Source organism: Oncorhynchus tshawytscha, linkage group LG15, assembly GCF_018296145.1.
Source record: "Oncorhynchus tshawytscha isolate Ot180627B linkage group LG15, Otsh_v2.0, whole genome shotgun sequence".
Taxonomy (NCBI): domain Eukaryota; kingdom Metazoa; phylum Chordata; class Actinopteri; order Salmoniformes; family Salmonidae; genus Oncorhynchus; species Oncorhynchus tshawytscha.
Window position 1 is genome coordinate 18,395,138 of NC_056443.1, and position 114,174 is coordinate 18,509,311.

The 114,174-nt window shown below is 42.6% G+C and overlaps 5 protein-coding genes across 7 annotated transcripts; 2 read left to right on the forward strand and 3 right to left on the reverse strand.

The window, feature by feature from the left end:
- Positions 1-15,001: 15,001 nt before the first annotated feature.
- On the reverse strand, positions 15,002-26,342 carry LOC112214548 (serine protease HTRA3-like). Of its 3 annotated transcripts, none has more exons than XM_042298222.1 (9): positions 25,240-26,319; positions 19,690-19,789; positions 19,198-19,420; positions 17,763-17,957; positions 17,561-17,593; positions 17,114-17,309; positions 16,862-16,919; positions 16,672-16,767; positions 15,002-16,423 (listed from the first exon to the last, which is right to left on the reverse strand). In XM_042298222.1, the coding sequence occupies exons 1-9, from the start codon at positions 25,658-25,660 to the stop codon at positions 16,255-16,257; spliced, it is 1,491 nt and encodes a 496-aa protein (XP_042154156.1). In that variant the 5' UTR covers positions 25,661-26,319; the 3' UTR covers positions 15,002-16,254. The 3 variants fall into 3 exon arrangements, 2 of the variants coding, with proteins under 2 accessions (XP_042154156.1, XP_042154157.1); XM_042298223.1 differs by having other exon boundaries at positions 17,114-17,228; positions 25,240-26,310; XR_006078928.1 differs by lacking the exon at positions 15,002-16,423 and having other exon boundaries at positions 16,695-16,767; positions 17,044-17,309; positions 25,240-26,342.
- LOC112214547 (uncharacterized protein DDB_G0271670-like) lies at positions 23,377-58,528 on the forward strand. The gene is made up of 3 exons (XM_024373364.2): positions 23,377-23,630; positions 56,544-57,079; positions 57,217-58,528. The coding sequence occupies exons 2-3, from the start codon at positions 56,855-56,857 to the stop codon at positions 58,051-58,053; spliced, it is 1,062 nt and encodes a 353-aa protein (XP_024229132.1). The 5' UTR covers positions 23,377-23,630; positions 56,544-56,854; the 3' UTR covers positions 58,054-58,528.
- Positions 30,898-54,883, reverse strand: LOC112214545 (SH3 domain and tetratricopeptide repeat-containing protein 1). Its single transcript, XM_024373363.2, has 20 exons — positions 54,338-54,883; positions 51,120-51,191; positions 49,408-49,538; positions 48,732-48,837; positions 48,142-48,285; positions 46,919-47,117; positions 43,712-43,788; positions 43,242-43,440; positions 42,814-42,944; positions 42,647-42,688; positions 41,094-42,473; positions 40,872-40,980; positions 40,698-40,758; positions 40,132-40,324; positions 34,165-34,345; positions 33,898-34,048; positions 33,679-33,801; positions 32,983-33,133; positions 31,943-32,139; positions 30,898-31,534 (listed from the first exon to the last, which is right to left on the reverse strand). The coding sequence occupies exons 1-20, from the start codon at positions 54,495-54,497 to the stop codon at positions 31,256-31,258; spliced, it is 4,086 nt and encodes a 1,361-aa protein (XP_024229131.1). The 5' UTR covers positions 54,498-54,883; the 3' UTR covers positions 30,898-31,255.
- Positions 58,529-58,989: 461 nt separating the features above from the next.
- On the forward strand, positions 58,990-64,687 carry LOC112214952 (calcium-binding protein 2-like). The gene is made up of 8 exons (XM_024373982.1): positions 58,990-59,071; positions 59,548-59,637; positions 60,028-60,160; positions 62,899-62,929; positions 63,274-63,417; positions 63,508-63,617; positions 63,846-63,993; positions 64,203-64,687. The coding sequence occupies exons 2-8, from the start codon at positions 59,549-59,551 to the stop codon at positions 64,229-64,231; spliced, it is 684 nt and encodes a 227-aa protein (XP_024229750.1). The 5' UTR covers positions 58,990-59,071; position 59,548; the 3' UTR covers positions 64,232-64,687.
- A 2,084-nt stretch (positions 64,688-66,771) lies between these two features.
- tdrd7b (tudor domain containing 7 b) lies at positions 66,772-93,990 on the reverse strand. Its single transcript, XM_024373365.2, is given in 20 exon segments — positions 66,772-69,825; positions 71,155-71,315; positions 71,554-71,737; positions 71,945-72,162; positions 72,318-72,469; positions 74,654-74,767; positions 75,312-75,446; positions 75,816-75,899; positions 76,423-76,557; positions 76,818-77,020; positions 77,144-77,255; positions 77,436-77,631; positions 78,202-78,585; positions 78,587-78,825; positions 79,201-79,454; positions 80,256-80,335; positions 82,381-82,600; positions 91,564-91,708; positions 92,075-92,287; positions 93,812-93,990. Coding segments are annotated over 19 exon segments (3,450 nt in total). The 5' UTR covers positions 93,812-93,990; the 3' UTR covers positions 66,772-69,604.
- Positions 93,991-114,174: the final 20,184 nt, after the last annotated feature.

Sequence of the window (114,174 nt, forward strand, 5' to 3'; positions counted from 1 at the left end):
GATACATCTGCTTGGCACTCAGCATTGAGGAATATAGACTTGGGGTAAGGTACTGCTATAGACTAGCATCCTATCCCGGGGGTGTACTTGTACATCAAGCTGCCTCAAACTAAAGAAAGAGGAGATAGGCTTCTGCTCCATTCCATCTCAAGGCTACTTACTTACTTAGCGTGTGTTGTGTTCGTAAATTCATTCTGGAGTGTCAGAGTGCACCCTGGGCGTTCGGAAATTCAGATAGTTGTCAGTTGTGCTGATCAGATGTTCGCTCTCGGCGCGTTCAGAGCTCACACTGGAAGCTCTGGCCGAGGAGTACGGTTGATCCGAGCGTTCTGAACTCACAATGGGAGTCAAGCAACCAAGCTAACTGGCTAAAGTTGGCTAGCTTGCTTGATAATTCCCAAAGAAATGAGAGACCACCTTACTATGACCATTTTACTCAACCCAGCAGAGCTGATTAGGATGTTTTCATGTTACGGTGCCTTGCAAAATTATTCATCCCCCTTGGCGTTTTTCCTATTTTGTTGCATTACAACCTGTAATTTAAATGGATTTATATTTGGATTTCATGTAATGGACATACACAAAATAGTCACGCATTTTTTAAATCTTTATTTAACTAGGCAAGTCAGTTAAGAACAAATTCTTATTTTAAATGACGACCTAGGAACAGTGGGTTAACTGCCTTGTTCAGGGGCAGAACTACAGATTTCTACCTTGTCAGCTTGGGGATTCGAGCACCACCAAGCAAGTGGCACCATGAAGATCAAGGAGCTCTCCAAACAGGTCAGAGACAAAGTTGTGGAGAAGTACAGATCAGGGTTGGGTTATAAAAAAATATCAGAAACTTTGAACATCCCACGGAGCACCATTAAAATCCATTATTAGAACATTGAAAGTATATTGCAGCACAACAAACCTGCCAAGAGAAGGCCACCAACCAAAACTCAGGGACCAAGGCAAGGGGGGCATTAATCAGAGAGGCAACAAAGAGACCAAAGATAACCCTGAAGGAGCTGCAATGTTCCACAGCGGAGATTGGAGTATCTGTCCATAGGACCACTTTAAGCCGTACACTCCACAGAGCTGGGCTTTACGGAAGAGTGGCCAGAAAAACGGCATTGCTTAAAGAAAAAAATAAGCAAACATGTTTGGTGTTCGCCAAAAGGCCTATGCGAGACTCCCCAAAAATATGGAAGAAGGTACTCTGGTCAGATGAGACAAAAATGTAGCTTTTTAGGCATCAAGGAAAACGCTATGTCTGGCGCAAACCCAACACTTCATCACCCCGAGAGCACCATCCCCACAGTGAAGCATGGTTGTGGCAGCATCATGCTGTGGGGATGTTTTTAATTGGCTGGGACTGGGAAACTGGTCAGAATAGAAGGAACGATGGATGGCACTAAATACAGGGAAATTCTTGAGGGATACCTGTTTCAGTCTTCCAGAGATTTGAGACTGGGACTGATACCTTACAGCAGGACAATGACCCTAAGCATGCTGCTAAAGCAACACTCAAGTGGTTTAAGGGGAAACATTTAAATGTCTTGGAATAGCCTTGTCAAAGTCCAGAACTCAATCCATTTGAGAATCTGTGCTATGACTAAAATATTGCTGTACCCCAGCAGAACCCATCCAACTTGAAGGGGCTGGAGCAGTTTTGCCTTGATGAATGGGCAAAATTCCCAGTGGCTAGCTGTGCCAAGCTTATAGGGACATACCCCAAGAGACTTGCAGCTGTAATTGCTGCAAAAGGTGGCTTATTTCACAATAAAAAATATTTAGCATTTTCAAAGTGGTAGGCTGTGTAAATCAAATGATACAAACCTCCAAAAAAAAATATTTTCATTCCAGGTTGTAAGGCAACAAAATAGGAAAAATTCCAAGAGGGGTGAATACTTTCGCAATCCACTGTATATACAGGGGGGTACCAATACAGAGTCAATGTGCGAGGGCAGTATGTACATGTACGTAGAGTTATTAAAGTGACTATGCATAGATGACAACAGAGAGTAGCAGTGGTGTAAAGAGGGGATGAGGGGGGCAATACAAATACTCTGGGTAGCCATTTGACTAGATGTTCAGGAGTCTTATGGCTTGGGGGTAGAAGCTGTTTTAGAAGCCTCTTGGACCTAGACTTGGGGCTCCGGTACCGCTTGCAGTGTGGTAGCGGAGAGAACAGTCTATGACTAGGGTGGCTGGAGTCTTTGATCATTTTTATTGTCCCCAGTACAAGGTGCACCTGTGTAATGATCATGATGTTTAATCAGCTTCTTGATATGCCACATCTGTCAGATGGGTGGATTATCTTGTCAAAATAGAAATGGTCAACGGGATGTAAACAAATTTCTGCCCAAAATGTTAGAGAAATACGCTTTTTGTGCTTATGGAACATTTCTGGGATCTTTTATTTCAGCTCATGAAACATGGGACCAAAACTTAACATGTTGGGTTCATATTTTTGTTCAGTATCAATTCAGCAGTTGTTCTGCACTCTGGCACACTGAAATCGGAGTAAATCGCCAGAGTGAATTTACGATTGCACCCAATGTTAGCGAGCAGCTTGTTCATGTCGAAAGTAAAATGTCAACATCATGAATTGCACGTAGACTTATGTAATTCATTTCTTGGAGACCAATTGAACTACTTCTGACCTACAAACAACAACTGGTGAATCCAAGATAGATGACTTGTTGAAATTCATTATTTCCTGTTTAAGGATAGACAGGACCAATGAATTAAAGTTATTGGTTGTGCAAACAGTGTAGACACTTGTCTTCCCTGTAGATGACCATTGGCACCTAAATACACTATATGACCAAAAGTATGTACTCGTTGAGCATTTCATTCTAAAATCATGGGCATTAATATGGAGTTGCCCCCCCCTCCCTTTGCAGCTACAACAGCTTCCACTCTTCTGGGAAGACTTTCCACTAGACGTAGGAACATTGCTGTGGGGACTTGCTTCCATTCAGCCACAAGAGCATTAGTGAGGTTGGGCACTGATGTTGGACGATTAGGCTTGGCTCGCAGTCGGCGTTCCAATACATCCCAAAGGTGTTCAATAGGGTTAAGGTCAGGACTCTGTGCAGGCCAGTCAAGTCCTTCCACAAACCATTTCTGTATGGACCTCGCTTTGTGCACGGGGGCATTGTGATGCTGAAACAGGAAAGGGCTTTCCCCAAAATATTGGCACAAAGTTGGAAGCACAGAATTGCCTGGAGTGTCATTGTATGCTGTAGAGTTCAAATTTCCCTTCACTGGAAATAAGGGCCTAGCCCAGACCTGAAATGGTCGAATCCACTAATTTGAAGGGGTGTCCACATACTTTTGTATATATAGTGAATGTGTGTTTGGATGGGTTCTTGTTGCTACAATTCTCCAGGCTTGACCACAGCATTAGATCTTCAGCGATACATGTGTTTGGGTTGTCTAGGACAGCTATGTTTTTTCTCCTGTCTCCCTCCTTTTTATGTCTGTACATTCGCTCATTCTTTCCTTTCCTCCCTCCTTTCCTCCCTCCCACCCTCTCTCCCTTAAATGTCTGTCTGTTCTGCCATCACTCTTTCTTTTCCTCTCCTTTCTTCTTTGTCTCTTTTCCTCACTCATTTTCCATATCTGTACCATCTCTCCTACCCTCTCTTTCCCTTTCCTTCAATGTCTGCTCTTCCAACACTCCATCTTTCTCTCCTTCCCTCTCTGTCTCAAACTTTCTCTAGGTTCACTGACTGCGCCTCTATGCGTTACATTCCAGACATTCATTCTAGAACCCCAGGAGATTCTAGGAGGCCAAATTCTAGCTGTTTGTTTTCTGGAAGGACAAGTTCATTGCAATTAATTTAGAACAGAAGACTATAACTCAATCCAAATGGTCTATTACTGTATTGTCAGCAATATTTAAAGCTTCAACTCAACTTAGAGCATACTGAGCATACATTAGCCTAGATATGAATGTATTTTCTTATAGCTAACATTATGAACTGTTTCACAGGGTTTGAAGCTCATAGCTGCAAAAGATAAAGGTGAATTCTAGTCAGAATAAAGGGGGTGTGCTGAGCAGAGGTGAATTTTGAGGTAGAGCTATATATTGTGAGACTGCACCAGTGGTTTGGGTTTGAGACACTCCTTTTCAAACACGTGGTCTGAAACAGAGATGGAATGGAGGCACCAGCTGTGTCTAGAGAGAGGGAGAGACTGAAAAAGAAGAAGGATACTCACTGCATGGGATCCACACAAAACTGTCATCCAACTTCGGAGAACTAGACATTACCCATAAAAGGCCTTATTTCTGATGCATGTCCTACTGAACCATATTTGTATGCCAGAAAGTATCTTATCATTACTTGATGATACATCCACTTACATTACTTAGAGCATCGTGCATTGCCAAAATCCACAATCTCACATTCAATCTGAAGGGAAAGGCTTGATTGAGGCTACTTGAGCTACGTTCAGCTACGTCTTTTGACCAATCAGATCAGCTCTGAAAAAAGATGTGATGTGGACTAAATCTAATGTGATTGGTCAAACAAAAAAATCTTTGCGCTGCCTGTCTAAACACAGCCATAGAACTAAAGAAAGTCTTGGATATGAACTTGGGAATACATTTTATGGTGACGTCTGTGTGTGTACTACTCAAATTGAGTACTGAATTGGCATGCAAACAGGAAAGGCTTGACTCCTTCCCCATTCACTTTCGTCTAGCTAGAATACAAACACACATAAACAACCATCTAATACTCTCAGAAGATCTCCAATCATCTTCTGACCTTGTGGTCTTATACCTCCACGTTTGCCGTGTTCAAAATAACTGGGAACACGGAAAAAAAACAGGCTCTGACTGGGGAAAGAAGTTTGTAATTCCAAGTCGAAAACTCTGGCATCTTTCTAAAGTTCTGACTTTCCGACCTAAATGATGCCATGATTTGACCTACTTTTTTCCCCAAGTTCCCAGTTGTCTTGAAAGCACCAAGAATTGAACCTCTTCCAGCATCACAGAAGTTATACTTCCTCTCATTCTACCCACAATTTCCTGTTCCTGTTTAACTCTCTTGGATCAATAGTCTGTTTGTCTTGACCTGAGATTAAAACACGTCTATTTCTTATATTTTATTACATATTTACTCCCATTTTTCTTTTATTTTTCCCAATTTCAATTACAATCTTGTCTCATCACTGCAACTCCCCAACAGGCTCGGGAGAGGCGAATGTGGAGTCATTTCCTAAGGTAGATGTTGACATGACTTTTATATCTATTTTCCCTTTAACCACAATTGCAAAACACTCACACTTTCATAGGTCAGTTTAAGGAGAAATCTAAACATTAGTCAATCTGTATCTCTAGCGTTAGGACCATGTTTCTATGAGAGAGGCAGAATCTATCAACACTTATTTTTAAAGTGACACCAGCGAGTTAAGCCTGTGTTCACTATAGTAAAAGCACTTCACCATTTATAGTATCAGTCCTTTCCAGCATTTATTTCGTGAACACTAAATTGTACGTTGGCTTTAAAATTAGAGCTGACAGAGATGAGACACACGCACGCAAGCACACACACACACACTTAGGGTTACAAGAAAGAGAGCCAAACCAAGACCAATTGCACAGGAGATGCAAGCCTTCTTATGTGGGAAGGATCTTTGGCCTCAACTCTCCTCTCCCAAATGCATGCTCTATGATTCCCTTTGGACATTTTCCACTGACTTCACTGACTTTCCCACCCCATATTAGCTAGCTTGCATTTTAACTCAAATGTAAATGAAGTTTTCTGCCAATTTTCCTTCTGAGTCATAAAAGATGGCAGTTTAGAATGCAGAGGATTATCATTCATTGGGCGGACTGTGAAATGAGAAGTGAAGTGATACATTTATTAGATATATCTGTGGTTCGGTGAGCCAAAGTCAACAGTATGGTTGTTATCTGATTACATTTTGTTTCTGTCATCGTGGAGATTCTCAGGATGGAGAAAAACAGTGTTTTATAATCTGTCAAACTCCTATTATGGTAGTTACCCAGATTAGGTTCAAGTTGTAGTTTAAGTATATTGTATCTAAGTTCATAGATTCAGTATATGTCATCATTGATGCTATAAAGTTATGACACCATCCTCCTTATCTTGGCATTGCCCATAAGTTATACTAAGTTCAAGTTCATGAAAGGTACTCCCATGCGAGACTCAAACATACAAAGTCGATGTTGCAAAAACCATGATCGAACCATCTGAAAACTAGCTTTCCTTCGACACAGTCTGGAAATCTAATATCTGGGGTTTAGGAATGCTTCTGTAATACTTTATTATATATCCATGACGGAGCAATACACTAAATCACATGGCTCCAACGTCCATATTGGATTCATCAGTTACCCACACAGACTGGGGTTTGAGGTTGGGGCTGGGAAACTGGAATCCGGCGGCCTCGCTCTGTGCCAAGACTTATAGGAACTGTCTGAAAGGCTAGTATTACCATGGCCTATATGGGTAATTTTACAGAAGTGGGGCAAGTTGGGGGTATCCTATTTTTCCCAAAATTTCAGGATATGTCAGGTAGATATATATATATATTACTCACACACTTTGTTTGTATTTGCATACCAGATTACATACAACCCCATTGTAATTTATGTAATTTAATTTATGTAATTGATCAACAAGTTGCAGTAAAGAGAGAACCATTCACAGTAGTTATAATTTTGATTAACCTTCTACTACAGATTCATTAACAAATATATATTTGCATACCAAATGAACAAAATAGCAAAAACATGATTTTTAACCTGATTTTCAAAACCTTTACGTTGAATTTAGAGAAATATAATCTCTATTGTTCTCTGTAAAATGTTTAATGTTGGCTGTATGAATCTGATTGATTGAATTACTTATGCATTTAATTAATGATGTTGTTAGATGTTTAGATGATCACTTAACCCCAAATCAAATCAAATCAAATCAAATTGTATTTGTCACATACACATGGTTAGCAGATGTTAATGCGAGTGTAGCGAAATGCTTGTGCTTCTAGTTCCGACAGTGCAGTAATAACCAACAAGTAATCTAACTAACAATTCCAAAACTACTGTCTTATACACAGTGTAAGGGGATAAAGAATATGTACATAAGGATATATGAATGAGTGATGGTACAGAGCAGCATAGGCAAGATACAGTAGCTGATATCGAGTACAGTATATACATATGAGATGAGTATGTAAACAAAGTGGCATAGTTAAAGTGGCTAGTGATACATGTATTACATAAGGATGCAGTCGATGATATAGAGTACAGTATATGCGTATGCATATGAGATGAATAATGTAGGGTAAGTAACATTATATAAGGTAGCATTGTTTATATATTTACATCATTTCCCATCAATTCCCATTATTAAAGTGGCTGGAGTTGAGTCAGTGTCATTGTCAGTGTGTTGGCAGCAGCCACTCAATGTTAGTGGTGGCTGTTTAACAGTCTGATGGCCTTGAGATAGAAGCTGTTTTTCAGTCTCTCAGTCCCAGCTTTGATGCACCTGTACTGACCTCGCCTTCTGGATGATAGCGGGGTGAACAGGCAGTGGCTCGGGTGGTTGATGTCCTTGATGATCTTTATGGCCTTCCTGTAACATCAGGTGGTGTAGGTGTCCTGGAGGGCAGGTAGTTTGCCCCCGGTGATGCGTTGTGCAGACCTCACTACACTCTGGAGAGCCTTGCGGTTGAGGGCGGAGCAGTTGCCGAACCAGGCGGTGATACAGCCCGCCAGGATGCTCTCGATTGTGCATCTGTAGAAGTTTGTGAGTGCTTTTGGTGACAAGCCGAATTTCTTCAGCCTCCTGAGGTTGAAGAGGCGCTGCTGCGCCTTCTTCACGATGCTGTCTGTGTGAGTGGACCAATTCAGTTTGTCTGTGATGTGTATGCCGAGGAACTTAAAACTTGCTACCCTCTCCACTACTGTTCCATCGATGTGGATAGGGGGGTGTTCCCTCTGCTGTTTCCTGAAGTCCACAATCATCTCCTTAGTTTTGTTGACGTTGAGTGTGAGGTTATTTTCCTGACACCACACTCCGAGGGCCCTCACCTCCTCCCTGTAGGCCGTCTCGTCGTTGTTGGTAATCAAGCCTACCACTGTTGTGTCGTCCGCAAACTTTAGGCAAAATAAGAGATAAATGGAGGACTCATCATGGATATAACCAGTTTTAGCATGGACATTGCAATTGAGGGCTTCCACCATTTAAAAGTAGTGAACTGGATGGGGATTCCTATGGGTTGGGAGTGATCAGCCAATCATCAGAGAGCATTGTCTTCTTCAAATTGGGTTGTCTATGGTTTGTAAACCAAAGACTAAGGAAATATCCAGGAGCCAAGACCAAGATTTATACCAGGACATTGGTCCCAATATCCAGACCCAGTGAGTTGAGACCATGACAAGTTAAAGACGGAATTAATGTGGTTGAATGATCTCAAGACCAATGCAACTAGATTAAGAGTCCATGGGCCCTTTCTTTAATTGTAAGAAACTCAAGTAGAGTAAACTTGTGTACAGTACAGGAGAGTACAGTACATTACAGTACAGTGCCATACCGTACAGTATAGCACATTATAGATATCTACAATGTCTACCCTGTATTTCTGATCAATTGATGTTATTTTAATGGACAACAACAGTACAGTGCCATACCGTACAGTATAGCACATTATAGATATCTACAATGTCTACCCTGTATTTCTGATCAATTGATGTTATTTTAATGGACAACAAATGTTATTTTTTTCTTTATTTTTTCCCCCAAAACCATACTCTACAATATTTCTTGATATATGTTCAGTCAGAAGTGATACTTCTTAAAAAGATGAAGATTTATCAACTTGCTCCCTAATTCTCTCCAAAATGTTTTCAGACAGACTACTCATCATGTGGCCATGCTGGAGAGGGGTGCAATTCCATCACCTGGTGGTATTTGTAGGGTTGTAGCTTAACCTCACTGGTGTAGGGGGCAGTATTTTCACGTCCGGATGAAAAGCATGCCCAGAGTAAACTACCTGCTACTCAGGCCCAGAGGCTAGGATATGCATATTATTAGTAGATTAGGGTAGAAAACACTATGAAGTTTCTAAAACTGTTTGAATGATGTCTGTGAGTATAACAGAACTCTTATGGCAGGTGAAAATCTGAGAAAAATCCAACCAAGAAGTGGGAAATCTGAGATTTGTAGTTTTTAAGTCATTGCCTATCGAATATACAGTGTCTATGGGGTAAGATTGCACTTGCTAAGGCTTCCACTAGATGTCAACAGTCTTTAGAATGTTATTTCAGGCTTCTACTATGAAAGGGGAGCGAATAAGAGCTGTTTGAACCAGTGGTCTGGTTGAAAGCCTTTTGTTTGGTCACGTGCACGGCCGTGAGCATGAGCTCTGTTCCTTTTCATTTCTAAAGACAAAGGAATTGTCCGGTTGGAATATTATTGAAGATTTATTATAAAAACATCCTGAAGATTGATTCTATACATCGTTTGACATGTTTCTACAAACTGTAATAGAACTTTTTAAACTTTTCGTCTAGACTTTGTGCTTGCGCCGTGTGCATTTTGGATTACTGGGCTAAATGCACGAACAAAAAGGAGGGATTTGGACATAAATGATGGACTTTATCGAACAAAACAAACATTTGTTGTCTAACATGGAGACCTGAGAGTGCCATCAGATGAAGATCATCAAAGGTAAGTGATTAATTTGAACTCTATTTCTGACTTTTGTAACACCTCTCCTTGGTAGGAAAATGGCTGTATGGTTTTCTGTGGCTAGGTGCTGACCTAACATAATCGCAAAGTGTGCTTTCGCCGTAAAGCCTTTTTGAAATCTGACACAGCGGTTGCATTAAGGAGAAGTTTATCTTTAAATGTATGTTAAACACTTGTATCTTAGATCAATGTTTATGATGAGTATTTCTGTAATTTGATGTGGCTCTCTGCACTTTCACCGGATGTTTGTTTGAGACAATGCATTTCTGAACATAACGCGCCAATGTAAACTGAGATTTTTGGATATAAATATGATCTTTATCGAACAAAACAGACATGTATTGTGTAACATGAAGTCCTATGAGTGCCATCTGATGAAGATCATCAAAGGTTAGTGATTAATTTAATCGCTATTTCTGACTTTTGTGAGCCCTCTCCTTGGCTGGAAAAGGGCTGTATGGTTTTCTGTGACTAGGCGCTGACCTAACATAATCGTTTGGTGTGCTTTCGTAGTAAAGCCTTTTTAAAATCGGATACTGTGGTTGGACTTACAAGAAGTTTGTCTTTAAAATGGTGTATAATACTTCTATGTTTGAGGAATTTCATTTATTAACCCACTGTTCCCCGGTAGGCTGTTATTGTAAATTGACTTGCCTAGTTAAATGAAGGTTACATCTTTTAACATCATAATATTGTAATAATAGTCAGACTCAAGATGTTATAATTGTGTTAAAAAATGACAAATCATGAATTGCTTTATTTTCAAACATGAAGTTTAGGAGTCAGGGTTTGGGACAGCAACCTCTCAATAGAAATAACCTTGGTTAGCGCGCACTGCGCCCGGCCCACCACAGGAGTCGCTGGTGCGTGATGAGACAAGGATTTCTCTACACTCCCTAACCCGGATGATGCTAGGCCAATTGTGCATCGCCCCACGGACCTCCCGGTCACGGCCGGTTACGACAGAGCCTGGGCGCGAACCCAGAACCCACTGTGCCACCCGGGAGGCCCCGTACTGTATTAATTTAACAAGATGTTTGTTATTACTTTGGATTGAATTAGAACATGTCATGATGTAAGTAAATGTCTTAAGATTGGAGACATAACTGTTGTTTTTTTCTCCATAGTTTTTTGGGTGGGACTGTAATTTGTACCACTTCTGTAGAATCATCCATATCTCGTTGTCTTAACCACCAACAAATCTCCTGTATGTCTGAGTAAATCTTCCAATGTACACACTCAGCTAAACCGAAATGTGCATGTTCACAAGGCAGAAACGTTAGTGTTGCAGATAGAAATGTAATTTATAGAGCAGACATGATAGACTATGCTCTCTGACAAAGAATATTATCTGTTCAACATGATGTATTTCTATCTGGACTTTCTTCAATGTTTCAACCTCTGGAATAAGGACCTGTATTGAGAAAGCATAGGAATGCTAATGTTGAATCAGTTTGGCATTTTAGGTTATAATAATTTAGATTATTTGGACAGGAGGGACCTGATCCCATATCAGCTATTCTACTCTGAGACGCTTGATACATATGGCCCCTGGTTTCTTCTCTTTGTTCGAGAGACTCAAACTAAAGCAGGATGGAGAATAGATTGAGTTTCTTTTTAATACCTTTTACCAAGAAATCGTTTCTGGAATCACAAAGCTTTAAACCAAATGTGTTCCTTGGCTGTTCCTTACTCCTTGAGGGATCTGTTCCAAGTTCCAAATGGTGATTGGTTACTCATTGGGTTAAGAGTGAAGTTGAGGGGAAAGTCAACACCCTATTGTGATGATAATATTCATAAAGTGTTTCGGGAGGGTTATGCTTGAGCAAGATGGATAAACCATGACCTAAGTCATATAGTCAATATTGATGGGGGAAAACTGAACCCAGTCTAAAATAATTTGATTGTTTTATGTGATCCAAGAGAGATTTCACACTGGCAAGACTATTAGTCGAGGCACACACCCAATAAGGTTGTTATACTTCATAAACAATAGATCTGCAGTTACATGTATAGCCCTATTCACTGGGTACAGGGAGAGAATCAAATCAAATGTATTTATGAAGCCCTTCTTACATCAGCTGATATCTCAAAGTGCTGTACAGAAACCCAGCCTAAAACCCCAAACAGCAAGCAATGCAGGTGTAGAAGCACGGTGGCTAGGAAAAACTCCCTAGAAAGGCAAGAAGAGAGAGAGAGAGAGAGAGAGAGAGAGAGAGAATACTTAAATTCACACTGGACACTGGATAAGACAGGAGAAATACTCCAGATATAACATACTGACCCTAGCCCCCCGACACATAAACTACTGCAGCATAAATACTGGAGGCTGAGACGGGAGGGGTTGGGAGACACTGTGGCCCCATCTCGACGATACCCCCGGACAGGGCCAAACAGGCAGGATATAACCCCACCCACTTTGCCAAAGCACAGCCCCCACACCACTAGAGGGATATCTTCATCCACCAACTTACCATCCTGAGACAAGGCCGAGTATAGCCCACAAAGATCTCCGCCACGGCACAAACCAAAGGGGGCGGGCAAAACCCAGACAGGAAGATCACGTCAGTGACTCAACCCACTCAAGTGACACACCCCTCCTAGGGACGGCATGGAAGAGCACCAGTAAGCCAGTGACTCAGACCCTGTAATAGGGTTAGAGGCAGGGTTAGAGGCAGAGACAGCAAGGGCAGTTCGTTGCTCCAGTGCCTTTCCATTCACCTTCTCACTCCTGGGCCATACTACACTCAATCATAGGACCTACTGAAGAGATGAGTCTTCAATAAAGACTTAAAGGTTGAGACTGAGTCTGCGTCTCTCACATGGGTAGGCAGACCATTCCATAAAAATGGAGCTCTATAGGAGAAAGCCCTGCCTCCAGCTGTTTGCTTAGAAATTCTAGGGACAGTTAGGAGGCCTGCGTCTTGTGACCGTAGCGTACGTGTAGGTATGTGTGGCATGACCAAATCGGAAAGATAGGCATGAACAAGCCCATGTAATGCTTTGTATGTTAGCAGTAAAACCTTGAAATCAGCCCTTGCCTTAACAGGAAGCCAGTGTAGAGAGGCTAGCACTGGAGTAATATGATCCATTTTTTTGGTTCTAGTCGAGATTCTAGCAGCCATGTTTAACCCTAACTGAAGTTTATTTAGTGCTTTATCCGGTTAGCCGGAAAGTAGAGCATTGCAGTGGTCTAACCTAGAAGTGACAAAAGCATGGATGAATTTTTCTGCAAAATTTTTGGACAGAAAGTTTCAGATTTTTGCAATGTTACGTAGATGGAAAAAAGCTTTGTCTTTGAAACAGTCTTGATATGTTCGTCAAAAGAGAGATCAGGGTCCAGAGTAATGCCGAGGTCCTTCACCGTTTTATTTGAGACGACTGAACAACCATCAAGATTAATTGTCAGATTCAACAGAACATTTTTGTTTCTTGGGACCTAGAACATGCATCTCTGTTTTGTCTGAGTTTAAAAGTAGAACATTTGCAGCCATCCACTTCCTTATGTCTGAAACACAGGCTTCTAAGCTAGGGCAATTTTGGGCTTCACCATGTTTCATCGAAATGTACAGCTGTGTGTCATCCACATAGCAGTGAAAGTTAACATTGTGTTTCCGAATGACATCACCAAGAAGTCAAATATTTAGTGAAAACAATAGTGGTCCTAAAACTGAACCTTGAGGAACACCGACATTTACAGTTGACTTGTCAGAGGACAAACTGATATCTTTCTTTCAATTTGGGTTTCCAATCTCTCCAAAAGAATGATGTGATCGATGGTATCAAAAGCAGCACTAAGGTCTAGGAGCACGAGGACAGATGCAGAGCCTCGGTCTGACGCCATTAAAAGGTAATTTACCACCTTCACAAGTGCTGTCTCAGTGCTATGATGGGGTCTAAAACCAGACTGAAGCGTTTCGCATACATTGTTTGTCTTCAGGAAGGCAGTGAGTTGCTGTGCAACAGCTTTTACATTTTTTTTGAGAGGAATGGAAAATTCGATATAGGCCGATAGTTTTTTATATTTTCTGGGTCAAGGTTTGTCTTTTTCAAGAGAGGCTTTATTACTGCCACTTTTAGTGAGTTTGGTACACATCCGGTGGATAGAGAGCCGTTCATTATGTTCAACATAGGAGGGCCAAGCACAGGAAGCAGCTCTTTCAGTAGTTTAGTTGGTATAGGGTAGGTATGATAGGTATGAAGCTTGAAGGTTTAGAGGCCATGATTATTTTCATCATCGTGTCAAGAGATATAGTACTAAAACACTTGAGTGTCTCCCTTGATCCTAGGTCCTGGCAGAGTTGTGCAGACTGAGGACAACTGAGCTTTGGAGGAATACGCAGATTTAAATAGGAGTCTGTAATTTGCTTTCTAATGATCATGATCTTTTCCTCAAAGATATTCATGAATTTATCACTGCTGAAGTGAAAGCCATCCTCTCTTGGGGAGTGCTGCTTTTTAGTTAGCATTGCGACAGTATCAAAAATACATTTTGATTGTTCTTATTTCCCTCAATTAAGTTGGTCAAATAGGATGATCGAGCAGCAGTCGAGGACTCCTCGATACTGCACGGTACTGTCTTTCCGAGCTAGTCGCAAGATTTCCAACATGCTCAACTCATCCTCTTAGGTAAATAAATCAAAGGGTCCTTGGAGCGAACGATCCATCATATCAGAAATGGGGGAAAAAAAGGGGCCAGCACGAGCACCCACTTAGATATGAGTTGCAATTAAATCTTTGTTTGAATTTTCTTTCTGTCATAGCAACAATGTCACGTTTGTATACAGAGCTAAATTAGCAGTAGCTGCATTAAGGAGATTAGCCAACAATTACTCAGACTCTCTGGCCGACCAGAATATGGGTCAAGTCTACCATGGACGTGAATGGTGTATGAAACTCTCCCAGTTTCCTCCCAGACATCCTCCTAGGACATTAGACATACATTTATGACCTGTGTCAAGACAAGTAAAAGTGTACGACTATTTTTAGGACCCTTAACTTAACGTAAATACATCTTCATCTTACCCCATGACTGATTGTGCTGGTGGAGGATGGAAAAGTATGCCCCCTTGTCTGTCTGTGTATATATATATATGTATATAGCAGCCACAATAACCTGATTGTACTTAAACAAGAATAAGCTCCTTACAGCCTGCAGCAGTAAACATTCCTGACTTCCTCGTCAACCATGTCCAAGTACAGCAGAATGTCGTCAAAGGAATCCCACCCACACACGCATTTACGCACACACACGTCTCACTGGATCTAATGCAAGAACGTCCTACACAGCAATTTATTTGATTTTATACACATTACCAAAAAGTAGCAAAAACTAAAACAATCACTCCCATTGACATAGCCTGTTGGTAAGGAATCCAGATTTGTAAACATTCAATCTGTTCTTAAGTCATGATGATTAAGATATAAGTAACTGACTGTAAAGGGAATTTATTTATTCATGCTATAAGCACAGGTCAATGTTGTAAAGTGTTTATAAAACTGCTTATAGCACCTTTACAAACCCTTTATAAACCCTTAGGACATTAATGTAAAGTGTTCCCAATGGGTCGGTTATAGTAGAAGACATCAAGAATCCAGTAACAGTGAGATTCAAACAGACATTTGCTTACATTTTACCAGTTGAATAACAATGTGGTCTTTCTTTCAACTTCTAACTGAACATTTCAGACCAAATTCTGGTCTTTCTTTCAAAGTATAACTGACCCAAAAACAACAGTTGATTATGGAATGGTTTCAAACGGAAAGCATTGGACACATAGCTACTGTACTCGCATGTACAGAAATAAGTTCTGATCAACAGATTTTTAAAAAAGGCCCTAAAAGCAGTGTAACAATGGACAAATCTTTGAATTAAACTACATGCTAAACTTGTCTTACCAATGATCAGTTGCATTGGGAGTAAGTGAGTCTCAAAAAACAGCTGGTATGCTTTGACAAAGACAGATGATACAAAACACAAATACAACAATACTAAAAATCAAGTGTTTCATTTCACTGGGCGTTCCAACATTCAGTCCTAAATTCATCCAGAGCCCAGAGAGTTTTCTGGCTGGATTTACCAAGCAAGGGTCAGTCAGTCTCTGTTGTTTCCAGATCAAGGTTCCAACAAACACAGTTTTCTGTTTCTCGACTTGTTTGTTGAGCGTTCTCCCCTTGGCTCGGAGTAGTTAAAAGTCACCCTTTAGGCACCGAGTTAGGATCAGTTTTACCCTCCCAAAACAAATACAAACTGATCTTAGGTCAGTGACTATAGGGGCAGCTTTATAAGTGTATAGGGCTCTCAACCAGAGTTTCTGTTTTGTTTTGTTTTGTTTTGTTTGGTCAGTATACTTTTTCAGTCTCACGGGTTCCACACCACGGTTGCTGTGATTACTGCATGAAGACGTCGTCTGGCTCAATGTTGAACAGCTGGGAGCATGTTCATGAGTGACGTTCTAACGTTTACAGAATGGTCCGATAGAAATATATCTTGAGTACAGTATTCCTGGTCCATGTCTTCATGTTTACTGGGTTACTGCATAATGACATCAGGCTGGATGTTGAAGAGCAGGTCGTCGTTGCCCCTCCTGACCTCCAGCAGCAGGGCTGTCTCCTCCGTGAGTGCCCCTTGTAGATCAGCTGTGGTCAGCAGAGGACGGCCGTTCAGCTTCACGATGATGTCACCGTCTCGGATACCACCTCTGTGTGTAGAAAGGAGGATGAGGGTAAAAACACATTATTTTGAGATGAGGAAGGCTATAGTGCAAAGAGAGACACGTGGGTAAACATATTAAAAGTATGAAAGAGAGTGATAAATTACTCCTTTAAGAAAACCAAGAGATGTAATGAAATAGTCCATGCTAAATTTCCATACAAAGTCACCTTGACCCTTCTCAGGGAAACTATGCTATTTGCACAGTGTATGGTAGCTTTGACTGAGGCCACTTACTTCTGTGCAGGAGAGTGAGGCACCACTTCATGGACGTAGATCCCACTAGAGACATCAGGGAAGTCTGGGTTCTGCTGCTTCAGCTCCTCAACCAGCCTACACAAGACGAATTAGAAACGTCTGTCTTGGTTTAACACACTATTATTGGTAACTGTAGTATTGCACAGTGTCATTCTTGCATAAGACTTACGCTGGATTGATGGTGAGCATCTTTATTCCAATGAACCGTTTCTTCAATGATCTCACTTCTTTAAAAGAAAAAAACAATAATTTGCCTTTAACAAACATAATAATACATTATTTGCCTTTGTTGAATTATAATGTGATCATACCAGTAGCTAATAGCTGTCTGGCTATCTCAGACATAGTTACCTTTGCTCTGCTTGTCCATTGATTCGTTGAGGAAGAGTGTTGTCCTATCAGAGGGGAGGTGCGGGCCTACCTTTGCTCTGCTTGTCCATTGATTCCTTGAGGAAGCGTATGATCCTATCAGAAGGGATGGCGAAGGAGATCCCAGCAGCCACTTTCAGAGTGTTGATGCCAATCACCTCCCCGTCCTGGTGGCAGTCAGACAAACAACTTAACAGAGTGTTACGAATAGGAACTGGATCACAACTGATACCGATCACCTCCCCGTCCTGATGGCAGACAATACAGGGTGACAGGTTATTAGGGTTTTAGAACAGGGCTGGCTCCATTGAATTAAATAGAACACTACAATAGACATTAACATCCTGGTAACGTGACCAAAAAGATGGCCATCTTGGGATACTTTCATACTGGTGTATTTTTAAAAAAAAGCTCTATGGCTGTCTCACTACTGCCTCTACTCAATATCAATCACAGTGAAGATCGTGAAAAAGTGTTGGGGGCCCGACATAACACTTACCAAGTTAACTAGAGGTCCGCCTGAATTTCCATACTGAGAAAATATCAAAAACAATAAATCAATCAATTATTCAGTCAATCAATGGGATGTGCATGTAGTTGTCTGACAGCTAGACAGCCTTTTGAGTTGGTTATAAGTGAAGTCTGCTATAATTGCCCTTTAAATAAAGTTAAGCTAAATTGTATAGAATTGATTGTCTCACGTTGATGATGGCGTCCGTCTGTATATAGTCCATGTCAGAGTCTCTGATGCCCAGCTCCTTCCCGTCTCTCTGTGCAGTGCTCACGATCCCTGTGGTAACCGTGTTCTGGAGAGCGAAGGGGCTGCCAATGGCAACCACAAACTCACCAGGTCTAAGGTCGGCCGAGTGGCCTAGCAACAGCACCGGGAGCTTTTTCTGAGAGGGAGGAAGGGGATAGAAAGAGAGGGGTGACGGAGAGAAGCGTTAAAGGGGGGTAATTTGGGTGCCTCTTGTGTGTGTTTTTGCATATGGCAAGCGTTTGTACATTCAGTACACAGTTACAGTCACTAACCCTTCCAGATAATATGTGTCTTGAAGTCGCCTAGGCTATCTAACTTCTTTCGCCAATTAGCTTCAGCTGGTTGGTGTGCAACCTTGGCAAAGTTGGTTTGACATTGGATAGATAGCCTATCTCTGGGGCTAGTTAGGGACGATCAATAAACTTCACAATATTTTTATGTTGCACATCTTTTAGTTGTCTCATTAAATGCTTTCAATATTTGTATATTAATTATCCCTTTTAAAATTTGCAGTACATTTTGACACTAGAATACATGTTTCTGACTCATATCATGATGTGAGATTCAGAAATAGAGTTAAAGAGAGAGGGACCGGGCTGTGTAGGAATTCTTTGAGGTCTTTCTCACTGCTCATGCGTTTCCCTGTCTTTCTCTCTGTAGGCAGATCCATTGTTTTGGAGACTTTAGGGGCTTTCGTTGATTGAACACTTACGTAATATGGTTGACTGGCCCATCTTAAAATCCCCCTACTTATCCCTAAAGTGGTAGGGTCCGTGTCATAATCTATGCACCTGGGCCAAAAACATTCAGCTACACCCAGGGGTGAATTGAATTGAACTGTGTTTCACCACACCTGATTAATCCTATCACAAACAGGATATGACATCAGTCATAACTATTTGTGACCTCAGACATTCATGACATCCATCAAATAGCTATTCATCTCATTAACGTACAGGAATTCGCCCTGGGTTCTTTCTTTTCTTTGTTGTTTCTTTGTTCCTATTCCCCCTGTTTTTAACAGTCAGACCTTCTTATTGTAGAATACAATACAGCTATTATGTGAACCAGAACATAGTATTTGGACGGTTCCATTTGAAAAAATTCAGCGTCAGTCTTCCTCTAACCACAAACATTGTTGTCGCATATGTCTCATTACAATGAACAATAGGTCTAGAGATCTGACAATAGGCCTATGCATAAGAACATGCCTAAAACAAAAAAGCAGCATGTCTTTTGTCAGACTCTTACGCAATATCTAATTCAGAAAGTAAACAACCTTTCAATTCCAATTGGATTAGGAATTTCAGTGTACTTCCTGAATTGACTGGAATTGAAACGAAATTGACCCCAATCCTGAGACACACTCCTCTCACCAGTGGGTTGACTTTGATGGTGGCGATGTCTGACTTCTTATCGATGTCCTTGATGGTCGCTTCGTAGACGTCACCGTTGTGCATCTGGACCTTGAGATGCTGACGGCCCGACACAGGCCTGGTGCTGGAGACTACATGGGCGTTGGTCACTATCAAACCAGTGTCTGACATCACAAAGCCTGACCCACTGGACAGAGGGACATTCCGGCCGAACAGAGGGTGCCTGGGGGTCAAGAGGTCAATATAGAGCTCAAAAGAGGTCAAGATAGAACAACAACAAGACAAGAGTTTACTGTGATGGGTTTTGTGTTTATTGCTTCTGATGAGAGATTACATAACATCTACACTGTTGTGAAGTTACTACCTGTAAGTTATATGTGATAAAAATTATTATTTTTCTTCAACCATCATTACACATACTTTACAGACACAACACACACTGTAGTACGACATAAGATTGTGTGTGAGTCTGCCTACACAAACACACTGTACCTGAGGAAAAGTTCAATGTGGACAACAGCCGGCGCAATCTTCTCAACCACGTCAGCTATGAAGTTAAACTTGTACCTGGGACTGGTGGGGTGTGAAGTACCTATACTAGCGGGAAGAATTACTCATGTTAATAATATAAAAACTTGACTTTAAAAATAGCCACAAGAACAGCAACAACATTAAAATAGCAATAACACATTTTTTTTTAGTCCGACGAGTACAGGCTCTTAGGTGAACTTCCTTTGCAATACCCTTCAATATTTGTTTTCTATACTCCACCCCTTCCTACATGAAACCTCAGTAATTTGGTATAAAAACAGCTGGGTAGTTTCACCGGGCTGCGCTCCTTCAGGGCCATGAAAAAGCCTTAGTGGCCTGTGCATGAGTGTGTGTGTGTGTGTGCTTGTGTGTGTGGCGTGCTGCAGTAAACTAATGTTAATTACGGTCAGTTATTTCCAGCACATGGCGTTCGTTCTCCTCAGCTGACAGTGGTTTCCTGTGACTAGACTGCCTTGGCTATGTGTGTGTGCGTGTATGTGCATGCAAGTGTGCGTGCGTATGTGTGTGTGTGTGATCGCCTTGGCTCGTATAAACAATAAGGTTACACAGCTGATTTTAAAGAGCAGACAAACAACACACCCTGTCCTGGAACTAGCTGGCAGTGTACTAGTGACCTAAATATGAAAAGCATGATGTCCATTCAGTTACTCCTATTCATCTCATGCAGTGTTAGCAGGGCCAGGAGTTTTTCCTGCACAGATGACCTGCTCAGGAAAAACTTTCTATAACTACGGTCCAGAGTTTTTCTTAGTCAGGTCACATGGTCAGGGAAAAACTCCTGTCTCTAAATTTTAGACTCTACATGGCTCTACATTTTGGACCACAGGGCTCTACATCTGGCTCTACATTTTAGAACTATTCCCAACACATCCTATCCATTTGCTAATCAAATATTTGGCTATGGTCATCCTCCTAACCAATTGTAAATTGTTGGGTAAGGGAGTGTAGAATTAAACATGCAAGCAAAGGGGAATCTCAGAAGAGCATATTTCAGCACTAGGCTACAAATTGGCTCTCTTCAGTTGGCTAACCAAGCATTAGAAAACCAAACCAGTGGATGGCACAATCTTGACAGTAACCATGGAAAAACCCAACTCGACCATTATTCTAGCATGCTCCCAGATTTGTTTGTGCTGTTTTGTCAACAATAACCATATGAGAGTAGCAAAACATTACAAACAAATGTGGGACTACAGGCTACTATTATCCTGAGTGGTGGCCAAAAAGCTTTGAGATGACTCTGGAAAATGTGTTTTTTGATCGAAGAACAGTTTGAAGATACTAAACATGTCATTAGCCTGAAGGCCAGCCCATCCTAATGATAATGACAAGATAATGTTAGGTTTAGTCTAAAGTGGTAGTAGGCCTATCTGAAATAACTCAAGGATGACTTGTGTTGAAATACATGTTGTACGTTGAATGGGTTCATATGATGATATAGTATTTGACTGAAGTAAGAGTGAGTAATTATTTTGCCCAATTATTATGGCTGATCAAAAGATCCATTAGTGGAAAAAGATCAGAATTGGCCAGCCTGTTTAAACATAGCCATATAGACTGAGACATGAGAGGCAAGTGAAAGGTACGTGAGATCTGAGAAGTAAAAACAACATGTAAACAGTACTCCTCTCCTAGTACTACTTATAGATATCTCAACAATCCCACACTGTAATGCAGCACTGGCAATGATCCATTTAGTTAAAGGAAACTTAAGTAATTGGCCAATTATTGGAGAAATTCAGATAAAATGCCACCAATCACAAATCTTTATGTGTGAGTTCTCTACAAAGCCCTTCATTCTAATTGGCTCATGGATGATTTCGACCAATGAGCAGATCAGATTAGGTGCAGAAATCTCATCAGTCAGTCATCCTTATCCCTCTTCTTACGAACTCCATATACTCAGTCATATGAGCAGACATTGGTCTTTCAATCTTGGGTCATGGGTCTTTCAATTTTTCAAACACATCTATTGGTTCCATTGCACCAGGTAAGCCCAATCAAGCCCAATTGCACAGTCAAAATGATTTCAAATCGTAGTTGAACCCAAGTCTGCTACATGCTTTAAAAGTACCTCACACCATTAAGCCCTCTTGTGATCAAAGTCAAGACAAATCGGATATGCCATAATTTTTCATAGGCCTTCCTGCTTCCTGTAAAGTATCCTTAGGTAAACAGAGATGTCTATGCCACACATTACAATCCAATTCTGTTTCCCTCATTAGTGAGAAAGTATTATTTGGGTCAGGTCAAATAATTGCCCAATTTGAAAGGCCTATCTTTCAATGAATTCGGTGTACGAGAAACTATATCTTATTATTTTCATTCTACAAATACATTTATATTTTGAGGCTATTTACACAGAAAATTGGTATAAAACCTGTATAAACTCTATTTTTAATGATATGACAATATTTTAGGTTGATTATAATTCCATTACACAATTTCTAAGACATCACATGCCTAACTTTGATTTTCCTGCAAAAGTAAAAGCAAGGAATGCATTACGTATGCCTATAATGCCATTCATTTCAATTAAACTGGTTTTGGATTTCTCTCTGACCGAGATGGCTGCCATTTTTGCCCCATTATGGAACTTTGAGTTGATGACATATCCCCTCTAGTAATTTAATAGAATCTCTATGGTGGTACATTCTTTTAAACAAATGGTGGGTCTAATCCTGAATGCTGATGAGTTAAAATTGCATTCCAGCTGGAATAACTCAATGACTTGTGTGCAAATACACGTTGTAAGTTAAATGGGTTCATATGTTGGTATAGTATTAGACTGAATAATACCATATCATCATATGCTAATGTCATACACATATTCACTACCGTTCAAAAGTTTGGGGTCACTTAGAAATGTCCTTCTTGTTGAAAGAAAAGCACATTAAAATAACATCAAATTGATCAGAAATAGGGTGTAGATATTGTTAATGTTGTAAATGACTATTGTAGCTGGAAACGGCAGATTTTTAATGGAATATTTACATAGGCGTAAAAAGGCCCATTTTCGTCATCCATCACTTCTACGTTCCAATGGCACGTTGTGTTAGCTAATCCAACTTTATCCTTTTAAAAGGCTAATTGATCATTAGAAAACCCTTTTGCAATTATGTTAGCACAGCTGACAACTGTTGTTCTGATTAAAGAAGAAATAAAAATGGGCTTTCTTAGACTAGTTGAGTATCTGGAGCATCAGCATTAGTGAGTTCGATTACAGGCTCAAAATGGCTAGAAACAAAGACCTTTCTTCTGAAACTCGTCAGTCTATTCCTGTTCTGAGAAATTAAGGCCATTCCATGCGAGAAATGGCCAAGAAACTGAAGATCTCGTGCAATGCTGTGTACTACTCTCTTCACAGAACAGTGCAAACTGGCTCTAACCAGGATAGAAAGAGGAGTGGGAAGCCCCAGTGCACAACTGAGCAAGAGAACAAGTACATTAGAGGGTCCATAAAACACCGGTGTTAGTGCCCGTAAAACACCAGTCTCAACGTCAACAGTGAAGAGGCAACTCCGGAATGCTGGCCTTCTTGGCAGAGTTGCAAAGAAAAAGCCATAAAAATGGCCAATAAAAATAAAAGATTAAGATGGGCAAAAGAACACAGACACTGGACAAAGGAACTTTGCCTAGAAGGCCAGCATCCCGGAGTTTCTTTCAAAAACAAGGACATTTCTAAGTGAGCCCAAACTTTTGAACAGTAGTGTGTATAATATCATATACGGTTTGCAACATCCGTGCCAATATATCCTCCAAACACCGGCTTCTTGGGCATTATGAAGTGGCATTATGAAAACGTTCTGAATGGAAACCAAGGCAACTGTCACCTTTGGCCAGGAAATGCCTATAACCTCCTGAGACCCAGCAATTTTATGGTAAGTGTGTGTAATTGTGTAATTATCATATTTGTGAGTTTGACATTCAGATTTTTTCTATATGTAAATATCTCAGGAATAGTTTGGTGAGGTTACTGAGCAGTCCCAGCTAGCACATAACGTTCAGATAACCATGTGTTTCTTAGAGCTTGGTGAGAGCGTTGTTGTCCTATCGTTGTATTGCATTCAAACTTCCCCCAACATTCTCAGAATGGTCATTCTGGGAATGGTCTCTTAACTTGACAAAATAACGTTATTTTCTTGGTATTTTATTACTTTAACAGAACACTTCATAAAAGTTCAAAAATAGTTACATTATATAATTTTTTTGGTAATGTTCTAGGAACGTTTTCAAAACTGCTTTGACATTGTGTGAATTTCAATACTTCAGCATAACGTTTCCTACAGGTTTCCTTATGGTTCTATTTAAAGCAACGTTCTCAAATTTTTCCGAGAACATTAAGAAACAACGTTCTTCTGTGGGAATGTCAGTGCTTCAGCATAACCTTTCATACAGGTTTCCTGATGGTTCTATTTAAAGTCATGTTCTCAGAACATTCAGAGAACATTAAGAAACAACGTTCTTCTGTGGGAATATCAGTACTTCAGCATAGCGTTTTCTGCAGGTTCCCTTAATGTTATATTTAAAGTCGTGTTCTCAGAACATTTTAAGAAAACTTTCCATTAAAAAAAACACAAGAAAACATTAGTAACATTCAAAAAACTTTCTAAGAATGTTATTTAAAAACATATACATTCCGTTCTCAGCGTCAACAAAATTCTCTCTAACCTCTTATCTTGTTAAGTGTGTTCAGGTGTGTTGGCCGCACCCACTAACTAGCCGCACCTGATCTTAACGTTTCCTTTGAAATGGGTTCTGTTTGAAAAGACTAAAATGAACAGCTTTGTATAAGTTTAAAATAAACCATGGCATGCATTTTACCTAATGGCCACTACAATGCACACATACGATAACAATAATAATTTTGTTGTTTTTTCAGTTTTTTCACACTAAACGCTTTTGTTTTTGCTGGGTATTAGGAGGAAAAAAGAACACAGGAAAGGCTGATAAAAAAATAGACAGGAAAACAAACATTACATTCTGACAAGTGAACTCAGTCATTCAGTGGCTGGTCATTAGTTTCATCATGTGAGACTGTAATCTATAGGGAGTCTGGCTGAGAATAATGATGGTGATCAGTTTCGCTCCCCCAATCTTAAACTAAATGATTTGGAGAAACACAAACCTGGCCTCAGGTCAGTGTCTAGGGGCAAAGTTGTAGGGTTTAACTTTAATGACCCAGACAGTCTGCTGTCTTCCCCTATTGACAAAGGAGGTGTTTAGGGGTTGCTAATTATATTCCTCTAGCCTAGACTATATTTATGTCTCAAATGGCACCCTATTCCCTATATAGTGCATTGAGCCCCCCCCAAAAAGTAGTGCACTATATATAAACATGTATTAAATTATCCATCCATGTCTACTGCATGAAGTGCAACTGTGTTTGCAGCCTATACATTTCTGCTGTTACTGATTAATGTTGAGCTACAGTATGCCTGTATGTTGCAGCTGTTATTGTTGTTTTCTTTTTAGACACAAATGACTTACCTTTGTTATTGTTGATTTCGCATGGTCCCTTCTGGACCGAGGTGATGGCAGGCAGCCCCTGCTGCAGAGCCTTCCTACTCTGCGCCTTCAGCTGACACACGTTCCCATAGGTAACGCCGTCACTGCCGCAAACTTTGTGACCCAATTTGCACTGACAAAAGCCCTTGGCTAGCCGCTTTCCGGCCGGGTGCTTGCACTCGAGTCCATCACCGCAGGGTAGGTCATCTTTGCGCCCGCATGGGTCGCTTTCTCCCTGGGCGCAAACCAGGCAGCAGTTGCATCGGTCTGGAACGTACCCCATCGCGCAGCTAGGGCTGGGGCAAGTGCTCACGTCGCACCGCTCCGAGCATTTTGGGTTGGGCTCAGCCCCGACGAAGTTCACGATATAGTAAAGAACCGTAGCAAACAGTGGGACCTGCATCGTTTGCGATCAAGTGCAGTGGAGATATGAGAAAGTAAAAACTATAAAATAATAACAAATAATGTTAGGCTAAGTATTTACACAGTCATGTTCGTGGTAAAACGGTCGCCGGTCATTTGGGAAGATTGAACAACGAGCAACACTCCACACTTTTACGCATCTCTTTCACAAGACTGTCGACATACAATTACGCTTGCAGGGCAGACATCCGGGATTTTCTTAAAACGGAAAAGTTTTCAACTCATATGCAGCCGCCCGTGGTTGATCCAGATTAAATGGGAAACATTATCCCAAAGGAGTGGAAACTGATCCCAAATATGCCGTTATTGTGCGTCTAACCGATGCAATGGCTGGCGCTATATTTGCAATGTACACCAATGAGTCTCAGCACAGCAGTGCGGTGCCTTTTGTTTTTTCAGTTTTTTAAAGATCCAATATCATTCGTTGCGTCTGGTCTGGCTCTGCCCCTCCAAAGCGCAAGTGATCTTGACCAACCACCATGTCACAAGAGGACAACAATGGAAATAAATCCCAGCCTGTATTGTGTGTTATCTTCGATTATTTTATTTGTCTTTTTCAAGTTTTATGTGTGCTTGTTTTTAAAATCGTCGAATTAATAAACTAAGCCAAAGTAGCTCCGCAAAGTAGGAGGTCGTTGACAATAAAAACGCGACCCCAGGAGGCGGAGCGTTGGACCCTCTTGACCACGCATAACTCCTCGGTCTACTCTTTACCATATCTAGCATGAACGTTGTTGTCATCATACCTTGAGATGCATGACTTCGAAATTAACGTTGTTGTCAGCAGCAACACAACCTGGACAATATTATACATGGGGGCCCAAAAATGTGTCGAAATATTGATGTAAATGATTGGGTCTCTGTCAAACAACATGGGCATCCATGCAGCTAGTGACTAATCTGACACATTCTATTTTTTACTTTTCAAAACATTAAGTAATCCATTCCTCGGTCTGGATGTGAATGAGTGCATGGGTTGCGTCCCAAATGGCACCCTATTCCCTATATAGCAGACTACTTTTGAGCCTTATGGGCCCTATGTGCCATTTAGGACACATGCTGTTTTGTACCATGTTTTTATAAGTACCCCTTTTAAGGACAATTTAAGATGACCAGCCAGTACCGACATAATGGCAGATGTGGTTCTGTTTTTAGCACATACTTTTCTTTCTTTCTTTCTCCCTCTCTCTCTCTTGTTCTCTCTCTAAGGGGAATGGGCATAACATGGTTAGAGCTAATAAATGTTTGTCATGGTAGATAAGTGAGGGTGTCCACCAAGTCATATGGGACGCATCCCAAATAACACCCTATCCCCTGTATAGTGCATTACTTTATACCACGGCCCATAGTGGGTATGTTAATTTGAAAACTCAATGTCAATCACTCCTGGCACTTTTCGGAAACACTGGACCCCTTGTTCCAGTCACATGTATCCATTGTGCTGGCCGTTAATGGGCAGGGATGCAAACTGGTGAGGTCCCAAAAAAGGTGACACTTTTGTTTTGTACTGAAACATGCAAAAAATCCCTGCAGGGTAAAATACAGGTTTTAAATAATTAAACAACAAAGAATATGATCTACATGATCAGTCTCTGTGTGTAAAATAAAAAGTGGTTAATGTGAACCCAACTCACAGCTAAAAAATGTAAAGAAAGCAATCCAAATGTTATTTGTTACCTAGACTTTACTGCAAATGACACCCAAGTCTTGAGAAAAAAAACAATACACTAATATTGCAGTTAGCCATGACAGCCTTTATAATAGAACGCTTATGACCACACACATCTAAATATTACACTTGGGGGAAAAAAACATAATTTTTTATTTAACTAGGCAAGTGTGCTCAGAACAAATTTTTATTTACAATGGCGACCTACACCGGCCAAACCCTGGACGACACTGGGCCAATTGTGCGCCACCCGTTGGGACTCCCAAACTTGCCTGGTTGTGATAAAGCCTGGAGTTGAACCAGGGTGTCTGTAGTGACTCTAGCACTGAGATGCAGTGCCTTAGACCGCTGCGCCACTCGGGAGCTAGCTTAAGTAGAAATAGAATGAAACAAACAGGCATTCTATTTTTGCTCTATTATAGTGGCCACTATAGTAGGGAAAGGGGGATACAACCTAGTCAGTTGTACAACTCAATGCATTCAACTGAAATGTGTCTTCTGCATTTAACCCAACCCCTCTGAATCAGAGTAGACATAGATCAAGTGCACAAGGCTACAGGTGTGCAAAAAGAACATTCACCGAGTCAAACATTGAATAATCCCCCCTCACCCACACACAAGTGATACTGTCAAGTTCAACACAACAAAAGCAATATCTTTGGTCTACACTGCACTTACATTGTACACTTTCTGCCTGAGGACATCTGTTCTGCAATGTGCCAGCAGAGGGTCAGCAGAGAATGATACAATTTGTTGGCATAATTGATCTCTTTCAGGCAGAGAGTACACCTGGCATACACCCTTTTGATCTGTGTTGAACAAGTGAGAACGAGGTAGTGTGTGTGGTGTTCCCTTCACCTCTATATAGTGGCATCCAGCTTAAACCAGGCCCCAGCTGCAGACCCATTTAACTGTTTAACAAGCAACGCCTCATTTTCACCCAATTCTCTCATTCTGAAAATGAACCACATACTGGTAGAGGGAAAACATTAGTTCACATATAGTAGTTCGTTTGTAAATCTAGTTAACATTTCACACAGATTGCCAGGGTCCATTAAGCAACTAACTCGAAGATAACTTGGGGATCGGCAAGGAGTCGTATAACGTTACCAGTTCATACTATAGCGAATTGGTTAGGTTACTAACGTTAGCTCATCTGATGTAACGTTGTCTGACTTTATTAGCCAGCTAATTTTCACACCATAAAATCAATTATTTGATCAGTTAAATTGGCTAATGTTGCTCAACATTTCTCTGTCTTGCTAAAGGATCATTCGATCCAGGTAACGCTAGCATGATACTTAACAATTCTAACAATACTTGTTCCACCACACTTTCTCCCTCACCTCAAACTTTCCAAATGCCAGTTGTTTTTCGGTTACTGCTCATGAAGTATGCTTCATCACCTTCTCACCCCGGTCTCCATGGTCAGGTTTCTCACCTACCTCTTCGATACCCTTCAGGCCAGGGGACGCGCTGCTAAGTCACCTATTTTGGATTCAAAACGGCGAATTTCGCCGAAAGGTGATTAGTTTGAAGCCCCTGAATGGGGGAAGCAGTGCTTGGTGATATTTTGACGATTCCTAAGCATACTTTAGATGTGTTATTCTTAGGATTCAAATATGGGATTGTTGCTGAAGTTGTGATATTGCTGTACTGAATATGCCACTCATGACAGAAAAGCAAGACGCAGCATTGTTCTTTCTGTTTGTCTGTAACCACATTTTAGTAGTCATGCTTTCAAGGCATATTTTGTTTACATAATTCCAATTCAGCATGTTGTTAATTTGAGGTCTTTGAAGTGTGTCTTTGAAGTGTGTCCACTGACAGATTACGGTCTCTTTCTTCCCCCCCTCTCCATCTATCTCTCCCTCTCCATGTCTTTCTCTCTTATTTTCTACACCATCTGGAGAAGCCAGACAAGCGTTCCATCTGGCTTGTATTTACCGAAGCACCCTCACCACTGCTCAAAGATGTAGCACTATTTGTGGATAGGGTTCCAGGTGTGCAGTCCATATTGTTTTTACTCTCACAAAAGACAATCACGCCACTATAACCTTAAACAACTGGACCTCCATACTCCCGTTATCTTCTCTTATATTACTTTTATTACATATACAGTACCAGTCAAAGGTTTGGACACACCTACTCATTCAAGGGTTTTTCTTTATTTTCTTATTATTTTCTACATTACAGAATAATAGTGAAGACATCAAAACTATGAAGTAGCCCAATCATGTAGTAACCAAAAAAGTGTTAAACAAATCAAAATATATTTTATATTTGAGATTCTTCAAAGTAGCCACCCTTTGCCTTGATGACAGCTTTGCACACTCTTGGCATTCTCTCAAACAGCTTCACGAGGTAGTCACCTGGAATGCATTTCAATTAACAGGTGTGCTTTGTAAAAAGTTAATTTGTGGAATTTCTTTCCTTCTTAATGCGTTTGAGCCCATCAGTTGTGCTGTGACAAGGTAGAGGTGGTATACAGAAGATAGCCCTATTTGGTAAAATACCAAGTCCATGTTATGACACCATCATTACTTTAAGACATGAAGGTCAGTCAATATGGAACATTTCAAGTACTTTGAAAGTTTCTTCAAGTGTAGTCACAAAAACCATCAAGCGCTATAATGAAACTGGCTCCTAAGAGGACCACCACAGGAAAGGAAAACCTAGAGTTACATCTGCTGCAGAAGATAAGTTCATTAGAGTTATCAGCCTCAGAAATTGCAGCCCAAATAAATGCTTCACAGAGTTCCAACATCAACTGTACAGAGAAGACTGCGCGAATCAGGCCTTCATGGTCGAATTGCTGCAAAAGAAACCACTACTAAAGGACACACCAATAAGGAGAATACTGCTTGGGCCAAGAAACACGAGCAATGGACATTAGACCGGTAGAAATCTGTCCTTTGGTCTCATTTTTGGTTCGAACTGCCGTGTCTTTGTGAGACGCAGAGTGGGTGAACGGATGATCTACATATGTGTGGCTCCCACCGTGAAGCATGGAGGAGAAGGTGTGATGGTGTGGATATGTTTTTCTGGTGACACTGTCATGATGTATTTAGAATTCAAGGCACACTTAACCAGCATGGCTACCACAGCATTCTGCAGCAATACGCCAACCCATCTGGTTTGCGCTTAGTGGGACTATAATTTGTTTTTCAACAGGACAATGATACAACACACCTCCAGGCTGTGTAAGGGCTATTTGACCAAGGAGAGTGATGGAGTCCTGCATCAGATGACCTGGCGACCACAATCACCCGACATCAACCCAATTGAGATGGTTTGGGATGAGTTGGACTGCAGAGTGAAGGAAAAGCAGCCAACAAGTGCTCAGTATTTGTGGGAACTCCTTCAAGAAAAAGCATTCTAGGTGAAGCTGGTTGAGAGTGTGTAAAGCTGTCATCAAGGCAAATGGTGGCTACTTTGAAGAATCTAAAATATATTTTGATTTGTTTAACACTTTTTTGGTTACTACATGATTCCATATGTGTTATTTCATAGTTCTGATTATTATTATTATTATTATTCCACAATGTATAATATAGTAAAAAATAAAGAAAAACCCTTGAATGAGTAAGGGTGTCCAAACATTTGACTGGTACTGTATGTCTTTCATGATTCATTCCTTTAACCATGACTTCATCTAATTTCAGGTCTTCAACTGAAGACAATTCTATATATTGCTATATGATTCTATAAGTGAAATTGTTCAGTACGGCACAGAACCCTAATTGCCAAAATCACATCAACACATCTCAACGGTTAAAAAATCTCAAATTACATATGTACACTTCTTCAAACCCAACATACGACATCCACTTGGCACAATTTCCTCTGATACCTTAAACTCTCCATTCTTCTGCCAAACTCCAAACCAAGATGGTGGTTTGGTGGTTACTTAATTGTTGGTTCCTGAGTGCTAACCCTATTGGACTTGTACTGTGACATACTACTGAAGTTCTGGTCGGGCGAGAGGTTGATGCGGCGTACATTGAGGTCTGAGGCGAACGCTCGCGCTTTCTGGTAGAAGAAGAGTGAGAGCTCCCGGTCAACCAGAAAGTTGTGGTAGATCGTAGCCAATCGTGTGCAAAGCTGGAGCTGGGACTTCTTGTTGCCGAGGTCCATGGCTGCTGCCAGCGCCAGGTGGTAGTACCCCGCGGCATCGTAGGGGTCCTAAAGGTCAAAGGTGAAAGGTTATGGGTCAGGGTTTAGCGGTGAGATTGGATGGGGTCAGTGGAGGAATCGTTAATGCTGTTTCAGGTCCATGTGAGTCAAGCAGTTTTATGAGTGGGAGAATAGAAACACAATGAAATGCAAATTCATGCATCTTCTTTGATCCTCTATGTTTTTCAGAGTTGGGGTCAACTCCATCATGACATGGAATTACTCCAAAGGAGTGCAATTCAAATCCTGTATTGACTGTAACTTAAGGTGGAATTGACTTCAACAACTCTCATGTACTCTTGTCAACCATCAGTTTTAAAATCAAAACCATTTGTATTTCTTTTCAATAGTGTATTTCAAACCTAAAATGCAAAAAACTGTCCATGTATAACTTCCATTGTTTTCAGATTATTTTACCTTTAGGTCATAGAAGATGATGTCCCCTAGCGTCTGATAGACTCGTACGTAGTACAGGGTTTCCTCATCAAACTCCAAGGGCGTGGGGCAGAGGGAGAGGGTCTTCAGGTAGTAGTGTTCAGCCAGTTCAAACTGACCCAGACAGTGGTACAGGGTGGCCAACCGGTGGAAGGCCACGCGCTCATTTAGACGATTTCCTATTTCAAAATATACAACCATCATTTCATTATTATTTCTTTAATACATGAGCTATAACCAGGCTATGGCATTGCACTTGTTTTTTCTTCCCTGCTGATAATGGCTATTTTTCCGTTTTATTCTACCAAACTTAATTGAATGCATTCATGTAGGTTGCTGTGGATAAGAGGATCTGCTAATTGTAAATGTACATTTCTCTAGGGAAATACAAGTAAGAATCTCACACTACTCCCTCGACTCTACCAACTCGCTCAGAAGGTCATCAGTTGTCACGTGTTGTTGACAAAACTGAGGTTGACTTCCAGAAAGGGGCAAGGGGGAACAATAAACCCAACAACTTTGGGACACACTCATTACTTGAATGATGCAATTTATGTTCCAATTTTTGAATAATAAAACAAGCATGAAATTCAAATGAACAAATCCCTCTGTCATTTTACAAGATAAAAACCTCAGTAACAGTTAAACATTTCATTTGGGAGGTATTTCATCTTGTATGTGTCAAGTCTCGAAATCAGACATACAAAAATACACATGGTATATAATTAGACACGCCTCTCCATTCTTTTGTGTGAAATTGCGATAAACTCAAAAATAGTGGAATCCCATAAGGCATGGTGCTATTTCTGGACTAATTAGGCCCTACATCCTCCATAATTTTCACACCCTCAACTTTGGGACACTTGTGCATATGGCGGAGGCGTGCGTCAACTCGCAAATGGAGGGCAGAGGGGCTAGGGGAAGGAGAAAGGGGTGATTTGGGATTCAACCTAGGTCTGGGCTAAGTTAAGTCTGACATCTGGTGGCCATAGCTAGAATACACTGGCTCTGTTGTGTCCTACCCAATGTAACACTGATGTCCAGGGCGGCCTGGGCGTACTCCACGGCCTCCCCATACAGCTTCAGTTGCAGTAGCAGCTCCACCAGCTTGTTAGACAGCCTTAGTCTGGCCTCTGTACTGCTGGTCCTCACAGCGATGGGCAGGGCACGGTCCTGGAGGCACACATGGATACACACACAGGTGAGATCCCCTACAGTACCAGTCAAAAGTTTGGACACACCCACTCATTCAAGGGTTTTTCTTTATTTATACTATTTTCTACATTGTAGAATAATAGTGAAGACATCAGAACTATGTTGAGATGTGTATGTTGGAAAAACATTCCTCATGAAGCTGGTTGAGAGAATGCCAAGAGTGTGCAAAGCTGTCATTAATGCAAAGGGTGACTACTTTGAAGAATCTCAAATATAAAATCTATTTTGATTTGTTTAACACTTTCTTGGTTACTACATGATTCCATGTGTTATTTCATAGTTTCGATGTCTTCACTATTATTCTGCAATGTAGAAAATAGTAAAAATAAAGAAAAACCCTGGAATGAGTAGGTGTGTCCAAACTTTTGACTGGTACTGTACATGTACACACACAAAGACATTAGGTCCCACACACATGTAGACATACACATGCATGGATGCATGCATGCATGCACGCACACACACCCTCTGTCCTACCCCATATAAGCAGTAAGTGTGTGTACCCTATAGAAGCAGACAGCCTTCTCTCTCTCCTGGTTGAGGTTGAAGAAGACATCCCCTGCTGCCTCCAGCAGCTGTAGGATAAAGTGTGTGTCTCCTGTACTCAGGCCCACATCTTGGGCCACCTGCGAGGAATACAAGAATCAATAAGTCAATGTAACTCTGAGTCAATGCTGTCTGCTCTGTATAATAGAATAAAATACAGTAGAATAGGTTCTGACCTGTACATAGAGGTCCACCAGTTCGGTTTGGCCCAGCATTTGGTATATCTTCCCAGCCTGCAGCCAGGCATATGCCTCCTTTTCCTTCCGGCCCAGGTCGATAAAGATACCCAGGCTACGCTTGGTGTAGTCCAGAGCCGACCGCCTAGCCCTGGACACGGAGATAGAAAGGAAGGGGCAGAAATGTTATAATTTGCTGCCAACTAGAGACAGACAGACATACACACATCTCACACACACACACACCCCTGCCCACTCCACACACACCTCTCTGTCCCCAGACTGAGGTATAGCTGGCTGATGGTCTCCAGCACCTCCCCCTCCTGTCCCCTGTCTCCCCGGGTCGCCAGTATGGCAAGCTGATGTTCGTTGTAGATTATGCACTGAGCTTCGTCAGAACATACAGCTCCGTACAGGTGGCACAGACGCCGCGTCGCACTTAACTGACCTGAGACACACATAACATGGATGTATAGAGTCAGGACAACATAGCAACAGTATATACACGGAGTGTACAAAACATTAGGAATACCTTCCTACTATTGAGTTGCACCCCCTTTTGCCCTCAGAACAGCCTCAGTTTGTCTGTGCGTGAATTCTACAAGGTGTGGAAAGTGTCCACTGGCCCATGTTGACTCCAATGCTTGGATAATTAAGTTCTGGTCAAATCACAAAAAAAAGAACACAACTTTTTGGCTTATTCAACACCCTAAAATTGACACTTTCTATAATTTGCCGAAATTACACAAGAATGTTACAAAACCTCCAGGGCGCCCTATTGTAGAGGACATTGACTCAGTAACGGCCCCTTTATCAACTTTTATTTTTTATTTTATTTTATTAGACCACTCGCAGAACAGCTCCCCTCCTTTGTAAAGGACGCCAGCAGTTTGATCTCTATTATTGAACCTATTGATCCTCTCCCTGATAATACTTTGTTAGTTACTTTTGATGTTGAGTCGTTATACACGAATATTCCACACGAGGGCGGTATTGAAGCCATGGAACATTTTTTTTTGCAACGTGACCCGAATGAACTACATTCCAGTGCATGCATTACAACATTGGCTGAAATACACTGCTCAAAAAAATTAAAGGAACACTTAAACAACACAATGTAACTCCAAGTCAATCACTTCTGTGAAATCAAACTGTCCACTTAGGAAGCAACACTGATTGACAATAAATTTCACATGCTGTTGTGCAAATGGAATAGATAACAGGTGGAAATTATTGTCAATTAGCAAGACACCTCCAATAAAGGAGTGGTTCTGCAGGTGGGGACCATAGACCACTTCTCAGTTCCTATGCTTCCTGGCTGATGTTTTGGTCACTTTTGAATGCTGTCGGTGCTTTCACTCTAGTGGTAGCATGAGACGGAGTCTACAACCCCCACAAGTGGCTCAGGTAGTGCAGCTCATCCAGGATGGAACATCAATGAGAGCTGTGGCAAGAAGGTTTGCTGTTTCTGTCAGCGTAGTGTCCAGAGCATGGAGGACGTCAGGAGACGTGGAGGAGGCCGTAAGAGGGCAACAACCCAGCAGCAGGACCGCTACCTCCGCCTTTGTGCAAGGAGGAGCAGGAGGAGCACTGCCAGAGCCCTGCAAAATGACCTCCAGCAGCCCACAAATGTGCATGTGTCTGCTCAAATGGTCAGAAACAGACTCCATGAGGGTGGTATGAGGGCCCGATGTCCACAGGTGGGGGTTGTGCTTACAGCCCAACACCGTGCAGGACGTTTGGCATTTGCCAGAGAACACCAAGATTGGCAAATTCACCACTGGCGCCCTGTGCTCTTCACAGATGAAAGCAGGTTCACACTGAGCACATGTGACAGACGTGACAGTCTGGAGACGCCGTGGAGAACGTTCTGCTGCCTGCAACATCCTCCAGCATGACCGGTTTGGCGGTGGGTCAGTCATGGTGTGGGGTGGCATTTCTTTGGGGGGCCGCACAGCCCTCCATGTGCTCGCCAGAGGTAGCCTGACTGCCATTAGGTACCGAGATGAGATCCTCAGACCCATTGTGAGACCATATGCTGGTGCGGTTGGCCCTGGGTTCCTCCTAATGCAAGTCAATGCTAGACCTCATGTGGCTGGAGTGTGTCAGCAGTTCCTGCAAGAGGAAGGCATTGATGCTATGGACTGGCCCGCCCGTTCCCCAGACCTGAATCCAATTGAGCACATCTGGGACATCATGTCTCGCTCCATCCACCAACGCCACGTTGCACCACAGACTGTCCAGGAGTTGGCGGATGCTTTAGTCCAGGTCTGGGAGGAGATCCCTCAGGAGACCATCCGCCACCTCATCAGGAGCATGCCCTGGCGTTGTAGGGAGGTCATACAGGCACGTGGAGGCCACACACACTACTGAGCCTCATTTTGACTTGTTTTAAGGACATTACATCAAAGTTGGATCAGCCTGTAGTGTGGTTTTCCACTTTAATTTTGAGTGTGACTCCAAATCCAGACCTCCATGGGTTGATCAATTTAATTTCCATTGATCATTTTTGTGTGATTTTGTTGTCAGCACATTCAACTATGTAAAGAAAAAAGTATTTAATAAGAATATTTCATTCATTCAGATCTAGGATGTGTTATTTTAGTTTTCCCTTTATTTTTTTGAGCAGTGTAGTACTCACAACTACTTAATGTTTCTCAATGATTTCTTTATTCAGACGAAGGGTACTGCTATGGGATCCCCTATTGCTCCTAACTATGCTAATTTGTATGTGGGTTACATGGAGAAACAGTACATTTTCAATCCTCTCAAAAATGTTTTCTTGCCCAACATTATTATTTGGAAACGGTACATTGATGATTGTTTTGTTGTGTGGTGGAATGATGCACAACAGCCCTAGGCATTCCATGCTTTTCTTAACTCTTGTTCTGAGCACCTGAGATTTACTATGCAATCTGACACACAAATCAGTTTCCTTGATCTTCCGATTTTGTGTGGGGATAATGTTCTATATATTTACAGGAAACCTACTGATCGAAACAGTTTTTTTGAGGGCTGATAGTTGTCCCCTTCCCAAGAAAAACAGTCCCCCCTTCAGCCAATTCTGTCGAATCAAAAGAATTTGCAAAAAAACTATCAGATTTCAACAGCAATGGTCAGATTAATACTGCCACTGCGAAATTCAAAACAAATCGATACATTATCTTTTTCAAGGACAGTCTCGCAAAAAGCATTCTACCTACCTGCTATGCTCTGAACAAATTAAGGGAATCGTCCACAAACATTGGCACATTCGAAGATCCGATGATAGTATCAGTAATATGTTTTCGGACCCTCCCGTGGATGTATTCTTGCGGGGCAGAAATCTCAGAGATCAATTGGTAAACTCTGATTTCCCGGCCAGAAATATCCCTGTACGTCTATTTGCGCCTCTACCGGATGGAAACTAAACTCAGCATAAAAAGAAACGTCCCTTTTTCAGGACCCTGTCTTTCAAAGATTATTCGTAAAAATCCATATAACTTCACAATCTTCATTGTGAAGTGTTTAAACTCTGTTTCCCATGCTTGTTCAATGAACCATAAACAATTAATGAACGTGCACCTGTGGAACGTCGTTAAGACACTAACAGCTTACAGACGGTAGGCAATTAAGGTCACAGTTATGAAAACTTAGGACACTAAAAAGGCCTTTCTACGGACACTGAAAAACACAAAAAGAAAGATGCCCAGGGTCCCTGCTCATCTGCGTGAAGATGTCTTAGGCATGCTGCAAGGAGGCATGAGGACTGCAGATGTGGCCAGGGCAATAAATTGCAATGTCCGTACTGTGAGACACCTAAAACAGCACTACAGGAAGACAGGACGGACAACTGATTGTCCTTGCAGTGGCAGACCACATGTAACAACACCTGCGCAGGATAGGTACATCCAAACATCACACCTGCGGGACAGGTACAGGATGGCAACAACAACTGCCCGAGTTATACAAGGAACGCACAATCCCTTCATCAGTGCTCAGACTGTCTGCAATAGGCTGAGAGAGCCTGGACTGAGGGCTTGTAGGCCTGTTGTAAGGCAGGTCCTCACCAGACATCACTGGCAACAATGTTGCCTATGGGCACAAACCCACCGTCGCTGGACCAGCCAGGACTGGCAAAAAGTGCTCTTCACTGATGAGTCGCGGTTTTGTCTCACCAGGGGGGGATGGACGGATTTGTGTTTATCGTCAAAGGAATGAGCGTTATACAGAGGCCTGTACTCTGGAGCGGGATCGATTTGGAGGTGGACGGTCAGGAATGTCGGTGTTCTGCTATGGCCAGCGAAGAGCCCGGTTCTCAATTCCATTAAGCACGTCTGGGACCTGTTGGATCGGAGGGTGAGGGCTAGGACAATTCCCCCCATAAATGCCCGGGAACTTGCATGTGCCTTGGTGGAAGAGTGGGGTAACATCTCACAGCAATAACTGGCAAATCTTGTGCAGTCCATGAGTAGGGGATGCACTGCAATACTTAATGCAGCTGGTGGCCACACCAGATACGGACTGTTACTTTTGATTTTGAACCCCCTATGTTCAGGGACACATTATTGCATTTCTGTTAGTCACATGTCTGTGGAACTTGTTCAGTTTATGTCTCAGTTGTTGAATCTTGTTATGTTCATACAAGTATTTGCACATGTTAAGTTTGCTGAAAATAAACGCAGTTGACAGTGAGAGGACTTTTTTGTTGTTGCCAAGTTTACAAGTGTAATGGCTGCTCTCAATCCAATGGCACAGATCCTTCAAACACCCCCAAACAGGGAAACCGTTATTTATCTTATAACTTGTCCTTGTGGGCAAAGATTATGTGGGTAAAACAAAGCGCAAATTAAAAGTACGAATCTCTGAGCATCGTAGCACCATTAGGTGCAAAAACATTACTTACCCAGTTGGGGCCCACTAGTTGGATGCGAACCACTCGATTTCGTCCCGACATTATATCGGCATCGAATATGTCACCCTCCCTAGGAGAGGGGGTGACCTCAAAAATGTATTGTTAAAACGAGAGAGGCTGTGTGGATCTCTGCTGGGAAAGTTAAATGAAAGTTACATTTAAAAATGTTTTTACATTTGATTTAAATACCCTTGCTCCCTTCGGTCTCAACGTAGACTTTGATCTGCAGTGTTTGTCACTGTACCCTGATGAAGACAGCTTGTCTGTCGAAATGTTGGTTATTAGGTTATTCAATTCGGGGGGACCAATTGTTTGTTAAAATCAATTTGCAGGGGATTCTCGAGTGGCACAGCAGTCTAAGGCACTGAATCGCAGTGCTTGAGGTGTCACTACAGACCTGGGTTCAATCCCAGGCTGTGTCACAGCTGGCCGTGAATGGGAAACCCATGAGGCGGTGCGCAATTGACCCAGCATCGTTAGGGTTAGGGGAGGGTTTGGCCGGCCGGGATATCCTTGTCGCTTCGCACTCTAGCGACACCTGTGGCGGGCCGGGCACATGCACCCTGACACGTCACCAGGTGTGCAGCGTTTGGCACGCGGCTGTACTTTGCCCCTCCCCCCTTGTCCTAGAGTGTGCGACTCTGCTACCCAGCACCTCACCTAAACAGATGTGCGTTTCTTTCGCCTGCAGACTCCAATGATTCCCACAGTTGTGTCAAGTTGGCTGGATGTCATTTGGGCGGTGGACCATTCTTGATACACAAGGGGAACTGTTGACCTTGAAAAACCCAGTAGCGTTGCAGTTATTGACACAAAACGGAGCGCCTGGCACACATTACCATACCCCGTTCAAAGGCACTTAAATATGTTGTCTTGCCAATTCACCCTCTGAATGGCACACTTGTCTCAATTGCCTATTTTAACTTGTCTCCTCCCCTTCAGCTACACGGATTGAAGTGGATTTAACAAGTGACATCAATAAGGGATCATAGCTTTCACTTGGATTCACCTGGTCAGTCTATGTCATGGCAAGAGCAGGTGTTCATAATGTTTTGTACACTCAGTGTATATGTGACCAAAAGTGATTCAAACCTCTCTTGCAGGCCACAGGACTGTTAGCCTGCTAAGCTCGAGTGGTTAATGGATACGGACTCAAAACATATTTGGGGATGAAATTATGAATCAGGAATCTTGTATATGGAATTCATTTCACGTGTGTGTGTGTGTGTGTGTGTGTGTGTATGTGTGTGTGTGTGTGTGTGTGTGTGTGTGTAAGTTGACCATTTCTATGCGTAACACACTTACACTGAGAAAAGGAGGTAAGCAGCAAAAACACTTACTGTCTAAATGGTTTGACTTAATGGCCATCAGCAGAGCCCACTCAAAGTAGATCTTTCCTCTTTCCAGGAATCTCTGGTTCACACAGTGTTGTCCCAGCTCCAGCAGCACTGTTATAAAGTTCACCTCATGCTCCTCTCCACCCAGCTCTGAGAACAGCTCCACGGCTTCCGTGAGATGCCTCTCCGCCAGACCCTTGAATTTTATTTTGGGTGAAATAATATATACAGTGGGGAGAACAAGTATTTGATACACTGCCGATTTTGCAGGTTTTCCTACTCACAAAGCATGTAGAGGTCTGTAATTTTTATCATAGGTACACTTCAATTGTGAGAGACGGAATCTAAAACAAAAATCCAGAAAATCACATTGTATTATTTTTAAGTAATTCATCAGGGTAATTCATTAAGTAGTACATCTAGCAAGATGTGGATTTGATCCTAGAGGATATCACTAGAAAACATCAATGAAAAAATGTATTTCCAAAGTGTTCCTCGATGGTAAAACAAACCATGTCGAATGTAAAAGACAAGAAGAAGTTGCAAAACCAAAACATTTACAACCCTACCTTAGCCCCAGCCTTCAGACTCAGCAACCCCAGGTTAGCCTGCGCGACCGCCCAGTTGGCCCTGAGAGAAGGGTTTATTTCACAATAAGGAAACATTATATAGCATCAATAGCAGTGAAGGATGATCTATTTGATACAATGTACAAATTTAAAACACACAAGAATGATCATTACCTGTCCTCAAACTCCTCACACACATAAATGGCCGCCTGGTAGCTTTCTGCCGCCCTCCGCAGGTCTCCCGTGCATCGAAGGGCCACACCCCTCATGTTGTGGACCAATCCTTAATGATTCAATTCATCAATCTTAATTTTTTCAATTGGGAAATTTGACAAACAGCCAGGGTACAAACATACAGCAGATATAAACATAAGAAAAACAGCAACGAGATCAGACCTTCCTGTGGAGTAGTGCAGTGTTCTGGCATGGAGGCCAGCACTGAGTCTAGAACATCTAGTGATACCTCCGGTTGGCTGTCACAGATGTGCAGCCAGGCTAGCCACACGAGGGCGCTGATACGTTCAGGGCTGCTAGTGGCGCCCGATGATGATGACGGCCCGCAATGATCGTCTATGAGAGTGTGCATGGAGCGCACCGCGCGTCCTAGTTTCCCGTGTTTCTGAAACAGTTGGGATAGACAGAGTGTGAGTGCCTGGCTTAGAGTGTGGTCACCATTGCCACCGACTCCAGCTAATTCCCCAGTGAAAGAGAGCGACCGGCTCAGATACAGAGCCACTTGAGCGGGAATGGTGTCTTCCTGCTTCCGGATCCCATAGAGTCTGGTTGTGTTCTCCAGCACTAGCCCCATTCCATTCAGACAATCGGCTAGCCTAGCGGACGGATGCATTGTGGCTCTCCTGCTTGAGCTGACACAGAGATGGGGGAGGGAGAGCTGGCTGTACAGTCTCCCCAGGCTCAGGTAGCCGTGGCTGGGCCTGACGCTCCGGACACCTGCTGGCTCTGCCGAGAGAACCAGAAGTCTCTCCAAGAACGGGACAGCGTCCGCCCCCTCGCCTCGCCTCCAGTGGAGCTTTGCTAGAAGGAAACAAGCACGTGCTTCAGCCATCTTGTTATGAGCGAGAACCGCTTTCTTCAGGATGAACTTGAGAACTTCAGAGTCTTTTTCTACAGTAGAGACGCAGTCAGGGATACCCATAAGCAATGCAGCAATCCGCTCTGACAAAGCAAAGTACTTCTCTGTGTTTTTTTGCATGAGATAGATCACAGCTAGGTTTACGTAGATGTTAGCTAGCATTAGCATGTCCGTGAATCCATCTCGAGGGATGCTGAGGGCCTCCTCGAAGTAGACTCGAGCTTGGGAGAATTTTGAACTTCCCGCGCAGAGTTTCCCCAAAAGCAAACAGAGGCGGCTCTGCGACCAATGGAGACGCTTCTTCCTGGCCGTTTCCCTGGCTATGCCTAAGTATGCCACCAATTCGTCAATGTCGTCCGAGTGGCCGTTGAAAGTGGCAAGGAGCAGTTCTGGGGTTTGTCCGTAGAGGGTGCCAAAATCTGGCTTGTAGTCAGAGCCGCCCAGAAAGGATAGAAGAGGAAGGAGTTTCTCTTGGTTGGTGATGGTGCCTTCCTCTACTGGGTGGACGGTGAAGTGAGGCCCACTGGGTAATGTAGTCTTAGAGGACACACTGTGGTCCTCCAGAGATCCGTTTGTCATCACAGTCGCACAAGGCACTTTCTCCTTCTTTTCTTGTAGAATCTCTTCTATCTTCCTCTTCAGTTCTGCTTGTTGGTGAGCATCCATGTTTCCTTGGGAACCATCTGTAAGACATTAGATGAAGATGACTATTTATGATATGGTGGACATGTGGGTGGAGCCAGAATAAGTTCATTATTTGAATATTGTTTTATGTTGAGAAGAAAAACAATATAATACTCAAACCCAACCGTCCAGACTGTGCTAATTGTACAAAGCAAACAATAAATACACCTACTTTGAGTTGGTTCCTTTGGAGAATCTGGTTGATCAATCAGATCTGGAATAAAAGGGATAATTAATGAATCAATATCAAAACTGACCGTCTTTTCACAGTATGGCAGTCGTAGAGAGCTGTTCATCACGAACAAAATGCGCTTGCACATTTCTCAATTTCTGTCTCACCAAGTTTGTAGACGGATCCAACATCATTCTGGGAGATTTTCTTCAGCAAGGCAATAGTTTCTTCTTTGATCTGCTCTTCTTTCAGGTTAAAAAATAACCTTTCTTCTTGGTCTAGGAATATGTCCGCCGACCTAAAAGGGGATTGATGAAGCAAAAAAAGGTAGAATAATAACACTTTTTAAAAGGAACGCGAGGACCTTCTATGTGTGTTTGAACATCTAATTCACCGTGGCTCTGAAAGCATTGTCCAAAGTCTATGTATATTTACTGCATACACTAGAATGGCTGATATCATAGAGCTGCATAGTTGCAGGGAAACATCATGACGCAGTTCATCAAAATATAACTCATCAGAAGGATACACTTACAAAGGTTATCGGCTGATTGATTTAATGATCGATTGATAGAACTCAGGGAGATACACTTACTCACAAAGGGTATCATCAGCTGGCTTGACCAGTGTTGTCATCACCAGTCCCACCTCTCCTGTCCTCTCCAGCCTGCCAGTGAACCAATCAAAGCAAGACACCAACAGGCCCACAATGAGGATGTGATCACCCTGCTCCAGGCTCAGCTCATCTGGTCCTCCTGCGTCATACTCCATAGTGGCAATGCAGGAGCCTGTGGCTAGCGTGGGGAGAGGAGGATACAGAGAGGGAAGGATGGAATTAGAATTTTAGGGTTAGTTTAGAATCCCCCCCCAGAGGGTTTAGAATTCCCCCAATAATTCAAATTCTATGGGAAAGAGACCGGATGGAGGGCACCTTAGAACTAAGGTACGTCTAGGAAATTATCCTACAGGTGGGAGACTGGGAAGTCAATGAAGAATACTACAGAACTAGATTACATTGATTTACTGTGTAGAAATCTGTACAGTGATGGAATCTGAACTGCTTACCAAACTGGCAGAGGAAGTCACATGCTGGCTTGCCACTACCAACTAAGATGTTCTCCGCACAGGATTTCAAGAACCATCTTTAAGGAGGGAAACAATTTCAAGTTTATTTCCAAAATGCTATATATCAATTTTCAGAAATGTTGGTAAATGAGCTGTTATTGTTTAATAAATGTATGAATGATATTGATGTGTTTTTTCTAGCTAATCTATCTATCTAATCTAATCATGGCATTGGGTTGTTCAATGACAGACATGTATTAGATTTTAAACAATCACGATGGTTTCATTTCAGAAAGACATAAACAAATATATTTTAAAAATAGTACATATCCGCCTCCCTCCTAGAGAAATAAGCAGTGCTGCTAGGTTTAACACAGTCAAATGTAACAATTCACTTTTTCTTTTATAAAGAACTGTACAAATGTCACATCAATATTTTTTTTAAATATATTTTTTAAAGAATTAAATTACAGGAGGTTGGTGGCACCTGAATTGGGGAGGATGGGCTCATGGTAATCGCCAGAGCGGCATAGGTGGAATGGTATTAAATACATCAAACACGTGGTTTCCATGTATTTGATGCCATTCCATTGGCTACGTTTCAGCCATTAGTATGAGACATCCTCCCCTCAGCAGTCCCCACTGAATTAAATGAAGTAATATGAGATCTGTATTTAAAACATTTACATTTAACACTTTAGCAAGTGTTCTTATTTCTTCTTTTAAGTAGGCAAGTCAGTTAAGAACAAATTCTTATTTACAATGACCCTAACTGGTCCAATTGTGTGCAACCCTATGGGACTGATAATAACGGCCGGTTGTGATACAGCCTGGAATTGAACGAGGGTCTGTAGTGACATCTTTAACACTGAGATGCAGTGCCTTAGTCTGCTGCGCCACTCGAGTGACCAGAGTGACTTATTGTTAGTGCATTCATCTTAAGATATCTAGGTGAGACAACCACATATCACAGTCAAATGGAAAGGATACGAGCATTCTATTCCAGCTATACAATGGATATATACAGTTGAAGTCAGAAGTTTACATACACCTTAGCCAAATACATTTAAACTCAGTTTTCACAATTCCTGACATTTAATCCTAGTACAAATTCCCTGTCTTAGGTCAGTTAGGATCACCACTTTATTTTAGGAATGTGAAATGTCCGAATAATAGTAGAGAGAATTATTTATTTCAGCTTTTATTTCTATCATCACATTCCCAACAGAAGTTTGCATACACTCGATTAGTATTTGGTAGCATTGCCTTTAAATTGTTTAACTTGGGTCAAACGTTTCGAGTAGCCTTCCACAAGCTTCCCACAATAAGTTGGGTGAATTTTGGCCCAACCCTCCTGACAGAGCTGGAGTAACTGAGTCAGGTTTGTAGGCCTCCTTGCTCGAACACGTTTTTCAGTTCTGCCTAGAAATTTTCTATGGGATTGAGGTCAGGGCTTTGTGATGGCACTCCAATACCTTGACTTTGTTGTTCTTAAGCCATTTTGCCACAACTTTGGAAGTATGCTTGGGGTCATTGTCCATTTGGAAGACCCATTTGTGACCAAGCTTTAACTTCTTGGCTGATGTCTTGAGATGTTGCTTCAATATGTCCACATACATTTCCACCCTCATGATGCCATCTATTTTGTGAAGTGCACCAGTCCCTCCTGCAGCAAAGCACCCGCACAACATGATGCTGCCACCCCCGTGCTTCACGGTTGGGATGGTGTTCTTTGGCTTGCAAGCCTCCCCCTTTTTCCTCCAAACATAACAATGGTCATTATGGCCAAACAGTTATATTTTTGTTTCATCAGACCAGAGGACTTTTCTCCAAAAGTACAATCTTTGTCCCCATGTGCAGTTACAAACCGTAGTCTGGCTTTTTTATGGCGGTTTTGGAGCAGTGGCTTCTTCCTTGCTGAGCGGCCTTTCAGGTTATGTCGATATAGGACTCGTTTTACTGTGGATATAGATACTTTTGTACATGTTTCCTCCAGCATCTTTACAAGGTCCTTTGCTGTTGTTCTGGGATTGATTTGCACTTTTCGCACAAAGTACGTTCATCTCTTGGAAACAGAACGCGTTTTCTTCCTGAGCGTTATGACGGCTGGTGGGCCCATGGTGTTTATACTTGCGTACTATTGTTTGTACAGATGAACGTGGTACCTTCAGGAGTTTGGTAATTGCTCCCAAGGACGAACCAGACTTGTGAAGGTCTACCATTTCTTTCTGAGGTCTTGGCTGATTTCTTTTGATTTTCTGAGTTTGAAGGTAGGCCTTGAAATACAGGTACACCTCCAATTGACTAAAATTATGTCAATTAGCCTATCAGAAGCATATAAAGCTATGACATTATTTTCTGGAATTTTCCAAGCTGTTTAAAGGCACAGTCAACTTAGTGTATGTAAACTTCTGACCACTGGAATTGTGATACTGTGAATAATAAGTGAAATAATCTGTTCTTAAACAATTGTTGGAAAAAATACGTGTGTCATGCACAAAGTAGATGTCCTAACCGACTTACCAAAACTATAGTTTTTTAACAAGAAATTTGTGGAGTGGTTGAAAAGCAAGTTTTAATGACTCCAACCTAAGTGTATGTAAACTTCCAACTTCAACTGTAGTGTTTTGCAAAGAAACACATTTTAAGACATCTGAGAACAGTCATATTTTACACACATCTGAAGATACCCATAAGAAATAATTTCTGATGAAAAAACACAATGTGAAGAATTGGTGGATATAACATTTTGGAAATAAACTATTCATTAATACAGTACCAGTCAAAAGTTTGAACACACCTACTCATTCAAGGGTTTTTCTTTGTTTTTACTATGTTCTACATTGTAGAATAATAGTGAAGACATCAAAACAATGATGAAATAACACCTATGGAATCAAGTGTTAAACAATTGAAAATATATTTTATATTTTACACAGTCATCAAGGCAGAGGGTGGCTACTTTGAAGAATCTAAAATATATCTTGATTTATTTAGCGCTTTTTTGGTTACTACATGATTCCATGTGTTATTTCATAGTTTTGATGTCTTCACTATTAATTCTACAATGTATAAAATAGTAAAAATATAGAAAAATCTTTGAATGAGTAGATGTGTCTAAACTTTTGACTGGTACTGTATATATATTTATATTGCAGAATATTAACAGTGGTGAAATTATATGGTGAAATTATATATTTTACTGACTGGTGGAAGGGTATGACGGGCTCCAGGGCCGGTTTGGGCTTGGTCCCCCGGGCCCCATCCCCCAGGGACAGTACAGTCCACCCCGACCCCAAGAACGGGGGCTCGAACAGGGCTATGTCCCCCTGCTCCAGGTAGAGGTCACTACCAGAGGTGGAGCTGTCAAACATCTGGGTGGAACTGCAGCTGGCGAAGAAGGAACCTAAGAGAGGGGAAGAGATTTGGTAATATTTTATTTGAAGAGCTTCTAGGAATGTATAACATTGTACCTAATATCTGATAAAATCCCAGCTAGCAAATTTTGTTCCATGGAAGTTGTGGGAATGTACGTTTTCGGTGTCCCATTGGTTCTGGGAACAAAGTCATATGTTTCCTGACCGGTTGTCACGATCGTTATATAAATAATCGGACCAAGGCGCAGCGTGAGTAGAGTCGTCCCCCCCCCGAGTTTTGTTGATGCGGGGAATTAAATATATCTGTTTTCAAATAACATTCTTAGAACGTCCTTTGAACGTTACTAATATTTTCTTGTGTTTTTTTTATGGAAAGTTTTCTTAATGTTCTGAGAACATGAGTTTAAATAGAACCATGAGGAAAACTGCAAAAAAAACATTATGCTGAAGTACTGACATTCCAACAAAAGAACGTTGTTTCTTAACATTCTCTGAACATTCTGAGAACATGACTTTAAATAGAGACATGAGGAAAACCTGCAGAAAACATGATGCTGAAGTATTGAAATTCCAACAGAAGAATATTGTTTCTTAACTTCCTCTGAACGTTCTGAGAACATGACTTTGAATAGAACCATGAGGAAACCTGTAGAAAACGTTATGCTTAAGTACTGAAATTCCCACCTAAGAAACATATAGTCCTCAGCTGGGTATCCTGCACCATTCCCAGAACATTGTGGGGAGGTTGTATGCAAAATAACCATAGGACAACCACGCTCTCAGAAACATATGGTTTTCAGAACGTTATACGCTAGTTGGGATAACTGTACCATCTTATAACACTATAAGATGCTTTTTTTGAGGATTTGGCATGATTGGACTAGGGATCGAAGTCCCAACCTTCCAATCTTAGGTCGGACACTCTAACCATAAGGCCACTGAGTTGGTCAACAACAATGCACATTGCAAACATAGAAATAGCTGTCAGTCAGATATCTTCATGTTAAAATTAACAGCAACATTTTAGGAATGAGTTGAGAGTTAGAGAGTTACCCTCTTGCATGAGAATGCCTTTGTACATTAGGTTGAGAGTGTCCTCTTGGATAGAGATCTCTATGCCCACGTTCTTCTGGTCCATAGAGCTCAACCAGAAATCCTGGTCTAGGAGCAGGTTCTCCATGCACTGACCCAGAAAGCCTGGGGAACAGAGGTCAGAGGTTAGAGCGCAATAGGTCAAAGATCAGCCAGAAGTCCTGGTCCAGCAGCAGGTTCTCCATACACTGGCCTAGAAAGCCTGGACAACAGAGTTCAACAGGTCAAGTTAGTGAGGAAACTGTCAATTAAAGTCCCACTCCAGTTGGTATTTACCTAGTATTGGTTAAGAAATTATGTAGCTAGTACTTTCATGTTCAAAGAAAATCTAACACGTTTGATTCGAACATCTAATTAATCAAATTCTAATGCATTTATAAAGCCCTTTATCATCAGCAGAGGTCACAAAGTGCTATACGGAAACCCAGCCTAAAACCCCACACAGCAAGGAATGCAGATGTAGAAGCACTGTGGCCAAGTTTCCTCTTATCCCATACAAACAGAGTTTGTTGTTCTGTAGTTTCCCTTATCTGTGTGTTTATAAGACATACCCATTGTGTAATATGTGGTGAACTTCCATATCTCTTCGAATGTTTTGAATGCGACGAATATAATGTTTTCTTCACTGTTGATGGTGACCAGCCTGGCAGAGAGTTCCTTAAGAACAGGAGAGGAGAACAGAGGAGAGGTTGTACATGAGATGTTGACTCATTTAAACCTGTTTGGTCAATATGAAGCAATGTAATCTGTGAGTAAGATACGTATTGGTATTCAATGTGAACAATCACAAACTGATAACAAAACCATCTAAAGGGATACTTTGGGATTTGGGCAATATATCTACTTCCCCAGAATCAGATTAACTCGTGGATACTATTTTTATGTCTCTGTATCCAGTATGAAGGACGTTAGAGGTAGTTTTGCTAGCCAATGCTAACTAGTGTTAGCACAATGACTGGAAGTCTATGTAGCGGCAAAGCAGGTTAAAACAAATCTGCAAAAATGGCACCACCATACATAAGGCATTCCTTCCATTCAATCTATCTTTACACACGTGCGATAATTCCACAAAAGCTGTGACAAAGCATGTTGACGAAGTGGGGTGTGACTGAGAACAGTATCATAGCGAATGAGGCTTAGCTGTACATATAGATGACTCTTGAAAAAAACATATTGCCTCAACAAGACTTACCTGGATACATAAAGGTTGAACGAAGAGGATCATACCGTAAAGAGAGCGTTGACCTCCGCGCTGTCGGCCTCCAGGAGGCAGAGTTTCCCCCGCAGCACTTCCTGAGACCCCTCGTCTGCAGGGTGCCTGTCGGGCCCCTCCACGATGGCCAGCAACATGGGTAGAGCTGGAACACAACGTGACAGGAACACAATATGATACAACAACATGTAGGCAGGAAGCCTGTCCGGCCCCTCAACCATGGCCAGCAGCATGGGCGACACTACAACAATATGATACATCTAAAATGGCACCCTATTCTTTATACAGTATAGTGCACTATGTTGACCAAGACCCATAGTGTGTGTGACCATGTGTGTGTCAATTTGCTCCTTTGCGATGGACATCGAGTACTTTTAAAATACAATTCGTTATAATACACTCCAATCAATATCTGTCTCTAACGCCAATCTAAGGACACAAGAAATCTCCATTATAGTCTATGACAAGCTGAGTATGAGCAATTCTTCTCTAGTTAATGTTTTGTAGGAAAGAAGTGGTGACAGAGATACTCAGGTGACTCAATAATAAAACAAGAATATTGCGTTTTAAAACACCATGCTGAGGTAATTAACTTACTCATCACACAATTATAGCCAATTATATAACATCCAAAGGTAGGTCAAAAGTTTAGGTTAAGATTTGCCATAGTTAGAGACAAAAAGCAACTAGAAACTCTCAGAAATAATGTCAATATGCTGACCGGTATAGTACTTCATACTTTATCCTCAATTTTGCTTTACTTCCTATTTCTTTATTAACTGAGGGCTATTTTGGAGCCTACCATATCACTAGTCTGGTGACATTTTGACTGACTGACAGTGTGACTGACCTACAGAGATTAATCAATGACTTCAAAGAGTCTTTCTCAGGCTCTCTCAGGTCCAAGGTGTAAGATAGTTAAAGTTCACTGTCAACCACATGATTTACCATAAGGAGAAGTGAATTCCTAGCCTGTTTGTTCTGTCTTGCCAACTCCTATGGTCACTGTGATGCTAAATGTAACAATGACCATAAGAGTTGGCAAAACAGTTCAACAGATCTGGGACCAGAAAAACAAAATTCAATGTCACCTCGCCTGCCCTAAATTAATTTGAGGGTTTTTAACGATAATAAGTCTACAGTGGTAGTGTGGATCAAACTACTAGAGCAGAAGGCAGAAGGCAACCAACTGAACCCAAAACACTGTTTGTGGTTCTCAACCCCTGCTATTGATATCCTGATATTGGAAAAATCAGTCTGCATGAACTATGAAATATCATGATGGTTTGTAGCAGAATGTCAGTCAAAACCCACAGTTAAATAACAGAGCTCATTGGAGAGAGAGAGAGAAAGAGAGAGAGAGAGAGAGAGAGAACGCAGGAAGAGAGAGAGAGAGAAAGAGAGAGAGAGAGAGAGAGAGAGAACCCATGAACCATAACTACTCCAACTGCCGAAGCCAAACCCCAAACTCTCTCCACTCCTCATTAGAATACTGTGGTTGGAACTTTTGTAAAATTCCATTCAATTTCATGAAAGTTCCACATTGAGAATGAAGTATACATGCATGAGAAGATGGAATTGACCCCTTTAACTGGTGTCAAATGTCTGGGTCCATCCACTAAGCATCTCAGAGTAGAAGTGCAGATCTGAGATCCGTTTTGCTTTTTTAGATCGTAATTAATTACATGGACAGGTGGGACCTGATCCTAGATCAGTTAAATGTTACCTGTTGGGAAGCTGTCTTCAGACGTTGACATGGTTCCCCTTACACTGCTAGCTTCTCTGGAGAATGACCTCTCTGTAATAAACAGGTGCCTTGGTTATGGATAGAGAGACACACCATATTATAAGCCTTGTCATAAGACATTTTAATGGGTCATATACATGCTTAGAACAAGTCATAACTCTTTGTACTGGGATGCTTTTTAAGTTAAGTGGTAACAACGTATTACCAACAATTGAAGACAGAATTTATACTATTGTGATAAATATACAAAAAAAATTTAACTGGGTGATTCAAGCCATGAATGCTGATTGGCTGACAAATGTGTTATATTAGACCTTATATCATATCAACATTTATTTTTACTGCTCTAATTACGTTGGTAACCAGTTTATAATAGCAATAAGGCACGAGGGGATGTGGTATATGGCCAAAATACCACGGCTAAGGGATATTCTTATGCACGACAACGCAGAGGGCCAGGATACAGCCCTCAGCTGTGGTACAGTATATAGGCCATATGCCACAAACTCCCGACGTGCCTTATTGCTATTATAAACTGGTTACCAACGTAGAATGCCAGATTGTAAAAAAAAAAAATAGGTAACAAATCAAACTTTCTATAACTTTGTAGTACTTCATTGTTCATTTTGGTGAGTCAGAGGGTGACATGTCTTTCATGTTGTTTATTATGACAAGTGCAGGAAAGAGAGACAGAGAGAGAAAGAGAGAGAGAGAGAGAGAGCGAGAGAACAGGAGGCATCTGCCAAGCTCTGATTTCATAGTGTCCCCATCTAAACAGGAAGAATAGAAAGGGAGGGGAAGGGGAACAAAACAGACCACCATAGACCTTTAAATCATCAAGTTGTCAAATAATTCAATCAAACGGAGCTATTATGACTATTCATAGTACTAGACAATCAATCATCAAAATATTAGCACGGTCAAATTAGTTTTACATTAGATATTAGGTGGATATTTGTTTTTTCTCTCATCAATAGTCATGACATGCTTGGTCCAATAACTATGAAAATGATATATTCTGAATCAGGGGAAGATGGACAGAAATTCACGACTTTTTTCATTTGTTAAAATGTAGATATAATTTTTGTTGTTGCTTTCAATCTTCAATGGATCTTACAAAAAGCGTGCCATGACTATGAAAATTATATATTCTGAATCGGGGGAGGATGGAAGAAAATCCACATGTCATTTTCTTTTGGTCCATCCGCCCCTGATTCAGAATATATCATTTTCATAGTCATGGCACAATTTGTGTAAAAACTATTGAAGATTGAAAGCCAGAAGAATATTCTCGTAATAAATTTCAAAACCAAAAAAGCAGTGGATTTGTGTCCATCCTTACCCCACTCAGAATATCTAATTTTCATAGTCATGGCACACTTTGTGTAAGATGTATTGAAGATTGAAAGAAGAAAAATATATATACAGTACCAATCAAAAGTTTAGACACACCTACTCCTTCAAGGGTTTTTCTTTATTTTTACTATTTTCCACATTGTAGAATAATAGTGAAGACATGAAAACTATGAAATAGCACATATGTAGTAACTAACCTTGATGACAGCTTTGCACACTCAAACCATCAAGCGCTATGATGAAACTGGCTCTCACGAGGACCACCACAAGAAAGGCCCAGAGTTTCCTCTGCTGCAGAGGATAAGTTCATTAGAGTTACCAGCCTCAGAAATTGCAACCCAAATAAATGCTTCACGGAGTTCAAGTAACAGACACATCTCAACAGCAACTGTTCAGAGGAGACTGGGTGAATCAGGCCTTCATGGTTGATTACTGCAAAGAATCCACCACTAAAGGACATCAATAAGAAGAAGAGACTTGCCTGGGCCAAAAAACTTGAGCAATGGGCATTAGACAGGTAGAAATTTGTCCTTTGTTTTGGAGTCCAAATTTGAGATTGTTGGTTCCAACTGCCGTGTCTTTGTGAGATGCAGAGTAGGTGAACGGATGATCTCTACATGTGTGGTTCCCACCGTGAAGCATGGAGGAGGAGATGTGATGGTGTGGGGGTGCTTTGCTGGTGACACTGTCTGTGATGTATTTAGAATTCAGGGCACACTTAACCAGCATGGCTACCACAGCATTCTGAAGCAATATGCCATCCCATCTGGTTTGCTCTTAGTGGGACTATCATTTGTTTTTCAACAGGACAATGAACCAAAACACACCTCCAGGCTGTATAAGGGCTATTTGACCAAGAAAGAGAGTGATGGAGTCCAGCATCAGATGACCTGGCCTCCACAATCACCTAACCTCAACCCAACTGAGATGGTTTGGGATGAGTTGGACCACATAGTGAAGGAAATGCCGCCAACAAGGGCTCAGCATATGTTGGAACTCCTTCAAGACTGTTGGAAAAGCATTCCTCATGAAGCTGGTTGAGAGAACGCCAAGAGTGTGCAAAGCTGTCATCAAGGCAAAGGGTGGCTACTTTGAAGATTCTAAAATACAAGATATATTTTGATTTGTTTAACACTTTTTTGGTTACTACATGATTCCATATGTTATTTCATAGTTTTGATGTCTTCACTATTATTTATACAATGTAGAAAATAGTAAAAATAAAGAAAAACCCTAGAATGAGTAGGTGTGTCCAAACTTTGGCTGGTACTGTACATATTTCAAGAAACAAACAAAGTGGTTGATTCTGAGTATATAATTGTCTTAGTCATGGCAGGCTTTGGTAAGAGCCATTGAAGATTGAAAGTCTGAATATTTTTCTCTCCAAATTTCCCCACAAAAAAAACAGCTGTAGATTTTTGTCCATCCTCCGCTGATTCAGAATATATCATTATCATAGTCATGGCACGCTTTATGTAAGAGCTATTGAAGATTGAAATCAGAAATCTTTATTTTTATTTTTAAGTATGGATTATTCTCCATCCACCCCTGATTCAGAATATGCCATCTTCATATTTATGGCATGCTTGGTTCAATAGCTATTTAGAAGAGAAAACCGAATAACCACTTAATATCCGATATAAAACTAATTTCACCTTGGTCAAACTATTCCTAAAGATTATCATTACCTAAAGGTTTGTATTTGAGAAAATAAATACATCTAATGATTATATAGGCCTTGGCCTGTAATATATCCCAAAATAGTCCTAATTAATAACAATATTAAGGTAGACTACTACTGCAGAGGGTTCTGTACTTTTTTACTTGTATCACTTACTCACCCATTTTTTTACTTCGGGTGATAGTCTCAATTTTTACCGGATCATGGTGATGATGCTTGTGGTCATCTGCTGAGAGCTTTCTCCGGTAACGGCGACTCGTGTCAACTCCGTTACCCACCGCCACCGGGACCGGTTCTACCTCCTGTTCCGCATTTGACATCTTCGATCAAATAGTTTCCCACTTCTCCATGTAACCTTAGCGGCTCTACCGAAAACTCCGCGATCGACAGTGGATCACGCGCCACCGCGCCCTCCTTGCGCCTCACGCGCACTATCCACGGAGAACGCATAAGGGCTCATAAACTTTTACTATCCCGTCGAATATAACATGAAACGTTTGAGTAAACCCCACACTTAAAGATGTATTGTCATAGAATAATAGCAATATGGTGTTGTCAACTTGTTACTTACGGTATTCTAAAGTTATATATTTAGAGAAAATCGCTGTTTTGCTTATAGATTTCCCAACATCATCAGAATTGTCATGTCCTTTCCTGTGACGTTTGGCTCATGAGACACTCCAGTTCACTGTGTCACAGGTGCGGAGAAAGTGCACTGAACAGGTTAATAATTCCTGACTAAACAAATAACGTTTCTTTATTTTCCAAAATCCACAGCGCTGACTGTTCTGTCAACAGAAACTGGAATTCCCAGTTTTAAATATTGGCCTGTGGGAAAGATGTAACTTATTTTCTCAATCCTCAAATGCATTTTTCCAGAATTTTGAGTTCCTGCTGTTTTATATTTTAAAAAATCCAGCTCTCTGACTGTATAGTGTCATTTATGATTCATTGGTATCTCAGCTATTTCACATTCTGAAACTGATACTGCAGTAAACTAGTCAGAATCAACTAATATCAAATTGTATAGGTCACACACATATTTAGCAGATGTTATTGCGGATGCAGCGTAGCGAAACGCTTGTACGCACGCACGCACGCACGCACGCACACACGTACACACAAGAGAAAATGTGTAAATCCAAATGTATTACGCGTTATCCAAATCTAAGAATGTTTAACACTTGCATAGACCTATTGATACAATTTATAATTCCAATTCCTATATAGCCTATAGGCCTAGCCATTGCATCATTTGAACATTTCCACAGTGTCTCCTGCATGTCCTTTGCCAAAACTAAACTCTGGCACATCATAGGAAACATCAGCGTTTCCTTTTCCTCTTCTATATCAGCCTGGAGTTAACACTTAGTATAGTCTGCTGTAGGTTTACACTACAGCGCTATAGAGTCCAACTGACTGAAAAGAATGACCCAAACTTTCCATTAGTATCTGTAGTATTAAATGTGGTTTCAATCACTTTTCGCACTACTAAGAATTGTGTAACCTATGAAATGCGGACACAAAGCAAACATAAAAACACACAATAATAGCCCATAACACAATAACAAAATATGTAATCAATGCAACATAATACTTCAAAAACGTCTAAGCTACTTTAAAAAAAAAAGTTTTTTTATGAAAGAAATACTTTGTGATATGCATGTTTTCTTTCTGAAAAAGTCGCGTGTTTAGTTCTGCTGTTTACCAGGAAATATTAACCTACCTTAAAAAAATAGAACACATGGTAGATATCAATTATGACATCAGGGTTCCATCATAATTGAGTTCTATGATGTATCCGAATTTTCACATGATTCCCTGGGAAACAGAACCAAACATTAGACTGGAATGCATTTTTCACCAAATATATGCAAATCATTTCATAACTCAAACATGACTTTCAATGAGCAGAGGTGTGTGAGTTACAATGACATCCAAACTTTTTCAATCCCCCATCCTTCACCAAGAAATGGATCTACGAAGTGGTAAGACTACAAACTGTTAAATTATTAAAATATTGTGAATGTATTTCCATAAAAGGTTTACTATAAAGAAGGTTTATTTGCTTGAATGTGTCTTTTTCTCTGTAATTTACAAATAAGTCAGCATACATTTCCAAGTACTGGCTTGATGACCCAAATGGCACCCTATTCCCTATGCAGTGCACAACTTTTGACCAGGGATAGGGTTCTGTTCAAAAGTAGTGTACTATGTGGCGAACAGTGTTCAATTTCTCTAGTCACAAGTAGTGCACTTTGTAGGGAATAGGGTGCAACTTCTCTGGTCAAAAGTAGTGGACTATGTAGGGAATAGGCTGCTGCTTTGAACATTAACCTTTACTTCTGTCTGTCTTCCCTCCACAGTGTATTTTGATGAGGTATTTAGCATTGAGGAGCATGACCAGCCGTCTGGCAGGGCCAAATGGTGCTACTCCATACCCGATGACCCTGAGGCAAACCTGGGAGGCACCTCTAGAGTCCCCGACCACCTCCAGGCTGGTTTCCTCTACCATGTCTCCGTCCTCCAGGATCTGACTGAGGGAACAGACGACCAGGGCTTCCAGAACTACCAATGTGGCCTGTGTCGGCTGCCTCTTCCCAGCCTTGCTTCCCTCCAGGCCCACCTCTTGGTCAGCTGGACCCACAGCACAGGCTGTAACCGCCTCTACAGTGACATGATCAGGCTGTGTCCGTCTCCTCCTCCTCCATTGGTGCATGTGTCTGAGGAGCCATCACCGTCTTCCCCCAGCCATGTCCACAATAACCAGCAGGACCAGGAGGCTGATAGGGCCTGTCATCTCTACTCCATCCCCAATGACCTTGAGGCGAAACTGGGATCGCGGCGAGGCAGATGCACTGACCACCTCCAGGCCGACTTCGTCCGCTATGTCTCCAGCCAGGTCTGTGTGTGTTGTATGTGTGTGTTGTGTGTGTATAGTGTATGTGTGTGGAGGACGGGGGAGAATTGAGCAGAAGACACATTTTTGTTGTTTACTGAAATATATGGACAATAAAGTTGTATTGTATTTTATTGTAGGCCTCCAATAACAGTCCAGGCTACCACCGGGGCTACCAGGGCTCTGAGGGCTACCAGTGTGCCCTGTGTCAGCTGCCCTTCCCAAGCCTGGCCTGCCTCCAGGCCCACCTTCTAGACAGCTGGGAAGACAGGCAGGCCTGTAGCTTCCTCTACAGCCAGATGATCAGACGTTGTCCCTCTCCTCCTCCTCCTATGGTGGTGAAACCAGTTCTGCGCATCACTGACTCCTCCTGCTCATCCACTGTTTCAGTCACAAAGAAACTTCCAAGACACCATGCAGAGCACCTTGATCCATACTTGCCTTCCACTTCATCATCCTCAGTCTCAGCCACTGTGGCATCTTCATCATCCAGGCACCATGAGCATGTACTGTCTCCAGTCCTGCCTACCTCCTCCTCCTCCTCCTCCTCCTCCTCCACCTCAGCCATAATACCCTCGAGAAAGAGAAGGAGAGACAACGACGTGAGCTCGAGAGGGGCCCCCAGGAGCCCCAGCCTCCACCCCAGCTTTAGCACTTTGTCTCGGGGAGACGAGAGCCAGCAGGCTGGCTCCTCCTTGATGAGACCCATGGATAACCTCCAGAGCTACCTCCCTCAGCCCTACTGTTCCCAGCCCAGCCACAGTACTCTGTCTTGGGGGGAGGAGAGCCATCAGGCAGGCCCCAGCAAGAGACACAGAAAGCTGGAAGCCACCACACAGGGATACCCTGGAACCAACAGCACAGCAAGCAGGCGAACGAGGTGCAAGAAAAAGTACAAGATGCTACAGAGGAAAGCCCTTGTGTATCCTCATGAAGTTGGCCCCAGCGATATGCCCAGGGCTAGACCTACTTTGTGAAGATGAATAGGTCATTAAGTAATGTTTTTTTTTTGGTTCTGGTGTGTTTTCAGTCCACTGTTGACTTGTTTTTTACTTAAGTGTGCATGACTATTATCTATGTAAGGTTTGGGTCAATTCAATTCCAATTTTTTCTTATAGGAGGCAATGACGAAAATGTGATTTGATTCAGGAATTTCTGTTTAATTCCTCAATATCTATGCACCATTTTGGTACCATGTAGTTATGAATTGGGGTTAGAAATAAGGAATACCTGTTGATATCATGTTATTTCATGATAAATGCTACACTCTTAGGACAGCCAAATGACCCTTTTTGGACCCCTTTTTTTAAGAGTGTAGTTGTAAACACTATATGAAATAGTACCGTAAAATAAAGTTACCACATAGCCTATTTATTCGAATCCTATATAAAAACAAAAAATCTCCATGAATTTATTTGCTCTGCATTTGATGAATTGAAATAAAATTTAAAAGAAACATCAACATTTTTTTTTTGCTTTGTTTTGTTTAACCAAATAAATGAGTTGTATTTGCAGTTTTCAGAATCAGAAATGAAACAGAAATACCATACGTTCAAAATACTGCCCAATACTGTACCCCAAATAATAGCCTTGACAACGCTATTAACTATCACTAACGTCAAACTACAAATACACTTTAAAAAAATAATGCTAGCTACCCAATACAATAATACCCTTGACAATACACTTTGTTTATAATTTGTGTCACACACACACACACACACACACACACACACACACACACACACACACGGTGTGACTGACTGTGTGCGTGCTAGTGTGTGTGAGAGAGCCACGGTCAGTCACACTGTTAAGTGTGGTGTTTAGCTTTCTGACCTAGACACATTTAGCCAGGTAATCACCTGGTAATGCTCTTTGATGGATGGAGGGATAGACAGAGGGAGGGAGAGAGAGAAGGAGGGGAGGTATGAAGGTTGAGGAGAGCAAGTGGACCCAGTCCTGTCATTCACAGTACTGCAGGAGGACCAGCTAAAGGTAAGGACATTTTCTGTCTGTAATATTTGCATTAAATAGAGAGTGGAAGTGACTTTACCTTACAGATTGGTTGATTACCTACACCTTGACTGTGTATGTGTGCATGTCCCTAAAGTAGGTTACAGTAAAAATATGTATTTACATTGTAATATACACCGGATAGGTGCAGTGAATTGTGTTGTTTTACATGGTCAGCCATAACACCCCTGGAGCAAATTAGGGTTAAGTGCTTTGCTCAAGGGCACATCCAATTTTTCACTTTGCCCGCTCAGGTATTCAAACCAGCGACCTTTCAGTTACTGGCCAAACGCTCTAACCACTATGCTACCTATTTTCACAGTGTGTTGGGTATGCTTTGCAAACCGTGACACCTGGCAATATCAGTTTCTGAGAATGTAGCTATCAACACGCACACACACACACACACGCACACGCACACGCACACACCCACTCATCTATGTATTCATTTTATTCAGGATGTCTAAGACCCCGTCCACCACGTCTGCAGCCTCTGTAACGTCTGCAGCCTCTGTAACCTCTGTAACCTCTGCAACCTCTACAGACAGGTAAGGTCAACGTCTACTTTTGAGACTGGAGAACTCGATTGACCATGATGGGCACAATAGAGTTATTGAGAGACATTGGCGCCGTACACAGTCAGTTTGAACAAGTGATATTGTTGACTCAATGGTTGTGATTTACCTGACGTGTTTGTGATGCCCTAAAATATCGACAAAACCGTCAAGCGGCGTCTCCACAATACTTGTATTAATATTTTTGTGCAGAAAAACTCTATTGTATCACAACTATTAGTTGTAAAACTTGAACATGTACGAAGCCATTGAGAGATGATCCTATTTGTGTGGCGTCGCCACGTTTATTAAGGTGTCAAGATAGCTCTTGCCAATGTTTCCAATATTGTCAACACCTGGTGCCTCTTGGCTCATGTTCTGTAGCAAAGGTGGCAAATCCCGGAAGACTTCGTCCTCGAGTTCGGAGTCGGCTCCCAAGAAGGTGTCTAAGAAAGAGCAGAAGAGGAAAGACATGGAAAAGATACACACCACCCTGCTCAACAGCGTGTTTGGAGCGGTACGCGCCACCCCCCCCACACACACACACAGTTTTTATTGAAACTTCATTTAACTAGGCAAGTCAGTTAAGAACAAATTATTTTTTACAATGATGGCCTACACCGGCCGAACCCGGACAACACTGGGCCAATTGTGCACCACCCTATGGGACTCCCAATCACAGCCGGTTGTTATACAGCCTGGATTCGAACCAGAGTGTCTGTAGTGATGCCTCTAGCATTGAGATGCAGTGCTTTAGTGCCGCTCGGGAGCCCACACACACACACATTAAAGTTACTTTCACCTCTGACCTCTGAGCTATAACCCGTAATAGCGACATGCTAGGCTAACAACAGTCCGGTGTTTTTTTCCTTCACACGGAGACATTGATATGCATGCAAAGGAATGAGAAGTCATAGAAGCTACAACGTTAGCTAAGCTCCTGATCTTTGCATGCTGTGTGTGTGAGTGGGTGCCTGCGCATTCGTGCCTGCCTATCTGCTTGCCTATCTGCGTTTGCCTGCGTGTGTGTGCTTTCCTGCCTGCATTTGTGTGTGTGTAGGTAATAACTCTCTAAGCCACACACACACACACACACACACACACCTTAGTTATCCTCTCCAGCTAATCCTTATAGACACAGCAGTATTATTAGATCCTTAGTGTGGTTCAGCGTCACCATTCATTAGGATTAAGGAGTAGAAGCTGCCGGAAGAGCATCGAACACAAAGGGAAAGTTGTATGATTGTTTTCGGAACTTGTTTTGTTTGGGATATTTGTAAACGTTTAGACCCACCAGTGACCGGTGTGATATTGACGTCTGGTGTTTAATGAACAGTTTCTGCTTTTCTTACTTTGTTTCTTGACACTGTAAAACTTAGCTTGGAGACATTGATTTAGGATAGAATAATTCGGACTAGAACTTAAACTAGATCTTATTGAGCATGCAGTGTGTGTAGGCTATGCGTGTAAAAACAACACGCTGGGGCGGCAGGTAGCCTAGTGATTAGAGCGTTGGGCCAGTAACCGAAAGGTTGCTGAATTGAATCCCTGAGCTGACAAGGTAAAAATCTGCCATTCTGCTCCTGAACAAGGCAGTAAACCCGCGGTTCGTAGGCCGGCATAGTAAATAAGAATTTGTTCTTAACTGACCTGCCTAGTTAAACAAATAAAAACACACGTGTGAATGAGGTTGACCGGTGTCCCAAACAGAATAGAAACCATGACGATTTAATCCACCATGATCAGGAAACATCCCCACCTGTCCCCGATCCCTCACTAACTTCCTACCACACCAGATCGACCTGATCCAAAAACTTGCAACCTCCTCTTACACAACTGTTTAAATCTGAAATCGCCTGTGCTAAACTTCCATCCAAAAGTACCTGCATTTGACTCTTTAAGGTGAACCCCATCCAGTATATCTGGATCCAAACACTATAATATTACTCAAAAGGCAGACAGTGTTGTTTCTCTATGGCAGCTCCCTCACTAAAACACACCCTACATTGCCAAAAGTATGTGGACACCTGCTCATCGAACATCTCATTCCAAAATCATGGGCATTAATATGGAGTTGGTCCCCCCCCCCTTCGCTGTATAACAGCCTCCACTCTTCTGGGAAGGCTTTTCTCTAGATGTTGTAACATTTCTTACGGGGACTTGCTTCCATTCCGCCACAAGAGCATTAGTGAGGTTGGGCACTGATGTTGGGCGATTAGGCCTGGCTCATAGTCGGCATTCCAATTCATCCCAAAAGTATTCAATGGGGTTGAGGTCACGGCTCTGTGCAGGCCAGTCAAGTTCTTCAGCACCGATCTCGACAAACCATTTCTGTATGGACCTCGCTTTGTGAACGGGGGTATTGTTATGCTGAAACAGGTAAGGGCCTTCCCCAAACTGTTACCACAAAGTTGGAAGCACAGAATCGTCTAGAATGTCATTGTATGCTATAGCGTTAAGTTTTCCCATCACTGGAACTAAGGGGCCTAGCCTGAACTATGAAAAACAGCCCCAGACCATTATTTATCCTCCACCAAACTTTACAGTTGGCACTAGGCATTCTGACAGGTAGCATTCCTCTGGCATTCACCAAACCCAGATTAGTCCATCGGACTGCCAGATGGTGAAGTGTGACTCATCACTGAAGGGAAAGCGTTTCCACTGCTCCAGAGTCCAATGGCTGCGAGCTTTACACCACTCTAGCTGACGCTTGGCATTGCTCATGGTGATCTTAAGCTTGGGCATGCTCGGGCCATGGCAACCCATTTCATGAAGCTCCCGACGATGATGTTGGAAGATGTTGCTTCCAGAGGCAGTTTGGAACTATATAGTGAGTGTTGCAACCAAGGATATACAATTTTTACATACCACACGCTTTAGCACTCGGCGGTCCCATTCTGTGAGTTTGTGTGGATAATCACTTTGCGGCTGAGCCGTCGTTGCTCCTAGACTTTTCCACTTCACAATAACAGCACTTACAGTTTCCGGGGCAGCTCTAGCAGGGCAGAAATTTGATGAACTGACTTGTTGAAGAGGTGGCATCCTATGACGGTGCCACGTTGAAAGTCACTGAGCTCTTCAGTAAGGCCATTCTACTGCCAATGTTTCTCTATGGAGATTGCATGGCTGGGTGCTCGATTTTGTACACCTGTCAGCAACGGGTGTGGCTGAAATAGCCAAATCCACTAATTTGAGGGGGTGTCCACATACTTTTGTTTATATAGTGTCTCTCCTTTGCCCGTTGTCTTCCTTTAGGAGAGGGAGTTGGCCCAAGCAGAGTTGGATGGTGAGTCTTCTTATCACAGCGATATTGCACGTACAATAGAATGCTTACTTACAGTAGATTGAGTAGTTGCACAACTTATTACACTGAACCCGTGTTACTCAAGTTAGGATTCAGACAGGCATTATATTTGTGAAAAGTGGGTAGCTTTGAATCATCATAGAAATAGTTTGACTAGATTGGGGAAAAGCCCCTCAGACCACGGCATATTCATGGGTACACTCAATATGGCAGCCAGGCCCACCCATCACGGAAAGTTGACTTGAATGGCAATGTCCTTTCTGGTAATTCTATTTCTATGGTGTCATCATCACCTTCTGACCTCTAACCTTTAACCTTTGGCACAGAGCTGGACTTTGCCTTCAAGGAGTTTGACTACGACTGTGACGGCTACCTGAACTACAAGGACGTAGCTGAGTGCATGAGGACCATGGGCTACATGCCCACTGAGATGGAGCTGCTGGAGATAGTGCAACAGATCAAAATGAGGAGTATGTCCATTTTAAGCTATTTTCATTTAAATGTGCCTATTGTCCAGTTCCTACCTGTGCCCTGACTGTTGATTGGCTGTCTCCCTTCAGTGGGCGGTCTGATGGACTTTGACGATTTCTGTGAGCTGATGGGTCCCAGGATAATGGGAGAGACAGCAGACATGCTGGGGCTGAAAGAGCTCAGGTCCGCCTTCTCACAGGTAGGAGACTGACACAGAGCCAAAGAGACTGAAATTGAGTGAATGATCATAAAACACAGGCCTACAAACACAGACATTATGGCCCTACACAAACTCTCATTAAAATCTCCCAGCTTCTTCATTATTGTTAGGCCCTCAGCCAATATGAACTCCCATGTTCACTTAGTCACCCACATTCTCTCCTCCTCAACATCCCTCCATCATAACTTTCCCCTCTCCTCCTCTCAGTTTGACCAGGACTCTGATGGGAAGATCAGCCAGGATGAGATGAAGGAGGCGGTGAAGAGTCTACTGGGGGAGAAACTGAAGAAAGGAGAGCTGGAAGAGATACTCAAAGAGATAGACATCAACGGAGACGGAAGCATCGACTTTGATGGTAAGGAGATAACTGTGCATAGACATACACACACATAAGGTCACACACACATGGAGGAAACACTCACAAACATGCAGAAACAGGTCAACACACACAGAAGATCACACGCACACGCGCACGTGCACACACACACACAAACATACAATTATCTAATGCAGTGGTGCCCATACATTTTGTAGCCTCTCTCATTTCCCTCTCTTGCGTTCCAGAGTTCGTCATGATTTTGTCCATTCGGTAAGTGCTGGAAGACCTGAGAGGATGCTATCATTTGTGTGTATGATCAGCTTTACGGATGAAATGTACTCCTCCATTTCCTCACTGCTCCTTTTCTCCCCTCTCCGGTTCTCTCCTCTTCTGTTCTCTCCTCTATACTCTGTCACTGAGAAAATAAATATGGTGTACAATGGACAAGATTATATTCGAAAATGTATTTGGATTAATCCGTTTGTAGACACTGATTGGCTGTATGACATCTAAATAAGATACCATTTTGATATTTTTATAAAGAATTAGAATTTCAGAATTACAACCTAGGACTTTTGAAAAACACATTTTTTTGTATAATTTTTTTACAGTCTGCGTTTTCTAAGTACAAAATAAAGACATGGGACAGAAGAAATATCTACACATGTACAGTCGAAGTCGGAAGTTTACATACACCTTAGCCAAACACACTTAAACTCAGTTTTCACAATTCCTGACATTTAATCCAAGTAAAAATGTCCTGTTTTAGGTCAGTTAGGATGACCACTTAAGAATGTGAAATGTCAGAATAATAGTAGAGAATTATTTATTTAATCTTTTATATCTTTCACCACATTCCCAGTGGGTCAGAAGTTTAAATACACTTAATTAGTATTTTTTAAATTTTATTTTACCTTTATTTAACTAGGCAAGTCAGTTAAGAACAAATTCTTATTTTCAATGACGGCCTAGGAACAGTGGGTTAACTATCTGTTCAGGGGCAGAACGACAGATTTGGAAGCATTGCCTTTAAATTGTTTAACTTGAGTCAAACGTTTCGAGTAGCCTTCCACAAGCTTCCCACAATAAGTTGGGTGAATTTTGGCCCATTCCTCCTGACAGAGCTGGTGTAACTGAGTCAGGTTTGTAGGCCTCCTTGCTTGCACACGCTTTTTTAGTTCTGCCCACAATATTTCTATAGGATTGAGGTCAGGGCTTTGTGATGGCCAATCCAATACTTTGACTTTGTTGTCCTTAAGCCATTTTGCCACAACTTTGGAAGTATGCTTGGGGTCATTGTCCATTTGGAAGACCCATTTGTGACCAAGCTTTAACTTCCTGACTGATGTCTTGAGATGTTGGTTCAATATATCCACGTAATTTTCCACCCTCATGATGCCATCAGTCCCTCCTGCAGCAAAGCACCCCCACAACATGATGCTGCCACCAAGGTGCATCACGGTTGGGATGGTGTTCTTCGGCTTGCAAGCCTCCCCCTTTTTCCTGCAAACATAATGATGGTCATTATGGCCAAACAGTTCTATTTTTGTTTCATCAGACCAGAAGACATTTCTCCAAAAAGTACGATCTTTATCCCCATGTGCAGTTGCAAACCATAATCTGGCTTTTTTATGGCGGTTTTGGAGCAGTGGCTTCTTCCTTGCAGAGTGGCCTTTCAGGTTATGTTGATATTGGACTCGTTTTACTGTGGATATAGATACTTTTTTACCTGTTTCCTCCAGCATCTTCACAACGTCCTTGATTGATTGATTTGCACTATTGGCACCAAAGTACGTTCATCTCTAGGAGAAAGAACGCATCTCCTTCCTGAGCTGTATGACGGCTGCATGGTCCCATGATGTTAATACTTGCGTACTATTGTTTGTACAGATGAACGTGGTACCTTCAGGAGTTTGGAAATTGCAACCAAGGATGAACCAGACTTGAGGAGGTCTTGACTGATTTCTTTTGATTTTCCCATGATGTCAAGCAAAGGTAGACCTTGAAATACATCCACAGGTACGCCTCCAATTGACTCAAATTATGTAAATTAGCCTATGAGAAGCTTCTAAAGCCATGACATTATTTTCTGGAATTTTCCAAGCTTTTTAAAGGCACAGTCAACTTAGTGTATGTAAACTTCTGACCCACTGGAATTGTGATACTGTGAATTATAAGTAACATAATCAGTCTGTAAACAATTGTTGGAAAAATTACTTGTGTTATGCACAAAGTAGATGTCCTGACCGACTTGCCAAAGCTATAGTTTGTTAACAAGAAATTTGTGGAGTGGTTGAAAAACGAGTTTTAATGACTCCAACCTAAACCCGTAACCTTTACTATGCAAATAACTTGACAAATTTGAAACTCATTTTTTTAGAACTTTATTCCTAAAATGTTGTACATACTGTATGCAATTAACCAAGGCTAAATGTTAGGTTAACAAAATGAAAATAAAATAATAAGCCTTAAGCAAAGGAAATATAGCCTGGTCCCAGATCTGTTTGTATGTTTGTACTGTTTAGCCAACTCCATTATCAAATGTAGCAGTAGAATTGGCAAGACAGCACAAACATATCTGGGACCAGGCGAGAGTACTCCCAGCTAGAACATAACGTTCTGAGAACCATATGTTTCTTAGAGCTTGGTGAGAGCGTGGTTGTCCTATGATTATTTTGCATACAACCTTCCCACAACTTTCTGGGAATGGAGCAGGATAGTTGCTTGGATTTGGAACATTCTCAGCACATTTAAGGAACTTGACAAAAATGTTATTTTCTTGGTATTTCATTACCTTAACAAAACATTTCAGAACATGAACAGAACATGGCTACATTTAATTAAAATGTTGGTAATGTTCTAGGAACATTCTCCAACTGGTTTGACATTGGGAAAGTTCTCAAATAGTTCAGAGAATGTTAAGGAACAACATTCTCATGTGGGAATTTCAGTACTTCAGCATAACATTTCCTTCATGTTTACTTATGGTTCTATTTAAAGTCATGTCCTCAAATTGCTCAGAGAACGTGAAGAAACAACGTTCTCCTGTGGGAATTTCAGTACTTCAGCATAACATTTCCTTCATGTTTACTTATGGTTCTATTTAAAGTCATGTCCTCAAATTGCTCAGAGAACGTGAAGAAACAACGTTCTCCTGTGGGAATTTCAGTACTTCATTATAACATTTTCTACAGGTTTCCTCATGGTTCTATATAAAAGTAATGTCTCAGAACATTCAGAGAACATTAAGAAACAATGTTATGTGGAAATGTAATAAACCTTTAGTAACATTCAGAGAAAGTTGTAATAATGTTATTTAAAAACACATACATTTCATTCTTAGCATCAACAAAACCCTCTCTATTCTCTATCTTGTTAAGTGTGTTCAGGTGTGTTTGCCATGGCCACTAATTGGCCACACCTAAACTTAATGAGTGCTTGTTTCCTTTGAAATGGGGTCTTTTGAATTGACTAAAATGAACAGCTTGAAAAAAACAAACATGGCATGCTAGTTTCATCCTGGTGGCGCAGAAGACTAATTCCATGGATAGAGAACAGAAGATCATTGGTTAAAATCTCACTGACGCAGTGTCACAATATATATATTTTTCTGTTCCCATGTGTGCTTAGAGTTTAAAACAGTTAAACTAAGCTAGCAGTGTTATTAAACGTATTAAACGTGGAAAGTTATTCCTTATTTAATTACCTTCAAATAATCTAGAATTTACGTTTACAGAACGTTAATAAACCCTCAGAGAAAAACTTTCAGTGAACCATAGTAAAACGTTCGCAGAACCTTCCTGCAACCTAAAAATGGACTTTCACCCAACAGGCAAAATGTTCACCTCCGTTCTTTGAATGTTAAAAAACATTCAGTTTTACCGGTCAGAAAACGTATGGTTTCGTTCCCAGAACCAACGGGAAAACAAAAACGTACGTTCCCACAACTTCCAAGGAACGAAATGTGCTAGCTGGGCTGTAATTATTCTGTTTTCAGTAAAACTCCAACGATCCCGTCACTCCAACAGTAAAGCAGAGAGTATTGTCAGGTAAACACAAATACCGGTTAGCATATATTGTATTATCAAATTATGTGCACGCAATTCAGCACAATTTCCAACATATCATGCAGCGTATCTAGGGCCAGGAGCTTTTCCCGACCTAGATGACATAACCAGAAAAAAAAACTTTGGGGCCCTATAGTACAGTAATATCCTAATAGTGTAGCTAGGGCCCCCAAAAATGTTCTCCGTCAGGTCACGTGGTCACTCAAAACTCCTGGTCTAAGAATACTGTATCTGCAGAAAGTCTTGTTGTCCGACACAAAATCACAAAAATCAAAGAATTAAAAATAAATAAATTAAAACCAACGTTTTTAAAACCGAGCTAAGTCACATGAGTGGGAAATAGAAATAACAATGGCTTCTTTGCATCATCAATTCACTAGAGGGAATGTCTTAAAGTGATAGTTCAGTGATTTTAACGTATTTACTTATCCAGGTTTCCTTACCTTGAAAGCGGTCTATGGACAAAATAATTGCCGAACTATCCCTTTAAACTATGTTTTGTAAACCTTCATGACGTCAGATTCAAATAAACAGGCCTGGGTAAAGTAAAGGCCTTCATACTGGAACTCTGTGTCTCAATTAACAACCGTCTCTGAGTGGAGTTAAATACTTTTTGTGCGTTGCTGATCGATAATGTATCACATAATGTATCATATATATATATATATATATATATATACCTTTTATATTAGATTCCCATGAACAGACCTTGGTAAAGTTAGCCTGGTTATAACAGACCGAATGCGGCAGTAACTATTGTTGTTCACCTTTCAATCTAGTTTAACCAGGCTATTGGTAAAGGCCTTTAAACCAACCACAGTCTCTTACAAGTTGAGTTAAATACTTTTTGTGCATTGTTGATCGATAATGCAGCTAATGCACCACATATACATTTCCATAGCTTGTATAGCCAGAGTAGAAATTCTTTATATAGACACTGTAGCCTAATGAAAGCCACTAGCCATAGGTGAGTTTCCAAAATCCTTTGTAGTTAATATTGACTGCTATTTCTTTCCCACAACCTGGACAAGAGAGAGAAACAGATATATCAATGTTTTCCAGTTAAGGAACGGAATTTGTCAAATGAAGCAAGTGGTGTGAGTCTGGGTTGTCCAGAGAAACAAAGTACAGTACCATGTTATTAGCTACGGAGGCTTTGGGAAACCCATCCCGTAACGAGACTAGATATTCAACAGTTCACTATGACAACTCCTCTGTGTGGCAAAGCTGTAAGGTAATTCAGCACGAGGGTGATATTATTGAGCTTTTGATGAAAATATCATGCCATGCTGCTGCGAGTGTGTTTCATTGTCACTGTGTCACCCCACTCTCAAACACAAAATGACAAGTCTAAGTGACATATCTCTAAACCATCTCCCAATGGTCTCCCATAGCAACCCCAACTAGCGTTCTGGTTTCTCATAGCAACGCCCGCAGCAAAGTCCAGCATCCAACTACACTTAGGTATCCAAAACAAATGTGTATATATATATTTTTTTACATTTGTTTTGGATAGACCTACCTAGTTGTTCCTGCCATAACCAGCACTATAGATGCACTGTTGTGCCCAGTTTATCCAACTACACTTCTTTGGTGAGTTCGTCTGTGAACTCAGCCATGATGTCATGCACCCAGATGTCCCGCTCCTCCTGCGAGGTGTCGACCAGGAAGACGGTCAACTTCCTGTCCCAGGGGTGATGCGCTTCCTGTACGGCCTCCAGCTGGGCCACCAACGGTTTCTTCTCTACGTGGTTCCGGAACACGATGGAAGCCTCCTCCGACCACTGCCTCGGCTTCACTCCTATTGGTGGAGTGAGAATGTCACAGACTTACACCAAAATAATGAATACTGTACATCAACATTGAATGCTGAAAATGATTAATATTCTAGAAATAAACAAGCGTTATAACAAAAGGCACACGAAAGTACCTTATAATTTCATAAAATGGAAAGCATTTCTCCAGTCAATGGCCGTGTCCGAAATCTGTGTTGCCTACTACTTACTAAAACTATATAATGTGTACTGTTCTTACTACATACTATTTAGAATGTAATGTTTAGTAAAAACGTATGTAGTAAGCAACAAATATGAACATACTACTCATCCATAATGAGAAGGCATCATCTAATGCGCAATCGTGCTTGTTCCCCGCCATTCATACATTTCTGTAGAGCGTGTCCCCTATTCTGATTATCAGCTATTGTCAAACACACGTGGGTGTGAAAAGACGATTCTCTTCTTCAATAGTGTGCAGCGATTTTTACAAGATGAGAAGCCGACAGCTTGGCATTTAAAGCACACAAAATGTTCTACATTTCACATACTATAAAACATTCTTATATCCAAACAGCCTACTATTTAGTATGCAAGTATGGGTATTCAGACACGACCAATGTCTATCGTTGCCACCAGAGGCCTCCCTTCTCCAAGGTTTTAAATGAATGGAATTATCAGGACGTTAAGGAGATTAAAGATCCAATGCAAACATTTTTTTTTCTCAATATCAAATAATTTCTGGGTAACAATTAAGTACCTTACTGTGATTGTTTCAATTAAAATTGTAAAGAAGGAACACAAATAGCTTCTTAGCATTTCTCAAGCAAGAATCTGGCTAGGATTGTCAGGGAGTGGGGAGGGAAAAATTGAAAAACAGCTTTTATTGGCAGATAGGTTTGGAACTCTCTTTCTTATTGGTCGATTAACTCATTTACCGCCTGGTAATGTCACCAGGCAGACAAAGACTCCATCCCATCAAAACAGGCTGAAACATCAGTCTTTTAAAACAACTCTTACACTAAAAGAGCATTATCATGAGTTTCACAATTTCACAATATTATTCCAATCTCATAGTATGGAAATATATATAAAATATAGGGAAGTCATGTTTTTGACTGCACTGGGCCTTTTAAGGCCCATGTGACACACTACTAAGTGAGGGTAGGGATGCTTTATTTGTGTGTTCACAACAACAACAGCAAATGGAACCCATTTTGAGGGACTTAACTATTTTTCTAATGTGTGCCAATAACAAGAACCACTTGTTGTAGATTACTTTGCTATGTTGAGGTGAATAGCAAAATCTAAAGTACATAATATGGTTGCCGGGAGGGCAACACTTCCTTAGTTACCTGCGAGTTGTGCAGTGATGCCCTGGAATGGCAGCTGTCTGAACTCCTGGATTAGTGGGCGAAGCTGGGTGCAGCTGACCAGCTCGTGTTTACCGTAGTCCAGCTCATAGACAGACACCAGGCCATTGGTCAACACCCCCTTCACCAGCACACGGTGCCAACTGGGAGGGCACCGAGAGAGGTCAGAGGTTAGAGGTCAACTAATCAAGTTTATTCAAGTTAATCCTTAGCCTGGGGGGGGCAAATAATCTAGATGGCTAATCAAATTATTGAATGCAGTCAGACTATCCTACTAGAAGCCCTACCCAAATCCCTCATACACACTTGAAATATACAGTGCCCACACATACTCCCAAGACACATTCCCAGCCTTTCCCACCCACTCCTCCCTCTTCTCACTTGTTCTCCACCTTAGCAGCGTATATCTGATTCTTCTCCACTTTGAGAGGCTTCTCCTCTGTTTTATTATAGTACAGGATCATCTCTCCCATCAGAACTACCAGCTTGTACATGTCTCTCCAGGGTTGCAGTACGAAGTGACCCGGGTGGCAGGCCACGGACACATAGATATCCATGTTGTGACCTGCAGCAGAGGCATAGATATGGAGAGTTTGGACATTAAGGTTTCAGCACTATGACGCATAGATTGTTTTGTGGCATCAATCTTTTTAAATCAACGAACGGGAACAACAGACGATGAGGTTGGAAACAGCTTTGCACAAAACACAAGTACTTTCATTTTCAGATAAAAAAATAAACATTATGAAGCATGTAAAAAAAATTCTCTGACCTGCAGGAGGGAGGTCCAGCAGCGGGGGTAGCTTAATAGGGGCGGTGGTTGAGGGAGGTGGGGGAGTTCCAGGAGGGGTGCCTGTACCCCCCGTTGGCCTGGGTCCCGAGCCAGAGTGGGCGCGTCGTAGCTGGGGCTTGGTCCCATTGGAGCTGGGAGTGGTTGTGGTTGTGGAGGTGAGGGTGGCAGTGGAGGTACAGATGGAGGTCTTGGAAGGGCTGTGATAACACAACACATCTACTTTGTTGTCAATTGTCACTAAAATGTGTATTTTTCCATTATCCAAACCCCACGAGAGTCCAGCACAATGGCAGGAGACTCCACACTTTAGGAACTAGGAATAGACTGTTTTGGAATCAACTCCTAGCTCTACCTGTGGCTGCTTAGGAAGACGTCTCCTTGGTGTTTGAAGAGGTCAGAGGCGGCCATTTGGCGGTTGAGGCTTCTCGTGGGGTCGTGGAAGTTCTTGTCGGTGAACAGGTAGACATGGACTACGCTGCGCTTGGTCTTGTCCAGCTTGGCTATCTGTGGAGGGATAGAGGGAGGGGGTGAAGAGAGAGAGAGAGAGAGAGAGAGAGAGAGAAATAGAATTCAGAGGATATCATCTGTAACCCTTTCCTGCAGTCAATGACCAAAAGCACCCCTTTGGCCTCATGGGTGGAATGTTATTCATATTGTTCATAATTAATCAAGAATATTAATAAAGAATGACAAAAATCCTGTATTTCAATGTCAAACCATTTTGTTTTATTTCAGTCTTCTTTAATGTATATAAAGTGTAATATTGGGATGCAAAATCAAAATTGAATACATTTCAACTCTATATCTGACAGGTGTCTTCTTTATTTAAGCCCATAACCATGTGTGTGAGGTGTATGCTTTTGTCTCAAAATAGATTTGTTTAAGACTACCAAGAATCACTCTGTGTGACCCTGATTTAGCCTACTGCAGTAAAAGGTAACTTTAACAAGAAATTATGAAATGGTCACTGGTGGAGTTTTAAAAAACAATGACTACAGTTGAAGTGGGAAGTTTACATACACTTAGGTTGGAGTCATTAAAACTCGTTTTTCAACCACTCCACAAATTTCTTGTTAACAAACTATAGTTTTGGCAAGTCGGTTTGGGACATCTACTTTGTGCATAACATGTCATTTTTCCAACAATTGTTTACAGACAGATAATTTCACTTATAATTCACAGTATCACAATTCCAGTGGGTCAGAAGTTCACATACACTAAGTTGACTGTGCCTTTAAACAACTTGGAAAATTCCAGAAAATGATGTCATAGCTTTAGAAACTTCTGATTGACATAATTTGAGTTAATTGGAGGTGTACCTGTGGATGTATTTCAAGGCCTACCTTCAAACTCAGTCCCTCTTTGCTTGACATCATGGGAAAATCTAAAGAAATCAGCAAAAAAATTGTAGACCTCCACAAGTCTGGTTGATCCTTGGGAACAATTTCCAAACGCCTGAAGGTACCACGTTCATCTGTACAAACAATAGTACGGAAGTATAAACACCATGGGACCACGCAGCCGTCATACCGCTCAGGAAGGAGATGCGTTCTGTCTCCTAGAGATTAAGGCACTTTGGTGTGAAAAGTGCAAATCAATCCCAGAACAACAACAAAGGACCATGTGAAGATGCTGGAGGAAACAGGTACAAAAGTATCTATATTCACAGTAAAATGAGTCCTATATCGAGATAACCTGAAAGGCTGCGCAGCAAGGAAGAAGCCACTGCTCCAAAACCGCCATAAAAAAGCCAGACTATTGTTTGCAACTGCACATGGGGACAAAGATTGTACTTTTTGGAGAAATGTCTTCTGGTCTGATGAAACAAAAATAGAACTGTTTGGCCATAATGACCATTGTTATGTTTGGAGGAAAAAGGGGAGGCTTGCAAGTCGAAGAACACCATCCAACCGTGAAGCACAGGGGTGGCAGCATCATGTTGTGGGGGTGCTTTGCTGCAGGAGGGACTGATGCACTTCACAAAATAGATGGCATAATGAGGGTGGAAAATGATGTGGATATATTGAAGCAACATCTCAAGCCGTCAGTCAGGAAGTTAAAGCTTGGTCGCAAATGGGTCTTCCAAATGGACATTGACCCCAAGCATACTTCCAAAGTTGTGGCAAAATGGCTTAAGGACAGCAAAGTCAAGGTATTGGAGTGGCCATCACAAAGCCTTGACCTCTATCCTATAGAAAATGTGTGGGCAGAACTGAAAAAGCGTGTGCGAGCAATGAGGCCTACAAACCTGACTCAGTTACACCAGCTCTGTCAGGAGGAATGGGCCAAAATTCACCCAACTTATGGTGGGAAGCTTGTGGAAGTTTTCCCTGAAACGTTTGACCCAAGTTAAACAATTTAAAGGCAATGCTACCAAATACTAATTGAGTGTATGTGAACTTCTGACCCACTGGGGATGTGATGAAAGAAATAAAAGCTGAAATAAATCATTCTCTCTACTATTATTCTGACATTTCACATTATTAAAATAAAGTGGTGATCCTAACTGAACTAAGACAGGCAATTTTTACTAGGATTAAATGTCAGGAATTGTGAAAAACTGAGTTTAAATGTATTTGGTTAAGGTGTATGTAAACTTCCGACTTCAACTGTATATGATGTGTCTCAGTGCAGATTTACAGCGTTGTGTTTGTGTATGCATATGTGTATTTATGTGCGTTCATGTACCTTCATACTACAGTCAGTAGAGTTGAGCACGGCGTCTCGGAGCCACTGAACAGCGTCTGGGGTCCAAGAGCCCACACCACTAACAGCCAGGTCAGCCAGACAGCACTTTACTGCCTAGAGAGAGACTACTGCACATCAGACTACATTACCCAGACAACACTTCACAGCCTAGAGAGAGGGCGTGTTTGAGCGGATCACTTTAGTCAAGTCGATGACCATCGTTGGTCACCGCCTTTCAAAATATTTGCATTATGGTTTAAAAAAATAAAAAAAGATCAAAGTTCATGCAGTTTATGATGAAGTCGCCTTCAAGTTGCTGCAGTTGCTTTTCACCAACTGCACCATGCAGACATCACTTGCATTGTGGGAGGCTCTATTTCAGGGTTCCCCAACTGGAGGCCCGCGGGTGGTTTTATTTGTCTCCCCCCAAGTTTTCTGAGCAAAGAAAAGTAATTTATATACATATTGTTTGTATTTTCATTGTTGGACATTGCCATTCACATCATATCAGTTTACCAGGATGTCAGACTATCTGAACACCTACAGGCCTTTGTTTCAAAGCAAAAACCCTCAGGATGCAAGCTCATAACAAACCACACACACACACACCATCCCCCGTCCCACACATCATCTCTCCTCTGTCCTCTCATGTGCTGACCTGTGGTGGAATAGCAATCAGGTCGTGTAGGAAAGGGGACGGGACTTCCCTCAGTTCAAACACCTCCACCGAGGCCTGGACCCCCAAGTCTATGAAAAGGATGTCTAGGACTCTGCTGCCATGGAGATTGGTTATCTGTAGGAAAGCAGCGAGAGAGGTCATGAGTCTGGGGTATCTCTGTACACAATGAGTTCAGCTCAATTCATTTTTTTTTTAATAACCTGGATAGTCCATTCAGCAACAATTATCACCGTTTTCCAGGGTGTCCTGGGATGGATAAAATAATCCAAATGATATAATAAGATAAGTGAGGTTCACTCTCAAAGATAGGACACTCCTATGATCAGAGTGGATAAAGGACTGAAATTAACTGTCACTTTTTTTCAATTCTGGACCAAAGTGTAGACATCATTCCTATTTGGCAGCAGCTAGCAAAACGTATCTATCTGCCTCTGCCACATCAGCTATACAGTATTGACTCTGAGGTAATAGTATCCATCTCACCTCCACGCGAGACCATTTGCCCTTGTAGCGAGCCAGACAGCCTTTACCACAGAACGGTCTGGACACCAGGAACTCTGATGTCACCTGCCACACAGAAGAGCTTATGCCATCAATATGGAGCAGGATTATGTCATCAACGTGAGACAGACACAGGGAAAAAGAAACAAGAGGCCTATGGTGACTGTCACAGTCAATTTAAAAAAAAATCTAACAACAATACATCAAGATAATAACAAAATACCAGATACATGTAACATTATGTAGCCTGCCCTTGTGCTATGTATATATCTGTATTGTATGCATCTTAAATCATTTGAACAATTTGACCGGTTTTAATGAATTATAACGGGGGGGGGGCTACGCTAGGTAGTAGTAGTAGTATGTGGCCAGTAGGTCAGTCCCAGTAGGTCAGTTCCAGTGTCATGTGATCAGATTAAGTGGCCTGTGTCTTAACACCAGATTATGTTCCTTAATCTCAATCTGGAAACAACTATCTGCCACTATGCCTCCTCAGAGTATAAGGATGAGTGACAGAGGCTCTACCACACGCGCAGGCACATACATACACAAGGTTGCACACCACACCCGCACACACACAAACAGGTACCTGTGAGTGGAAGTAAGCCTCGGTCTTCTCCAGTATCTCAGTGAGTTTGGCCAGGCCTCGAGAAGGGAGCTGGCAGTAGATGGTCCCGTCTGAACACACACTTCTCACCGCCACGTTCATATAGGCACTGTTCACCTACAGGTTGGAGAGAGAACCATGTCTGGGTTAGACATGAACCCATTCCGCTTATTTAAAAATGTGAAGGTGCAATCTGGCATCTGGGAATTTTGTTCCATGGTTCATTAAGGTTTTGAAAATGGCAAGGCTAATATTTAGATAATACCCCAAGATTAAAATAATCATGACTGAAAAACATGGATTAGTACAGTATTGATGAAGGATGCTCAAGAATCTCTTCAACCCACTGACAGCAAATTACAATAACAGTAGCGCACCTGTAGTGGGCTGGCTAGGGTCTTGTCCTGCAGGGCTTTGATACAGGCTGCGTTGATGTTGACATCATCATCCTGCGACGTGTCATACAGGACCACCAATGGGGTCTGCTCTCTCTCCAGGATCTCAGCCAATAGGATCTTTCCGCTAGCCATGGACTCAAACTTCTTCAGAACAGCAGGCTCCTGGCAGAAAGTCTCCAGACCTGGATAAGAAAACAGAGGCAGACAGACACTTCATTGAGAAGAAAGAAATCAGAATCCAACCCTCAACCTGTAAACACTATTGTTAAAAAAATATATAACTGAAAATTCGAATCAAAACTCACCAGCCAATTTACACTTGGTGGCCTGGAAAGGCAGCTTGAAAAACGTATCATGCAGCTCAAACACTTTGGCCTTGCTGATGACTTCCGAAAACCCGTGATCCACATAGTAAACCTACAGATTAGCCAACAGACACAAAAATTATGTGTGGAAAAAAGCAGAGAGATCCTATCCTCAAATCATTAACATGGCACCATAGATGTTTAATATGACAAGTAACCTAAGCAATAGAAATCCATGTATCTTTATTCAATTCCATTGTCTAAGTTCCAACCAATTGACCTTTGACCTCACCTTGACCTTGTCGGTCATGACCTCTGTGACTTGTGCTCGTAGTATCTCCTCCTCTTCCTCAGCCCTGACGGCTGTCAGCTGACCCGAGGTTGGAGAGGCCAGAGGGGTACGACTGTTGTTGTCTTGGCAACAGTAGAACTCTCTCATCTTATCCTCCAGAGCCTCCTGGGCCTGGGAGTAGCCCTCTCCTATGTACCTGGATCGAGTTAATACACACAGGTATGAGCAGATACACACACACACACAGAGAGAAAGAGGGGAGTGGGTTAGGAGGGATAAAGAGGAAGAAGAGAGCGAGAGAGAGAGCGAGAGCACAACCACATCTTATGGGACAGCAAAGTAATTTTCATTTATTTTCAGTGCTGTAAGTCCAGTTCCAACAGCACCAATGGGCTGGTCAACAAACCATGCCCTGTTCATAATGAACTATAACCAAACAACTGGACCTCAGAGCCAGTACCAATCAACCATAACCAAACAACTGGACCTCAGAGCCAGTACCAATCACCCATAACCAAACAACTGGACCTCGGAGCCAGTACCAATCACCCATAACCAAACAACTGGACCTCGGAGCCAGTACCAATCACCCATAACCAAACAACTGGACCTCGGAGCCAGTACCAATCACCCATAACCAAACAACTGGACCTCAGAGCCAGTACCAATCAACCATAACCAAACAACTGGACCTCAGAACCAGTACCAATCACCCTTAACCAAACAACAGGCCATAACAGCCTGTGCCTATTACAGAGGTTCTTACCGAAGTATGACTCCGTTGGTATTGGTAGCTTCCACCACCAGCACAGAGGGGTACTCCTCCCTGGGGATGAGGAGAGGAGGTACAGCCTGGGAACTGAGCCTCCTCCCTACCTCCTCTCTGGCCCTGCGCTCCTCCACTGACTCCCTCCTGTTGCAGCTCTCCTCCTCCTTGGTCCTCTTGTACAGGATGGCCCTCTTGGGGTTGTCCGGCATGGGGTAGTCTACGGTGCAGAAGTCGGAGAGCAGCGAGAGATTTTCCAGGACGTGTTCGGGGAGTTTTGTCTTGTACGTGTCCAAGTAGAGTTTGGGTAAGGCGTGGGCCCATAGACCGTTGCTGTATTTCACTAGGAGCTCCCCGAGCTTCTGTTTCAAGTCGGGGGAGAGGTGGAGGGGAGGCTGTGTGACTGGGGGAGGTGGAAGGGGGTGAGGGGGAGAGGGCTCATGGTGGTGGTAGGGGGCTGGTAGGGGGCTTTGACTGGGGTTTGATGTCCGTGGATGGAGTGAAAGGGGCGGAGGTGGGGGATAGGACTCTGGCAGGGACAGGGGATGGGGTCTGTGTATGTGTTGGTTCTTTAGCTGGGTATAGGAGTAACTCTTTTGGGTTACTGCTGCAAGGTTTCTCTACCTGAAACAGAAGAGAAGGCCAGATCCTTCTTCAGATACACAGAACCAGCCGATCTAAAAAACACTCTAAAACAATAGTACAGGAGTAATGAATCGTATCATGGAACATATTTCACTGTATGCTATGCAGCTGTGGGGACCTACAGGCTATTTGACTAAGAGAGTATCAACTTTTACAAAAAGGTCTAAAGATGCAAATATTTTTGCTCATGCAAAACAGATGATTGAATTCAGCCTACTGCTGAGTATCTAACTAACTATAGGAACATTTATTTACTCAATGCGCCCCTGTACAATATCAGTATTACACTGTTGCAAACACATTTCATTTATTTATCGTTCCTATATTCAAATAAAGGTCTCCAATATAACTTACAGTGCATACGTGTGTCCAGTGCTCCAGATCTTTGAGTGCTTCGCTAGGCAGGTCCTGTTTGTACAGTTCTCTGTAGAGCTGGGGTAACTTAGACACCCAGAAGCCATTACTGTATTTGTTCAGCACCTCTCTGAGACGCCCCTGCACCTGCTGGGGGCTGTAGTTCCCGCCAGCAGAGGAGGGGTTGTAGTCCTTGGGGGAGTGCTGTGGCTTGGGCTTCCCAGAGCCAGCACTCTCGTTGAGGTTTGAGGGAGCTGAAGGAGAAAATAAGGGGCGGAAGACATTTTAGAGTCAAGCGGATGTTGGTTAGGCATGGATGTGTACGAACTTCTACAGGTATATCCTGGTTATTGGGGTGATATGTAATAAACAAGTCAAGTGACTCTCTGTCCTGACCAGGCAACTAGGGCCCAGAGAAAAACTCCTGGACCTAAGTAGGTGTAGCTTATCTAAGAACGACGTGTTACATTGCGAGAGACTCTTGGTGTATCAAGGTAACACAACAACAACAAAAAAAGAGTCTGTTTCCTGGAGCCTGTATTTTATTACTACATCATGAGTTTGTAGCCTGAAGCTAAACTCTAGCCTGTAAATGTTCTTGCTTTTGAGATGTGTTGCGTTTAAAAGGACAGTAATTTAAAGGCCAGGAACCAGAGGGGCCAGCCATTTGTTAATAACTGTTTGAATAAGGTTCTAGTACCTGGAAAGGCCTCAGATGTAAAGACTCATCTCTGATTTTTTTTTTTAAATGTACCTTTATTTAACTAGGCAAGTCAATTAAGAACAATTTCTTATTTTCAATGACGGCCTAGGAACAGTGGGTTAACTGCCTTGCTCAGGAGCAGAACGACAGATTTGTACCAGATTTGTCAGCTCGGGGATTCGAACTTGCAACCTATCGGTTACTAGTCCAACGCTCTAACCACTAGGCTACGCTGCTGCCCCTGAATGAGGAAATACATCCCTGATTAGAGTGCAAGGATGAAAACAGCCATGCTGTGTACCTTGAAGACCCTTGCTCTCGGACCGAGCCACTTTTACAGAGTCCTACTTACTGTTGCTTTGGGTATTCCTGGATAGGTGAGCGTGCACTTCCTTCTGGAACCGTGATGGAAGTGTCATCCTTTTGTCTGACCTACACAAAAAGGAAAAGAGAGATTGAAGTGTTGACTTTGAGCCATTTCTACTGTATCTAAACTACACACTTATGAACCAATGGAGGAATATCAAACGTATGTGTTGAATTTTTTTGCTTGTTTGTTTCCTGTTTGGAAACATCATTTCAGTCTGCGTCCCCATTTCTCAACCGAACAGACACTTTGGTGGAAGAAGCCAGCGAAATCACTCAGTAAACCTAGTCAGTGCTAGATTAGACTATACTCTACAGTATTCCGTACACACTCCATAAACAATACCCCTGTGCTCTAGAGTCTAGGGGCCTGAGATAGTCTAGAGGTCTCCTCATGGAAGTAGAATAATTCCTAGAATGGCCCCTATTCAAGTCCATGGGTTGGTGAGCCTTCCTACAAACACCATTTCTATTGATGGCCTCTCTTGATTACACCATGCTACCCATAATGCTCTCTGATGGGAGTCTCTCCATCCCAGAATGACCTTAGACAATAGGGACATAACATTATGAATACATACGCTCATACAACTGGGTCGCCGGGCAGAACACTACTGATGCACCATAAACAGGCCATTCTTTGGCTACACAACCCCAGACATACATAATTGGGGCCAATAGTTTGTCATAACCACATTATGTTGCCTGATTGACCAGGAAAAACTCCCCTAGTTGTAGCCTACGAGTTTCTTCCTAATCAGGAGAGGGCATATGCCCAACACTTCTGTCCCCGCTGTATATAAAACTGAGATGCAACTTGGACTGGAATCAACATTAAACTATTAGAAAATAAATATTGTAAACTATGATGGATTGCTATAACTGTTCAATTGTATTAGCCCCAACAGTTAACTCGGAAGCCAGACAAGCGTTTGAGAGCGGCCAAAATGTGATTGACCCCACAAACCCTCACATACCACCAGTGAGTACTTGACAATGGCCAAGCGATCAGTGGCTGCACCACCCAGATTTTTCCTCTAGTTGCAGATAAAAGTGTGTTTGTGTGTATGTGTATCTACATTCCTGTGTGTGTGCGCACGCCATGCTCTTGTGTGTGTGTGTGTGCGTGCTGCTTTGTTTGTGTGCTCCCACGCGCGTCCCTCTGCATTTGATCGGAGGCGTCAGATGAAAGTGCCCAGACTGTACGACTACAGATATGCTGATTCATTGGGCTGTTAATCTGTAGTAGAATAGGAGAGGGATTAGCCTGCCTTGTCCCTATGCTTTCAGCCATGTCACTCCGGTCTCCCCTGTGGTCCATTGTCTGAGCGCCAATGATACACACACACACAAAAAAGAGTGAATCGGGGTAAGGTCAGTTGTTTTCATTAGCTAGCTGTTAGCCACATTGTGCTTGAAAAGTGAGAAAGGAGGAGAGAGAGGTTGGAGAGGGAGGGGGTGGGAGAGAGAGGGGCGAGAGAGGCTGCTGCATCCCTGGTGCTACTGCTGAATAAGCACGGGGGGGACTGAGGGAAGAGAGGGAGGGAGGGAAGAGATGGCTGGCCCCACTAAACTAAACCAACCATTGGGTTCCAGCGCCCTTCATTCACGATTCTATTCTCATTCAGGTCATGCACCAAGGAAGAAAGAAAAAAAAAAGAGGAGAACAGAGGAGGAAAGAAAGAGAAAGAAAGAAACTGAGAGGAGAGTGACTGACAGATAAATAATCCTTGTCTTAGTTCTTTTTGTCCTTTCATTTCCCTGATTCTTGGAACAAAATTGGAACAAAATTCCCCCCTCACAGTGATGGCGATGCTTCCAACTCAAAGTAATATTTCCTAAACAGAGGAAGAAACTCAAACTATTTACATAGCAGCACGACAACCTAAAGGGACCAAATAAGAAGCCCTCATTTTTGGTTCCTAGAGAGTAATTGTACAGAGACAGCATTGTAAACAACCCCAGAGGAAAGTTATTCACACTACTAGGCTCCCAAGGAGAGAAAAGTTTTTTCCCTCCATTATTTGTTATTGAACTAATTTCAGTCATGATTAGAATTAACAGTGTAGTCTAACCAGTCTAGTCTATGGTTTCCACCAATAACCACTCACCTCTCTGAGGGCACAGAGGACTTCCTGGTGGTAGTGGTGTTCTGATGGGTTGGTTTGTTCTGGTTGGAACTCTGATTAGTCTTCCCTTCTGATTGGGTGTCCCTCATGTCCCTCCCCTGTCTAAAGTCATGTTGGCCCCCTGACCGGCCGCCCCCGCCTCCTCCACGCCCCACACCACGACCCCTATGGTCTGGCTGTCTTAGGGAGGTTCTGGGCTTGGCTAGGGAGGAGAGAAAGATAGTGATGTCAGGATGATAGGAAATACACACATACATATGTACAGTATACATCCCTCAAAACCACATCTGGACCTAGAAGCCAGCTCCACTGCTTTTTTCCCATTCTGCCCCACCAATCAGGGACTGCTTCAGACCTGGAACACCAGGTGGGTGCAATGAATTGTCAGGTAGAACAAACAAAAAAACGGTCGAAATCTGGACCTCAATTTGAATTCCTCTGGTATATACTTTACATACACGGATAAGCAATGCACACACACACACACACACACACACACGTCAGTTGGCAAGAGGAGAAATAATACATCTAAACAAGACATTGAAGAAGGGCTGTCTTCTTATCTTTAAGTCAATCATAAAAACAGCCCAGTCACTAATACTGTCACTGTAGATCCCACCATTGTCATCATTATGCCTTGCTGTGCAGCGAATAGACTACATCATAGAATACATCAAGCATTCTGCTAAACACGTGTATGTGACCAACACATTTGATGTGATACCTTCTAGTTCACTCTGCAATAACTTAGAGCAAGGTTGACAAGTCATAAAATCTTCAGTGCGATCGTCATCCAACTGATGACATTGTAGATTTCTAATCTGCTCAATCCCGGCATCGTCATATTCTTTTTTTTATCCAAGCTCTGATTGGATGCCAGATATTCTACAATGAATACCCCTGCAGCGCTAACATCACACCCATTAACCTAGTTCCGACACCCTATCCAATCCAGAGCCTTCTATTTACATTGTAAAGGCTCTGATCCGATCCAGCCCTAGTATGACATCATCAGCCTGAGCCCCACTCTGGTAATAAATCATCCATATCAGCCCAACCCAGCTGACATGACATCACACAACAAACAGCCCAGATCTTACACACCACACCACACCTCTCAGCCTGACTGTCTCCTCCTCCCTCCCTGCTCCTCTGTTCATCCTTTCCGCTCTTCTCTTCCTCCCTTCCACTCCTCTGCAGAACCTAGTACTCACCAAGCCTTGCTATTGCTGAGACACCACAGCAGCAACCATCGGCAGCCTCCGTATCCCACCTCCTTCACAGATATAGGCTGTGGCTATAGCTAATTACAGTACGCGCTGGCCTGTCTCAATGCATACCGGTGACCCTCTCCCTCTAGGGACCTGCCGTCTGAGGTTAGGTGAGGCAACACCGGTGGTGGCGAGACAAAGACGGCAGACACAGCAGCAGTAGCGGCATCACAGTCCCAGAGTCCCTTGGTTTTCTATTTCAGAAAGGATCAATATTCCTAGCTGTGATCAGCCCCTGTTCAGGAGATATGAAGGAAGAGAGAGAGAGAGAGAGAGAGAGAGAGAGAGAGAGAGAAAGAGAGAGAGAGAAAGAGAGAGAGAGAACGCAGGAAGAGAGAGAGAGAGAGAGAGGCGGGAGAGAGAACGCAGGAAGAGAGAGGCTGCTGCGTTGGCATGTGAATCAGCACCTCGTCGTTTGCTTCTAAATCCGCTGTTCGCTGCTGCGATGAGACTGCATGAGCTTCTCTCCTCCTCCTCCACTCTCTGTCTGCTTAGACTCCCTCTCTTTCTCCTTCCCTCTCTCCCCATCTCTCTTTGTCTCTTGCTCTCCCCCCCTCCTTTCTCTTCCTCGCTTGCTCAATCTCCCTTCTCCTCCCCTCTCTCTCCCTTCACATTTCCTGAACGGGGGCTGATCCCAGCTAAGACTATTGATCCAAGCGAGGGTGTCTATACAACGACTGTGTGTGTGTATCAGTACAGCAACTCGGTGTGTGTGTAAAGAGTTTCATTCCAAAACACTATATATATATCACTCCCAGTTAGGGGGAGTGATGAGCTCTACAGCAGAGTCTCACAACTCAATCGCTGGTTGAAAACTGTTTACTGCCCCTCCCAAAAGATAGAATTTGTAGATAATTGGCCCTCTTTCTGGGACTCACCCACAAACAGGACCAAGCCTGGCCTGCTGAGGAGTGACGGACTCCATTCTAGCTGGAGGGGTGCTCTCATCTTATCTACCAACATAGACAGGGCTCTAACTCCTCTAGCTCCACAATGAAATAGGGTGCAGGCCAGGCAGCAGGCTGTTAGCCAGCCTGCCAGCATAGTGGAGTCTGCCACTAGCACAGTCAGTGTAGTCAGCTCAGCTATCCCAATTGAGACCGTGTCTGTGCCTCGACCTAGGTTGGGCAAAACTAAACATGGCGGTGTTCGCCTTAGCAATCTCACTAGGATAAAGACCTCCTCCATTCCTGCCATTATTGAAAGAGATTGTGATACTTCACATCTCAAAATAGGGCTACTTAATGTTAGATCCCTTACTTCAAAGGCAGTTATAGTCAATGAACTAATCACTGATCATAATCTTGATGTGATTGGCCTGACTGAAACATGGCTTAAGCCTGATGAATTTACTGTGTTAAATGAGGCCTCACCTCCTGGTTACACTCGTGACCATATCCCCTGTGCATCCCGCAAAGGCGGAGGTGTTTCTAACATTTACGATAGCAAATTTCAATTTACAAAAAAAAAGACGATTTCGTCTTTTGAGCTTCTAGTCATGAAATCTATGCAGCCTACTCAATCACTTTTTATAGCTTCTATTTACAGGCCTCCTGGGCCATATACAGCGTTCCTCATTGAGTTCTCTGAATTCCTATCGGACCTTGTAGTCATAGCAGATAATATTCTAATTTTGGTGACTTTAATATTCACATGGAAAAGTCCACAGACCCACTCCAAAAGGCTTTCGGAGCGATCATCGACTCAGTGGGTCTTCTGCCTACCCAAGGACATCAGAGGACAAAAATCACTTAACCACCTAACTGAGGAACTCAATTTAACCTTGCACAATACCCTAGATGCAGTTGCACCCCTAAAAACTAAAAACATTTGTCATAAGAAACTAGCTCCCTGGTATACAGAAAATACCCGAGCTCTGAAGCAAGCTTCCAGAAAATTGGAACGGAAATGACGCCACACCAAACTGGAAGTCTTCCGACTAGCTTGGAAAGACAGTACCGTGCAGTACGAAGAGCCCTCACTGCTGCTCGATCATCCTATTTTTCCAACTTAAAAACGAACTAAAAAGCAGCATTCCCCAAGTGAAGATGGCTTTCACTTCAGCAGTAATAAATTCATGAACTTCTTTGAGGAAAAGATCGTGATCATTAGAAAGCAAATACGGACTCCTCTTTAAATCTGCGTATTCCTCCAAAGCTCAGGTTATCCTGAGTCTGCACAACTCTGCCAGGGCCTAGGATCAAGAGAGCCACTCAAGTGTTCTAGTACTATATCTCTTGACACAATGATGAAAATAATCATGGCCTCTAAATCTTCGAGCTGCATACTGGACCCTATTCCAACTAAACTACTGAAAGAGCTGCTTCCTGTGCTTGGCCCTCCTATGTTGAACATAATAAACGGCTCTCTATTCACCGGATGTGTACCAAACTCACTAAAAGTGGCAGTAATAAAGTCTCTCTTGAAAAAGCCAAACTTTGACCAAGAAAATGTAAAAAACTATCGGCATATATCGAATCTTCCAATCCTCTCAAAAATGTTAAAAAAGCTGTTGCGCACCAACTCACTGCCTTCCTGAAGACAAACAATGTATACGAAATGCTTCAGTCTGGTTTTAGACCCCATCATAGCACTGAGACTGCACTTGTGAAGGTGGTAAATGACCTATTAATGGCATCAGACCGAGGCTCTGCATCTGTCCTCGTGCTCCTAGACCTAAGTGCTGCTTTTGATACCATCGATCACCACATTCTTTTGGAGAGATTGGAAACCCAAATTGGTCTACATGGACAAGTTCTGGCATGGTTTAGATCTTATCTGTTAGATATCAAAGATATCAGTTTGTCTCTGTGAATGGTTTGTCCTCTGACAAATCAACTGTAAATGTCGGTGTTCCTCAAGGTTCCGTTTTAGGACCACTATTGGTTTCACTATATATTTTACCTCTTGGAGATGTCATTCGAAAACATAACATAACTTTCACTGCTATGCGGATGACACACAGCTGTACATTTCAATGAAACATGGTGAAGCCCCAGAATTGCCCTCGCTAGAAGCCTGTGTTTCAGACATAAGGAAGTGGATGGCTGCAAACTTTCTACTTTTAAACTCGGACAAAACAGAGATGCTTGTTCTAGGTCCCAAGAAACAAAGAGATCTTCTGTTGAATCTGACAATTAATCTTGATGGTTGTACAGTCGTCTCAAATAAAACTGTGAAGGACCTCGGCATTACTCTGGACCCTGATCTCTCTTTTGACGAACATATCAAGACTGTTTCAAGAAAGGCATTTTTCCATCTATGTAACATTGCAAAAATCTGAAACTTTCTGTCCAAAGATTATGCAGAAAAATTCATCCATGTTTTTGTTACTACTAGGTTAGACTACTGCAATGCTCTACTTTCTGGCTACCTGGATAAAGCACTAAATAAACTTCAGTTAGGGTTAAACATGGCTGCTAGAATCCTGACTAGAACCAAACAATTTGATCATATTACTCCAGTGCTAGCCTCCCTACACTGGCTTCCTGTTATGACAAGGGCTGATTTCAAGGTTTTACTGCTAACCTATAAAGAATTACATGGGCTTGCTCCTACCTATCTTTCTGATTTGGTCCTTCCGTACATACCTACACGTACACTACGGTCACAAGACGCAGGCCTCCTAATTGTCCCTAGAATTTCTAAGCAAACAGCTGGAGGAAGGGATTTCTCCTATAGAGCTCCATTTTTATGAAATGGTCTGCCTACCCATGTGAGAGACGCAGACTTGGTCTCAACCTTTAAGTCTTTACTGAAGACTCATCTCTTCAGTGGGTCATATGATTGAGTGTAGTCTGGCCCAGGAGTGTGAAGGTGAAGGGAAAGGCTCTGGAGCAACGAACCGCCCTTGCTGTCTTTGCCTGGCCTGTCTCTCCACTGGGATTCTCTGCCTCTAACCCTATTACAGGGGCTGAGTCACTGGCTTACTGGTGCTCTTTCATGCCGTCCCAAGGAGGGGTGCATCACTTGAGTGGGTTGAGTCACTGACGTGATCTTCCTGTCTGGGTTGGCGCCCCACCCTTGGGTTGTGCCGTGGCGGAGATCTTTGTGGGCTATACTCGGCCTTGTCTCAGGATGGTAAGTTGGTGGTTGAAGATATCCCTCTAGTGGTGTGGGGGCTGTGCTTTGGCAAAGTGGGTGGGGTTATATCCTTCCTGTTTGGCCCTGTCCGGGGGTATCATTGGATGGGGCCACAGTGTCTCCTGACCCCTCCCGTCTCAGCCTCCAGTATTTATGCTGTAGTAGTTTATGTCTCGGGGGGCTAGGGTCAGTTTGTTATATCTGGAGTACTTCTCCCGTCTTATCCGGTGTCCTGTGTGAATTTAAGCATGCTCTCTCTAATTCTCTCTCTCTTTCTTTCTCTCTCTCTCTCGGAGGACCTGAGCCCTAGGACCATGCCTCAGGACTACCTGGCATGATGACTCCTTGCTGTCCCCAGTCCACCTGGCCGTGCTGCTGCTCCAGTTTCAACTGTTCTGCCTGCGGCTATGGAATCCTGACCTGTTCACCGGACGTGCTACCTGTCCCAGACCTGCCGTTTTCAACTCTCTAGAGACAGCAGGAGTGGTAGAGATACTCTTAATGATCGGCTATGAAAAGACAACTGACATTTACTCCTGAGGTCCTGACTTGCTGCACCCTCGACAACTACTGTGATTATTATTTGACCATGCTAGTCATTTATGAACATTTGAACATCTTGGCCATGTTCTGTTATAATCTCCACCCGGCACAGCCAGAAGAGGACTGGCCACCCCTCATAGCCTAGTTCCTCTCTAGGTTTCTTCCTAGGTTTCAGCCTTTCTAGGGAGTTTTTCCTAGCCACTGTGCTTCTACACCTGCATTGCTTGCTGTTTGGGGTTTTAGGCTGGGTTTCTGTACAGCACTTTGAGTAATCAGCTGATGTACGAAGGTGTAACGGCTGTTGGTGGAAGAAGGTGAGGACCAAGGTGCAGCGTGTTACGTGTTCATCTTTTTTATTTGAACTGAACACTGAATAACAAAACAAAGAGAATGACCGAAACCGAAACAGTTCAGTCTGGTGCAGACACAAAAACAGAACACAACCACCCACAAGGCACAGGTGGGAAAAGGCTACCTAAGTATGGTTCTCAATCAGAGACAACGATAGACAGCTGCCTCTGATTGAGAACCACACCCGGCCAAACACACAGAAATAGAAAACAGAACACAAAAACATAGAATTCCCACCCCAACTCACGCCCTGACCAAACCAAAAGAGACATAAGAAGGATCTCTAAGGTCAGGGCGTGACATTACTACTACCCCCCCCAAAAAAAAAAAAAGGTGCGGACTAAACCTATAGGGGAGGGTCTGGGTGGGCATCTATCCGCGGTGGCGGCTCTGGTGAGGATGTGGACTCCGCTCCACCTTAGGCTCTGGAGGAGCAGGAGGTGGCGCCTCTGGCAGCGGGACCCTCGCTCTGGCAGCGCCGGACAGGAGGGCGACTCTGGCAGCGCCGGACAGGAGGGCGACTCTGGCAGCGCCGGACAGGAGGGCGACTCTGGCAGCGCCGGACAGGAGGGCGACTCTGGCAGCGCCGGACAGGAGGGCGACTCTGGCAGCGCCGGACAGGAGGGCGACTCTGGCAGCGCCGGACAGGAGGGCGACTCTGGCAGCGCCGGACAGGAGGGCGACTCTGGCAGCGCCGGACAGGAGGGCGACTCTGGCAGCGCCGGACAGGAGGGCGACTCTGGCAGCGCCGGACAGGAGGGCGACTCTGGCAGCGCCGGACAGGAGGGCGACTCTGGCAGCGCCGGACAGGAGACCTGGTTCTGGGAACAGGCACAAGACTCACCAGGCTGGGGAGACCTACTGGAGGCCTGGTCCGTGGAGGAGGCACAGGATAGACCGGGCTGTAGGGGAGCACTAGAGATCTGGTGCGTAGCCTTGGCACCACTCTTCCAGGCTGAATGCCCAGTCTAGCTCGGCACATGCTGGGAGCTGGAACAGGCCTCACTGGGTTCTCCTGGCAAACTGGGGAAACCGTGCTTAGAGCCGCCGCAGGTTATCCTGGCCAGAGGAGACGCACTGGAGGTCTGGAGAGCAGGGCTGGCACCATCCGTCCTGGCTGGATCCTCACCCTAGCCCGGTAGATGCGGGGACCTGGAATGTAGCGCACCGAGCTCAGAACGCGTACTGGAAATCTGTAGCGCCAAGCTGGCACAAGACGTGCAGGGCCGGGGAGGCGCACAGGAGGCCTGGTGCGTGAGGCTTGCACAGTCTTCACCAGACAGCTAGCACGCACCCCAGGACGAGTATGGAGAGCTGACTCAGGTGACATCAAATCCAGGACATGCTCCGTCGGGCGGATGTCGTGCCTCATGCACTGACACAGCAACTCCCTCATTACTCTCTCCTCCAATCTCCCCATCAAGTTCTTCACTGTCTCTGCCTTGCTTCCGTCGCTCACCTCCAATTTCGCCCTGACCGGCTCTGGTTCCATCCTTGGCTCCATACGGTAAGCACGGGGAGTTGACTGAAGTCTGACTCCTGACTCTGCCACACTCCCTGTGTGCCCCCCAATTTTTTTGTTAGGGGGGGGGGCTGCCTCTCGGGCTTCCTTGCCAGCCGTGTTCCCTCGTATCGCTGGTTCCCTTTTCCTGCTGCCTCCGAACAGAACACAAAATCATAGAATGCCCACCCCAACTCACGCCCTGACCAAACCAAAATAGAGACATAAAAAGGATCTCTAAGGTCAGGGCGTGACAGAAGGGCTATATAAGTAAATTTGATTTGAATTTGATTTGATATATCCATTTTCTGAAATGTTTGCAAATGAGCTTTTATTGTATAAAGAAATTTTGAAAGAGACTGGTGTGTTTTTTCACTGTCAAATCATGGAATGGGTTTGTTCAATGACAGACACGTATTTGTTTAAAATCTATCAATTAATGGTTTCAGAGCGACAAATAATCATGTTTTTTTTTGCAAAATGCTATATATCCGCCTCACTCTCACAGAACCAAGTAGTACTGCTAGGTTTTACAGTCAAATATAACAAATAACTACATTTTTAATAAAGAACTTCACAAATTATACATTACAATAAAAACTAAAATATGAGATCTGTATGTAAAACATCTTCATTTGACATTTTTTGTCATTTAGCAGATGCTCTAATCCAGAGAGATTTACAGTTTGTGCATTCATCTTAAAATAGCTAGGTGAGACAACAACATATCACAGTCAAACATACAGGATATGGACATTCCATTCCAGCTCAACAATGGATATATAGCATTTAGCAACAACAACAAAAACATTTTCATACACATCTAAAATCTATGAATTAAAAATCTGAGTATAGTATTTTACACATAGATGAATGTACCCATAAGTAATAATTTCTGATTAAAAAAAACACAAATGTGAAAAATTGGTGGATATAGCATTTTGGAAATAAACTCTTAGTGTGTATGTGTCGGTACAGCGTCTGGTCTTGTACGAGGCTTTTATTCTTAGTACCTTTGGACCGGCCCAAAATATCTATAAATTATCTTTCAACCTGTCAACTTAGAATTGTACATTGTCCTACATCATTGTCCCATTGCAAACTCATGTAGGGCATTGAGTTCAGGCGTATTCTAAAAACAAGCTCAAGTGTCTGTGTAATTTGATAAGTTAACTGAATGTTCCCCAGTTTTGATCCAAAAGGTGGCATTCCATGGAATCAGTATGAGGTGAAATCTTAGTTTCAAAACACTTGAATTTCCCCTCTCAGCTAATACAATAAAAGGCCTTCAGTGACAGTCACATAAGCCTCCTCTACTCAGATAAGACCCCATTTACCATTCTATAGGTCTACAAGTCTAATGGTTATGGAAAAAGCAGATGGATTTAGGCAGACCCCCCCACACACACGCCCTACCGTTGAGAACAAGAGGGGCGGCAGGCTTCACTCTCATCTGACAGTTGACCATTTGGGGTCGTCCAGTCTTCTTCGAGGTACGCTGGCGAGCCACCAGCTTGGCGACGTGGGCAGTCTCACCAGAGACTGAGGCGAAATACACCATCTGGAGAGGGAAGAGAGAACCCCCCCCACACACACACACACACACACACACACACACAACAGTTAGCGAATAGCTACATTATCAGTCTGCATTGACTTTTGAACTGGTAATTAGGAGATAATTAGAACGCTTGAACTGTTCATTTTATCCAGTGGCTGGCTGGCTGGAAAATGACATTTTCAAAAGTTAATGATTCTGAACGATTAGCATCCAGCTGGTTTGAGCTAAAGAGTGTATGTACCCGGTGGTACACCGCTCTTAGTGTCTCAGTTTGTGTGTGTGTGTGTGTCTGTCTGCTCATCCATACATCTCTCTGTTGGTGTGTGTATGTGTGTGTGTGTGTATATATACACACTCTCTCCTCACCTCCCCAGAGCGGTTGCGCTCCATGCGGACCACGCTGGGCATGCTGTGCAGCAGAGCGTCCAGGTTGCCATGACCCATCTGCTTATGAGGGATCTGTTCACCAGTCAGATCCTTGTATTCAGACTGGAGGCGGGACAAAGACACCCCGGGTCCGCTCTTATTGGCCGTCAGCACCTCCCGTAACATCTTCTTCACCAGCTCTACGTCTGCCATCTAGATAGAACACAAAACAAGGACATTTTATATATGACCATTTCTATTTTATTTTACCTGGTCGTCCCAATGAAGTCAAAATACCTCTTTTTCAAAGGAGGGATAGAGGCCAAGAGGGAAGAGGCCTGGCAAACTGGTTGGTAGCACTTTACATTATAACAAAGTGGAAATAACATGGTAATAGTTGCTATGGTAACAACGCTATAGTTGTAGGCCTATGTTTCTGAACCTGTCTTTGGGGACAATACAGATTTGTTGTATTAAAAAGGATTGGTCCATTGGGTCAGGGGTGCCTTGTCAAACAGGTTTCTCATCACTGATCTGAGAAAAGTGCAGGATCTAGAGTTTCTCTGGTGTTTTTGTTGAAACAGACTGGCAATAATCTAGATGCTAAATGTGCATTTGCCCTCCAGTTTGTGAAAGTTTAACCTCAGTATAAACATCAACTAAGTTCAATATCTGACACTGACAAATTTAAAACAAAAATATATAATAATAGATGTTTATGATACAATTAGTATCTGTCTAAATACAACATTTGTAGCCGATAACAGAATCATGTTCAAAACTAAATTCATAGCCCCACATTGTAAACTAATATCAGGTAAACATAGAAAGCAGTCTCTATATTGAAAGCAACTTAAAATAATAATAATAATAAGGTATTTGCTTAACTAGTTACTGCAGTCAACATGTTGACTTTATCTCATGATGGTCAAATTACGTTTCACTATTACATTTCACTGTAATCGAGGGCATTCAGTTTCGTGTATAACTTCAGCACACTGCACAACGCCCCAATCTGGAATTTGCAGTGCATGCAGTTTGATTTAGCTTCAAACAGATACTTGTAGAGTCGTTTTATCGCAAAACGATTTTGGTGTTTATTTTCAATTATTTGATTTGATAGAAGACACACCGACAGTTCTCGAATTTGGCACAGAAAGGCACGCCCTCAATTTTCTCCAGCAACTTTCTTTTACGCTCTCTCTCGACTTTTTGTAAATACCGATGACTTAAGTGGGTCTAAATACAAAATAAATTGTGGATGAAAAACAAAATATGTCAACGTGATAAATTGTTTATAATAGGTCAGTGAACGCGTCTCGTGCCACTCTCTTCACAGGATTTCCTCTCCACAGAGAATAGAGAACAAGTGGTGACGTAATATGTCACATCCATACCCTCCATGCCAACGGAGAATTGGATAAAGTTGGCGCTCTATGCGCGGACATTAAAAACCGAAAAAGGAAAGTATTTCTTGGGATAAATTAGGCTGTCAAATATAATCTAAATTCTAAATGTGCATTTGCAACTGTCACCAACAGCAACAAGCCCCAAGTGTCATGTCAAGCGACGTTGCGCTCTATCGAGTTCCGTACTCATGTCACTACTTGGGGGCACTCAAAGAGCGCTTATCCAAAGCGTTCACCGCCAACAAATAGGCTAATATCAAACTGAAATCGTTCATCTATCCAATGTTTGTGAAGTAATTCAATAATCACACATTCAATAAACTCTTACCTTGCTGGGAATGAATACGGGGGATGGTGACCCGGTTAATTTATTCACGACCTGCTCGTCACACTCCCTGAAAGTTTAGCCCTGACTGTTCCGAGCTATCCCCTCTCTCACTCAACGCTGCGCTCGAACCAAGCCAAGCGTCTCCCAGTCCTCCGGTTTGTGGTTGGTGTAACCACGTGTGTGTCGTGAACAACATTAGCGTGAGCAACAAGTGTGGGATCGGCAGTTTGCGTTCAAAATAAAAGTTCCCCATTGAAACTGATGCAAACGGATTTTAAAAAATGGCAAACATGCCACAATTGGACCAGATCATGCTAAACAAGGGTTTAATGTTGTTATTTAAATTAAACAGAAGTGAATTATGCCTCATCCGTGATGTGATTGGCTAATTTCATGTGTTTGGCTAACTTCGCAGCTTTGCACAGGGGGCGATGAAACATGGTCTCCACAAGCTTCCATAGCCACAAAGTCAGATTCCAAAGCCATAGTCAAAATTGGCTACAAAAATATAGCTTTTTAGTCTTAGGGTTAGGCATAAGGTTTGCAGTGTGGTTAAGGTTAGGGCTATGGTTATTGTTAGGTTAATAAATTGTAGTAATGGGCAGGGTTTATGACTTTGTGGCTATGGAAGATAGTGACGACCATGAAACATCGGAAGCCATTCATTTTCAATGGGGGAAAGTGAAGTGGGCGGGGGAAAGCGAAGTGGGCGGGGTCATTGGGCAGTGCAAGCATGGGCGCAAGACCATCATCACGGCGGGACCTAAATTGGGGAAAGCTGAAATGTATGCAAGTACTCAACAATATTGCGGCGCCATTGACCAATCGAAGCTCACTATACCTGCCAGCCCGTACTGGATTGGCTGTTGATACCTAGTAGCCATAGGCTACCTAGCATTCTTGTTAGTTTACTAGCACCCGCATGAGGGCGAAGCTAGCGTGGATCTCCCTAAAAATATACTACTTCGATACAGCTACAACTGGAAGTGACTTTTCGTAGCAGGTTAGGAGAATATTTTCACTAACCTTAAGTCCAACTCCTTTCCTGACCTTAACCTAATTCTCCTAACCTGCTACCTTAATTTACCTAACCTGCTCTGTAAATGACCCTAACCAGCTACGAAAAAGACACTTCTGGTCATAGATGTATTCAAGTGGCGGTTTTTTTGGGGAGGGGGGGGGGAAATCTCAAGCTAGTGTAGAAGCGAAGCGAGAGGGTCGGCTCTGCCCAAAATCTGTCAGTGAGAAAATAAGTGTTAACAAGTGAGGAGTTTTTGTACCGGGGGCAATGAGAGAGTGTAGAATTTCCTCAAGGTAAAAGTGAATTGCTATGTTGAAAGGTGAGGCTTATTTGATCTAGAAGTTTCATAATGCTTACGTTGTTATGAGTGTAGTGATATGAAACTTTGAGAAAAACAATTTTATATCGGAGTTGTGCCTGTTGTTCACACGCGTCCTCTCATTGGCTAAAATATTCCCACCTGATCGCACGTCCTCCTGTGCGTCTTTTGCGGACCTTTTCCATTGTTAGAGCAGTTAGTCGATCATCTTGTCAATATAATAGATAATCTTTGTTATTGTCCATTTTACACTGAAGAAAAAAATACAAACGCAACATGCCACAATTTCAAAGATTTTACTGAGTTACTGTTCATATAAAGAAATCAGTCAATTGAAATGAATTCATTAGGCCCTAATCCATGGATTTCACATGACTGGGAATATAGATATGCATCTGTTTATCACAGATCCCTTAAAAAAAGGAACAGGCATCTGTAATAGTTTAACTTTCGTCCATCCCCTCATCCCTACCCAGACTCGAACCAGGGACCCTCTGCACAAATAGACAACTGACATCCACGAAGCTGACACCTTGCAGAGCAAGGGGAACCACTTCTTCAAGGTCTCAGAGCAAGTGACTACACCGATTGAAACGTTATTAGCGCGCACTACCGCTGACTAGCTAGCCATTTCACATCGGTTACACGTGGATTAAAAAAACAGACAGTATCTGATGTAACCACATTTGCCTCATACAGTGCGACACATCTCCATCTCATAGAGTTGATCAGGCTGTCGATTGTGGCCTGTCTCACTCCTCTTAAATGGCTGTGAAAAGTTGCTGGATATTGGTGGGAACTGGAACGTGCTGTCGATCCAGAGCATCCCTAACATGCTCAATGAGTGCCATGTGAGTAATGTAGGCCATTGAAGAACTGGGTCATTTTCAGCTTCCAGGAATTGTGTTCAGATCTTCAACGACATGGTGCCGTGCATTATCATGCTGAAACATGAGGTGATGGTGGCGGATGAATGGCACAACAATGGGCCTCAGGATCTCGTCACTGTATCTCTGTGCATTCAAATTCCAAAATGCAAATTGTGTTCATTGTCCATAGCTTATGCCTGCCCATACCATAACCATACACACTGTCTGCCATCTGCCCGGTACAGTTGAAACTTGGATTCAACCATGAAGAGCACACTTCTCCAGTGCGCCAGTGGCCACCGAAAGTGAAAATTTGCCCACTGAAGTCGGTTACAACGCTGAACTGCAGTCAGATCAAGATCCTGGTGAGAATGACGGACAAGCAGATGAGCTTCCATGAGAGTTTCTGACAGTTTGTGCAGAAATCCTTTGGTTGTGCAAACCCACAGTTTCAACAGCTGTCCAGGTGACTGGTCTCAGACGATTCTGCAGATGAAGAAGCTGCATGTGGAGGTCGTGGGCTAGCGTGGTTACACATGGTCTGGGGTTGTGAGGCAGGTAGTACGTACTGCCAAATTCACTAAAACAACTTATTGTAGAGAAATGAACAGTACATTCTCTGAGAACAGCTCTGGTGGATATTCCTGCAGTCAGCATGCCATTTGCACACCCCCTTAAAACTTGTGTAACAAAACGGCACATTTTAGAGTGTCGTCTTATTGTCCCCAGCACAAGGTGCACCTGTGTAATGATCATGCATTTTATTCAGCTTTTTGATATGCCACACCTGTCAGGTGGAAGGATTATCTTGGCAAAGGAGAAATACTCACCAGCAGGGATTTAAACAAATTTGTGCACAACATTTGAGGGAAATAAAGCTTTTTGTGGGTATGGAAAATGTCTGGGATCTTTTATTTCAGCTCATGAAACATGGGGACCAACACTTTACATGTTACGTTGATATTTTTGTTCACGTTAACATGAGGATAATATTCAGGATATCAGTACAGATAGATAGCAATAAAAACTGTAACATAAAGACAGAATAAGTTAGAGGAAAAACAAAAACAAATGTGTCACGTTCGTCATAACGAGGAGACCAAGGCGCAGCATGATGAGAATACATTCCTCTTTATTAAACAAAGAATACACCAACCAACCAACCAACCAACCAACCAACCAACCAACCAACCAACCAACCAACCAACCAACCAACCAACCAACCACTAGTGCTAACACAGGCAACTATACATAGACTATAACCCACAAAACCAACATGGAAAATGGCAACATAAATAGGATCCCCAATCAGAGACAACGATAAACAGCTGTCTCTGATTGGGAACCAATTCAGGCCACCATAGACCTACATTTACCGAGACATAACAAAACCCCATAGATATACAAAAAACCCTAGACATAACAAAAACACACATACCACCCTCGTCACACCCTGACCAAACCAAAATAATAAAGAAAACAAAGATAACTTAGGTCAGGGCGTGACAAAATGGAGGAACTTATTCAAGAAAGATCAATTGTAATATAATATTAAAAATAAAGTGAACTGGATGGGATATGAGTAAAAATACACCAAATAATTGTTTTATCGTCAACATAGAAATGCTACTAAAAATAATGTACAAATGACAGTCATCCAGGATTCAACAAACAATATTTTGAAAAAGAAGGCAAAGTATTTTAAGCATATGTTTTAATTTCAGTCTCTTGAAGTTAATTGTAAGGATTTTATTTCTCTATTAATAGTGTAACAGCAGTACAGAAAGACCTACAGAGGAGGAACTTCTAGATGCAATTAAAGCCTTCAAGTCCTGAAAAACGCCAGGGCTTGATGGCATACCAGTTGAGGTATTTCAAATATTGTTTGATGTACTCAAAGGACCATTATTAGCATGTTTTAACTACTTCTATAAAAATGGTAGAATATCAGATACTCAGCAAGAAGGTTCGATTTCACTATTGCTGAAACAGGACCCAGGTGGTAAATATAAAGATCCAGTCCACCTAAAAAATTGGACGCCGCTTACACTCCAGTGTTGTGATGCCAAAATTCTAGTAAAAGTCATAGTGTATAGAATTAAAAAGGTAATGTCAGATATTATTCATCCTAATCATGTCACATGGAATGACGCTGGAGAGACGAAGCAGGTACGGGGAGTAAAACATTGAATAAATAAGGGACATGGAACGAGACAGGAACAGCGTCAGCAAACAGGTAACACAAACAAAAGACAATCAATGCAGAAGCAGGGAACAGAGCTGGGGAACTGACAAATATAGGGGAGGGAATAACAAGTGATGAGTGAGTCCAATATCGCTGATGCACGTGACAAGGGAAGGCAGGTGTGCGTAATGGATCGAAGGAGTCCGTGATGCAGGGCAGCCTGGCGCTTGGAGGGAGAGCGGGAGCAGACGTGACAGTATCCCCCCCTCTTGGGCGTCCCACCTGAGCGAACCGGCCGAGACATGGGCACTGGGCAAGCCGGTTGGGGCATGAGAGCCCAATGAACCAGCAGGAGCGCGAAAGCCTGGCAAGCCGGCTGAGGACTGGAAGCCAGATGATCCGGCTGAGGCAAGACGCCTGTCGATCCTGCTGCAGAGAGGGAGCCCGAAAATCCAGTGGAGTGTGACGTGGGATGGGAAGCCGCCGAGCCAGCCAGGAAGACCGACGGGCTGGCTTAGGCACCCCCGGTTCCATCGGCGGCGGAATCCACCCCAAACAAAAAAACTCCTGGACTGGCTGGACGAATAAGAACTGACAATCCGGCTGAGGCACGACGTGGGATGGGCACCATCCGAGCCAAACGGGGCAAGAAAACCTCTCGAGCCAGCTAGGGCATGGAAGCTCGACGAGTTGGCTACGCACCCCCGGGTTCCATTGGTGGCGACCCAGAGCTGGTGTGGGGGTGCTTTACTGGTGACATTGTCGGTGATTTATTTAGAATTTAGGGCACATTTAACCAGCATGGCTGCCACAGCATTCTGCAGCGATACGCCATCCTATTTGGTTTGCGCTTAGTGGGACTATCATTCGTTTTTCAACAGGACAATGACCCAGCACACCTCTAGGCTGTGTAAGGGCTATCTGCTCAAGAAGGAGAGTGATGGTGCTGCATCAGATGACCTGGCATCCACAATCACCTGACCACAACCCAATTGAGATGGTTTGGGATGAGTTGGACTGCAGGGTGAAGGAAAAGCAGCCAACAAGTGCTCAGCTTATGTTGGAACTCCTTGAAGACTGTTGGAAAAGCATTCCAAGTGTAGCTGGTTGAGAGAATGCCAAGAGTGTGCAAAGCTGTCATCAAACAAAGGGTGGCTTTTTGAAGAATGTAAAATCTAAAATATGTTTTGATTTGTTTAAAACTGTTTTGCTTACTATATGATTCCATATGTATGATTTCATAATTTTGATGTCTTCACTATTATTCTACAATGTAGAAAATAGTAAAATTAAAGAAAAACCCTTGAATGAGTAGGTGTGTCCAAACTCTTGACTGGTGCTGTAAACATGAGGGATACAACCATCCCATCTCTGCAGATTTTGCTGCGAACATACAGACTCAATAGATAACTTGTTTTGGTACTGCCTTGTCACGCCCTGACCTTAGAGATCCTTTTTAATGTCTCTATTTTGGGGGCGTGAGTTGGGGTGGGCATTCTATGTTTTTGTGTGCTATGTTTTCTATTTCTGTGTTTTTGGCCGGGTGTGGTTCTCAATCAGAGGCAGCTGTCTATCGTTGTCTCTGATTGAGAACCATACTTAGGTAACCTAATCCCACCTGTTTCTTGTGGGTAGTTATTTTTAGTGTTTTCTGCACCTTACAGGACTGTTTTAAAAAAAATAATTTTTATTCACATTATTTTGTATTTCAGTGTTGAGTTAATAAAAATCATGAACACGTACCACGCTGCACCTTGGTCCTCACCTTCTTCTACCAACAGCCGTTACATGCCTACAGTATATGTAGCTTGTTTTTGTTCACAGGTTCAGGAATGGCTGAAGAATTTTCAAGTATTTACTTGAAGCTAACTCTGCAAATTGCACTTCTGGGAGATTTGAAATATCATAGTCAATCGCTCAATAATAAAATGATACTCTTAGCAAAATGTTTTAATTTACAATCTGTAGAAACTAAGACAATAGAAAAGATAACTAATGTAAAATATACTGTGTCAAATGTATATTGTCATGCCCTGGTCTTAGTATTTTGTGTTTATATATTTATTTGGTCAGGCCAGGGTGTGACATGGGTTTATTTTGTGTTGTGTTTTTGTATTGGGGTTTTAGTAGGTATTGGGATTGTGGCTGAGTAGGGTTGTCTAGTAAGTCTATGGCTGCCTGAGGCGGTTCTCAATCAGAGTCAGGTGATTATCGTTGTCTCTGATTGGGAACCATATTTAGGTAGCCCGGGTTTCACTGTGTGTTTGTGGGTGATTGTTCCTGTCTCTGTGTTTGTCGTCACAAGATAGGCTCAGTCACTTTGGTTTTTTCTTTTTTCCTTGTTTTGGAAGAGAAGAGAACGAGCGCCATTCTCCTTGCGGAGATGGTGCAAAATACATCAACACGGTCGGTCCCTGGGTTTGGGCTGGCCAACACGATTCGGTTTGCTTGGAAGGAAAAGGAGTTGGAGCCTTTAGGATGGGAAACTTTTGGAAGGATAATATTGATGGGGATTCTAAAGCTGACGGTGAAGGACGTGTTTTGTTTCCAAGGCAACTTGTTGGAGGGAGCATACGACGTGGCACTATATACAGAGGAGAAGCACGATGATATCCTGAGAAGGGCAAGAACAGTGGGAGGTGAGAGGCCGATGAGCCACTATGAAATAACAAGCCTGGCGAAGAACAACTTTAGGGTTGTAACTGTCAACATTTACAACCCATACGTTAAGGACGAAGAGGTGAGGGCCTTTCTGGGGAGATACACGGATAACGTCTCCTCAGCAAGGCACCTCAAAGACTCCCTTGGGTTTTGGAATGGGAGGAGAGGCTTCCAGGCCCTCCTCAGGGAGGACCCAAAGGGACATGGTGACTACCTCCATCCTCCTGCTATGTTCTCCCTAGGGGCTGACAGGGGACGTTGTTTTATGCACGTCAGCCCCCATTTTGCAGGCGCTGTATGGCCTACGGCCACATATTCTCTTCGTGCAGCACAAGAAAATGCAGATTTTGTGGATCTGAGGAACACGAGGCGAGGGATTGTGACAAGCCTAAGGCGTGCCACCAAAGAAGAGAATGAAGAGGAGGGTGCGATTGGCCGACAGTGAGAGGGAGGGGATGGCCAAGAGAGTGATGGGGGTGGGAGAAACCTTTGGGTTGCTGCTGGTTTCCCCAGGCCCTCAACTTCTGTTGGGTGGGGACACACCTAACAAGACTCAGGACTGGGTACAGGAGGAGGTGGGGAGTTTTTTGTTTGGGGACTCAACCTCCCTGATTTTTTTCCAACCCAGCTGCAGCACTGGGGAGGGGGAGGAGTGTGGGGGTAGACCCAGGGTGCAGCTGGTTTGGAAAAAAATCAGGGAGGTTGAGTCCCCAAACAAAAAACTCCCCACCTCCTCCTGTACCCAGTCCTGAGTCTTGTCAGCCAAACACTATTCCTGCATCCTGGGTTGGTGAGATGGAGGAAGAGGGGGGGATGTCGGGAGTACGGATGGTGTTCTCACCGGTAGATATGGAGCAGGGGAGCATCGGGTGAGTCTCCTGTTTTTGTTTTTTTCTGTCTGGGTTTAGAATTTGAGTGTATTACATGATTTTATTATTTCATGGGGTCTAATTTGACTTTTGTTAGTTTAAATGTAAGGGGTTTAAGGGATTTTGTTAAGAGGAGGGCGGTTTTTAGTTATTTGGAGGGTGTGGGGTTTGATTTTTGTTTTTTACAGGAGGTTCACCTGAGGGATGGAGGGGATGTTAGTAGGTTTAAGAGGGAGTGGGACAAGGGGGAGTCGGTTTGGGGTATTGGGGGGGTGCACTCATCGGGGGTAGGGATTTTGTGTGGGCACAGGGAGGTAAAAGTGGAGGATTCTTTTGTGGTAATGCAGGGGAGGGTTATATGGGTGGATGTCAAGATAAGGGATTGTAAATTTAGATTAGTGGTGGTGTATGGGCCACAGGTGGTGGCAGACAGGAGGGAGATGGTGGACTGTCTGACGCCCCTGTGTGTCACAAATAGGAAATTAGTGATAGGGGGGGATTTTAATACAAATTTAGGAATAGGGGGGGATAGCAGTGCAGGCACCATCACCAGGCTAATGGCTTGCCATGGTCTGGTTGATGGTGGTCTGCACACTACTCCGAAAATGGCCGGTCCTACATGGCGCAACTCCAGGGGGGTTGAGCGGAGGCTTGACTATATTTTTGTACCCAGGTCTTTGGGTAAGTTGTCTGGGCGGCTGTTGCCTGTTTTCTTTTCGGATCACGACGGGGTGCTCCTGCAGGTGGGGTCGCCAGTCTGCCTCTGGTAGGGGGTACTGGAAGTTAGATCGGGATGTGCTGGAGGAGCAGGCTTTTGTTGACGGGTTTTATGGTTTCTTTTGGAGGCTTGAAGGCCTACGGTCCATGTGCGAGGGGGTGTTAGATTGGTGGGAATTAGTTAAGTTGAGGATTAGGGCTTTTATAATAGGGTATTGCAAGAGGGAAAAAAAGGGAGGAGAGGAGGTAGGTGGATCGTATCCAAAGGTTAATTGAACTCGAGTACGAGGCAGGCAACCTCGGCGGGTCGTTTGACTGGGAGAGATCCGCAACCCTAAAGGCACAGCTCAGGGAGTTGCAGGAGCGGAAGGCTCGAGCTTTCCTGGAGCGTGCGTATAGTGGCTTTCTAGAACACAATGAGACTTGTTCTGCTATGTTCTTTAAGTCGGTTAGGGCCAGACAGAGTAGGAAGGTAATGCATGGCGTTAGGGAAGAAAATGGTAGTATAGTTAGAGAACCAGAGGATATGGTCAGGGTGACAACTGATCATTTCCAAGGTTTATTTAAGGAAAGGGAAATAGATGTAGAGCAGGGAAATGTGTTTTTAGAACACTTGTCCAGGTGGTTGCCGGAGGACATTAGAGAAGTGATGGAGGCCCAGATTTCACTAGAAGAGGTTGAGAGGGCTCTTAGGAGGATGGGAAAAGGGAAGGTGCCTGGGATGGATGGGCTGCCGGCTGAGTTTTATCTCAAGTTTTGGGGTATACTTGGACCAGTGGTCCTCGAAGTCTTGAAGGCCATCCTTGAGACGGGGGTCCCGGGAGGATCAATGGCTGTTGGTGTGCTGTCACTTTTATATAAGAAGGGGGAAGTAACAGACCTTGGCAACTGGCGGCCGTTGACCATGCTGTGTGTAGATTACAAGCTACTTGCAAAGGTTTTAGCAGACCGGTTGCGCACAGCCCTTCCCTACGTCATCCATGAGGATCAGACGTGCGGGGTAGAGGGCCGCTCTATTAGATGGAACCTACAGTTAATCAGGGACTCCATCGCTTGGGTTGAAGATAGAGGACTGCCTTTAATGGTAGCAGCGCTAGATCAGGCGAAAGCTTTTGATCTCGTGAATAGATCCTTTTATTCAGAGTGTTAGGTCGATTAGGATTTGGGGAGAAGTTCATAGGATGGATTCGTACATTATATGTCGGAGCGGGGTGCCGAGTTAGTGTAAATAGTCACTTGGGTGACGTTTTTGACCTCTCGTCTGGGGTCAGGCAGGGGTGCCCACTCTCGGCTCTCCTCTTCGTTCTGTACATGGAGCCTCTGGGGGCTGCCATTAGGGCAGACACAGGGGTGGAAGGCTTGTTGATCCCTGGAAGTGGTGGGCTGCGTGTTAAGATGACGCAGTACGCCGACAACACTTCCTTGCTACTGTGCAAGGACTCGTGCCTGACAAGGTCCCTTGCCATCTTTGGGGATTTCACCCGAGCGTCGGGAGCGGTTCTGAACCATGCAAAGTCTTCTGTCAAGTTTTTTGGAAGATGGCGCGGTAGAACGGATATGCCTGGGGGGTTATCTCTCTGTGAGGGGGCCCTGAGGATTCTCGGGGTCCATTTTGAGACCTCCGGCTCAGCGCCGCTAAACTGGAACATGCGTATCGCAGTGGTACAGAGGAAGCTAGCAATGTGGAAGGCTAGGTATTTGTCTTTTATGGGCAAAGTCCTGGTCCTAAAGGTGGATGTGTTGCCGTCTCTTTTGTATTTGGCGTACATCTACCCATTGCCGATTGCCGGCTTGTCTGAGGAGGCCTCTAGTGAGGCTTGTGTTTCAGTTCATGTGGAGTGGCAGGTGCGAGTGGGTCGCCAGGGCACGCATGATCTGTCCCATCGGGGAGGGAGGTAGGGGGGTACCACATTTCCCCCTCAAGCTGGACACATTTTTTGTTTCTTTCTTGTTAACGGAGCTTGCTCATCCAGTGATACACCCGTCCGGTTACCTCCTGCGGGTGTTCTTCTCGTATCAGGCGAGAAGCGTAATGGTGTGTCTAACACGGGTCCTCGGGCGGAACTGCGTGCGCACCCTGAGGTTGAAGTTGCCCGAGTAGGTTTAGATCACAGGCACCTGTACGAGGAGGTCAGAAAGGCAGGGAGTCCGGCGCCTGTAGTGGGCATCTCGGAAGTGGTCTGGGAGGGAGTGCAGGCGCAGGGTCTGGACAACAGGCTCAAGGACCTGAATTGGTTGATCCTCCATAAGTGTTTGCCGGTACGTTCCATCATGTACCGGTATAGTTTGGTGCAATCCCCCACCTGTCCAAGATCCTCTTGTGGCAGGGAGGAGACTGTGCGCCATGTCTTTTGGGACTGTGCCTTTGCCGGAGTAGTATGGGCTAGGGCACGGGTGTTAGGTTTGGTAAGGGGGGATTTTGTATTGACGTGGGCCAGGTTAGAGAGAGTGTAGGGAGAGCGAGAGGGACGGATAGGGACAGGTTTCTGCTCTGGCTTCTCATGAGTCTCTTTAAACGGGGGCTGTGGGAAGCCAGGCAGAACATGGTGAAGACAGGGAGAGATTGGGGGTGGAAGGGATAGTGAGGAGGGTGGAAGGAGATTTGAGGGGGAGGATGAAGAGGGAGGAGAGGAAGTGGGGGCAGCACGCTGCTTGGGAGAGGTGGAAGGGGGGTTTAGGGCTGGGTGTCATTTAGATTTGCAAGGGGATAGATAGGGAAAGGTAGTTTGTAGGGTGACGGGGAGGGAAGATGCTCCCCTGAGGTTTTGTTTGGGGTCTTTGTTTAGTTAAATTAGTTAAATTAAAATACCATTATTTGAGTATGTATGAAAATTATGAGTTGTAAAGAATGAATGGTATTGAAGATAGGCTGTATAGGTTTTCACGTTCCGTTTGTTGTTTTGTATATTTAAGTTATTTCATGTTTGTTCATTTTCATTAAAGAACATGAGTAACCACCACGCTGCATTTTTTTCCACTTCTCTTTCAACGGAAGAAAGCTGTTACATATATAGTATGTATAAACAAAGTAGAAGCCTAAGTATTGTTGTCCATTAGTTTACTCCAATTACTGGAGGGGTGGTAGGGTTAGGGGAAAATAATATAGAAGGAACATATACAGTATATACCGCAACAAACATGAGGGATTGGAAATTGTGCAAACAATTACATTGGTGGCTTCTATCAATCTATCAGCAATATTAAAGCTGATCTACCCCCTTTAAAATACTATGGAATATTCATAATTTGATTTTATATTAAAAGCAATTTAAATAGGGTTGAAAAAAACACATTTTAAAAAAAGAGATTCTTCTGCATATAATTACCAACACTTGGTAGGCAATTTGTTAGTCAATTTGTCTATAATTAGATACATGCAGCTTCTCTTCTGTCATTCCTTGATGCTCTAGAATACTAAATATAGCCTTGCTCACCAGAATAATGTAATAAATTGATAGAATGAATGCATCATCAACAATATAGTTGACATCAATACATTTTGGGATCAGGGAGATTTTCCATGACACATTTTCAAATGACATCCGTTTGTTGACCAGTTTTAAGGAAATGAAAAATTGTGAAAACTATCCCAACATGTTTCTGATAGTTATTTTTTTTTTGGGGGGGGGGGCAATTTGTAAGAAATGCTACGACTTCAATCTGAATTAGAATTTCTTGTGCTTAAGATCCTGGACTGCATCTTTAATAAGTTTGACATCTGGTTGTGCATCAGCAGTTTTTCTCTTTGTTTTGTCAGTCACTGGCTACATTTTTAGATTGGTAAATTAGGCCAGCCAGTTATCTAGAACTGCAGGAAATTAGCTTTAAAACTGCTAAAATGTCTCTTCACCCCATGGCAAAATTGATAGAATTGCATGAAATTCTTTAAAATGGCAAAAATGGCTCTCTCCCACATGGTAAAATTAGTAGAATTGTATGAAATGTGTTATAAAATTGCTAGATTCTCTCTCCACCCACGGCAAAATGTTTAGAATAGCAGGAAATTAACTTTAAAACATACATTTATCTCTCCGTCGCCAAGAGGGGGGGCCCTCAACCAAATCTCACTTCGGGCCCCCAAAAGGCTGCCAGCTTTTACTGTTCCCATCTGAACTTTAAAGGTGATAGGCTTATTATGCAAAACTGAGGCTGCAAAGTCTGCGCGAAAAAACAACAGTAAATGGGATAAGATGTTGACATGCCACAGTATCCAGTCTAAGATCAGCATCTTTATTTGGGTTTCTCAAACTGGGATAGGAGCTTATTCAGGTTATTGTAAACGGGATATGATGATTATGCGTCAACTTAAAAACAGAATACATGAGTATCCCGATTAATAACGGAATATTGATGTGCATGTAAATGTGGTGAAGGATTTATTATAGGTGATTTATTCCATCTAGGTCTACTTTGGTTTTCTTCATCGGTAGGCCCTATGCTACAACTGTCTTTGAGTGAGAGAAAAAAAAACACTTGGCAAAACATTACTCTCTGTCACTGTGTGCGACATTGTAGGCTATTTCTCGCAGTTTCTGTCTCTCTATTTCTTATAGAAAGCTGAGAGCTCAACATTGAATATCTTCAGTGGAACACTTCAGTTAGTACTTCAGATGGAAGGATTGGGCTACACTGCATAGGGTCAAGTTGCACTACAGCTGAGCTACCGACACTCAGTCTTTCTCTTTTTCTCCCTCACATTTCTCACATAGTTCTGTGCTGCTGCGCTCTGCTCCTTCCTGACTGGAATCTCTCCAGAACCAGATGGTTGGATAATTATTGGACTGGAATGCATGTTAAAGTTAAAGTCCTCTCATGCCAAGTGAGTTGGGAGGATATAAGAGAGCTCCAATTTAATTTCTATTTGTCATTTTGATTTTATTCAATAAATGGTATCTAATGTTATCTCCAGAGTGTTATCTTGAGGTTGAAGCCCTATGAACGTGTAATAGTATACTGGATGCCATTTAAATAGGCTAGTCACCTCTAACGCCAAAGAGCCTGTCAGACCTTTACAAATCACAGTCAAGCTAACATTCAAGGTTCATCATAGAGGGCCTTTTAACAGCCAACAGTCAAATGCAATCCATCAAGCAAATTTATTTATAAAGTGCTTTTTACATCAGCAGTTGTCACAAAGTCCTTATACATTAACCCAGATTAAAACCCCCAAAGAGCAAGCAATGCAGATGTAGAAGCATGGTGGCTTGGAAAACCCCCCTAGAAAGTCAGGTACCTAGGAAGAAACCTAGAGAGGAAACAGGGTCTGAGGAGTGCCAATCTGAGATAGCCTACCAATTAATTTAATAAAATGCTCTGAATATCTTTTGCATCTGAGTAATTAATGGTGACCCGTTAGTCAACATATGCAATTTAATCAGAATGGGCAAAAGTCAATCCCATTTTTTTTTATAGACATTTACTATTATAATCTATTGATCGTATGTGTGGCAAACCACTACAAATATTTGAATCAGTTTTGTTTCTGAAATTGGGTTTTAATTCATTAATGCCCACCTTCTAAAGTAGACAAACTTGTTTTGAAAGAAATGTATAAAAAGTTAGGCTATTATTTTGTTGTGCTATGTGACCATGAGCACAAGTTGAGCGTGCCACGTTAGCTACTCTCCCCTTATTTCACGCCAAAAACAGTTTGAAAATGTTTGCTGATGTTTGTTTATGTAACGGTTCTCTTGTGGTGAAGGAGAGTCGGACCAAAATGCAGCGTGTAGATTGCGATCCATGTTTAATAAACAAACGTAAAACGAATCAAATATAAACACTACAAAACAAAGAACGTAACAAAAACCGAAACAGCCTATACTTGTGTAAACCGAGACAGGAACAAGGACATTAAGGACAATCACCCACAAAACACTCAAAGAATATGGCTGCCTAAATATGGTTCCCAATCAGAGACAACAATAAACACCTGCCTCTGATTGAGAACCACTTCAGACAGCCATAGACTTAACTAGAACACCCCACTAAGCTACAATCCCAATACATACACACCACATACAAAAACCCATGCCACACCCTGGCCTGACCAAATAAATGAAGATTAAACACAAAATACTTCGACCAGGGCGTGACAGTTTATGTTGCTAACAATTTCAGGCACATTTTTTCCCAAATTTGTACAATATCACATGCGAAAAGAACGTTTAACAACATTTATTTATACTTTCTATCACCAATCTGTGTACTCACCAAAAATGTTGGATGAATGTCCCACTCATGCCATATTACCATTGAAAAAAAGGAACATAAGTGTCTGTCCTATATGTAGCCGATATAAGAAAGCTCAGGAAATATTTGTTTTTTTTTCTCTATACTTCCATTTGTTTGTATGGCTTACTCTCAAACGAGTACCTTGACACTTGTGGGGGTCCTAGAGCAAAACGGAGAACACTAGGAGGGCATTAATCAGAGAGGCAACAAAGATACCATAGATAACCCTGAAGGAGCTGCAAAGCTCCACAGTGGAGATTGGAGTATCTCAAATCAAATCAAATCAGCTGATATCTCAAAGTGTTGTACAGAACCCCAGCCTAAAACCCCTAACAGCAAGCAATGCAGGTGTAGAAGCACGGTGGCATGGAAAAACTCCCTTGAAAGGCCAAAACCAAGGAAGAAACCTAGAGAGGAACCATGATATGAGGGGTGGTCAGTCCTCTTCTGGCTGTGCCAGGTGGAGATTATAACAGAACATGGCCAAGATGTTCAAATGTTCATAAATGACCAGCATGGTCAAATAATAATAATCACAGTAGTTGTCGAGGGTGCAGCAAGTCAGCACCTCAGGAGTAAATGTTAGTTGGCTTTTCATAGCAGATCATTAAGAGTATCTCTACCACTCCTGCTGTCTCTAGAGAGTTGAAAACAGCAGGTCTGGGACAGGTAGCACGTCCGGTGAACAGGTCAGGATTCCATAGCCGCAGGCAGAACAGTTGAAACGGGAGCTGCAGCACGGCCAGGTGGACTGGGGACAGCAAGGAGTCATCATGGCAGGTAGTCCTGAGGCATGGTATAACAAACTGACCCTAGCCCCCCGACACATAAACTACTGCAGCATAAATACTGGAGGCTGAGACAGGAGGGGTCAGGAGACACTATGGCCCCATCCGATGATACCCCCGGACAGGGCCAAACAGGAAGGATATAACCCCACCCACTTTGCCAAAGCACAGCCCCCACACCACTAGAGGGATATCTTCAACCACCAACTTACCATCCTGAGACAAGGCCGAGTATAGCCCACAAAGATCTCCGCCACGGCACAACCCAAGGGGGCTTAAAGAAAAAAATAAGCAAACACATTTGGTGTTCGCCAAATGGCCTGTGGGAGACTCCCCAAACATATGGAAGAAGGTACTCTGGTCAGATGAGATTAAAATTGAGCTTTTTGGCCATTAAGGAAAATGCTATGTCTGGCACAAACCCAACACCTCTCATCACCCCGAGAAAACCACCCCCACAGCATGGTGGTGGCAGCATAATGCTGTGGAGATGTTTTTCATCGGCAGGGACTGGGAAACTGGTCAGTATTGAAGGAATGATGGATGGCGCTAGATAGAGGGAAATCCTTGAGGGAAACCTGTTTCAGTCTTCCAGAGATTTGAGACGGGGACGGAAGTTCACCTTCCAGCAGGACAATGACCCTAAGCATACTGCTAAAGTAACACTAAAGAGGTTTAAGTGGAAACATTTAAATGTCTTGGAATGGCCTAGTCAAAGCCCAGACCTCAATCCAATTGAGAATCTGTGGTATGACTTAAAGATTGCTATACACCAGCAGAACCCATCCAACTTGAAGGAGCTGGAGAAGTTTTGCCTTAAAGAATGGGCAAAAATCCCAGTGGCTTGATGTGCCAAGCTTATAGAGACATACCCCAAGAGACTTGCAGCTGTAATTGCTGCAAAAGGTGTCTCTACAAAGTATTGACTTTGGGGGTGTTAATAGTTATGCACGCTCAAGTTTTCAGTTTTTTTGTCTTATTTCTTGTTTGTTTCACAATAAAAAATATTTTGCATCTTCAAAGTGGTAGGCATGTTGTATAGATAAAATGATACAAACCCACCAAAAAAATCCATATCGATTCCAGGTTGTAAGGCAACAAAATAGGAGAAATGCCAAGGGGGGTGAATAGTTTCACAAGCCACTCTATCAAGAGAACGCCTCTGGTCATCCCTACTGCCTCTGATATGGTGGACTCACTAAACACATGCTTCATTTGTAAATTATGTCTGAGTGTTGAAGCATGCCCCTGGCTATCCGTAATATTTAAATGGTGCCGTCTGGTTTGCTTAATATAAGGAATTTGAAATGATTTATACTTTTCATTTTGATTCTTAAGTATATTTATAACCACATTCTTTTAGACTTTTACTCAAATAGTATTTTCCTGGGTGACTTTCACTTTTACTTGAGTCATTTTCTATTAAGTTATCTTTACTTTTACTCAAGTATGAAAATTGGTTACTTTTTCCCCCACTGCATAGTGGATTGAGACGCAGCCCATACAAAAAACCTGATGCTCAAAGGGATATTCAATGTCTGCTTTTTTAAATTGTTACCCATCTACCTATCGGTTCCCTTCTTTGTGAGGACATTGGAAAACCTCCCTGGTCTTTGTGGTTGAATCTGTGTTTGAAATTCACTGCTCGACTGAGGGACCTTACAGTGTATGTGTGGCGTACAGTCATTCAAAAAATCATGTTAATCCCTATTATTGCACATAGTGGATCCATGCAATTTATCATATGCCTTGTTAATCACATTTTTACTCCTGATTTTATTTAGGCTTTCCATAACAAAACGATTGATTACTAACTGACTCTTTTCAGTTTTTATTAATTTGTAAATACAATTACAAAAAAGAATCCCACTTTGACATTACGTGTAGGTCAGTGACAAGTCAAGAGATGTGAATACTTTCTGAAGGCACTGCACATGGTCCTTTGTAGCTCTGTTGGTAGATCATAGCACTTGTATTATATGCTGTATATGAACCAGAAAAAGGAGCAAGTGAGATGTCTCACTTCCTCTTCCGTCTCTGGTAGTCCACCGTGGATTTATCACGTGCACATAGTTATCCATCCAGCAGGTGTGTGTGATTAGAATGTAGGTCTACTTGTTTTTTATGTTTACATTATGTGATATCATGTCCATAGTGGTATTCTACGAAGCAAGCTAGATCTACTCAGGCTTTTATAAAGCTAGCTAGCTTCACATTCCAGGCATCTTCCGTACTGCAATGGTGGATATTGCTCGTCTGTCTGCGGCTCTAGCAGGCTTGTAACTGCATGTGCATGTCGCATGTGGCTAGTTGAATGCTAAGTTCTTCATTGAGACAATGCTGAAACATCAACCCATGTGCGAGTCAGTGCCACATTTGAATTTGTACCGTAATCAAAATGAAAGAAAGGTTATTTTGCAAATTCAGCAGGCTGGTGTGAAATAGGCTTTTAGAAGTGCCATCTTTATTTGAGTTTGTCTGGGGTGTCATTCACTCCAAAAGTGAGGGAGGGGCACAAAGTATGTGAGGATGGCTGGGGGGGGTTGGATAATTTTGCACTGGTGGTTCTTTTTTTAAAGAAACTAAATATGCTTCTCTGCTTTGCTGCTAAAAACAGTGTAAAAGATTGAAAGGAATGTGAGTCTTATTCAGTACATCTGGTTATTGCTTGCTTTTCTAGTCTACCAACCTTGCCACGGGCATGCCAGCTAAAATAGTTTGACAATCTAGCTACTCTAACTTGATTGATAGCCTGAAATGGCTAACTTCATAAAATGTCTAGGTGGCTAGTAGTATTACAGAGAGACATCAACCAAAAATATGATTAATATTTATTAAATATTTTTAACAGGATAAATCTGAGGGGGCACGTGCCCCTGTGCCCCCAATGCGGATGACACCTCTGCAATTGTTAATGCAGTCTTTGATGTGCTTTGACTACTTTTTGCCACTCCTTTCACTCTTGTTGCGTTGTGGCCATATACATAGAATCCATAGAAGGGGTTTGGAACCCCTAACCCTGGCAATTTCACTGAAGAATGGCTGCCAGTCTTGACTTGATTGCGAACTGCAATCGATGGATTAGACCTATATGTCTATGGTTGGTTGCAGCTGTCAGTTTGCCTTTCGCAAATTTCAAAATACAATCGAATGAAAAATGTACAGTTTGGAAAGCAAATGCTGACATTACTAAATATGTAATGTGATAGGTATTTTAAAGGGATACTTCAGGATTTTGGCAATGAAGCCCTTTATGTACTTCCCCAGAGTCAGATGAACTTGTGGATACCATTTTTATGTCTCTGCACAATGTCATTGTGCAATGCTTGGAAGTCTATGGTAACTGCTAGCATGCTAGTTGATACCATAGACTTCCAGTCATTGTGCTATAACTTTCTTCATACTGGATGCAGAGACATAAAAATGGTATCCATGAGTTCATCTGACTCTGGGGAAGTAGATAAAGGATTTGATTGCCAATATCCTGAAGTATCCCTTTGACATAAAACACACAAAAAACATTTGATGAATGAAATATTGAATCAGTAGTCTTCCTCAAATAAAGGTGATGATGACACAATCTTTGTGAGAGGTAGGGTATCTGATTTCATTGGTCCTCAACTTCCCAGCTAGCAATTCTAGGGAGAGAGAACGTATTTGTAATCTTACCCGTAATGTTCCTCTAATGTTTGTGTCCAGTTTTCCGTTAGTTAGGGGAACATTCTATCTGTGTTAGTGAGAACCTTTTTAGCATGGTTTGGTGTTAAAGTTATAACATTCCCTTAATGTCAAACGGAACTTATATAGAACCTGTTTACAATGTTCTCAGAAAAAAAGAATGTTAATGTACTAGACGCATTTAATGGGACCTTGCAAGAACATTAATGTGTCCAGTTTTCTGAGGGTTAGGAGAATATTCCATCAATGTCCCGCCAAACATACAGTACATAGTTCAATCGAGTACAGGCTTAACTGAATGACAACAAGGACAGAATGCAACATGGAATTTAATTGAATAGTTTGGGGTAGGCCTCGTCTCAGAGGAATGCTTCTCAGAGCCAGATACTGATGACATGTTGCACTCTGCTGGGCAGCTGGCATCGAAACACTCCCCCGCTGGGAGAACAGGGATCTGAAGATGGTCCTTTAGTTGGTGGTGGTGGGGAGGTGGAAGGTTGGTGGTGGTTGGGAGATGGAAGGTCATTCGAAGACTGTTGCTGCAAAACAGCAAGTGAGAGACAGAAGGGTTGAGTTGGCATATAAATACTCCCTTAGACAGGGGTGTAAAGTACTTCATTAAAAATACTTGAAAGTACTACTTAAGTAGCTATTGTCAGTATCTGTACTTTACTATTTTTGACAACATACTTTAACTTCACTACATTCCTAAAGAAAATTATACTTTTTACTCCATACCTTTTCCCTGACACCCAAAAGTACTTGTTACATTTTGTATGCTTAGCAAGACAAGAAAACAGCCTAAATCACACACTTATCAAGAGAACATCCCTGGTCATCCCTACTGACTGATCTGATGGACTCACTAAACACATGCTTTGTTAGTAAATATGTCTGAGTGTTGGAGCGCGCACATGGCTATACATAAAAGATGTGAGACTCTTACCAACACGTACATGTTGGTTGTTTTGCTCTAGGACTCACACAGGCTCACACAGATTCGTCTGAAAGTCTCCTGGTATCAG

Bases quoted from the DNA above. Each gene is read 5' to 3' on its own strand.
- LOC112214548 (XM_042298222.1), bottom strand. From the start codon at position 25,660: ATGCAGGTCCCACTGTTTGCTACGGTTCTTTACTATATCGTGAACTTC. The intron at 17,594-17,762 runs GTGAGACAATCA...ATATTTTCTCAG, and splicing joins AGACGGACGCCATCATCAAC to TATGGAAATTCAGGCGGACC. The intron at 16,920-17,113 runs GTAGGCCCGCAC...TTTCTTTTAAAG, and splicing joins AATGGACAAGCAGAGCAAAG to AAGTGAGATCATTGAAGAAA.
- LOC112214545 (XM_024373363.2), bottom strand. From the start codon at position 54,497: ATGTCAAATGCGGAACAGGAGGTAGAACCGGTCCCGGTGGCGGTGGGT. The intron at 47,118-48,141 runs GTAACTCTCTAA...CCCCTCTCTTAG, and splicing joins AGGCATTCTCATGCAAGAGG to GTTCCTTCTTCGCCAGCTGC. The intron at 33,134-33,678 runs GTACACACACTT...GTGTGCCTCCAG, and splicing joins AGGCTGTCTGCTTCTATAGG to GACCGTGCCCTGCCCATCGC.
- LOC112214547 (XM_024373364.2), top strand. From the start codon at position 56,855: ATGATCAGGCTGTGTCCGTCTCCTCCTCCTCCATTGGTGCATGTGTCT. The intron at 57,080-57,216 runs GTCTGTGTGTGT...ATTTTATTGTAG, and splicing joins TCCGCTATGTCTCCAGCCAG to GCCTCCAATAACAGTCCAGG.
- LOC112214952 (XM_024373982.1), top strand. From the start codon at position 59,549: ATGTCTAAGACCCCGTCCACCACGTCTGCAGCCTCTGTAACGTCTGCA. The intron at 62,930-63,273 runs GTGAGTCTTCTT...CCTTTGGCACAG, and splicing joins GGCCCAAGCAGAGTTGGATG to AGCTGGACTTTGCCTTCAAG. The intron at 63,418-63,507 runs GTATGTCCATTT...GTCTCCCTTCAG, and splicing joins GCAACAGATCAAAATGAGGA to TGGGCGGTCTGATGGACTTT.